This window comes from Trachypithecus francoisi, unplaced genomic scaffold, assembly GCF_009764315.1.
Source record: "Trachypithecus francoisi isolate TF-2019V2 unplaced genomic scaffold, Tfra_2.0 Contig00133, whole genome shotgun sequence".
Classification (NCBI taxonomy): domain Eukaryota; kingdom Metazoa; phylum Chordata; class Mammalia; order Primates; family Cercopithecidae; genus Trachypithecus; species Trachypithecus francoisi.
In genome coordinates, this window is record NW_022680484.1 from 1 (window position 1) to 108,833 (window position 108,833).

Here is a 108,833-nt window from a genome sequence, read left to right on the forward strand (position 1 = left end):
TGCTCCAACCGTCTGCTCCGTCAACTCGTCCAGCCTCCTGCTGTGCTGGAGCCCTGCCGTGCCAGACAGGGCCCGCCCGCAACGGGTTCTTCTTCTTCACCCTAGACAACGTGCAAGTGGACTTCGCCAGCGCCAGTGGGGGCCAGGGCTTCCTGTACCAGCCCAACCCCCGCCTGGCACCCCTCAGCCGCGAGGGGCCTGCTCGCCCCTACCGCCTCAAGCCAGGCCACATCCTGGATGTGGAGGTGAGGGCCACCTCCAACCCTGCCCCGCCAGGCTGCTCAGGCCACCTCTGTGGGGGCCAGTGGCTTAGGCTCCCATGTGTGTCCCAGGGTGAGGGCCTCAACCTGGGCATCAGCAAGGAGGAGGTGCGCGTGCACATCGGCCGCAGCGAGTGCCTGGTGAAGACGCTCACGCGCACCCACCTGTACTGTGAGCCGCCTGCGCACGCCCCGCAGCCTGTCGATGGCTCTGGCCTGCCACAGTTCGTGGTGAGTCCGCACCCTGGGTGGGCAGGTGGGCCGGGTGCCGCCGGCATGCACTCAGGAGCCTTGCCCACCCAGGTGCACATGGGCAATGTGAGGCTGGCCCTGGGCCCTGTGCAGTACGAGGCTGAGCCCCCGCTGTCTGCCTTTCCCGTGGAGGCCCAGGCAGGCCTGGGCATGGGTGCTGCCATGCTGATCGCCGCCGTGCTCCTCCTCACCCTCATGTACAGGTGAGACCCGCCCACCCCCAGCACACTTCCCTCCTCGCCATTGGCAAGGGTACCCCGGCAGGCGGCCAGCCTGGCCCTGGCCCTGGCTGATGCTAGCCCTGGGCTGCAGGCACAAGAGCAAGCAGGCCCTGCGGGACTACCAGAAGGTGCTACTGCAGCTGGAGAGCCTGGAGACCGGCGTGGGGGACCAGTGCCGCAAGGAGTTCACAGGTGGGTGCGGAGGCAGGGGAGACAGGGTGCCCACAGGGCCTGAACTCACACCTCAGCTGCTCCTGGCCTGCAGATCTCATGACGGAGATGACCGACCTCAGCAGCGACCTGGAGGCCAGCGGGATCCCCTTCCTGGACTACCGCACCTACGCCGAGCGCGCCTTCTTCCCTGGCCATGGCGGTTGCCCACTGCACCCCAAGCCCGAGGGGCCAGGGGAGGACGGCCGCTGCACCACTGTGCACCAGGGCCTCACGCAGCTCTCCAACCTGCTCAACAGCAAGCTCTTCCTCCTCACGGTGAGGGCCTCGTGGCAGGAGTCCCCGGTGGGCAAGGACGTGGGGCTGGGGAACTGCTGGCCTGAGACAAACGGGAGGGAAGAGTGGGGCTTCCTGGGATGAGCCTCCAACCCTTGCCCAGCTCATCCACACCCTGGAGGAGCAGCCCAGCTTTTCCCAGAGGGATCGCTGCCACGTGGCTTCGCTGCTGTCGCTAGCACTACACGGCAAGCTGGAGTACCTGACTGACATCATGAGGACCCTGCTGGGTGACCTGGCGGCCCATTACGTGCACAGGAACCCCAAGCTCATGCTACGCAGGTTGGCCTTGACCTGGACCCAGTGGCGGGGGTGAGGGCTCGCCACAGACCTGCCCCCATCGCACCCTGGGCGGGCTCTGTCCAGGGGTGCGGGGGGCCAGGAAGCCCCAGAAGGTCGCGGGAAGGAAAGTGAGATGTCTTCAGCAGGGACACAGGCACAAACGCCTGACCCTGTGGCCGGCTCTCCACAGGACAGAGACCATGGTGGAAAACTGCTCACCAACTGGCTGTCCATCTGCCTATACGCCTTCCTGAGGGTGAGGGGCACTGTCCCGCCTGCCCCCAGCCCTGAGTGGCAGACTCCTCCCCCTCGCCATGTGGGGGTTGCTGCCTGCGCCCTACCTGACCAAGGCCCAGCAAGGAGGGCTTTGGAAAGGAAGGACTTTGACCCTCTCCCGGGCTGGAGGCGAGGCAGAGGCGAGAAGGGCTGCCATCGATCCCCTCACTTGGCTGATGCTGGCTCATCTTGGCAGTGCAGGAGGTGGCCGGTGAGCCACTGTACATGCTCTTCCGGGCCATCCAGTACCAAGTGGACAAAGGCCCCGTGGACGCCGTGACAGGCAAAGCCAACGGACCCTGAATGATAGCCGCCTGCTGCGGGAGGACGTGGAGTTCCAGCCCCTGACACTGATGGTGCTGGTGGGGCCTGGGGCTGGCGGGGCCGCAGGCAGCAGTGAGGTGCAGCGCGTGCCGGCCCGGGTGCTCGACACAGACACCATCACCCAGGTCAAGGAGAAGGTGTTGGACCAAGTCTACAAGGGCACCCCCTTCTCCCAGAGGCCCTCAGTGCATGCCCTAGACCTTGGTGAGAGAGCCAGCCCTGCCCCCACCCCCCAGGGACCCTTCCCTACCCCTCTGGCACCTGGAGACCCTCATCTGTGCCTTACTATGAGCGTGGGGCATGAGAGCAGGCTGTAGACTGTCTGCATCCCTGACTCCCTCCAGAGTGGCGCTCGGGCCTGGCTGGTCCCCACCTGTCGGATGAAGACTGACCTCCGTGACCCAAAACCATTGGAAGAGACTCAACACTTTGCAGCACTACAAGGTATGAGCAGCGGCAGGGTGAGGCAGGGCAGGGCGGGGCTGGGGCGGTGAGGTCGAGGCAGGGTAGGGCGGGGCTGGGGGCGGGGCAGGACGAGGCAGGCAGGGTGGGAGCAGTGTAGGCGCCTCACTAGGGGTCAGCACAGCCTCCACTCCCCATCTCTGCCAGGTCCCAGATGGAGCAACAGTGGGGCTCATCCCTCAGCTGCACAGTGGCAGCAGCACCTCCCAGAGCCTGGCCCAGAGGTGCCCCTTGGGAGAGAGTGAGTCCCTCAGGGTTGGCCCCGACCTGGGGCCACTGGAGTCCAGGCTGGACAGGCAGAACTCCTGGCCACACATCTGCTTCAGCTTCATCCCCCACCCCACCGAGATCTTCTGCCCATCTCTCTCCTTCCTTTCTTCCAGTCCCCCCCTGCCCCACCTTGTCAGGGAAGTGACTGGGCATCCCAGGCCAGGGGCAGGGGATAGTCCTGAAGCCAGGCTCCTGTGCCCTCAGACATCCCCACGCTGGAGGATGGCGAGGAGGTGGGGGTGTGCCTCTGGCACCTGGTGAAAGCCACCGAGGAGCCGAAAGGGCCAAGGTGCGGTGCAGCAGCCTGCGGGAGCGGGAGCCAGCAAGGGCCAAGGCCATTCCGGAAATCTACCTCACCCGTCTGCTGTCCATGAAGGTTGGTGCGGCCCGGGCAGCTGGGCCTGAGAGGAGGCTCAGCCACGGGCCCCCGACTGAGCCAGGGAGTGGGAGGGGCAGGGGCAGCCTGGGCCGTGGATGGCCCCCACACCCTGCCCTCCACATGGCCCTTATCCCCTGCCTCGCAGGGCACGCTGCAGAAGTTTGTGGACGACACCTTCCAGGCCATTCTCAGTGTGAACCGGCCCATCCCCATTGCTGTCAAGTACCTGTTGACCTTCTGGATGAACTCGCAGAAAAGCACGGCATCGAGGACCCAGGGACCCTGCACATCTGGAGACTAACAGGTGCCCTTCCTGCTGCCCCACCCCTGCTGTGCACATGGTTCACTGAGTCCCAGAGGGACCAGGACATTCCCAGGGTGGACGCACCCACCTGCGGTTCTGGAACTTACAGGAAGATCTAGGGCCCAGGTCACCTGGGCCCCCAGGCCAGCTTCCAGTGGCCCCTGGCCCCCAGTGTGTTGCCAGTAGGCTGGAGTGCATGGGGCGGAGATCACGATGGCGGGCCAGGGCCTCACGCCCACGCCCGCCCTGCGCCCCCAGTCTGCTGCTGCGGTTCTGGGTGAATGCCTTGAAGAACCCACAGCTCATCTTTGATGTGCGGGTGTCGGACAACGTGGACGCTATCCTTGCTGTCATCGCCCAGACCTTTATTGACTCCTGTACCACCTCAGAGCATAAAGTGGGCCGGGTGAGAGCAGTGCCAGCAGCAGCAGCTGGCAGGGGCTTGAGGAGGAAAGGCTTATGGGGGAAGCCTGGAGGGCTCTGCGCAGAGCTCTGGGTGGGTGGTGGCAGCGTCATGGTGGCACCTTCACCTCCTAGCTCATGCCTAGCACCTTCCCTCCCTCTGGAGCAGGATTCCCCAGTGAACAAACTGCTCTATGCCCGGGAGATCCCACGCTACAAGCAAATGGTGGAGAGGTGGGTATCAGAGGCATCGGGGCTGCGGGGAATGGGGGCTGCCCCCCCCCTAACTAAGTCTGTTCCTCCAGATACTATGCGGACATTCGCCAGAGCTCTCCGGCAAGCTACCAGGAGATGAACTCTGCCCTGGCTGAGCTCTCCGGGTGAGGCATGGCCCAGGGGGTGCGCCTGTCCACATGTGGGTGGAAAGACTAGCAGAGGGGGGATTGGGCTTGAGGACCAGGCTGGGACCTCACTGCCTCCCTCCACATGGTGCCCCCAGAGCTACACTTCTGCTCCCCACTGTCTGGAGGCTCTGCAAGAACTCTACAACCACATCCACAGGTACTATGATCAGGTGAGGCCCAGGGCACTCCAGAGGGGAGGCGCAGCGGAGCGGGAGGCCCGTGGACCCTCCCGGGGGAGCAACGGTGCCAGCCCATGCTGGCGGGGACCAGGCTAGGGAAGGGACTCGGCTTTCATTCAGATTTCCCAGGGAGACCCCAGGCAGCCTCCACTGGATCCCCAGGCTCCTGCAGAGATGGAAGGAGGGTGGGTGGCCCTGGGCCAGCAGGCAGAGGGGCAGGCTCAGACAGGCACCTTCCTCTGCCCGGGCAGATTATCAGTGCCCTGGAGGAGGACCCTGTGGGCCAGAAGCTGCAGCTGGCCTGCCGCCTGCAGCAAGTCGCCGCCCTGGTGGAGAACAAAGTGACTGACCTGTGAGCTCTGGCTCAGACAGCAGCAAGCCGGATCCACCACCACCGCAGTGCCTTATGACCCCGGAACCGAGCCAGCCACTGAGGGGAGCTGGCAGAGCCTGGGGGCGCAGGGTGCACAGCCAGGCGCTGTGCCCAGCAGTGGGCTCCCTGCCTACCACCTCCCCTGCCAGCCCACCCACCTTCCCCCCACCTGGATTGTTTCTAATTTATAAGGACCCCCCTTCTTCCCCCTCTTCCCACTATATTTTTTGCCTGCTGGAAATCACATCTGGAAATAAAATAGAAATATGTCTTTATTTTGAGATGGAGTCTTGCTCTCTCAGGCTGGAGTGCAGTGGCGCGATGTCAGCTTACTGCAACCTCTGTTTCCCGGGTTCAAGCAATTCTCCTGCCTCAGCCTCCCGAGTAGCTGGGATTACAGGCGTGTGCCACCATACCTGACTAATTTTGGTATTTTTAGTAGAGACGGGATTTCCCCATGTCGGCCAGGCTGGTCTCAAAACTCCTGACCTCAGGTGATCTGCCCGCCTCAGCCTCCCAAAATGCTGGGATCACAGGCATTAGCCACCACACCTGGACAGAAATGTCTTTTTACAAAGGGCCCAATCCCCAGCCCCTGCTTTTCCCTGCAGGAGCTGACTCAATGCTCTCCTGACTGACAGCCCCTCAGCCCCATGGCTATGACCTGCTACCCACAGACAAAGAGTGGCCATCAGGTACCCAGGCTTCACTTTCCCTCCCACTCCCTGACCTCGCTGGCCCCTCCACCAATGCGTGGCCCACCCCTACCAGTTCACGGACACTGGTACAGGAACACTGCACCAATATCTTACGACAAGCACCCGCTCTGCCAAGCCCCCTCCCCTTCATTGGGACTCCTCTGTCGGGCCCCAGCTGGCCTCTCAGCTCCACTCTCACCCCTCCATTCCCTTGTCCTTGAAGTGGCCAGAGTGACCCTTTGCTGAGCAGAAGCTCAGTGACCACTCCCCAACCCCATATCACCCAAGCTCCACATTGAGCCAACAGACCCCAGGCCTCTAGTCCTTGCCCCAAACCATGCAGCAGTCATGGCCAGCACGTGAAGGGCTGGAACACGTCTTGGCTGCAGGCCTTGCCCCACTGTGCCCTGGGTTGCCATGGATGCTTCTGGGGACCCAATTTCTCCTGGTCTCTCAGTCACCACGACACTCACAGAGAAGTGGCTATGGGCTTGCTTGTCCCCAGCAGCAAGCAGTTTCCTGCTGCCTCCCCCATGTCTGGCTATGGAGCAGCCCACGGCAGGCACCTTGCAAATGGTGGAGAGGAAGCGCAGGTGCTGGGAGCCAGGGTGCCAGGCAGGGTCGCAGGAGCAGGTTCTGGGCTCGCAAGCTCCCAGGCCTTCCCTCAGCAGGCCTGGTGCCTCTGGTAGGGGAAATGAGGGGTCCCCAGCAACGCCACATTCAGAGGGCACTGGGCTCCCACTTGTCCTAGGGGCTAATGATAGAAGCAGGAAGTGGCTGGGAGCAGCCAGGGATGGGGTTCCCACGGGAGAGGAGCACCTCAAGGAGGATGCCCACGGGGGCACAGGTGGTCAGGGCTCGGCCTAAGACCAGGTTGCCAAGCGGAGCACGTCCCCACAGTCGGCACTGGAGAACGGGAACCCGACCTAGGGTACAGGTTCCTTCACCCCTGCTTGGACCTCCCCCTCAGCTGGGGTGTGGAGGCTAAGCCCGGGGTCCAGTTGTCCCTGGTCCCCAAGCAATAGCCCCTCTGCCTCCAGGGTGGGCCTGGAGCAGGAGGGGGGCTCTGCCTGGGGGCCGGGCTCTCTGGGGCCGCCGTCGCGCCACCCCCTCCCCGCGCCGCATACCTTGCCCACAGCCGAGCAGCTGGGAGGCTATTTATAAAGGCGGGTGAGATCAGCGGCCGGCCGAGGCTATAAATTCACAGGCCGCGGCCAGGCCCCACAGGAGCAGCCGCCCGGGGCACCGGAGCTGCGGGCTGCGCGGCGGGGATGAGCGCGAGCACGGGTGGTGTTGGGGACGGCGACGACGACGGCGGCAGCGGCGGCGGCGGCAGCGGCAGCAGCAGCAGGTAGGGCTCGGCTCGGGCACCCGGGGCCCCTGGCGTCTCTCACGCTCACTGCCCACCCACCCCACCCACAGCTCACAGGCCTCCTGCGGGCCCGAGTCCTCAGGCTCTGAACTAGCCCTGGCCACGCCGGCGCCTCAGATGCTGCAGGGGCTTCTGGCTCCGACGATGAGGAACAGGAAGACCCCAAGGATTACTGCAAGGGTGAGGCTGGGCCTTGGGCACGTGCGGCCTGACGGCCACTACGAGGGACCTGGGCCCACATGGGCCAGATGGCCAATGGGGTCGAGGTGTTTGGGGGCCCAGGGGAGTGAGAACCCCACCACCCCAATCTATCCTCTCCCCTTGGCAGGCGGCTACTACCCTGTGAAGATTGGCGACCTGTTCAATGGGCGGTACCACGTGGTGCGCAAACTGGGCTGGGGCCACTTCTCCACCGTCTGGCTCTGCTGGGACATCCAGTGAGTGCCTCCTTCGCCTTCCGGGCCCAGCACTGGCTGGGATCCTGTCCCTGGGTTTGGTTGGGGCCACCCTGATCCCTGCCTTGGGTCCTGCCAGGGCCACAGCCTACAAGGGTCTCGGTATTGCAGGCGCAAGCGCTTTGTGGCCCTGAAAGTGGTGAAGAGTGCAGGGCATTACACGGAGACAGCTGTGGATGAGATCAAGCTCCTGAAATGTGTGAGGCACCTCCCTACCCACTCCCAGCTCCCCTGGAGCTGCCTGGGGCCTGGCAATGCGGGTGCAGGGCCTGCTGGGGCTCTGGGGGGCAGGGCGGGGCTCCCCGAGGGGCAGCCTCCAGCTGGCTGTGCCAGAGGGGGAGGATCTGGAGGAACGGGCGAGGGACAGGAGGGGTTGGCGACCTTTCTTCCAGCAGGGCCCAGCTGGAGCAGAAGAGGGATACACTGAAGGGAGCTGTGGGCTTCAGGGCAGGGTGGAACTGTCTGTGGCCCCTTGGCTTTTACTCCAGGTCCGAGACAGCGACCCCAGTGACCCCAAAAGAGAGACCATTGTCCAGCTCATTGATGACTTCAGGATCTCAGGAGTCAATGGAGTCCGTATCCTTTGCAGGAAGAGCAAAGCAGTGTGGCAGCCAAGGGCCAGCACACGGGGGGCCCTCACTGCTAGAGCCTGTCTGCAGATCCACACAGTGGGCTTGCATCCCTCCCAGTAACGCAAGCCTCTGGCATGACCCCACCCCCAGGTAATTGTGTTTACGTGGAGGCAGTAATAAGCTAGCGTTGATTGTCCATGGACGTTGCTGTCACCCCCAAACGGCAGGTGCTGCCTTCCCTTTGGGGGACTGCCAAGAGGCCCTATGGCATAACTGGCGTGGGAGTGGGCTGGCCTGAGAGGCCTCTGTGCCTGCTTCTCCAGCGCCACCTCTAGGATGACCACAAAATGCGCCATCCCAACTGGCATACCTGTTGAGAGCGACAGGGACACTATTGATGACACCAGCATACTGGTGACCAGGACTGCCCCGGGGAGGCCCTGCCTCCCCACCTCTGCATGGCCCAAGCCTTGCCGCTCCCCCAGCTGAAGGTGGGTGGGGCCTGAGCCACAGCTGGTGTCTACTGCCCACCCTTCACTCCCGGCCTAGATGTGTGTATGGTGCTGGAGGTGCTGGGCCACCAGCTTCTCAAATGGATCATCAAGTCCAACTACCAGGGCCTGCCCGTGCCCTGCGTGAAGAGCATCGTGAGGCAGGTGAGTGCTACCCACTGGGCTGCCCAGCCTGGCCTGAGGGGGAGTTCGTGGAGGTCAGGTGCAACCCTCCGCAGGTGCTGCATGGCCTGGACTACCTCCATACCAAGTGCAAGATCATCCACACGGACATTAAGCCCGAGAACATCCTGCTATGTGTGGGGGACGCCTACATCAGGCGCCTGGCTGCCGAGGCCACGGAGTGGCAACAGGCAGGGGTGCCGCCCCCTTCCCGCTCCATAGGTACCAAGGGTCCACGTGGGGCTGGGTCAGGGCCTCCGGGCCTGAACCCTTGCCTGAGTCTCTGTTCCTCCCTGTCTCCTGCTCCCCACCTACACTCCCAGTCAGCACTGCCCCCCAGGAGGTCTTGGTAAGTTGGGGGGCCCCTCTCTCCCATGCCTCCTCTCCCATCCGAGCCAACTGGAGGCCATCTCTGGAGCACACTGGCTTCACTCCCTGCTTCATGCACTCCCACGGTGGTCATTCCAAAAGGCCGGGTGGCTGGGCGGAGGGTGACTCCCGGGACGGTTCAAATGCCCCAAACTGCTCTTGGTGAAAGGATGCCGTCTTTCCCGAGTGGCCACTTCCGGCTGCCTTAGCTTGGGCTGAGAGGGAACACAGAGCACCCTGAGGCGGGCCAGTCAGGTCCTCCCACTCCTAATGGAGCTGTGGGGAGTGGGGCCACAGGCGGGGAGGCAGGGGCATTCTGGTGTCCATGGGAGCCCTGGGGCCCGGAGAGGCCTCTTCCCTGGTGGCCATGCAGGGAAACCTCCACTTCATGCTGACTGGGGTGGGCGACAGGAACCCTGGGGTGACCCTGGCTCTGACAGCAGACCGGTAAGCTGTCCAAAAACAAGAGGAAGAAGATGAGGCGCAAACGGAAACAGCAGAAGCGGCTGCTGGAGGAGCGGCTGCGGGACCTGCAGAGACTGGAGGCCATGGAGGCCACGACCCACGCTGAGGGTGAGGGGCCACAGGGGGTACTGGGTCGTGGAGCACAGCAAAGGCTGCAGGGCATCTGCTCAGCAGCTGCCTCCACCCCGTCTCCCTAGACTCTGGCTTGAGACTAGACGGGGGCAGCGGCTCCACCTCCTCTTCAGGCTGCCACCCCGAGGGTGCCAGAGCAGGTCCCTCCCCAGACTCTTCCTCCCCCGCCCCGGGGATGGCCGTAGCCTCAGCCCCGGCTCACAGACCTCAGGCTTCTCCGGCTCCCTCTTCTCTCCTGCCTCCTGCTCCATCCTCTCCGGCTCATCCAATCAGCGAGAGACCGGGGGCCTCTTGTCACCTAGCAGTAAGTTGGGGGCGGGTGGCGGGCAGGCAGGGCTGGCAGGAATCGGACCACTTCAGTCTCCCCGCTCTGCCTTCTCCAGCACCATTTGGTGCCTCGAACCTCCTGGTGAACCCCCTGGAGCCCCAAAATGCAGATAAGATCAAGATCAAGATCGCAGACCTGGGCAACGCCTGCTGGGTGGTACGCGCAAGCCTGGGAGAGCAGAGTGGGAGGCCCTGGTCCAAGGGTGGAGGCACAGGGCCACTCTTGGGGAGCCCTGCCCCAGCCTGCAGTGCACGTGAGCCATCGGCTGGGTGGGCATCGGTCCTGCCCAGTCAACAGCACTGGGGCTGTGGCCAAGGGCAGGGGCCACTAGGAAGGGGTCAGCCTCAGCCTTAGATCACTGGGCCTGTCCCTCTTGGAAGATCTGGGGACCTCGAGGCTCAGAGCAAGCCCCACCGAGCTCCTCGGGTAGGTGGATCAAGGTGGGGCAGGAGTCCGTGGGGGCAGGCCAGCCTTGGCCCTGGCCCCTGTCCCCAGGGCTCCCCTTGCCTCCAGCACAGCACTTCACAGAGGACATCCAGACTCGGCAGTACCGGGCCGTTGAGGTGCTGATTGGCGCCGAATATGGCCCCCCAGCAGACATATGGAGCACAGCCTGCATGGTACGCCCACCCGGGCTGCCCTGTGCCCAGGGCCACCAGCCCACTGGCCAGCAGCCTCACTTCCTCCCCCTTCCAGGCCTTCGAGCTGGCCACTGGTGACTACTTGTTTGAGCCACATTCTGGAGAAGACTACAGTCGTGATGAGGGTAAGGGATGAGGGCCCTGGGCTCAGCTGCTCAGCCTCCCGGCCTCCCGGCCTGCCCGCCCCCAGCCTCCTCTTTCTGCCCACAGACCACATCGCTCACATCGTGGAGCTTCTGGGGGACATCCCCCCAGCCTTCGCCCTCTCAGGCCGCTATTCCCGGGAGTTCTTCAACCGGAGAGGTGAGGGCCCGGGCAGGCTCAGGCCATGTGGCTGCAGGGAGGGTGGGACAGGGACCTTGGACTCTGCAACAGAGGGAACACTGGGTCCCAGGAGCCAGGGCCTAAGCAGAAGGCAGGCCTGGAGACAGGGACAGAGCCTGACGCCCGCTGGCCTGCCCACAGGAGAGCTGCGGCACATTCACAATCTCAAGCACTGGGGCCTGTACGAGGTGCTCATGGAAAAGTACGAGTGGCCTCTAGAGCAGGCCACGCAGTTCAGTGCCTTCCTGCTGCCCATGATGGAGTACATCCCCGAAAAGCGGGCCAGTGCCGCTGACTGCCTCCAGCACCCCTGGCTCAACCCCTAGGCCCGGCCACGGCTCCGCCTCCAGCCCTCCCTGCCTTGAGGGAAAAGTGGCACAGCTCCCCACAACTGCAGGGCAGAAGAGGCGCTGGAGCCAGGCCCGGCTCTCAGAGCGTGTTCTGCCTGAGACCCCCAGGAGGGCCTTGGAGAAAGTGTGTGTGTTCCTTTCTTAATAAAGCGTGGACTGAACATCGGTGCCTGGAGTGAGGGAGGCCCACGTCAAGTCTAGGCAGAAGCTGCTTTATTCTGGGTTCTGCCTACCAGGCTGGCTGGGGTGCTGGGGTGGGAAGGAGAATCCAAGGAGCAAACCAAGAAGGTCCCAGGGCCAGCCTAGGCCTCCACGGCCCGGCCATTGATGACGCGGATGTGGCGGATAATGTCCTGGATGGCTTCAGATGTTGTGCCCTGGCCCCCGATGTCTGGAGTGTGCATCTGTAGGACACAGGCAGGCTTGGCACACGCCAGGCCCTGCCATTCCCCGCTGTACAGGTGGCCCAGGGCTACCCACTGTCTCCTGTGGCGTGCAGGGCTGGGACTGCCACAGGAGGGAAGTGGCACCAGCTAAGGGCCAGAAGGTCCTCCCCTGGGGACCGCGGTCAGTGCATGAGGTGGGCTACAGGAGGCTGCAGGGGGAGACTGCGTGGGGCAGCAGGGTAGGGTGCAAGGGGAACCTCACATTCTCATTGTCCATGGACGCCAGGACAGCCTTACGGATGGAAGTGGCATAGGAGTGCAGCCTAGAGGACGGGACAGCCAGGCTTCAGTCCCTGGGGCCCGGAGGGCTGGCCAGGGGCTCGCGGGGCACCGGGAACCACTCACTTGAGGTGGTCGAGCATCATGCAGCTGGCCAGCAGGGTGGCCGTGGGGTTGGCGATGTTCTTATTGGCGATACTCTTGCCGGTGTTCCTCGTAGCCTGGGGAGGCAAGACGAAGGAGAGTGGGTGCAGGGCAGAAGGATGGTGACTCTGCTCCTGTGACGTGTCCAGAAGAGGCCACTCCATAGGGACAAAAGCCCACCAGCGGGTGCCAGGGGCTGGGGGAGGGTGTGGGAACAGACAGTTTATGGGGACAGGCTTTCCTCGTGGGGTGGTGAAAACGTTCTGGAATGACATGGTGGTGATGGCAGTACAACCCTGGATATCCAAAAAACTACTAACTCATGCACTTTGAACGGGCGAACCTGATGGGATGAGTGTGCCTCAGTAAGTCTGTGAACTGGAAAAAGGCGGCAAACTGCGGCCCTGCCCCCAGTACTCACCGTTTCAAACACTGCGTACACATGGCCATAGTTGGCCCCAGCCACAAGGCCTGGGCCCCCAACCAGTCCTGCGCAGACGTTGTTGACAATGTTGCCATAGAGATTGGGCATCACCATGACATCAAACTGCTGGGGTCGGGACACCAGCTGCAGGACAAAGAGGGGCTGGCTGAGGGGCAGATTGGGAGCATGGGTGACAGAAGCCCAGGGTACCCAGGGCAGGGGGGATAGCACTGGGCAGGCTAATACCTGCATGGTGGTGTTGTCCACAATCATGTTCTCGAAGGTGATCTGGGGGTAGCGGGCTGCCACCTCCCTGCAGCACTGGAGGAAAAGCCCATCGCCCAGTTTCCTGGTGAGGGGTTAGGAACAGGACACCAGCTTGGCCATCACAAGTCAGCCGGAGGCATGGGGCATGCAGAGGCCCCAGGAGGCTGGGGTCTGAATTCTAACCTGTCCCTCACCAGCAAAACGGACAGAATCCCACCCCACCTCCCCTAAGTGTGGGCTCTGGCAATGCCTCGAGGGCAACAGGGCACTCGCCTGGGGTGGCCCCCGGTGGGTAGCTGGGCTTTTGGACCACAAATCCCTGAGAGCAGGCCCAAGCAGGCCACTGCAGCTGCTTCTGGACTACTCTCAGAGGGGTCAGGGGACAGGGGGCATACATGATGTTGGCCTTGTGCACGGCCGTCACTTTCTTGCGCCCGCTCTCCTGCGCCAGCTTGAAGGCGTACTCGGCAATGCGCAGCGACTTGGCCTTGGTGATGATCTTCAGGCTCTCCACCACTCCCGCCACGCTCTGAGGACGTGATGGGGAGAAGAGACCCATGTGCTACTGAAGAGCAGCACTGGCCAAACAAGCTGGTGTGACAGGGCCACAGTGGGAAGCACCCCAGCTGCGTATTTCTGACTTCTCCCTCGGGCACAGCCCCTGCCCTCTGAGGTTACGCCTGTCCCTGGTTCCTTAAGCTCTCCCCTTAATCTTGACCCTAGGGGGGCTCATCCTGGGCCGCCCATGCACACCTCATGCTCCAGGCTGCTATACTCGCCCTCTGTGTTCTCCCGGACAATGAGGATGTCTATGTCCTTGTGCGGGTCACCACGCCTGGCAGGCTCTTACAGTGAATGACGTTGGCATAGAGGTCCAGGCTGGTGCTGGGAGGGGACAGAGAAAGAGGCTGCTAGGCCTGACAGGTGGCTGACTGGAGCCAGACTCCGCTGGCTCACCCCACCTTAGCCCCACCGAGCCCCCAGCCCGCACACCCGGATCTCACCGAAGGATGTTGTTTCGAGATTTGTGCGACGGTGGCAGGTTATGGTTGGTTTCAATGTTGCCTGCAAAACACAACACAGGCTTAGTGGCACTGCCCATCCCCACCCCACCTCAGCAGGGCAGCTGAAGTCTGCCAGGGTCAGGAGAAGACTTGGGGAGCAAAAATGCTGAATGGAACAATAGAATGCAACTCCCAGCCTAAGCCCCACAAGGCTATGTGCTCAGGGATCTCGAAGGGTACCTGGTGGAGCAGGTGCTCCATGAATAACCACTGAGCGGTGGAATGAACAAGTCAATAAATGAATAAAGGCTGGCAACCGGCCAGGCGGCCATGCCATTCCCTGCCCAGGCTCTGGAGCAACAGAAAGTGACCAGTCTTTACTAACAGGCTGGCTGGCCAGGCTGGAGCTAGCAAGGTGGCCTTGGCGGTGTTACTGCCAGGACCCCGCATCAAGGCGCCACACTCAGAGGCAGGCAGGGGCTGCCTGGAGAAGGCCACGGATTGGCCGGGCCCTGCCCTACGACCCAGGACACCTGGAGTAAGGGAAGCAGAGGCTGGTGGCCGCTGGAGACAGCAGTCAGAGGGTGCCAAACAGAGGCCGCCTGCTGGTGAGCGCCACCCCGTCCAGATCGCTCCACTGAGTGCAGGGCTCCCCTGTGGCTGGCATGAAGGCCCCTCCACTTGACTGCCAGGGCCTGGGCTCCTTCCCGGGCTCATTTTTGCTCACACGCTCCTCACACAGTACAGGTAATGGGCTGAGTGTGCAAAATGAGCGATGGAAGCAGTTTAGGAATCTCAAGCGAAGCCCCGAGAATCCCTGCCTGGGCTGTGCCATCCACCCCCAGGCTGGCTGCAGCCGAAGCGCCAGGCAGAGGGTCAGAACTACATCTCTGTGATACCTGGTTTGTGAAGAAAGACGCTGAGGGTCAAAGCTGACCCCAGCAGAGATGACTGTCTCAAGAAGGAAGGAGGGGTGGGAGGGAGCCCGTCAGGGAGCCTGTCACTGGACAGGCGCACACACAGCTGCTCCCACTCGAATCCCAGCATCGTAGCGCAAACAAGCCCGAGGAGGCGTCCACCCAGTCTCCAAGCACAAGGGTCCTCTCTAGTCAGACAAGCCCTGAAATCAGACCCGTGGGACCCCACAAGAGTCAGCTCAGAGGGAGGTAAAAGAAATCATGCAGGCTGGGCGTGATGGCTCACGCCTGTAATCCCAGCACTTTGGGAGGCTGAGGTGGGCGGATCACGAGGTCAGGTACCGAAAATACAAAAATCAGCTGTAACATGCCTGTAATCTCAGCTACTCGGGAGGCTGAGGCAGGAGAATTGCTTGAAACTGGAAGGCAGAGGCTGCACTGAGCCGAGATTGCACCACTGCACTACATCCTGGGCAACAGAGCGAGACTCCATCTCAGAAAAAAAGCAAGAGGCCAGGCACGGTGGCTCAAGCCTGTCATCCCAGCACTTTGGGAGGCCGAGACGGGCGGATCACGAGGTCAGGAGATCGAGACCATCCTGGCTAACACGGTGAAACCCCGTCTCTACTGATAGTAAAGATACAAAAAATTAGCCGGGCGAGGTGGTGGGCGCCTGTAGTCCCAGTTACTAGGGAGGCTGAGGCAGGAGAATGGTGCGAACCCGGGAGGTGGAGCTTGCAGTGAGCTGAGATCCGGCCACTGCACTCCAGCCTGGGCGACACAGCGAGACTCTGTCTCAAAAAAAAAAAAAAAAAAAGAAGAAAAAAGCAAGAAAGAAAACAAGGAAGCGGCCGGGCGTGGTGGCTCACGCCTGTAATCCTAGCACTTTGGGAGGCTGAGGCGGGTGGATCACAAGGTCAGGAGATCGAGACCATCCTGGCTAACACGGTGAACCCCTGTCTCTACTGAAAACACAAAAAAAACTAGCCGGGCGTGGTGCGGGCGCCTGTAGTCCCAGCCACTCGGGAGGCTAAGGCAAGAGAATGGTGCGAACCCAGGAGGTAGAGCTTGCAGTGAGCCAAGATCCCGCCACTGTGCTCCAGCCTGGGAGACAGAGCAAGACTCTGTCTCAAAAAAAAAAAGAAAAGAAAAGAAGAAAGCAAGCAAGCAAGAAAACAAGCAAGAAAGAAAGGAAGGAAGGAAGGAAGAAATCACACCTAGGGCCCCATCCTGGCCCCTGGCCCTGGAGCTCACCCTTCAGGGCCACACGGTTCCGGCGGATGGCCATGATGGCATTGCGAATGTCGTCTTCATCAGCGTTGGAACTCACGTGCACCTCTTCAAAGTCCACTGGTACACATGCGTGCCTGAGGCAGAGCAGGGTCAGGGAGGCTGGCCCAGGCCCTCCCCGCACCTCCTCCAGGAAGCCTGCCCAGGCTACCACTCTCCTGTTGCTACCTACCCTGATCTGGCTCTCACTGAGAAGGGACTGGGCCCACTTTCACCAACTGATGGGGATGTGCTTGAACTCCACAATGCACACTGTGGCAGGACTGGTGCCACCTTCCCCAAGCCCAGGCCAGCCTGGCGGCATCACAGGCCATGCGACGCAAGGCCTGGGCTTACAGGTAGTCCTGCCATGGCCTCACCGAGTGCTTCTGGGCGCAATGCCCCTCTTGGCACAAAGTCCTCAGGGCCCCCTGGCTGAGGACAACGCGGGGACCCAGGAGCTCCATACCTGAAGACGGACTTGACATGCAGCATGAGCTCCGGCCCAATGCCATCCCCTGGGATCATGGTCACTGTGTGCCGCCCGCCATACTTAGCTGATGGAGGCTGTGGGAGGCAGAGAGTGAAGGTGGGCCTTCGGGGATCCCACCTGCCTCCAGCTCGGCCCCCGTGGGCTCCAGCTAGTTCCCTTCTCCCATTGGCGCTGACCCCACAGGCCACCCCGTCACAAGGTGCCAACTTGGGGCAGCCCCGTCCCAGACAGGGCTGCTCCTCCAGGGCTCCTGGGTCAGCAGCAGCCCACCCCACCTGGAATTTAGTCAACCCCAAAGCAACGAAGAGCCCCCCAAACCTAACAGGCAGAGAAGAAGAATACTCACAATTGTGTGTTGCTAGAAGGAGGAGAAAGGAAGAAGACATCATTAGCCACGGTTCCAAGAGCAAAGCTGTGACCAGGAAAGTGGGGCCTTTTCCCGCGGGGATGCTGGCCAGTGCACCTCCCAGAAGAGGGGTGGGTAACCCGTGGGGACCGCATCTCAGAAGACAGGACACAGGCCGTGCGCACACGCGTACGACTGCAGCCACGTGCAGACAGACACGTGTGTGGGCACGGGCAGGTACTTACTGAAGAGATGCTCCTCGAGGGGACCTCGTGGGCGCCTAGAACCTGGCAGAGACCAAACACCAGAGGTTGGTTTGATGTCCAGCCCAGAAAGCCAAGCTAGAAGGAAAAACGGACCATCCCCACTGTGCCCTGGCAGGTCCCCTGTCTGTGCAGCATGGCCCACTGCCAGGGGCACAATAGACAATTAGCTCCGAAGCCTCTGTCCCCAGGGCCGACCCGCTGGAGCCCCGGAAAGCAGAAGGCACTCCAGCCTCCTGCCTCCTTCGGCTCTTCGGAAAATTTATTATTTATTTATTTATTCTTTTTTTTTTTTCTTTTTTTTTTTTTGAGACGGAGCCTCGCTCTGTCGCCCAGGCTGGAGTGCAGTGGCCGGATCTCAGCTCACTGCAAGCTCCGCCTCCGGGTTTACGACATTCTCCTGCCTCAGCCTCCCAAGTAGCTGGGACTACAGGCACCCACCACCGCGCCTGGCTAGTTTTTTGTATTTTTTAGTAGAGACGGAGTTTCACTGTGTTAGCCAGGATGGTCTCGATCTCCTGACCTTGTGATCCACCGTCTCGGCCTCCCAAAGTGCTGGGATTACAAGCTTGAGCCACCGCGCCCGGCCTCGGAAAATTTCTTAAAAGGCGTGTCCCTGCCCTCCCTTCTCTTTTTTGCTTCTGATTATTTTCTTGGCCAGTTATTCGTGCTCAGCGATGTTTGTAACATGCGAAAATTGGCAAACTAACCCTGGTACAGCAGAGAAATCATTACGAAAAAGCACAGATCCATGACAACAGTCATGTTATCACTTCGCTGAGCATTTTTCCTTATTACAAAAGCGGCATGTGGTCGCTACGGAAAACACAGAATAGGGAGATAAGAAGGTAGTACCCAGCCTCCAGCTCCCTGAGACAAGTACTGTTGGCCCCCTGGGGAATGGCCCTGCGGTGTTAGAAACTGAAAACAAATGTGTAGGGACATCCAGCCATTTCTGGAAGGTTGCTAACAGAAACCCAACTCTAGGAAGGCCTTCGGAAAAGACCACTGGATGCCAAATGTCCTCAACGCCCTGCCTGGAAATGCCGGACAGCTTCAGAGCCAAAGCTGCCTAAGCCAAATGTGCCAGGTGCCAAGTGACCTGCTGTCCTGGAAGAAGCCCCACCTAGGAACACACCTGAGATGGTGGCAGAGCCAAGGTCTTCCCCGTTACTTGGGGATGTCCTGCCACTTGACCACCAGACAGGAGCAAACTGTTCCAGCCAATGGCAGAAGCATCACAGCCATTGGCCAAAGCGCCATGCCTTCCTGCTAGAAGTCCAGAAGGCTCAGGTGGAGTCTGACCTCTCCCTGTCTGTGTGTATCTGGCCGGCATTCGCAAGGGGCCCACTTGCCCAAGCGCTGGCAGTGCAGATGTACCACTCATCAGTCCAAGCCAGGGGCTAGGAGAGGGTGACCACAAGGACCAGAGCCCCGAGTGGAGCTCAGCTGATCTGTGTGGCACCTGGATCTGCAACCACAGGCACAGTCGGGACTTTTCTGTCTTCTCTCTAGCGCTCGTCAGCATCTGAAATCATCTTATTTGGGGGCTCTTGTAAGCACGCAGAAGGTGGCTTCGATGGACCTTCCTCCAGGGAGCTCTCCCTGATGCCCTAAGGCTACTGAGCCGGGATCCTAAGGTTCTACTTACTCCCTTCCCTAGGTCGTCACTGCATTGCTCCCTCCTCAACCCCTGAGCCCGAGAGGAGGGGCCAAGTCAGTCTGGTCCAATACTGTCACCCTAGGACCCAGCACAGCACCTGGCCCAGAGCTAGGACATAAGGAACATTTCCCGAGTGAACAAGCACATCAGAAAATGAAGAAAGAACTGGAGACTAGGAAGGCTTCGGTCCAAATCCACCATCCACTCCTCTCAAGATGGCTTCATGGCCTCATTTGAAATTCACAGAATGGAGGTACCTACTTTCCGTGACTGTTGGAAAGATTAGGCGAGAGGAGGTGTGTGAGTTGCTCACAGTAGCTAGTGCTACATAGCACGCCTGCCTGCCCCTTTACCCCACTGGCACCTCAGGTCAGAGTTCAAGGCTGGTGTCCCTGGGGGGTCATAGGTGGACCCCTGCAGCTCCGAGCAGTAGTTCCTCCTGGGCTTCAGCTGCAGCAGCGAGCCAATCTCCTGAGGGCATGGACCTCCCTCACAGATGGCAACATCACCACCAGGGCTAAACCTCTCCGCCACCCGGTCCCTGTGCCAGGTGTTCCTTTAGACTTTGGCAAAAGACCCAGAGAGCGCTCCAGATGGACTTCCCTGACCGTACTGTACAGATGCAGGCACTTTCCTTCAGGAGGTCGCAAAGGCTCTGCCTTGTGCCCTGACTTCCCTGTGAAGCCACCAATCAAAGGAGCCAGGTGTGAGGCAGGATGCACTATGCACACACCTCCCGCTCTCCCATCCCACCTTTCATAGTTCCACAGAAAGAAGAACATCCACAGCCTACATCTTATGCCTGCTGAGGCTTCTCTCTTTGGCACATTTCTGTCGGACCATGTGCCAGTGGCGGCTGCATGTTCTCCCATGGCGTCCAAATCAGTGGGATCCAAGACCTGGGGTTCCTCTGTAAGGGTCCCATACCCAGGACAATCAGTCTCAGGGCAAGGCACTGCCCAGCTACCCACCGTTCACTGTCCCCTACTCCCCCCCAACGCACACACAAGCACACACACAGGGGAGGTCAAGAGGAGGCACATATCTTCACCGACAGCCTACAGGAGCCCAGTTGCTAGAGCCATCAGAGCCTCTGGAAAGCCACTATATGCTGCCGTCCTTTCAGCAGCAAGGTGGGAGAAGTCGGCATCGTCAAGAGAATTTCATTAGGCACAAGCATCTCCCCCAGAGGTCAGAAGGAGAAAACACAGCAAGTAGAGGTTCCCTGGGAGTGGCAACAAAGTCACGGAGTTCTGGAAAGTCAGAGTTGACAGGATCCTTTGAGAACATGAAGTCTCCCCTCCAGGTTCCAAAGGGGAAACTGGAACCCAGAGAGAGGAGAAACTGGCCTAAGGCCACGCACTGGGTGAGTGGGGGAGCATGGCCTAGAAGTCAAACCTCTTACCCATCAGGGCCAGGTGCTGGCTCACAGCTGCTTCAGATGGCTTCCAGCCCACGTAGAACCTAAATTAACCTCTTCTTAAATAAGTGTAAGGAAAGAGGACTCAGACCTGAATACGCAAGACCGCAGACCGAGAAAAGCAGAAGCAAAACCCCGCAGCCTCAGAAACCCTAGCTCCTTCCCACTCCAGCGCCTCGGGGGGAAGGCATCTGGGGCTCTAAGACTGTGGGAGGATGGGGTATGACTAGCAAAGTCCGGTTCTTTGCCACCGGGACAGGTGGCAAATTGGTCAACGAGACGGGAACCCGTGGAGAAATTTGAGTCCCGGAACCGGATTCCCGAAGCGGTTTGAGAAAGGCGGGCCGGGATACGTGAGTGACTGCGTCAGAAGGCTCCTTCAAGGACAGTAAGGAGGTGACAGCCGCCGTGGCCCACTCTCCCGGCCCGTCCGGAGCTCCCCCGCCACCCGATGCAGACGCCCTGGGGGAGCCGGCCCAGGGCCAATTTCGGCCAATCCCCTCAGTGACAGCGGAGGCGGCCAATCAACCCCGGCGCGCAGCCCTCTCCTAGCCAATCGGACTCCAGACTGCTTCGGGAGCGGCTACCCCACCGCTCCCCCGCGAGCGCTGCCGCGGTCCGGTGGCCCTTTCCCTGCTCACCTCCCAGGGACGGCAGAGAAGGGCTGGCCTGAGCACTGCCTTCGCAGCGCCGCCGGCGACCGTGGCTATCTTCAGCGCCATGACGGAAAGTGACAGCTTCCGCACGTCCCGACACGCAGACACCGCTCTCGCGAGAGTTCGACGGGGTGCGAAGTTTCGGGGACCGGCGCGGGCCCGGTACTGCGCACGCGCGCGGTCTCACCGATTCCCACGCCCACTTCCGGCGCCTAGAGCGCCGCTGCCGCCATGTTGAGGGGGGGATCGCGACCAGCTGGGCCCCTGGCTCGGGGAGGGGCCACGTCAGTGCTGCCAGAGACGTCACAATGCCGGCCCGGCCCTTTGGTGCACGATTGGCTGCCGCTGTCACTTACGCGTCGCTCTTCCTCGTTTGCCCCTCGTGTTCATGGGAGCTCGTTTTCTTTTCCTCTAGGCAGAGAAGAGGCGATGGCGGCGATGGCATACCTCGGCGCCCTGGCGCTGCTCCTGCTGTCCAGCCTCTCCCGCTGCTCAGGTAGCGGCCCAGTCGGGGCTTCTTTCTGGCGAGCCTCTGCCCACCGCACGTGGTGTTGCGGGGAGGAGGGATGCGGGGGTCTGGCCTTTCGGGGTCCGTCGCTGAGGGCCGGACCTTCTTCCGAGAGGCAGGCGGCCTTGGACGCGGGGACCAAAGCACCTCGGGCACATTTACCGGCAGCCAGGCTTTTCCTTGTCTGCCCATACGAAGAGGAGTCCCGGAGCCTCCACCCTGCGCCCGGCCCCCAGCTCCAGCACGGAACGTGACACATGGCCCGGCTCCCTGCGGGGTCGGACCAGAACGAAGCTCTGTAGCGCTGAGCGATCGCGGGGCTGGAGGAGCCACATGAGCTAGGAAGGGACCTCAGTGAGGAGAGGGAGCAAGAACGGGGCGAGTTAGATGGGGAGCCAAAGGTGCGCAGGACCTTGAGTGCCAGGCGGAAGACTGGCTTTTCCGGAGGGCCCTGCCTTACCCTTAACAGAGTTTTCGGCAGAGCCGACCAGGGGTCCCGTCGATTTGCGTTCATGAGGGTCTGAGGCTCCAGAGTGTGTTTAGGAGGTGGCTGCAGCAGCCAGTCCCGGGCCCGGGGGCCAGGACTGGACAGGGGTGGCTTTCTGCACATTCCCTTTTCTGCCGTCCTTCAGGCCAGTAGCCTTGCTGCCTGCAACGTTTTGCCAGCCTAACTGGCCTCCCTGCCCGCACCCTCTTGTCTGCCCCTCAGGAATTCCCTGAGTTATAGCCAGGGACTTATCCAGAGGACAAGTCTGGCCATAAAACCCTTCGGGGGCTCCCCTGCGCCACAGGAAGCAGGCCCAACTTAGGCAGGACACAGAAGGGCTGGTAGCATCTGGCCCATGAGAACGGCCTGCACACTGTTCCTAGGGATCTGCCTCCTGTGGTCCAGACCCAGAGCCTTCTCTGACGTCCTCTGCTGAAGCCGTCATTCTGCCAGGGCATCACAGTTGGACAGCTGGTGACTGAGAACGTTCCCATTTTGGGGAGCGTTTGTTTCACACCGTCTGATGTAGGCAGCAGCCTATCTTTCCTGTGGGCCTCTGTGGTTATGGAGAAGGCTAAGACAGGGTCCTTTCTCTCACAGCTAACAAGTTGTGCTTGTGGAACCAGAGCCTCTCCCGTTTACTTCCTCAGGAAACGCTGGGGCCAGTCTTGGCCTTCTGTCAACTGGCCAGGGGCAGAGACCCTTTCTCATCTCGAAAGCCCCAGTGCATTGCCTGCCTGCAGCCCCTACCCCCGATGTCTCTGCTGAGGATGCCTTCAGTAACTCGTCCAGGCCGTTTGTGGTTCTGAATTGAGGCTGGCCTGGCCCCCTGGCCTCCGTGTCATAGGTCCAAGCGTTGGCATGTGTTGTCCGGTGAATCCAGCGCCCACCTGCCCCCAGCACACACGTTCGCTCTTCCTGCACACCTCCAGACAGCCGGCCTTGCCCCTCTCCAGTCTGCTTTCACAGCCATCCCACCTACCTTGCCACTGCATTTGTGACTGAGCACTTGGATCTGTCTGGATCCCACCTGGAAGGGGCGGGAGGATCCCGTGCGTCCCCAGCTGATCCGTGTTGTGAGGCAGGGCCCGGCCATCCTGCCCTCAGACTGGGATACTCGAGCTGGCCTTACCCAAGCATCTCTCCCTCTTCCTTGCAGCTGAGGCCTGCCTGGAGCCCCAGATCACCCCTTCCTACTACACCACTTCTGACGCTGTCATTTCCACCGAGACTGTCTTTATTGTGGAGATCTCCCTGACATGCAAGAACAGGGCCCAGGTGAGACAGTGGGGTTTCAGACAAGAGGGCGGGTAGGGGGTGCTCCTTACTGCCAGTGATGGGGACCCGTGTCGACAGAGATTCCAACTCTTGGGGTGCCGGAGAGATCGGGGCACGGTGATGCCAGATCCTAGCCAGTGTTGACAGGTCACCTTCCTCACCTGCTTTGTGTGCTGTGCCTACACGAGGTAACACTGGGCTCACACCTGTTTCCCGAATGAGTATCTGAACCGGGAGAAAGGGCAGCCCACCCTGGTTGCCATTGGCCAGTTTGTCTGTGTGGGTGTTTGGTCTTTGTTTTTGTTTTTTGTTTGTTTTGAGATAGGGTCTCACTCTGTTGCCCCGGCTGGAGTGCATTGGCACGATCTTGGCTCATTGCAGCCTCTGCCTCCCGGGTTCAAGAGATTCTCCCCTCAGTCTCCTGAGTAGTTGGGATGACAGGTGCTCACCACCATGCCCAGCTAAGTTTTGTATTTTTTGGTAGAGACAGGGTTTCGGGTGTTTTAACTTCAGATTGAAGAGCCTTGGCCTTGGCCCCTGACCTACGTTCCCAAAAGTCCAAGAAGAAATGGGGCCTTTTTTTGGGGTATGGCCCTCTTAGGGTAAAGCACCCCTTGGGCAGCCCACTGGGCATCCCTGACCGCAGCACCTCCCTTGTAGACTCAGGAAAATCACTCGGCCCTTTTGATCATCCCGCCCTTGCTCACAGTCAACAGGATTCCTATGCGTCCAGTTAGGTCCGACCATGGGGATCTGGCCTTGTGCCTCCGTAGGGAAGACCGATGCAGAGGGCCAGTCACAGGATTGGTAAGTGTTACCTGGAACCTCCTGCCAGGGACACTGCAGCCCCCAACTGGGCCTAGCCTACCCATCTGCAGGCCGTGTGAGCAGTGCACAGGGTTCCTCTGCCCACACCCAGAGAGGGCAGAAGGGACCCTGCCTTTGTCTCCACCCAGAACATGGCTCTCTATGCTGACGTCGCTGGAAAACAGTTCCCTGTCACCCGAGGCCAGGACGTGGGGCGTTACCAGGTGAGGGCCGAGGGTTCCCTTGCCACGGGGCTCCCTGCTCCCGGTATGACCTGAAGCCCCGGGGTGGCCGGTCAACCAGGGCCAGGGGCTGTGGGCCTGGCTGCTGGAGTGCTGTGGTGTGGGCACTGGTGGGCAGGGTGGCCCTTCCGTGTCCACTCTACCCACACCCTGCTCAACACACCCAACCCAGGTGTCCTGGAGCCTGGACCACAAGAGCGCCCACGCAGGCACCTATGAAGTCAGATTCTTCGACGAGGAGTCCTACAGCCTCCTCAGGAAGGTGAGGGCTCCCGCAGCCCACTGGGCTCCCCTGTCCCTGGGGAGCAGGATGGGCCGGGTTGGGAGGCGCTGGCAGCGAGTCCTGAGCTGGGTGGCCTTTCTGTGATCCTGTCTCCTTCTCAGTGTCTCTCGCCCATTTCTCTCCTTTCCTTTTCTGGGGCTCTGGCCAGCGTTCCTATCTCTTTCCCCTCCCCTTCCCACCCCCACACGCTGGGCACCCCTGACCCTGACACCTCCCTTGCAGGCTCAGAGGAATAACGAGGACATTTCCATCATCCCGCCCCTGTTCACAGTCAGCGTGGACCATCGGGTGAGTGGCCTGGTCCGTCCTCCTTTTTGGGGTTGTTGGGCTGAGTGATTGGCCAGCATGTCTCGGTTCCCCTGGTGCAGGGTGAGCAGCGCTGACTGGTCTGCTTGCCTATACCCACCTGAGCTGGCTTGTGATCTCCTTTTTTTCAGGGCACTTGGAACGGGCCCTGGGTGTCCACTGAGGTGCTGGCTGCGGCGATTGGTATTGTGATCTACTACCTGGCCTTCAGCGCAAAGAGCCACATCCAGGCCTGAGGGCAGCACCCCAGCCCTGCCCTTGCTGCCTTCAATAAACATCACAGGACCTGAGGCTGTCGGCTTGCGTTATTGTGCCTTCCCCCGACCGGGAGAGCTGGGGCCCAGCGTCTCCTTGTCTGCCTGGCCAGCAGAGGCACCAGGCGGGAAAGGGGCAGGCTTTGGTCCAGAACTCCCCTCCTTCCTCCCAATGAAGCCCTCTGTCTGGTCCCCACAGAACCCTGTGTCCACCTTCCCAGTGTCTCTCTCCTGGTTCTGGTGAGGGCAGTGGGCTTGGCCAACTCATCCCCAGGTGGCCCCACAGGCTCCATGGGGAGACAGCCAGCCTGGTCTCCATGACAGCTCCTGTGTTGGAAGCCCCGGGCCCAATCTGCACGCAGAGGGGTTTCCCTGCGCCGCTCTCAGGCACAGCAAGTCCCCCCACGCTGCCCATGCGGTGTGCAACTGTCTGGGCTCAGCCCCTCCACACTCCGCACCCTGACCACACCACCTTGCTTCCAGTGTGCTGCGCCTTCATGGGATATTGGGAAAATGCACACCCACGGCCAGGTGTGGTGGCACACACCTGTAATCCCCACACTTTGTGAGGCCGAGGTGGGAGGATCACCTGAGGTCAGGAGTCGGACACCAACCTGGGCAACATGGCGAGACCCTGTCTCTACAGAAAAATTGGCTGGGTGTGGTGGCATGCGCCTGTACTGCCAGCTACTCGACCTGGAGAGGTCAAGGATGCAGTGAGCCATGGTCGCACCACTGTGCTCCAGCCCAGGTGACAGAATGAGACCTTGTCTCAACAAAACAAAACCCCACCTGTGAAGGGCACATCAACTTCCTCCTAGAGACCCCTCTCCCAAGAGCACCCGTGCCCTCAGGATACCAGGCAGGCATCCCGGCCTGGCACACCTGCAGTTCATCCTGCACCTCTCCCATCAGCCTGTTTTTCAGCTTGGCACATGCTGGCTCCTGACTAGCTAATGGCATTCCTTAGTGGCACTGAGGGCCCGTGAGGCAGTGAGGGTCTTGGGGACCAAAGGAACGGGGTGCAAATCCCAGGTGAGCCCTTCCCAGCTATGGGACCCAAGTCAGTTGCTCAGCTGCGAGGCAGTGACAGTGCCTACTCCAAGGTGTCAGGGAGTCCACTGGTACCAGCCATCAAACTCCTGATGTCTGGGTTCACCCATTGGCTGTTACTGGAGAGATGGAAATCTCCAGAGAGGCTTTTTTTTTTTTTTTTTGAGACAGAGTTTCGCTTTGTTGCCCAGGCTGGAGTGCAGTGGCGCAATCTCAGCTCACTGCAACCTCCACCTCCTGGGTTCAAGCGATTCTCCCACCCCAGCCTCCCGAGTAGCTGGGAGTACAGGCGCCGCCACCGTGCCAGGCTCATGTTTTGTATTGTTGGTGGAGACGGGTTTCACCATGTTGGCCAGGCTGGTCTCGAACTCCTGGCCTCAGGTGATCCATCCATCTCGGCCTCCCAAAGTTCTGGGGTTACAGTCATGAGCCACTGTGCTCAGCCAAGGCTGCTCTGGAAAAGGAGGAAAGGCCCAAAACCTGCCTGGGAGGTAGGGGCTCCTCAGTACTTCCAGCTCAGTTGCCAGAGAGAGCGGCACTCTGAGGGGCCGGGGGTGTCAGGAGCAGGTGTAGGCTGCCTATGACCTGGGTCTGTCTGCCAAGCAGAGTCTTGGGTAGGGGGGTCATCTGTACCAGCAGGGAACCCTCTTCCCACCCCAGGCCTTGGGAAGGGGGTTGGGTGGGGCCAGCTGCCAAGAATGGGCAGGCTCCTAGGAAGAGCTGGGCGCTCACCCCAGAACAGTGCAGCAGAAGCGTTGGGGCTGAGGGGCCACACCGACTTTGCCAGCAGATACAGTTTCCAGATTCCAGAGGAGACCCAGCAGCCTGTGCAGGGCAGGTGGCTGGGGCAGGCCGGGTGCGGCAGGCACCAGCGCGGCTGTTGGGCACCCAGTTGCTCTTTTTTCTTCTGGCTCTGCCACGAAGCCTGATGGCAGTGGGACCCGGACGTGAAGTTGCTGTTCCAGGTAGCCAAGTGCTGCCAGCCTTTCTGGCGCCACCTCTCCCTGAACCAGCCAAGGGACTCCAGCCTCCAGGCCCATCTGGGCCCACATCCCGTGAACACTGGAGGGCACCCCACCAGAGGAAGAAGGAGGATGCCTTTAGGACCATCCAAGGGAGGCCCCCAGCAGCTAGAGGGAGGCCAAGGGAACAGTTTGACCTCCATCTCCAATCAACTCTGGCCAATGCTCTGTGGCAGGGGCTGGGCCCTTGGAGCCTTATTCCCCCGAGGGGCAGGGTTAGGGAGTTGGTCAAGGGTTGGATGTGCCAAGCCCTCATGGGGGTGAGGCCCTGAGGGGTGGGGGAAGCTGTTATCTCTAGCCCCTGCCCTCTGCTCCCCTTCCTGCCACCTAGCCAGCAAGCCTCTTCCCCTCCTCCCTGCTGGTGGGGTGTGATATGCCAGGCCTTCCCTCTCAGAGTTGCTATGCGTCAGAGAGGCAGCCGGCACCCTTGTGATCCAGCCTTCCCTGCAGCGGGACTCCAGGCTTCTGGGAACAGGCACTGGGACTTTTCCTTCACAACCTTCTTAGCATCTAATCTGTCACTGACTTGCTGCCCAGATCTCAGTACTTAGAGAAGTTTAAATGAAAAAAAATTTTTTTTGAGACAGGGGTCTCACTCTGTCACCCAGGCTGGAGTGCAGTGGCACAATCTCGGCTCACTGCAGCCTGCAACTCTCGGGTTCAAGCGATTCTCCTGCCTCAGCCTCCTGAGTAGCTGGGATTACAGGCATCTGCCACCACGCCCGGCTAATTTTTGTATTTTTAGTAGAGACAGGGTTTCTCCATGTTGGCCAGGCTGGTCTTGAACACCTGACCTCACGTGATCCACCCGCCTTGGCCTCCCAAAGTGCTGGGATTACAGGCGTGAGCCACCGCGCCTGGCCTATACTGTCTTCTTTCTGGAGAATCTGAATGCCTCCTTGACCACTTCCGCTCCTTCACGGCAGCGCTGCGCACTCCAGGGGGCACCACTCCCATGGCAGGCTGTGCCCATGTTGTCTGCGGAGTTGTCTTTGAGGCCCTGACCCTGCCCAGCATTGAGCATGGCTCCTGGCACTTGACAGAGCCCGAAGGTTTGCTGAGAGCTCCCAGGATGGAAGGGCCCTGGCAACAACATGGGTATTCATCTATCTGGCCAAGACATCCACTGAGTGCCTTCTGCAAACTGAGCACCTTGCTAGGCACTGTGGGATCACCAAATGGGGAGGGCAGCTTCCGCCTTCCAGAGTGGATGGCACCAGGCCCTGCTGGGCAGGATAGGACTGGAACCCACTTCTCTGTGGCATGTGCCAGCAGTGGGACCCACCTACGGTTTGGTCCATGGAGATGACCATGGCCCTTGCCTGGAGGCTAGTCTGAAGTCAGGCTTCTGCCAGCCTTCTGCATCTGGTCACCACCCTGTGACTGTGACACCTCTGAAATGACTCAGGTGACTCTGGTATATCTCCTCCTGGGTGCCACACAATTGCCCATGGGAGGTCACAGTCACTGCTCCTGACATCCGAGACAAACCGAGGGCTGCAGCCTGGCTTTCAGTTGACTCTAACCCTGCCCCCTCTTCCTTCTCCCACCCCAAACTGACAACTCTTTCCCCAGCCCAATAAGAATGAACACAGGGAGGCCACGATTCAACCAAGTACAAAGGCAGCTTTTGCTTTATTCTCGAGATGCAGGGGGAAGGGGTGGTGCAGCCTGTCTGCCTCCAATCCGGGTCTCTCCAAGCCTGAGGGGCACCCCAGGCAGCCTAGTTCACACGTGAAAATCCTGAGGAGGCTGGGGGCCTCTCCTTCCCAGTCAGCCCACCACCTCACTGGGGTCCAGGTTGCGGATCACCACCAAGTCCTCTCCAGGCCGCATGGCCCAAGGTCTTCCACTGCTGCTCATGGGGCTTGGCTTCTAGACCCCTTCTAATCACCTTCCTCAGTTCACTCAGAAGAGAAGCCCCTGCTCCAGATGGTGTGGGGCGCAGAACGGGCTCTGGGACTTCTTAGTGGACACCCTGCAAGACCCCTCCGTTCCTGCAGTCTTGCTCTCTCTCAGTCACTGGGGAAACAGGTGCCCCCCAAAAGCTCCCCGTTCCCACACCTCAGAGTGGAAGCCACCAGAACAGCTGCTTCCCATTCCTCCCACCTTTCCCTCCCCTTCCCTCCCATCCATCCCCAGCCCTCCCTCCCGATCTTCCTCCCCAACTCCCTTCCAGCCATCAGTGGTGGGGGGAGTTCCACTCTGCCAGGCTGCCTGAAGGAGCTGCCAGCCCCCAGGTCAAGTCCACAAAACAAAACAACTATTGGCAAGCACAGAAAGGGAGAAAAACCACAAAAATCGGGGTGCCTTTGTCTACAAATAACTGCAGCGGGGAGAGGCCGAGCTCAGCAGCGAAGCCGGACACTCTCTTGTGCTCCTTTCAGCTCAACTTCCCTGTCTGCAAGTACACGGGTCGGGTGGAGAGATCACTGGGTATGTGTGTGCGTGCACGTGCAAGCACACGCAAGAGCATGGGGAATGGGAAATGCACACGCACAGCCGAAGGGGTGCCCATTACAGGTGTGCCCCCAATACTGGCCACTAGCGTGGTCACTTTACTTGGCAGAAAGAAGAAAAGCGTCCCTTCTCCTCAGGGGCTTCTCTCTGCTAACAAAGCCCTGTGCGCACACCTAGACGGGGAGCTGTGTGCATGCGCACAGCGAGCACGCGCACACACACACATAATCTCTATAGGAGAGTGAGGGCCGGGGCCCCAGGGGGCTCCTTGGGCCTGGGCCGTGCACCCGCCGGGGCAGCTCACACAGTAGTGACCGAGAGGAGAGGGTTGTAGACCCGCTTGCCATCAGCCGAGCGTGCGCCATGGGCCAGCATCTCCTGGATGGTGATCCAGTTATCCAGGATCTTCTTGTTCCGCTTCTTCATGGTTTTGCGGTGGCTCAGGGCAATGATGTTGAGCTCGGGCTTGCTGTCGCCATTCTGCTGCTCCCGCAGGCACTCCAGCCGGCTCTGCATCATGAACTCGCGCCGCTTCCGCTGTTCGCGGGCTCGGATCAGGTGCTGCTTCCGCTCCTCCTTGCTCCAGTAGCGGCCCATCTTCATCTCGCTCACTGCGTCGTCGTCGGTAGTCATACCGCTGCGCTCCTCCGGATCTTCAGGGCACGGGCTTTCAGCAGCCGATCTCGCACGGGCCGCTTGGCCACGTAGCGGGTTCCATCGCTACGCACCTTCACCTTCCACTCCATGCGCGGTGCTTCAGTGGCCGTGGTCGCCACCCCGCCCACCCGAGGGCCACCGGCCAAGCTCAGGGGGCCGTGGCCCAGCTCCTCCAGGCCTCGCGTCGGGGCCAGCTGCACGCAGCTGTGGTAGTGCTCACCCTCCTGGCCCTGGCTGCGGTGGCGCCGCGAGAGGTAAGGGCTGCCTTCGGGGCCCACGCGCTCCAGGGTCAACCCGGTCTTGGGATTGCGGCGGCCGCGCTCCTCCGCATGCTGCCTCCGGCCGGCCTCAGGATCCCGGGAGAGGGACCGGAACTTGGCGGGGCTCCCCGGTGGAGGAGCTGCCTTGGCGGGGGTGGCCACAGGGGGGCCGGGAGGGGTCCGGTTCAAGTTGGAGTTGCCGGCTGCAGCCCGCCGCAGGGGACTCTCGGGCAGGGGTTCCACGAGCAGCGGGGTGCTGCGGCAGCTCTCCCCAGTGTTGTAGGCGCTGGTGCTGTCCTTGTCCGACTTCTCAGGCAGCTCGGAGATGTCAGACAGCTCGTGCTTCTTGGGCTCGCTGGCCGCCAGGTCGTAGAGGCTCTCCTCCTCCAGCAGCCAGGCCTTCATGCAGCGCTCACGCAGCTGCTGCATCTTCTGCGCCCGCAGGATGTTGCGGCACTTGAATTCCAGGTGCCGTAGCTCCTCCTCCAGCATGGCCATCTCGTGGCCCAGGCTCTCGTTGCGGTTGACATCCAGGGCACTGTTGCCTCCGGAGGCCCGGGGGAAGAGGAGGCCCAGCTGGTTGCCGTTCTCTAGGTGGCACTTGATCTCCAGGAGCTCGCGGTAGCGCTCATACTCCTCATCTGTGAGGCCCGGGACGTCGCCAGCTCCCAGCCCCGCCCCCTCGGCCAGCAGAGAGTCCATGCTGAAATGGAAGTCCCGGCTCTGCAGGGCGTCCCCTTGCAGGCCAAACTTGCGCAGGCTTCCCGGGGTGTTGGTGGAGCTCGGGGGTTCGTCCCCCAGCAGGTCGTGCTCAGAGCTCTCTTCGTTCCGGGTGCTCTCGTCAGTCCGGCCCACCCCGCTGTCCAGCTCCTGGCTGTTGCTCAGGCCTGGGCCTGCATCGGGAGCCCCCTTCTCCTCTTCGTTTCGGAGCTACAGCAGAAAGGTAAGTACCGCTCAGTTAGGTCCCATGGACAGGGATGTCACGGGATGTCACAGGAGGATTGAAAGGGCTTCAAACCTGGTTCATTTTCCTGCCAAGCATTGGGAGACCCTGCACAGCCTCAGCACCTTCCACCCAGTTCTTTCCTTCTTGCCCTCCCCACCAGCACCCTTCTCCTTACTTACCTGCTGGGCAGGGGGTGATTTCAGTTTATGAGCACGCAGCTCCCCCTCATTCTCAGAGCCAAAGTCATCCAGGAAGTCATCCCGGTCGCTGTCCTTCCACCGTTTCGCCAGCTGTGGAGACAGGCCCTGGTGTCCCCACAGCTTCAAGGACCTCCCCATATCCCCTTCTTATCTGCTCTGGGCCCCACACTTGGTTTCTTTGTTTCAGTGAAGTTCAACAACCTGGGGGACAAGGTCCCAGCCCACTCAGCCTTCAGAGGCCAGGAGGGGAAACGGGCCCCGAGAGACCCCTGCCCACCCGCCCTCCATCAACTGCAGGTTGTTGGCACATGTGTGCCCTAGTCACGGCCAGCAGCTTCCAAGACAGAAAGCCTGATGTCATGGCCCTGGGTCGCCCTGCCAGGCACACACACCTGGCTCTCAGGTCGGGCCACCAGCAGGGAGATGTTGGTGTTCTCTTCCTGGCTCAGGATGGCCACCGCCTCTTCCCGGTTCTGGACGTCCACACCGTTAATCTGAGGCAGGCCAGGGTACAATCAACAAGGATGCTAGGGCTGGCCCTAGGGCGGACCCTGGGCGAGTGCAGGGAGCCCAAGCACTCTGGGCTCCGCTGGGCTAGGCTGGGGCTTGAGCTCCGGGAGGATGTAACTAAGTGGAGGGTACCAGGGAGAGGGCGGCCTGGCTCTTGCAAGAACCAATGTGTGCTCCGGACAGCATGGAGTGGAGCAGAGGGAGAGGGGTCAGGAGGTTTCAGAGCAGCAGGGGCCCTGGATGCCCGCAAATCCCATAGGCACGCGGGAGCCACTGGGGTGAGTGGGCAGGAGAGAGATGAGACTCAGCCTGGGTTTGGGACATGGCAGGCTGCTGGGCCTCAGGCTTGGCTCTTAGTGGGAGAGAGCTAGGGACTGGCTAAAGAGAGGTGGCTGGGCCGACAGGTGCAGCGGGGCCTTGGGCCAGGCCTGCAGCCTGCAAGTGCTCACCTGGATAATGCGGTCTCCCTCACGGATCCGGCCGTCTTTGGCTGCAATGCTGTTGGGATTTACCTGCAGGACACACACATCTTGGGGACTTGGTGCCTAACATGCCCTTTCAGTAGAAGGGAGCAGGCTCACCTCAGGGGCCCCCAAAGCAAGCTGAAGGCTCTCTGGCTCCCCTTCCAGCCCCGAGTCCCAGAAAGCAGGGGCAGAGGCTGTGGAGTAGTCGCCTCTCCCTGCCCCTGCCCCTGCCCCTGGCACTCCTAGGCTCCTCTGCATGGAAGCCTGTGCTTTTGGTCAGCCCTGGGCTACTTGGTGGGAAGTAGGACATTGTCCATCTGGAAGGGTGGCTTTAGTGGGATGCTGCTAGTAGGGAGGGGAGCGAGGGGCCATCCCCTCCTGGGGATACACAGACATCTGCCCAAGACGGGTTTAGGAGAAGACTAGAAAGCAACCCTGTTGCTCGTTCTCAGGCCCATCTGCTGTCCCACCCGGCACAGGCCTCTTTCTGCAGATGACTGCCTCAGTGGACAGTGGCTGAAGCCATCGACCATCCTCGCCTCACCACGCAGTACCCTAGCTGTGATGCCCTGTGTCTGCTAGCTGGGACCTTACGGGCAGCCTCTGAGCCATGGGCAGGCCACGTGGAGGGGCCTCGGGGCTGGGGCATACCCGTCTGCATACCTCTCCGACATAAATGCCCAGGTCCTCCTCGTCGTCTGTGCGGTAGCAAACCATCAGGCCCAGCTTGTCCCGGTGGCTACTTTTGTACAGCTCCACCTCCTGCCACGAGGGGTCCGGGAGGAAGCAGAGGTAGAAAGCCCCAGAAATGCGTGAGTAAGGGAGCAGGCAGCACAGCCCAGCCCCTCAACCCACAGCCCCTCAGCTTCCTCTGGGACCCCTGAGTTCAGTTTCCAGTCCCCGCTTTGAGGGTCTCTCTTACCATCCCACGTGGCGCATGTACTCAGTGGTCTCCCTCCCAGGAAATGCGCGAGGCACACACAGGCACAGGACACAGAAGACAGACATGCATGGGACGTGGACTCACCAACATGGACGGAACATGTAACCTCACCCGCACCCTCCCTGACTCAGCCAGACACGTGCCGGGAGGGTCACGGGGTCAGGCCTGGGCAGGAAGGCACGCAGGCGTCGGGGCGGCTGCCACAGCTGGCTGCGGGCCCTGGCCTGGCCACCCGGCTCACCTCATACTCCAGCTCGTCCAAGCGGTCTGCCTCCTGCGGGCCGCCCTCCATAAATTCCGCCGGGTCATAATACTCATGGCTGATGGGGGGGCTGCCCAGGAGAAGGTGGGGGTCAGACCGGCTGGCTGTCCTCTCACACCTCAGCCCCAGCTCCCAGGCAGGCCAATCCCAGCGTGCCTGGCACGGAGACCTGCTCTGCTTGTGCTCTCAAGGGTGGGTGGCCCAGCTGCCTCCTGCAGAGCTCCTTCCTGGGCAACAGGCAGCCATGCAAAGACCGGGGACACTTCTCGCACCTGAGTGTGCGGCATCCACACGGAGGACCTGCACATACTAGCTCGCCCGTCCCGCAGACCAGACTCCTCCAACCACACCAGCTGGCAGGGACCGACTTCTCCAATCTCTAGGTACCCACCCACCCGCCCAGTACTGGCCCCACTCATGCAACGCCCCCAGGAGTTATCCAGGCCCTGGAGGACTTCTGCAGAGCAGAGGGAGGCCCACCCTACCTCCAGGGGCTGCCTTCCTGGCCCCAAAACTAAGATCGGCTGCTCATGGCCCTGTGGCCTACCTCCCCACAGCCCGAGCTAAGATTAGCAGAATGAGGCAGCGCTCACGCGGTCATGAGCCACCAGGCCTGGATGAAAGGCCCTTCTTCCGGTCGGGCCAAAGAAAGAAGCCGAAGAGATGGAGGAAATTCAGAGCAGGTAGAGGAATGAGACAGACAAGGGATGCAAGAAGATTCAAGGAGTGATGCTTGTGAGGCAGCAGAGGAGAGAGGATGGAGGAGTAGGAGCTGAGGCCCTCAACCCTGGCACTTCCGGCAGCGTCGTCCCGGACAGGAGGGTCCTCCCTCGGCCCTGGGGGTAGATACAACGGGGCACCTTCTGGAGCCCGGCCCAAGGCTAGAGGCCTGGAGGTTTTGGAGCCCTCGGATACCACAGTCAGCTCTGGAGGCCGAGGGGCCTGCTTCCTGCCCGAGAGGGTGGTGTGCAGATGGCCGCCCCAGGTGGCCTGCCCTCTCTGGAGGCAGGGCCCGGGGCCCTCCTGAGGGCGACTCACAGCTCAGAGAGGACGTACGGCTCCAGGATGACCATGGGCGGGGTGGGCGGACGCAGCTTGCCCAGCGCCATGATATGCTCGAAGGTGATGTCGGTCTGAGTGCCACTGTCCACCAGCTGCAGGTCGTGACAGGAGCTGTCCCCCCGGAGGCGGGGGCTGCGTCTCAGCACCTGGATCACCAGGGGCTCCTTGGAGGAGCGCAGGGCCTGCAGAGTTTGCTCCTGAGACAGCTTGGAGAGCTCCTTCCCGTTCACCTGCGGCAGAGACACGCCTCTGTAAGAACCCTCAAGGGCCCACTCCTCCCCTGTGAGGTCAAGGCAGAGGCCCTAGCTGGCAGGACCTGGGCTGACAACCAGCACCCCAATCCACTCAAGCAAGGAACCTGCTCTCTGTCTGCAGCCCTGGCTACCTTTGGTGCCCCCGTTCCCAGGCAAGCCCCACTGCTCAGCCTTCATCCCACTGAAGGCCAGCTGGGGATCGCCAAGTCACACCAAGGGCTGGGGGACCCAGAGTCTGTGCACTGGGTCTGGAGGCTGTGATACCAGCCTACAACGTCCTCCAGACTCTGCTTGAGCTCTCCTGGCCTCTCCCCATCCGGACCCGCTTCTTTCTAGGGCAGCACTAAGGCCACAGCTAGCATGAAGAAGATCCCATTGAGTTCCTTGGCACTGACTGGACCATAACAGCCAACACTCAGTGAGCATCTGTGTTGTGCTCATTCAACATCAAGCAAGAGGATGACCTTGACTCTTCAGATGAGCTGAGTCTCTCAACAAATGTCTACTCACTAGGGAGGGCCAGGGTCAGGTTGGGGGACAAGTAGGAAGATGCCTAAAGATATGGTGTTGTATCCTCACAGTGGCAACTGACTTGCCCAAGAGAAAAGCCTTTGACATACAAGAAATCCCCTGGAACTGCAAAGTAGCCTAAAAGAGGTGCCAGGAAAGTGGTCCTTATAAAGCACTGTACTCCAGCCTGGGCGGCAGAGCGAGACTGTAGTGGGAGGCTGATCACAAGGTCAGGAGATTGAGATCATCCTGACTAAAATGGTGAAACCCCGTCTCTGCTAAAAATACAAAAAAATGGCCGGGCGCGGTGGCTCAAGCCTGTAATCCCAGCACTTTGGGAGGCCGAGACGGGCGGATCACGAGGTCAGGAGATCGAGACCATCCTGGCGAACACTGTGAAACCCCGTCTCTACTAAAAATACAAAAAACTAGCCGGGCGAGGTGGCGGGCGCCTGTAGTCCCAGCTACTCGGGAGGCTGAGGCAGGAGAATGGCGTGAACCCAGGAGGCGGAGCTTGCAGTGAGCGGAGATTGTACCACTGCACCCCAGCTTGCATGACAGAGCAAGACTCCATCTCCAAAAAAAAAAAAAACCCACCACTGTTTTTTGGGCACATGCCATGTGCTACATTCTGGGAAAGACCCCTGATGTGGGTCCCCACAAAATCCTAACCCCCAACAACCTTGAGGGAGATGCCATTATTGCAGATGAGGAAACCGCGTCAGCAAGCTCAGCAAGGTGGTGGCACTGAGTCAAGGTCATGAGCCAGGACAGGCTGCCCGGTGGCCAGAAGGAGGGGTCAGGGAGGAGGCGGCCATCGAGGGCCAGGGCCCAAGGTGGAAGCGGGACCTGAGCAGCTCTGCGGGATGCTGTGGGGGTGAAGGAAGGACGATGGAGGGGAGCAGAAGGAAGCCCATTATGTACAGCACAGCTGGTGAGGCAAGGAGTGCCCACAAGGTCGAAGGCTGCTTCCGCAGCACCCTGGCACAGTATGCTGCCACCTTCAAGTCCTCCTTGGGGAAGGGAGGCAAGTAGAGAAGGGATGAATGACTAAGGACCAAGAAGGACTGAAAAGACTCCACCAGAATTCAGGGCACGTGCCACAGGGCCAGCAAGGGTCAGCAGGAAGCATTTCCAGGAGGAGGCAGCTCTCGAGGCAGGTGTGCAAGGTCTCCTCATGGGCCCAGTGGCTTGTGGAAGGGCTGTTCTGGGCCTGGGGAGGCTACACACTAGCATTGTGCCCAAATGGCTATGCCCCGCAGGTGAGCGTGGGGACAGGTAAGGGAGCACACATGGCCGGCCATGCATGCCTTGGCGGGAGGCAGAGAAGGCTTCTGGAGCAGGGGGCACCTGGCCTCCATCAGGCAAAGGGAGCAGGGCCAAGAAAAGACACGGGGAGGTTGGTTTGCAGTTGGAAGCGAAGCCCCCAGTCAGCACGGAGAGGACCCAGAGTCCACCTAGGGATGGAGCAGGCTGGAAGCTTGTGCCAGATGAGAGGGCAGAAGGGCCCTGGGTGTAGACGCAGGTGGCTGCGGCTGCACAGAGTCCTCTGCTTTTCCGAGTTGTGCGAATATTAGCAAGTTTACAAGAACTCTCTGTCCTGCATTCTCAGGGCAGCACCTCCCTCCCCGGTTTTCTCACAGAGATATCAATTCCAACGGCAAAATCTTGTCTTAGTGCCTGCAACACAGTAGAACCACCGCTGTAGGAGTCTTTCCGGGAAGACAGCTATCACAGGAGAGCCCAGCTTGTCCTCGGAACCCCTATGGCCTCAGCAGTGGCTCCTGCGTTACCTTTTTTCGACCTATGTCCTTGTAGATAATCATTGAAGTTTTCTATGTCTCCCTCCTCCCCCAAATTTTTCATATTCTGAAAAGAGCTTATTGTCAAAATCAGTTTTGTCTGATTGTAAAAGAAACACATGTTCATTTTTTGGTTTTTTGGGGCTTTTTTTTTTTTGAGATGGAGTCTTGCTGTGTTGCCCAGGCTGAGGTGCAGTGGCACGATCTTGGCTCACTGCAACCTCCACCTCCTGGGCTCAAGCAATTATCCTGTCTCAGCCTCCCAAGTAGCTGGGACTACAGGTGTGTGCCACCACGCCTAGCTATTTTTTTTTTTTAGACAGTCTTGCTGTGTCATCCAGGCTGAAGTGCAGTAGCACAATCTTGGCTCACTGCAACCTATCTCCTGGGTTCAGGTGATTCTCCTGCCTCAGCCTCCCCAATAGCTAGGATTACAGGCACCCACCACCACACTGGATAATTTTTGTATTTTTAGTAGAGATGGGGTTTCACTATGTTGGCCAGGATGGTCTCGAACTCCTGACCTCAAGTACTCCTCCTGCCTCAGCCTCCCAAAGTGCTGGGATTACAGGCATGAGCCACCGCACCCGGCCATGCGGCCTATTTCCTTCCAGTCTGTTTTCTATGTGTGCCGTTTTGCAGCTGCAGGCCCCTTAAAGGTCCATCCACACCAGTGGACCATCATGTTCATCATCACATCACTAAGGCTGGCTTTGATTTTTTATTATAAAGAATGTGGCAAAGACACATTTTGGGGTGCATTTTGCACATTTTTCATACTTAAATCTTTGTGTAACCAGTGGTTGTCAAAGTGGATAAAATTTCTTGAGGTGCAATTTCTGGATCAAAGACTATAAAGGAAACAGCTTTCAGCTAAGAAGGTATTTGTTGGAAGACCATAAGAATGCCAGTCGGGACAGGGCATGCTGTGCTTGGTGGAGAGGCTGCAGTGAGAAAGGCAGGATGGAAGAGGGTAGGCGGCAGCAGAGTGTGGGTTCGGGAAGGCTGTAGACAAAGGGACATGACGGAATGCCTCAACACTCTCAGCAGCAGTGACTAGAGCCGACTGAAGCTGGGAAATTTGGGAGCCATTATTGATATTTTAACTGTAGAATGTACAGGTAACTGAATGATATTAACAACAAAGTCAATAAATCCTCGGAACACATCACTGTCTAATTATCTTACTACACTTTTCTGTCATCTGTGCTCTTGGGGTTATTCACATCTGGCGTGGGAGGTGGGAATACTCTGATGGTGTGTGCATGCCCCCCAACTCCAAGCTCAGTGACATCGAAGTGGTGGCTTGAAATCGGCTATAGTGGCAGCATTTACACCGAGGAAATCGGCAAATGCTCCAAATCAGGGCTTTTTGTCTGGCAACATTTACCAGCTTACCACTGCCCTTGAGGAGAGCCAAAACACAAGCAGAAGGGCTCGGAGCTGTCCTCAGGGTTTCTTCCTGAACTCCCGGGGCAGGACAGCAAGCAGGCAGTGGGATGCTCAGGTGACAGAGATGACAGAGAACGCAGGAATGCCTTTCTCCCTGGAATCATTACCCAGCAGCAGTGTTGCTATGGAAACTGAGGAGAGCTTGCTGGGCGGGCTGGTGGAGGCTGGGATGTCAAGAGGGGGATGGGCGCGTGCACAGCCTCAGCACCTCAGATCAACAGCAATCAGAGTGATCGCCTGTGACAGCCAGGCAGGTCTTTGGGGGGAAGCCACTGGCTCTTGAAGCCTCTCTCTCTCTCTCTCTCTCTCTCTCTCTCTCTCTCTCTCTCTCCCTCATCAGGTCATGCTGGACCCCCAAGGAAAAAATGAGCTCCTCTCTGGGGAGGGGCTAAGGGCTGCCAACAAGGTGGGAAAATATGGGGCCATAAGCATAGAGGTACAGGGCCAGGCACATGGTAAGGAGCCACATTGTGGCCCTTCTGATGACAGCAGCTCTTCCAGTTCTGCTCAGAGCCCTGCTCCCCCCACCCCCAACCATCCTGAGGTAGCACACTGGTAAAGCCACCCCCGTAATGCCCCAACTTTCGGATTGCCTACTCGACCACTCCAGTCTCTAAAAGGCACAAACACTCAACATGGCCAACCCCAGGCTTGCTTCCCGCCAGACTCTCCCTCCTGCCCCACCTGCAAACATTTCCGCACCCTGGGAGCTCGCCCCACCAAGACAGAAGACCTAGTCCAAACCCTGGCCAAGCAATTCCAATTGGATCAAAGACCTACAGGGACAAAGCAAAACAAGAGAACAATATCTTTACGGTGTGGGATAGAGATGAAATTCTCAATATTTCAAATGGGCAAGCAATAATGGAAGAGATGTAAAACTTCTAGACGACAAAAGACACCCTAAATGCAGTAAAAAGGCGGGCTCAGAGGAGAGCCTTTCAATGCACGGACCTCATAATGGGTTTTCCAGAATATGCAAAGAATTCCTACAAAACAAGAAGAAAACACAGACACAAACAACTCAAGAAGAACATGGGCAAAGGATATCAACAGGTGCTCAGGGCAAAGGGGACCCACCAGCAAGCACCTGGAGCCATGAGATGGGAGGAGACGCCCTTCAGAACTGCCACCAGGAGGACCAGGAGGATGGGGGCATGAAGGCCACAGCGGCCAAACACCAGGGACAGCCCAAAGGTCTGCCAGCGGTCAAACAAACATTTCTGGCATTCTGTATGTGCGGTTAATGGAGGCGCACATGCTTATTCATAGTATGTACTTGGTGGAAAACACAGCAGAGAGGCAAGCAGAGGAAGGGCGTCGGGGACGGGTGGGCACAGTCGGCTTCAATCTGCCTTCAATACCTTCTTCAAGGAAAAACGCTCAGGCCAACAGGGCCCACATCAAGGCTGGGTGCCAGTGCAGGTACTAAGTAACGTGAGATGATGCCTCATACTTCTCCAGATGCTACAGCAAGTCCAGGAGGCCTCAAGGTACCCAGGCCGGAGCTCAGCCTTTTATGTGTGATTGTCTAATTACCACCCTTTCATTAGACTACAAACCCCAAGAGGGCTTCACCCTGAGTTCTACTTCCATCCCAACTCCTGGCAGTTTGCTAAAGACAAAGTTTAATATGTTTCTTGGCTGAATTAAAATTTTATATATTTCCATAATTTGTTGAATATATATTAATAACCTGTAATTTATCTGATCTATCTTTATAAAACAATAATAGAAATGGGGGCCAGGCGCGGTGGCTCAAGCCTCTAATCCCAGCACTTTGGGAGGCCGAGACGGGCAGATCACGAGGTCAGGAGATCAAGACCATCCTGGCTAACACGGTGAAACCCCGTCTCTACTAAAAAATACAAAAAACTAGCCGGGCGAGGTGGCGGGTGCCTGTAGTCCCAGCTACTCGGGAGGTTGAGGCAGGAGAATGGCGTAAACCTGGGAGGCGGAGCTTGCAGTGAGCTGAGATCTGGCCACTGCACTCCAGCCTGGGCGACAGAGCGAGACTCCGTCTCAAAAAAAAAAAAAAAAGAAGAAGAAGAAGAAGAAACAAGGTTTCACCATGTTGCCCAGGCTAGTCTCTAACTCTTAGGTTCAAGCCATCTGCTTAGTCCTCCCAAAGTGTTGGGATTACAGGCATGACCCAGCCCCTGGGTCTGATGTACTCAGACTCTACTAAAAATACAAAAATTGCCCGGCGCGGAGGCTCACGCATGTAATCCCAGCACTTTGGGAGGCCAAGGCAGGCAGATCACCTGAGGTCAGGAGTTTGAGACCAGTCTGGCTAACAGAGTGAAACCCCGTCTCAACTGAAAATACAAAAATTAGCCAGGCATGGCGGTGCACGCCTGTAATCTCAGCTACTTGAGAGACTGACACAGGAGAATCACTTGAACCTAGGAGGTGGAGGCTGCAGTAAGCTGAGATTGCACCACTGCACTCCAGCCTGGGCAACGGAGTGAGACTCCATCCACCCCCCATTCCCCCCCAAAAAAGTCTCCTTCATCAAGTGCAAACCTCCCTCCTTTGGAACAATCCAGAAGATATCCACTTTGCTTCTAGTATGTGGAGAGTGGGGATTGTTGACTGAGCTCATTATCGCAAAACTCTCACTACTGAATGTTTCCTTCATTGGGCGCAACCTCCCTCCTTTGGAGCCATCCAGAAGAAACCCACTTTATCTTGCAACACTTCGCGTGCCTGAAGCCCACTCAAATGCCCCTTGTCCCCCTCGTCCGGGTTCCCAGTGACTCTCATCTTCTCCAGCGCTCCTGTGTCATCCTGACCACATGCTGGGCATCATGCTTCCCCTAAGTGAGGCCACCCTGTGGCAGTCAACCCTGTTGATTGGGTAGTGAGCTGGCAGCCAAGCAACCCTCAAAGCCTGTTCACAAAGACCCCTCCTCCATCCCATGCTAGCGCGATAGATTTTGTCGCATTTCCTTTCAAATAATCAAAGTGCTCAGAGCGCCACACTGAGGAGGCAGAGGAGCACAAAGATGAAAATACAAGTCCCTGGTACTCCGCTGCCCCAGGGAGGGCAGCAGCCTGTGAGCACAACACGGCTCAGCCGGGAGCTTGATGTGCCCTATGGCGACTCTTCGGCATACAGATCTATTTCCTTCCTGATTTGCTGCTAAGACGGGCCCAAGAGGGCTGACCTTACGACTGTGGCTCCAATCTCAACCACAGTTGACATGGAAGTCCTTAATTTCCATCACGGTCCCTGCTCTGAACAGGGGACTCCAGCCTTAGCGGGGTCCCTCTGCCTGAATGTGGCCCAAGTGGCCCTCACACCCTGCTTGGGACAGTCCAGTTCCCCCTTTGCACACTGAGAGCACTCATGGCCCCAGGTCCCCTGCAAGCCCAGTTCCTCCTCCCAGCCGACCCTATCACCCTCTCTAGACACACTTAGTCTGAATCTTATCCCAGAGTGTAAAGTGGTCAATTTTCTGGAAAGGAATTTGTCAATAACTATAAAAATCCTTGAAAACGTTCATCGTAGCCTTTGATCCAGTCAATGTGCTCTAAGTAATTTAGTCTAAAATAGTAATAATAATGATAGATATTACATAAATTTAATCACAAGGATGTTTACAATTTAATTACAAGGTTGTGGGCTCCAGGTCGGGGAGGAGACCTTCCAGTCTGGAAGGGGACCTGGGGAAGGAGGAATGAAGCACAGCCCCCACTCCTCCAGAGGAGGTGGCCCCAGGCCTTCCCCAGGGAACCCTGGGAAGCTGGTTCTTTCTGGAAGGCTGGAGAAGGGCCTGGCCATGGGTCCTGGAGGCCACTTAGGCCAGGCAGGCCTCAGGCCAGAAGGACTGAGCCACGCGCCCTCCCCACAGCGCAGCCCCTCTGCACGCCCCCCACCCCCCAACTGGTCCCTGTAAGGCTTGCAGAAAGAAAGGGTTCTGAGTGGCCGAGCTGTGGCCGCGGCTCTCCCAGCCCAGCATCTGAGCAGAAGAGGACAGGTGCTGGGGCACTGACCGCCCCAGGCCCCGGCCGGCAGGATCCCAGGTTGGGCTGCCTTCTGAGGGAGCCGGTGCCCACCCAGCGGCCTGCAGCCCAAGGCAGGGTGCCCTGGGAAAGCCACCATCACCCCCAGCCCCTCGGTGTGAGCAAGCCCCCCGCTGGTGTGTCCCCACCCACCAGTGCGGTTCCCAGGCCTGTCGGGGGCTTGGTGGAGGGCCTGGACGCTAGGGGAGCAACGTGGGGCAGGGACCAAGCTCTCCCGCCCACAGATGGGTGGGAGGAGGTCGTGGTGGGCATGGGAAGACCTTTCCAACAATCAGGGGTGTTGGGGGATGAGCAAGGCAGGGGAGGGGCCCTGGCAGGTGGGGCGCCAGGGACTCCAGGGCTGGGGCTAGGCCTGCGGGTGGGGCATGTGCTGGGGATTCTGTGGGCCGAGGACACGTGACTCCCGGGCAGGCTGGAGATGGTGTGGGGTGGGCCTGGGAAGCACGGGAGACGGGGGAAGTGGGGGAGTCCTGCCCCACCTGCCCTGGACAGGGTGCCGCATAGGAAAGGAGTGCCAAGGAGCTGAAGGGAGAGATGGTGGACTGCATGAGGAGCAGAGGGTGTGAGGTGGTTGGATCTACAACACACCCCCCATCCTGTTTCGCTCCCCAAGGGGATTGGTTGGAAGGTGGGAGGGGACAGGGACAAAGCTGCCTGGGTGGGTAGAGTGGTCAGGACAGCCTCTCTGGGTCGGTGACACTTAAGCTGAGACCTAAATGATGACAAGAAACCAGCCATGCTTCCTTGTAGCGAAGGGAGCTCCCAGCAGAACACACTGTAGGGGCCAGACCAGCAAGCAACGGCAGTGATCCAGACCACAGATGATGGTGGCATGACCCCAGGGGTGGCAGTAGAGATGGTGGGATGTGGTCAGAGTCAGCTTGGGTTTTAGAGGTAGGCTGCCAGGATCTGCCGTTGGGCTGGGGGCAAGGGACAGGGAGGACTTGAAGGTGACATCGAATAAGCGCAGGAAAAGACGTGTCAGCACGGGCCAGTACGCACAGAGGAAACGCATGCCCAAACCACAGTGAGATACCGCCACACACCACGAGGGGCCGGAATCAGTGAAAGGAGTATTGGAGAGGATGCGGGGACTCTGGAGCCTCACACCTTGCTGCTGGGCATGTAATGTAAAAATAGTGCAGCCAGGGAAGCAGTCTGTGGCTCCTCACAAGGTTAGGTGTAGCTTATGTATATGACGCAGCAATCCCCAAAGAACTGAAAACAGGCATGCAAAGAAAACTTATGCTCAAATGCTCACAGCAGAGTATCCATAGTAACCAAGACTCGGAGGCAACCCGTGTCCGCCAGTGGATGAATGGATGAGCACAACATGGTACACCCATCCCGACATATAAAGATTGAAAGGCGGGCACACACGACTGCATGAGCACAGTTTAGCAAGGCAAAGAGGCCAGTCGCAAGATCCCATACTGCATGATTCCATTTCCATGAAGTGTCCAGAACGGGCAAATCCATACAGACAGAAAGCAAATGAATGGTTGTCAGGACTTGGAGGAAGGGGGGCCTGGGGAGTCACTGCTGAGGGGTATGAGGTCCCTTTTGGGGTGATGAACCTGTTCTGGAACTAGACAGTGGCCATGGCTGCACAACATTGAGAATAGACTAAAAGTCACTAGTGGTAAATGTTATGTTATGCGTATCTTACCACAAAACAACATAAAATTGCCACACAGGACCACAAGGACCAGGGGTATCCTCACAGCAGTGAGGAAGATCGAGGAAGGAAGGACTCAGGGATTAGGCCCGGGGCAGGAAATGGAAAGTTTTTATCTCTAACTTGAACTTCCCGAGGCCTGTGGACATCTCCAGTGCCCCACTCCAACTCTGTCTGGCCCAAGTCCAAGTCAGCTAACTGGGGGGCATGTGACCACTGCTGTTCAATTAAACTACGAATTTTTCTTTTTTCCTTTTCTTTTCTTTTCTTTTCTTTTCCTTTTCTTTTTTTTTTTTTTTTTTTTTTTGAGACGGCGTTTCGCTCTTTTTGCCCAGGCTGGAGTGCAATGGCGCGATCTCGGCTCATCGCAACCTCCGCCTCCCAGGTTCAAGCAATTCTCCTGCCTCAGCCTCCCGAATAGCTGAGATTATAGGCATGCGCCACCATGCCTGGCTAATTTTGTATTTTTAGTAGAGACGGGGTTTCTCCATGTTGGTCAGGCTGGTCTTGAACTCCCGACCTCAGGTGATCCACCTGCCTCGGCCTCCCAAAGTGCTGGGATGACAGGCGTGAGCCACCGCACCTGGCCTAAACTAGGAATTTTTCTTGATATAAAATCATGAGATGACAGCCGGGCATGGTGGCTCAAGCCTGTAATCCCAGCACTTTGGGGCGCCGAGGCAAACAGATCACTTGAGGTCAGGAGTTCAAGACCAGCTTGGCCAACATGGGGAAACCCTATCTCTACGAAAAATACAAAAATTAGCAGGGCGTGGTAGAAAGCACCTGTAATCCCAACTACTTGGGAGGCTGAGGCAGGAGAACCACTGGAACCTGGGAGGTGGAGGTTGCAGTGAGCCGAGATCCCACCACTATACTCCAGCCCAGATAACAGAGCAAGACTCCGTCTCAAACAAAAAAATCATGAGATGAAGCTGGGCATGGTGTCTCGCTCCTGTAGTCCCAAGTGGTGGAGGAGGTAGGGGGCAGGCAGTAGTGCTGAGGGCAGAGGATCACTCGAGCATTGGGAGGTCAAGGCTGCAGTGAGCCGTAATTGTGCCACTGCACTTCAGCCTGGGCAACAGACTGAGACCCTGTCTCAAAAATAATAAAATTAATTAATTAATTAATTAATTAAAAATTTAAAAAGCAAAAGCATGAGATGGAGGAGCTCACCTGGGGAGTGAATGTAGACAAGAACAGGAGAGGCCCAAGGAGAGTCCTGGGGCACCCTGACATTGAGCTGGCTGGGGAGAGAGACTAGGAAGTCCCGGGAGGGAAGCTGAGGAGCAGCTCAATGCACTGGGTCGGAGCCCGGGAGAGGAGGGCGAAAGTGTGACCTCTGGATTTGCTAAAAGGTGGGAGGGGGCCAGGTGGGGAAGCTCGACCTGCATCGACACAGCCTTCTGGAGCTTCTTGCAGAGAAGGAGCAGGGGCAGCTGGGGCAGAGGAGCTCTGGTTTGGGTTTTCAGGGACATCAGAGCGGCAGCTGAGTACCAATGAAGAGCAATTCGCAAGGCCAGGGAAAGTGCTGGCACCACTTTCCCCGCATGAGGGGGACATGCGGGCAGAGGAGGGGGACACAGGGACAGGGGAGGGGGCAACACGGGGCAGGCGAGGCAGGCATGACGCGAAGTCGGCCCCACGGGCAGTCGCTGTGGGGTGACGACCTCCCGCAGGGCAAGGGACTGGCGGGCCTTAGGGGAGGCGCGAAGCGGGGCGCCCAGGGTGGAGAGGGCGGGGCCCTAGGCACGCTCGCCCCGCCCCCTGAGCACGGAGCCGCAGACAAAGAGCGCGCCGCAACGGCGGGGTGGCTGCGGCCGCGGGAGCAGGGCGGACCACACTCGTCCCTGCGCCGCCACGCTGGTGGCTGGACTGGCAGGACTCCTGCCCGCCCGCCCCGCCACCTCCGTCGGAGGCTGAGCTCTGTTTCCCGGCCCTGCCCCAGGCACTCTCCCGCATCCAGCGGTGGCAGGCCCACAGCCGGGTGGGGCGTGACGCCCTCTTGCTGATCAGGAATCTCTGGGAAGCCGAGAAGAGAGACCGGAGAGACTAAGAAAACAGTTGTGGCCTGGGAGACTCGCAATCCCGAGTGCTTGTCACACGGCGCCTGCGACCCCTTTCACTCTCACTGGTAACGCGCAGGATGGGAGGTGAAGCCACATCATTTCCAGGGGCCCCCGTGGCTGCCACGTTCCGACTCCCCTTACCTACAGATGTAGAGTAGGAAACAGGCTGGGGAAGGACAGAGACAGGAAGTTATCCTCTGCCCCGGGCCGAGCTCTGACCTACCTGCTGGCTCTCAGCTCTGCCGTCTAGACTATCCAGGACACCTTGGAAACAGTTGTGACTGTAGCTTCCGGGCCAAGTCAGGCATCAGGGGGATCTCCCAACGGGGAGAGCATCGGAGGAGAAAGGAGGAGCGGCAAGCTCACTACATTCACCCACTCAGTGGCCCAGCAAAGTCCCCATTCATGTTTCCCTAGCTCGGGATTTTGAAAATTGCCCGCCCACAAGCATGTGGGAACATCTGCAGATTCCCCACACCTGCTCTCCGGGTTTCTACACACACATTTGCAGAAGCATTTGAAAGCAAGATGCCACCAGTCCCATTCTCCGTGGAACCACAACACCCTTGGCACGGAATTCCGCACTCATACAACGGTCCAGCCTCACATCTCCCCAGCTGTCCCACTAACACCCTTACAGCTTTTTTTAAAAATCTAGGATTTGAGGCTGGGCACAATGGCTCATGCCTGTAATCCCAGCACTTTGGGAGGCCAAGGCGGGCAGATCACAAGGTCAGGAGTTCGAGACCAGCCTGGCAAATGTGGTGAAACTCTGTCTCTACTAAAAATACAAAAATTAGCCAGGCGTGGTGGCTTGCGCCTGTAGTCCCAGCTACTCAGGAGGCTGAGGCAGAAGAATCACTTGAACCCTGGAGGCGGAGGAGGTTGCAGTGAGCCGAGATTGTGCCACTGCACTCCAGCCTGGGTGACAGAGCAAGACTCCGCCTCAAAGAAAAAAAAAAAAAAGGCGGGGCGGTGGCTCAAGTCTGTAATCCCAGCACTTTGGGAGGCCGAGATGGGCGGATCACGAGGTCAGGATATGGAGACCATCCTGGCTAACACAGTGAAACCCCGTCTCTACTAAAAAAACACACAAAAAACTAGCCGGGCGAGGTGGCGGGCGCCTGTAGTCCCAGCTACTCCGGAGGCTGAGGCAGGAGAATGGCGTAAACCCGGAGGCGGAGCTTGCAGTGAGCTGAGATCTCCAGCCTGGGCGACAGAGCAAGACTCCGTCTCAAAAAAAAAAAAAAAAAGGCGGGGCGTGGTGGTGCGGTGCAGCCTGTAGTCCCAGCTACTTGGGAGGCTGAGGCAGGAAATCAATTGAACCGGGAAGCAGAGGTAGAAGTGAGCTGAGATCACCCATCACACTCCAGCCTGGGCGACACAGAGAGATTCCATCTCAAAAACAAAACAAACAAACAAAAATCTAGGATTCAATCAAGAAGCACACACACTACATTCGGTTGTTAGGTCTCTAGTTATTATGTCTCCTCTCTAATCTAGAAAAAAAAAAATATATATATATATGTATATTTACTTTAATGAGAATGACTTCTTGGAAGAGATCAGTCCTTATAGAATGTGCCAGAGTATGATTTGCTTGATTCATTCCCGCGGTGAGATTCAGGCTGAGCATTTTGAAAAGAGCACCTTGCAGGAGAAGCTGTATGTCTCCTCCCCAGCCCCGCACCTGGCGGCTGGTTGGGTCAGGCTGCCCCACTGCTGGGGAGGCTGTTTGATCACGTGGCCCAGGTGGCGGCTGCCAGATCTCTCGCTTGTAAAGACGCAGTTTCCTTTCCTGATTCACAGGTAATTTGGAGTAATATTTGGAGACTTTGTGAATATTCTGTCCCCAACAACCTTACATCTAATGGTTTTGGCATCCAGTGATGATCTTTGCCTGAATTAATTACTGCATTGGTGGCTGCAAAATGTCTCCACCGATGTGTAAGAATTCTAAAAGGGACAAAGAGGTGACAGGCCCGACAAGTAGCATGGCTGCCCATGCCCCAACTGTGGCCGCCTGGGCAAGCCACACCACCCCCCTCCATAACTCTGTGTCCGCCCTTTCTGCCTGGGGACAGAAGAAAGAGAAACATGGCACGGCTTCATCTCAAAGGCCTTTGAGCAGTTAGTTTGTGTCCATGAGAGACATGTATACTGGTAGGGGTGCCGGTGACAGGGAAGGAGGGTTAGTTAGCTGCACATGGCAGAGAAGAACAAGTTATGCCCTGTAAAGACCCCACATAGGCAACAACCCCTGGAAGTTCTGATTTAACAGGTGTGGGGTGAGGCCTCACCCTCTTATTTGTTAAAAAACAAAACAAAGGCCGGGCGCCGTGGCTCAAGCCTGTAATCCCAGCACTTTGGGAGGCCGAGACGGGCGGATCACGAGGTCAGGAGATCGAGACCATCCTGGCTAACACGGTGAAACCCCGTCTCTACTAAAAAATCCCAAAAAAAATCTAGCCGGGCGTGGTGGCGGGCACCTGTAGTCCCAGCTAATTGGGAGGCTGAGGCAGGAGAATGGCGTAAACCCGGGAGGCGGAGCTTGCAGTGAGCTGAGATCTGGCCACTGCGCTCCAGCCTGGGCAGCAGAGCAAGACTCCGTCTCAAAACAAAACAAAACAAAACAAAACAAAACAAAAACAGCTCACTTCTCCATCCATGTTAGTGTGGTTTGGGGCTACCACGGATGTACTCCCGGTCCCTACCCAAGGCCCTAGCTACCCACAGCCAGTGGGCTCCACATCACGTGGGAGCTTGTGAGAAGTGCAGAATCCCAGGCCCCACGCTGGTGGCTCAGTCAGAAAGTGCACTTTAACAAGGACTCGGGTGGAGGGTGGCGCCGTACTGACTCAGAGCGCACCCTGGAGGAACCAGGACAGACCTCAGCGAAGGCCTTCTGCACGAGGCAAGCATCTTTCCTTCCTCTCACTTCCCCTTCTCTCCCCGAATCCCAGGGTCTGCTGAAGTCTCATCAATCCACCTGGCCCCCACCTTTCCAGGAGAGCGATGGCCTCTCAGACACCTCTGTAGTCCTGGCTCAGAAGCAGAAAGGAGGCCGGGTGCGGTGGCTCACGTCTGTAATCCCAGCACTTTGGGAGGCCAAGGCAGGCAGATCACTAGAGGTCAGGAGTTTGAGACCAGCCTGGCCAACATGGTGAAACCCTGTCTCTACTAAAAATACAAAAAGTAGCCAGTCGTGGTGGCAGGTGCCTGTAATCCCAGCTACTCGGGAAGCTGAAGTGGAATTGCTTGAACTCAGGAGGCAGAGGCTGCAATGAGCCAAGATCACGACACTGCACTCTAGCCTGGGTGACAGAACCAGACTCTGTCTCAAAAAAAAAAAAAAAACGACAGGAAAGAGGAGTGTCCCACACCTTGCACAGGAAAAGCCAACCACTTCCGAAAGCCATTATCAAGATCAACCTTCAGGTACATGTTCACAGCTTTCCAGGCACATGGCCCAGCAACTAAACTCATCCTCCCACCCACCTCAGGCTAACCTGACTGGCTAAGGGCACAGTTCACATCTAGCAACAATCAAAGCAATATTCCCTCTGCAGCGTTTCTCATTTCCAATGCTCCAAGCAGCCATGAGGACAGGCAGAATGCACTGAAAGGGAGGACATCTTGTCCAGCCCCAGGCTGCTCAGCCTCACCTAACTCCTGTGCAAAATGCCCATATATGCCTCCACTTTGTTCCCTGTCCATCTGTTCTTTCTTTCTTTCTTTCTTTTTTTTTATCCAGACACAGTGTGGCTCCATTGCCCAGGCTGGAGTGCAGTGATGCAATCACGGCTCACAGCAGCCTCCAACTCCTGGGTTCAAGCAGTCCTCCTGCCTCAGCCTCCCCAGTAGCTGGGATTAGAGGTGCAAGCTACTACGCCTCAGCAATTTTTTATTTTTGTAGAGACAAGGTCTCAATATGTTGTCCAGGCTGTCCTAACTAATATTATACTACGTCACACTTCTTCAAAACTTGGAGGTCCCTTTCCTGAGAGAAATTCTCAGAATAATATTGGACATTCTTCTGTCACTGGGCATTAACTGTGACATACCCAGATGTAAGGCCTTCTCCATGTAACTTCCTTTTTCATTATTTTTATTTAATTTAATTAATTTATTTATTTGAGACAGGGTCTTGCTCTGTTACCCAGGCTGGAGTGCAGTGGCTTGATCTTGGCTCATGCAACCTCCACCTGCTGGGTTCAAGCAATTCTCCTGCCTCAGCCTCCCGAGTAGCTGGGACTACAGGTGCACACCACCATGCCCGGCTAATTTTTTGTATTATTATTATTTTTTTTTTTGAGATGGAGTTTCGAGCCCAGGCTGGAGTGCAATGGCGTGATCTCAGCTCACTGCAACCTCTGCCTCCTCTCGGGTTCAAGCAATTCTCCTGCCTCAGCCTCCCGAGTAGCTGGGATCACAGGCATGCGCCACCATGCCCGGCTAATTTTGTATTTTTAGTAGAGACGGGGCTTCTCTATGTTGGTCAGGCTGGTCTCGAACTGCTGACCTGAGGTGATCTGCCCGCCTCGGCCTCCCAAAGTACTGGGATTACAGGCATGAGCCACTATGCCCGGTCAATTTTTTGTATTTTTAGTAGAGACGGGGTTTCACCATGCTGGCCAGGCTGGTCTCGAACTCCTGACCTCCTGATCCACCCACCTCAGCCTCCCAAAGTGTTGGGATTACATGTGAGCCACGGCGCCTGGCCAATTTCCACTTCTTAATGACCAACTGAATGGCCTGTGGGCAGCAACTCCCCCCTCCACCCAGTGAGATCCCAGGGGACACATCATCTGTTTTCCTTGTCACAACGGCCCTCGGAGGCCTGCACTCTTTTCACTGCCATTTCACAGGCGAGGAAACTGAGTCACTGAGCCAGTGGACCATGCAGTGACTTGCCCCTGGCCACACAACTGGCAGTTGGTGACTGCCTCCATTCCTATCTCCACGCTGCACTGCCTTCTCTGGCAGGGCCCCTGAAGTAGAAGGAAGGAAGGGACGCTTTTCCCCCCCAGGATGCGTGCATGTGGCCATGGAGTTCCTGTTTTAAAGCTTTGGTGGGCCGGGCGCGGTGGCTCAAGCCTGTAATCCCAGCACTTTGGGAGGCCGAGACGGGCGGATCACGAGGTCAGGAGATCGAGACCATCCTGGCGAACACTGTGAAACCCCGTCTCTACTAAAAATACAAAAAACTAGCCGGGCGAGGTGGCGGGCGCCTGTAGTCCCAGCTACTCCGGAGGCTGAGACAGAGAATGGCGTAAACCCGGGAGGCGGAGCTTGCAGTGAGCTGAGATCCGGCACTGCACTCCAGCCTGGGTGGCAGAGCAAGACTCCGTCTCAAAAAAAAAAAAAAAAAAAAAAAGCTTTGGTGAGGTTTGTCGCTGGGTGGTAACCTGCACATCCTCAGTGTGCAGAGGGCAGGTGTTCATATGTCATACATGAACCTGGGAACCGTCACCACTGTCAGGATGGTGGCCATTTCTATCTTCCCCAAAAGTGTCCTCGTGCCCCTCTGCCCATCCCTGCAACCACAAATCTGCTCTCTGGCACTATCGAATTTCATTTCAGCGGACTGGACAGTCCTCAGGAACCCCGAGGTGAGAGGGGAAAGGGCATTCTACAATCTTGGAACAATGATACAGAGCAGGATGACCTGGTCCGGAAGGTGGCAGTCAGAATTCAGTGTCCGGCCCTCTGTTCTTCCACTCCACAAGGACTTTCTCAGAGCCTGCTGCTTCCCCAGGCAGCTTCTGTGGCAGAACCACTGAGTTGACTGAGAGACCAGCTTTCCCTGGAAGGATGGAGGCCAGCGTGGGTATGCTGGTACCATCTGGTGCTGGTGGGGTGGGTAGGCAGACTGCCTGTGTCAGACCCAAATCCCTGCTCATGGGAAGCCCCTGTGCAAGTGGGAGGGAGCCAGAGAAGCCACCTTGCTCGGTGGGTGGGAGAGCAGCTTGGAGGAAGACGTCGCTGAAGAGGGGACACTGGCTGCCACCCTTGCTCCTGCACTCAAGCAGTACTTTCTCTCCCCTACAGTTGCCTACGTGTTGGTGATGGTCTCCCTCTTATTAAAAGGGGAGCCTAGGGCCAGGCGTGGTGGCTCACTCCTATAATCCCAGCACTTTGGGAGGCCGGTACGGGTGGATCACCTGGGGTCGAGAGTTCAAGACCAGCCTGACCAACATGGAGAAACCCCGTCTCTACTAAAAATACAAAATTAGCCAGGCATGGTGGCGCATGCTTGTAATTCCAGCTACTCGGGAGGCTGAGGCAGGAGAATCGCTTGAACCCCGGAGGTGGAGGTTTCAGTGAGCCTAGAACATGCCATTGCACTCCAGCCTAGGCAACAAGAGTGAAACTCTGTCTCAAAAAAAAAAAAAAGGGAGGGGGAGCCTGGGGGAGGGGGCGAGGCCCTGTCTGCAGTGTCTCTCTGCTGAATGCCCTGCACCCAGGATGCCTGCCAGCACCGTGGGAGCTCACATGTAGGTGCTTTAGGCAAGAATGCCCAGGAGACCACCAGAAGGGCTGGCCAGCTATCGTTTGGCCTCCCCCGATGTGGACGGAGGGGAGACGACAGGTGGTCCTGACCCACTCCCCTTGTCAAGCCTGAGTAGGATGGGCGGGAGGCCAGTCCCAAGCACCAGGGATTTATCCCCTGACCATCTCCGGCGTGCCCGGATGCTAGCAAGCACATCATGGTGTCAGAGAGGGAGTGCCAAGGCCGAGAGACAAGTTCAGCAGAGTGTGGACCATGATGAGATATACGACAAGGGGGCCTGGTGGCAGTGGAGGGACATGGGCTGCAGGAAAGGCTCGGGAGCTGGGGACATGTTGCTCCTGCCTTCCATTCTGGGCAACCGGCCTGCTTCCTTTTCCTAGCTCAACACGCAGTAATCCCCCATTTTCAGGGGAGGTCCCAGATTTTCCGAACTAGGAGGACATGATTGGAATATAGGAATGGGGCTGAGGTTCCAATATGACACACACAAGTGCCTGTGTCAGCCCACATCCGTGGAATAAAGGAACCATGTGGTCATCTCACTAGACACAGAAGCAGCACTGCACAATCCAACGCCTCTCATGATAGAAACAAACTAGGAATAGAATGGGAACTTCCTTACACTGATAAAGGACAGCTATGAAAAAGTCACAGCTAACTTTATACTCCCTAGTGAAAGACTGGAGGCTTCTTTACCTCTAAGATAAGGAGCAAGGGAAAGACACTTCGCCGGCACTTCTATTCAACATTGTACTAGAGACTCTGGCCGCAGCAAATTAACAAGAAAAAGAAATCGAAGGGTTGGGCACGGTGGCTCACACTGGCAATCCCAGCACTTTGTGAGGCCGAGGCGGGCAGCATGACTCGAGGCCAGGAATTCGAGACTAGCCTGGCCAACATGGCAAAATCTCGTCTCTACTAAAAATACAAAAATTGGATGAGTTTGGGTCCTTTGTAGGGACATGGATGCAGCTGGAAACCATCATTCTTAGCAAACTATCACAAGAAGAGAAAACCAAACACCGCATGTTCTCACTCATAGGTGGGAACTGAACAATGAGATCACTTGGACTCGGGAAGGGGAACATCACACACTGGGGCCTATCATGGGGAGGGGGAGGAGGGAGGGATTGCATTGGGGAGTTATACATGATATAAATGATGAATTGATGGGTGCTGACGAGTTGATGGGTGCAGCACACCAACACGGCATAAGTATACATATGTAACAAACCTGCACGTTAGGCACATGTACCCTAGAACTTAAAGTATAATAAAAAATTTTTAAAAAAATACAAAAATTAGCTGCGTGTGGTAGTGAGTGCCTGTAATCCCAGCTACATGGGAGGCTGAGGCAGGAGAATCACTTGAACCCAGGAGGCGGAGGCTGTAGTGAGCTGAGATCACACCACTGCACTCCAGTCTGGGCGACAGAGTGAGACTGTGTCTCAAAAAAAAAAAAAAAAAAAAGAGAATCGAAGGCATCCAGATTGGAAAGGAAGAAGAAAAAACGATTTCTATTTGCCAATGACATGATCTAATATGCAGATCATCCTGAGGACTCTGCTAAACAAATTATACTTAATAAACAATTTTAGTAAGGTTGCAAGATATAGGATCAATGTATAAAAATCAATTTTTTTTTTTGAGACAGAGTCCTGCCCCTGTCACCCAGGATGGAGTGCAGTAGTGCGATCTCAGCTCACTGCAACCTCTGCCTCTGGGATTCACACGATTCTCTTGGCTCAGTCTCCTAAGTAGCTGGGATTACAGGCACACACCACCATGCCCCGTTAAATTTTTTTGTATTTTTAGTAGAGACGGGGTTCCACTATGTTGGCCAGGCTGGTCTTGAACTCCTGACCTCAGGTGAGCCACCCGCCTTGGTCTCCCAAAGTGCTGGGATGACAGGCGTGAGCCAACACACTCGGCCAATCAATTGTATTTCTATACAGCAGCAATGAGAAGGCTGAAAGTGAAATTAAGAAAACAATTCCATTTACGATAGCATCATAAAGAAAATACTCATGAATAAACTTAACAAAAGTGCAAAACATCATTTAAAGAAATTAAAGACCTAAATAAATGGAAAACATACCCCATGCTCATGAACAATAATCCCCAATTGATCCACAAATTTGATGCAATCTGTATCAAAATGCCAGCTGGCTTCTTTCCAGAAATTAACAACCTGATCCTGAAATTAATATGGAAATTTGAGGGACTTAGAATAGACAAAACAGTCTTGAAAAAGACATACAAAGTTGGAGGACTCTCATTTCTTTATTTCAAAACTTGCTACAAAACTGCAGTAATGAAAGCAGTGTGGTGCTGGCTTAAGGACAGACATTTTTCTAAAGAAGATACACAAATGGCCAACAAGCACAAGAAAAGATGCTCAACATCATTTAGCTAACAGGAAGTGCAAATCAAAATCACAATGAGATACCACTTCACACCCAGCAGGACAGCCATAACAAAAACCCAGAAAATAACAACTGTTGGCAAGGATACAGAGAAATTGGAACCCTTGTATGTTGCTGGTAGGAATGTAAACTTGTTCCAGCCACTGTGGAAAGCAGTTCAATGGCTACAGGCAAATACTCCAAAGAATTAAAAGCAAGGATTCAAACAGATACAAGTAGACCAGTGTGCCGGGCGCGGTGGCTCAAGCCTGCAATCCCAGCACTTTGGGAGGCTGAGACGGGCGGATCACGAGGTCAGGAGATCGAGACCATCCTGGCTAACACGGTGAAACCCCGTCTCTACTAAAAAATACAAAAAAACGAGCCGGGCGAGGTGGCGGGTGCCTGTGTAGTCCCAGCTACTCGGGAGGCTGAGGCAGGAGAATGGTGTAAACCCGGGAGGCAGAGCTTGCAGTGAGCTGAGATCCGGCCACTGCACTCCAGCCTGGGCGGCAGAGCAAGACTCCGTCTCAGAAAACAAACAAACAAACAAACAAATAAGTAGACCAGTGTTCACAGCAGCGCTATTCACAACAGCCCAAGGGGGGTGGAAGCACCCCAAATGCCCATCAACTGACGAATGGATAAATATTATGTTGTCTATCACAAAATGAAATATTATTTGGCAATAAAAAGAAATTGACTACTGATACATGGATGAACCTTGAAAACATTATGATTAATGAAAGTCAGACACAAAAGGTCAGTTTCTATGAAACGTTTAGAATAAACAAATCCATAGAGACAGGAAGTAGACTGGTGGGTGCCAGGGGCTAGGAAGTTTGTAGGAGAAATGGAGGTGTGACCGCTAATGAGTGCAGGGTTTCTTCTGGGGTGATGAAAATGTTCTGGAATTACTGATGTGGGTTGCACAACCTTGTGAATATACTAAAAACCAGTGAGCTGTACACTTCGAAAGGGTAAGTTGTACGATAGGAGAATTATAGCTCAATACAGCTGTAATTTTGGAAGTGCTGTGAGTCATTGGCAGAAAATGGCTTGGAACACAACGCTAGGCTAGAGACTTGGGGGTTCCTAGCCTGGGGGTCCCAGGCCTCTGTGGATTGTATATGGAAGGCGCTACAGATGCACTTGTGCTTTTTGCTGAAAATCAGACCCATGAAGTGTCTCACCCTGACAAGGTGCAGAGGCCCAAGGTGGTGCAGATGAGGTTACTCAGGGGAGACAGGGAGAAGTATCCCCTGAAGATGGGGGAGCACCCGTGTTTAAGCTGGCCGGGAGGCAGGCACGGGGGTCCCAGAAGCTGACCAGTCTTTTGGAGCAAAAGCGCCTTCTCCTCTGAAGAGGCTGGGATCTGGTGATGCGTCCACCTCCAGAAGCACAGTCCCCTGGGACAGCTCATGGCTTGCACTGCTTTCCGTATCCACTTTTTTCAGTCCTCTTGTTTTCTCTTAGCTGTAAAGGATAGTTCTCCTCCTAAAATCCAGGCTCTGATTGGGCCAAGGAGGAATGTAGAAAGTGAAAGTTTGCAGCCAAACTTCCACCGGAGTTTTCAAAGGGAGCCCAGCAGGAAAGCGCACAGAGGGTGCATGCGGTAGTGGCCCTCCTCCTGGTGGGTCTCCTTGGAGAGGGCAAGTCCATTCCATGAAGGAGAGCTTAGGGCGCAGAGCAGGGAGGGCCCAGCCAGGTTCACCTCCCTGAAGGCAGGCCCAGCCCCACCTGCTGAGGCCTTCCCGGAGGGCTGTGGGGAGCCCCAAGGGTTACTGGTGTCTTCCCATGGCTCATTTTAGGCCTGGGGTGCAGCTCGGGTCGCTCTCCCCTATCCACGCGTCCCCACGAGGTTGGCCTTAAATGAAGAGCGACACCAATCCTTCTCCAGGAAAGTCAAGACGGCCCCGGATGAATCGCTTGGAGAAATCGCTTGCCGTTTGATGGAATAACTCCCGAAAAGGAAGCAGTAGGATGGGATCCAGAGTCCCCGTCAACCAACCACCAGCCCGGAATCCAACACGGATTCCACAGACGCCCTCTCGGTCGCATTCCTATCCCGCTAGGGGGCTGGCAATGGCCACACAAGGTTTCCAAACAGCGGGAACAAGAGACGAGGAGTGGCAGCCAGGAACTGAGAGGGAAGAAGGCGGAGGACAGCGAAAGGGAGAAGCCGAGGACCCCGCGCACCCCCGGAGAAGGGCCGGGGAGAGGGGACCCGGAGTTCCGCCAGGCTGAGGCAAGATTTGCGTCCCCGCCCTGCCCCTCCGCTCCCGCACAAGGTGGCCAGAAGAGCTCGGCTCACAGCGTGAAGTCAGTCCCCGGATTCCTGGGAATTCTTCCCCGCGCCCCGCCCCGCCCCCCCTCACCCCCGGAGTCCTCGCCGATCCCTGCACGGGTTCCCTCACGTTCTCCCAACCCAACACCCTTCCTTGCAAAGCACTTGATTCCTTCCCAGTCCAGACCAATAAACCCGGGAGCTGAATCCAGGCCACTAAACGCATACCTGTCTGAGCCCTGTCTGCTCCTGGGTGCCTTGACCTTGACCTCCCGCCACTTAGCCCTAGGGGGTATCAGCTCACAGCATCCGGGACATTTCTCTAGACAGTTTGCAGGGTGCACACAGAAAGCACACAAATGCGGGGCCGGGGGAGCCTCCGCGCACACAGAGACGGGGCACAGGAACGCATCACGTAGTCACGCCACGCACAGGCAAGAAGCCCCGTTTCGGGCCGCGGGGCTGGGCTCCAGGTCCGAGCTCGGGGCCCCGCGTCTCCTTCCCTCCCTGCGGGGCCTTCCTGGTCCACGCCCCCCAAAGCCCGGTCAGGCACTGCCACCCGCAGAGAGCCCAACCCGCTGATCCCGGCGGTGCCCACCACCCGAGACGCCCAAGGCCCGGAGCCCAACGTTCGGGTAGGGCCAGGCGGGAGTGGGTGTCGGGGTGGGCACCCAGTCCCCGACCGGACTTGGACCGCGCTCGGGGACGCCCACGCACTCCTACGCTCCAGGCCCGCCGGGATCGAGATTCGGCGCCCCCCCGCACGGCGGGAGCCTGGCTCCCTCCCCCGCCCTCGGTCCTGCGGGGAGAGCGTGTGCGGGGAACTGCGCTAGTTGCTATGCCACCTCCTTCCCGCGCCCGCCGCACCGCGCCTCCCGGGACGGAAGCGCGCCCCACCGGGCCAACCCCAACTTCCCACCCCACCCGTGGCTGGTTTCCACGGAGCGACAACACCCAATAGCCCCAGGATGGGAGGGTGCGGACGGCACACTACCTTTTCCTCCTCAAGCCCTCCCGCTCTCCCACGCCCGCCGCTCCGGGCCTCCCCACTGGCCCGCTCCTTCCCGCGGAGGGCCGCGCCCCCGCCGCAGCGCTGGCAGCCCTACCTGCAGCATCACTTTGTACTGCTCCTCCGGTTTCTGGACCACGCACATATTACATCCCATGGTGCTGGCCGGCGAGAGGAGGCGGAGGGTGGGAACCGGAAGACGCCTTTCACTGGCCCGGGCGCGGGACCTTGGGTCCCGGGCCGGGGGGGGGGCCATACCCTGGCGCGGGGGGCGGGCCGCCTAGCGGGGGAGGGGGGCACGCCCCCGAGGTGGGGGCAGCGGCTCGCCCCTCAGGTTAACTCTTCGCTGGCCGAGGCCAGGCGCGGGCATGCTCCCTCGCACCCGGCCAGGAGAAAAAGGGCAGCGGGGGATGGCGGGCGCGCCGGGCGTTGCCAGGCTACGGCCCCCCAGGGAGCGCGGGGTCGCGCCGGGCCGCCAGGGGCAGTCAGGGGCCGTCAGGGGCCGTGGGGCCCGCGCGCTCCCCGCCCGCGGGGCCCGCGCTGCCGCTGCCGCCTCCGGCTCCTGCCCATGGCCGCCAGCCCTGAGAGCCCGGCCCTCGCGCTCGGCGCCGCGGCCCGGCCCGCGACAGGGGGGCAGCGGCGCGGCGGCGGCGGCCCCGCCCGCGGCCAGGCCAGCGCCCGCGCTCCCGCCTCGCCCAGCCGCGCTCTCGGCGCTCCCAGCGCCCGCTCTTCGTCCAGCAGCCGCGGCCGTCTCCAGCTCCCGCCCGGGACGACGGGCACGCGCGCGCGCCCACGGCGGCGGGGGAAGGGCGCGGGCACGGGGCGCACGCGCGCCGGGAGGGGGGGCGGAGGAGGGGAGGGGCTGCTGCGGGAGGGAGCGCGGGGGCGCAGGAGCCGGCGCGGGAAGCCGGGGCGGGCTCTCGACGGAAGCGGCGGGAGTCCTAGGCAACTCCACGACACCCGGCGTCCGGTCCTGAGGGGCGGGCACCCGGCGCGTTGTCTGCGTGATGCTGCTCTGGAGAGAGGGGTCCTGCCAAGAGGAGCAGTCTCCTGCGTCCACCAGAGAGAGTCCGCGATTTCAGCCCCTCTCCCGCGTCCTGGACGCAGCAGCCTCACGCCTCTGCTCCTTCCTCGGGCTTCTCCTTAAATGACTGCATCCCTCCTTCAACTCAGCCATCCTGCTGTCTTTGAAACGGACACTTTGTTTAAAACAAGAAAGAAAGAGAGAAAGGGGAGGAAGAAAGGAAAGAAAAAGAAAAGAGAGAGAGAGAGAGAGAGAGAGAGAAAGGATGAACGAAGCGTGGGGAGGGGGTAGTCGTGGGGAGAGTGGCCGGAGCAGCCTCGGAGGCCTTGGGACCCGGACCTGCACACAGGACTGGCCAGCGTGGGTCCGCTGCCTACCTGTTCCTCAGCCCCAGCCCTCACCCGATCCCCGCTTTCACAGCCCTTCCATCTCTTCCTCTTCTCTCCCACCACCTGCCCCCTCTTCTTGGACAAGCCTGGAGGGAGAAGGCCTTTGCCTGGAAAGCAGCAGCGGGTGGAAGGCTGCGTTCCCAGGGGCTGCCCCGGCTGCAGGAGATCACTTGGAGAAATGATACATGCTTCATTTCCAGGTTTGGGCAAGTGAGGGAACCCCCAGCCACACGGGGCTGTTTAATTAGAGCCCTTCCTTTCCCCCTGACTCCTTAGAGGACAAATCAGGAATGGCGGGCCTGCCAGAATGTGGAGAAGGAAGGCAAGTTTCTCATCCGAGACTTTTCCCGGAAAGCAGAACTTGAGACAAGGGTTGGTGTGCAGGTTGCAACCTGCCACCCAATGGCTGGCTAGTCTCGAGGAATGGCGTCGAATTGAGGGCTCAGCATCGATCACTGCTGCTGGTGGGGAACACTGACTAGCGGCAGTGTCTAGATGAGCTGTGGTAAGAGGAAGCCCTTGCCGTTGGGCTTATACAGAGCCTCCAGCCCGCCCACCATGGCCACTGGCATCGAGTGTCCATCGCATCCTGGGGAGAAGCTGGCTGACCTCCACCAGATGGTCCCCTCTGTTCGCCAGCTTCTGGCGCGCCCCCTCCACACTGCATGCTCCCCAGCGGCATGGGCGCAAGCACGGGGCTCCACACGCTCCCTGAGCACTCCTGTAGGTACCTCTTCACCAAACCTGTCTCTTCTTCCAATCTTTCTCCACCCGGGTCCCTGACCAGTCAGCCCAGACATTTTCCACCACCCAGGGGTCACAGACCCCTTCGTCTCATGCCATTTCTCCCTCTACAAAGTAGGCAACCTAGTGTCTTGCTCCCCGAGAGGATGTCCCCTCACTGCTGTCCCTCAGGGCCACCCTGCATAGGGCCTCAGTGTGGCAGCAGGTGTTTTTCCTAGTGGTGACATGAGATGACCAGTCGAGGACCTGGGTCTGAGTCAGTCATGGGGACATCCCACCACCACCACCCATGAGGCCATAGGTGTGAGCTGAGGGGGCATGCCAGTGTGAAAGAGCCGGGTGACTGGGGGTCTGGACTGCCTAGGCCTCAATGTGCCATCTCCATCTCAATACTCAGTTCACAGTGGGTGGCTTGGGTCACACAGGCCCTGGATGCCCCATGGTCAGGCTCTTAAGTCTCTCCTAGGTCCCAGTAGCATGGCCACAGCTATGTTTTTTTCAGTGGTGAGTAGCCCTGCCACTGAAGGTGTGGCCCTGCCACCGTCCCTATGGTCCCTGCTGGGATCCTTCCTTCGAGGCTTCCTGATGGCTCCGCACAGCATCCTGGCCTACCATGGACAGATCTCTCCAGCACCTTTAGGTTGGCGGGCTCTCACTGCTGGTGGCAGAGCAGTTGCTCTGCAGCCCAGTCCTTCTGCAGGGTCCTTTCTTGCTCTGGATCCCACTCAAAACAGGTCTCAGCTGGGCGTCGTAGCACGCACCTGTAGTCCCAGCTACTCAGGAGGCTGAGGCGGGAGGATGGCTGGCCCCAGGAATTCAATGTTACAAGGAGCTGTGGTTGCACCACTGCACTCCAGCTGGGGCACAACAAAACAAAAGAAGAACTGGTCTTGCCTGTGCGTCCGAAAGCCCACTCCATTAGACATTCCACCAATTTGGTGATCTACACAGCATCGTGCCAGATAAATCCCTTTTCTGGCACCACCATGCTCCCCGGGGCACTTCAGCATTCTTTAACCTGAAGATGGGTACCCAGATGAGTCTGGCCCAGATTCCTATCTGGATGGGTCCTATCTTACTCTGTGCTGATGAGGTAAGTCCCTGCTTTCCCTCCACGTCCCAGCGCTTGGACCCACTGGAGATGCCAGGACACCCCACAGAAGGGCTCCACTCTGACCCACCATAGAGAGCTGCAAAAAGGCCGTGGTGTTCTTAGAAGCAGGACACACAGAGGAGCCCACCCTTCTGACTACAGTTGTCCTTCAGTGTCCACGGGGCATGGGTTCCAGGCTTCCCCCTACCGGGGATACCAAAATCCATGGATGCCCAAATCCCTGATCTAAAATGGCATACTATTGCATAGAACCTTTCCTCATCCTCCCTAATGCTTTAAATCTTCTCTAGATTATTCATATTACCAGATGCAATGTCAATGTTACATAAACAGCTACAGTGTATTGATTTTTTTTTCTTGAGATGGAGTCTCACTCTGTCGCCCAGGCTGGAGTGCAGTGGCGCGATCTCGGCTCACTGCAAGCTCCACCTCCCAGGTTCACACCATTCTCCCACCTCAGCCTCCCTAGTAGCTAGGACCACAAGCGCCTGCCACCACGCCCAGCTAACTTTTTGTATTTTTAGTAGAGACGGGATTTCACCGTGTTAGCCAGGATGGTATCAATCTCCTGACCTCGTGATCCGCCCGCCTTGGCCTCCCAAAGTGCTGGGATTACAGGCATGAGCCACCGCGCTGGCCTGATTTGTTTTTTAATTTGTATTATCTTTATTGTTGTATTGTTATTTTTTATTTTTCAAGTGTTTTCCATCCATGGCCAGTTGAATCCCAGATGAAATCCACAGATATGAAGGCCAACTGTATTTTTTCCACTGGATGCGTGCAATCCCCAGTCCTCAGCTCAGCCCTGTCAGATATGTGAGTGGGGACCCCTGTTTCCCAGGAGTCTCTAACGACCTTGCCCACTGGCTTTTCCAGAAGGGACTGTCAGGTAGGCTGAAAACAGACTATGACCCAGAAACTCTGTCCAGCTCCCTTCTCCTGGGAGCCTTGGCCTAGAGGGACCGGGTTGCCCTTTCCTTACTTGGCCATGAGCTGAGTTTGCTGCTTTGTTTTCTCTCCATGGGTCGTGCTGTTGGCCTGTATCTAAAGAAGTCATCACCAAACCCAGTATCACCTAGATGTTCCCATGTTATTCTCCAGGACTCGATAGTTTTGTGTTTTACATTTGAGTCCATGATCTGTTTTGAGCTAACGTTTGTGAAGGATGGAAGGTCTGTCTCTGATCATTTTTCTCACAGTTCTGGAGGCTGGGACGCCCAAGATCACAGTGCCAAGAGGTTCCATGCCTGGTGAAGGTCTCTTCCATCAACGATGTCTTTTCATGATGTCCTTACATGTTGGAAAAGGGGAGAAAAGCAAGACCGCTCCGTGAAGCCTCTTTTATCAGGGCACTAATCCTGTTCATGAGAGTGGAGCCCTCATGACCGAATCACCTCTGAAAGGCCCTGCCCTGTGATACCATCATCTTGGTAATTAGGTTTCAGCATATGAATTTTGGAAGGCCACATACCTTCAAGCCACAATAGTCTGTGCCTGGGTTCATTTTTCCATGTAGATGTCCAGTTGTTCCAGCACCATTTGCTGGGAAGGCTACCCTTTCTCCATGGAATTGCCTTTGGCTCTTCGGTCTATTTCTGCTGTTCTTTCTTCCTTCCTTCCTTCCTTCCTTCCTTCCTTCCTTCTTCTTTCCTTCCTTCCTTCCTTTCTTCCTTTCTTTTTTTGAGACGGAGTCTGGCTCTGTGGCCCAGCTGGAGTGCAGTGGCACAATCTTGGCTCACTGCAACCTCCACCTCCCGGGTTCATGCCATTCTCCTGCCTCAGCCTCCCTAGTTGCTGGGATTATCGGCACCCGCTACCAGACCCAGCTAATTTTTGTATTTTTAGTAGAGATGGTGTTTCACCATGTTGGCTAGACTTGTCTCGAACTCCTGACCTCAGGTGATCCACCCACCTCAGCCTCTCAAAGTGCTGGGATTACAGGTGTGAGCCACCTGCACCTGGCCTGCTACATAATTTTTTCTTTTTCTTTCTTTTTTTTTTTTTTGAGACGGAGTCTGGCTCTGTCACCCAGGCTGCAGTGCTGTGGCCGGATCTCAGCTCACTGCAAGCTCCGCCTCCTGGGTTCACGCCATTCTCCTGCCTCAGCCTCCCGAGTAGCTGGGACTACAGGCGCCGCCACCTCGCCCGGCTAGTTTTTTGTAGTTTTTAGTAGAGATGGGGTTTCACCGTGTTGGCCAGGATGGTCTCGATCTCCTGACCTCGTGATCCACCCATCTCGGCCTCCCAAAGTGCTGGGATTACAGGCTTGAGCCACCACGCCCGGCCACATCATTTTTTCAGATGAGCAGGGCCCCGGGGGGCTTCTCATGTTCTCGTATGAACGTGGTATTTTCTTTCTGTCTTTCGTTGTTGTTGTTGCTTCAGATTCACAGAGCCAGATTATCATTATCCATCAACACTTATCCACCCAAGACCCTCTTTCATTTTATTTTCTGTTTAGAAAATAAGCTAAGGCCAGGCACGGTGGCCAGCACTTTGGGAGGCCAAGGTGGGCGGATCTCCTAAGATCAGAAGTTCGAGACCAGCCTGGTCAACATGGTGAAACCCAGTCTGTAACAAAAATACAAAAAAATAAAATAAAATAAAAATAGCCGGGTGTGGTGGTGTGTGCCTGTGATCCCAGCCACTCAGAAGGCTGAGGCAGGAGAATCACTTGAACCTGGGAGGTGGAGGTTGCAGTGAGCCGAGATTGTGCCACTGCACTCCAGCCTGGGTGGCAGAGACTCCATTTCAAAAAAGTAAATCAATAAGGCTGGGCGCAGTGGCTCAAGCCTGTAATCCCAGCGCTTTGGGAGGCCGAGGCGGGCAGATCACGAAGTCAGGAGTTCAAGACCAGCCTGGCTAACATGGTGAAACCCTTTCTCCACTAAAAATTCAAAAAATGAGCTGGGCGCAGTGGCAGGCGCCTGTAATCCCAGCTACTCGGGAGGCTGAGGCAGGAGAATTACTTGAACCCAGGAGGCAGAGGTTGCAGTGAGCCGAGATTATACCACTGCACTCCAGCCTGGGTGGCAGAAACTCCATCTCAAGAAAATAAATAAATAAGGCCAGGCGCGGTGGCTCACGCCTGTAATCCCAACACTTTGGGAGGCCGAGGCGAGTGGATCACGAGGTCAGCAGTTCAAGACCAGCCTGGCCAACATCATGAACCCCATCTCCACTAAAAATACAAAAAAATTAGCCCGGCACAGTGGCAGGCACCTGTAATCCCAGCTACTCGGGAGGCAGGAGAATTGCTTGAACCCAGGAGGCAGAGGTTGCAGTGAGCTGAGATCGCTTCACTGCACTGCAGACTGAGTGACAGAGCAAGACTCCATCTCAGAAAAATAATAAAATAAAATAAATACAAATAAAAAATAAACTAATGAATGTCTGTAAGTCCACTGGCCAGCCCAGGAATGAGCCCCACACCAATGCCCTACTGAAATACACCCAGGTGCTCTACTGTCTCCCCAAATCCACCTCCCCACTCCAAGATAACCAGTATCCTGCATTTTGTATTTATTATTATTCTGCTTTCGAAAATTTTGATAGCAGCTGGGGCAACATAGTGACACCCTGTCTCTACAAAAAATTAGAAAATCAACCAGGCATGGTGGTGTATTACTGTGGTCCCAGCTACTCGGGAGGCTGAGATGGGAGGATCGCTTAAGCCCAGACGGTCAAGGCTGCCGTGAGCTATGATCACAACCACTGTACTCCAGCCTGGGTGACAAAGTGAGACCCGGTCTGGAAAAAATATATCAAAAAATAAAAAATAATAAAATAAAATGTGACCAAACATGTATATAACACAACACTTGCCATTTTAACCATTTTTCGGTACAAGTCAGTGGTACAACTGACTAGTGTTGTGTAAGTAGAGCATTCACACTGTTCAGCCATCACCACTGTTTCCCAAACACTCCCATCACCCCAAACAGAAACTTTGCACCCGTTGAGCAATAGCTCCCCAGTTCCTGCTCCCCCCAGCCCCTGGTAACCTGTAGCCACTTTCTGTCTCTATGAATTTGCCCATTCTAGATATTTTATGTAAGTGGAATCACTGTATTTGTCCTTTTGTGACTGGCTTATGTGGCTTAGCATGTTGTTTTCAGGTTGATGTATCTTGTAACATACATCAGAACTACGTTCCTTTTGATGGCGCAATAGTAATCTGTTGTGCGGTTACACCACATTTTCTTTATCCATTCATTTGTCGATGGGCACTTGGATTGCTTCCCGCTTAGGTTTTTTTTTGGCAGAGGGCAGGGTCTGGCTCTGTTGCTCGGAATGGAATATAGTCGCGCCATCTCAGCTCACTGCATCTTCCACCTTCTGGGCTCAAGCGATCCTCCCTCTGATCCTCCCACCTCAGCCTCCCAAGTGGCTGCGACTACAGCACACGCCACCACACTCAGCTAATAATTTAAAATTTTTTCTGTAGAGACAGGGTCTCACTATATTGCCCAGACTGGTCTCAGACTCCTGGGCTCAAACGATCCCTCCATCTCAGCCTCCCAAAGTGCTGGGATTACCAGTGTGAGCCACCACCCCGGGGCCTAGTTTTTTGTGTGTTTTTTTCCCATTTTTTTTAATATAGCTGTATCATATATGCCTAAAATTATATGTTCTTTAGTTGAGCTTATTTTTTCCCCTATTCCCTCAGATTTCTTTGTCATAGTTTAGCTTATTTTTGAACTTTATGCAAAAGTGTCCTATGTATAGTTTTCTGGGACTTGCTTTTTTTCTCTTCAACATTATGTAACTAAGATTTTTTTCCATGATGCTGTCTGTAGCCATAGTTCATTCATTTATACTGATATATAATATTCCGTAATTATTTACCCATTTTTATTGTTGGAGGGCACTTGGGTTGGATCCAGTTTCCTTGCTACTAAACAGCATTGCAGCCGGCGCAGGGCTCACGCCTGTAATCCCAGCAGTTTGGGAGGCTGAGGCGGGCAGATCATCTGAGGTCAGGAGTTTGAGACCCCCTGGTCACATGGTGAACTCCCATCTCTACTAAAAAACAAAATTAGACGGGCATAGTGGTACGCGCCTGTAATCCCAGCTACTTAGAGACTGAGACAGGAGAATCGCTTGAAACGGGGAGGCAGAGGTTGCAGTGAGGTGAGATTGTGCCATTGCACTCCAGCCCGGGCAACAAGAGCGAAACTCCATCTCCAAAAATAAAAATAAATAAACAGCATTGCTGTGAACATTTGTGTACCTGTCTCCTAGTGCAAGGTGGAGAAGTTGCTCTTGTTGTGTATGCCCAGGAGTTACTGTAAGATAAGCATGCAACTTTGCATAAGCCCTAATTGTTTTCCAAAGTGCTCCTATCAATTTATACTTCCACTAACAATGTGTACAAGATCCTTTTTGATCTACATCTTTCTCAACTTTTTTTTTTTTTTTAAGACAGTCTTGTTCTGTAACCCAGGATGGAGTGCAGTGGCGCGATCTCAGCTCACTGCAAGCTCCGCCTCCCGGGGGCAGCGTATATCTTCTTCAACTCTTGCTATTTGGGGGGATTCCTTCGTTTTTGCCAGACTGATGGGTGCGAAACAGTATCCCACCATAATCTTGCATTTCCCGGATTACCAGCAAGGCTGCTCTTTTCTTCCATGGTTTCGGGCCGTATGTGTTCTCTCTTCTGTTTTGCCTGGAGTTGTCTTTTGCTCGTTTTTATATTTTCTTCTTCCTTTTGCTTATTGATTTGTAGGAATTTTTTACATATTCTAGACACTAGTCCTTTGCCAGCTATGTGTGTTCTCTCATTTGTGGCTTGCCTTTTGACTTTCTAAGGAGTCTTTCATAAAAAGAAGTTTCTAATTCTAGTGTAATTAAATCCATCTTATCTTACCTTTTTTTTTTTTTTGACAGGGTTTCATTGCCCAGCTGGAGTGCAGTGGCACAAACATGGCTCACTGCAGCTTCGAACTCCTGGGCTAAAGTGATCATCCCACCTCAGCTGCCCATGTAGCTGAGACTACAGGCGCCCACCACCACACCCAAATAATTTTTTTAATTTTTTGTACAGATGAAGTCCTATCATGTTGTCCAGTCTGGTCTCAAACTCCTGGGCTCAAGCAATCTTCCCACCTCCACTTTCCAAAGTGTTGGGATAACAGGCATGAGCCACCATTCCGGCTACCTTATTTTTTTCTTAAGGATTAATGCTTCTTATATCTGGTTTAAGAAATCCTTTTCTAATCCAAGGTCAGAAAGATACTCTTTTACATTTTCTTTTAAGAATTTTAAAGTTTCCTTTTTGACATTTAAATCCTTAATCCATGTGGAAATTATTTTTGTGTAAGATGTGGAGGGCCTAATTTCATTTTTCCCCATTATAATCACCTCTATTTCCTTCTCCTTTTGTTAAATAATCCCTCTTTCCTCGCTGATCTGCCTTGCCACCTTGTCATATTAATATGTATTATTCTCTCTTTTTTTTGAAACCGGTTCTCACTCTGTCACCCAGGCTAGAGCAGTGGCACGATCACAGCTCACTGCAACCTCAATCTCCCAGGTTCAAGTGATTATCCCACCTCAGCCTCCGGAGTAGCCGGGACCACAGACGCATGCCACCATGACCGGCTTATTTATTTATTTATTTATTGCAGAGACATGTTGCCCAGGCTGTTGTCATATGTTAAAGATCCATCTTTCTGGGATCTCTTTAGGGCTCTCTATTTTGTCCCACTGGCTACTTTGTCTACCCTTGAACTAAGGTCGGCTTTGTTAATTATGATAGTTTTATAATAAGCCTTGTTATTTGCCAGGCAAGCCCTCCTCATTCATCTTCAGGGTTGTCTCAGCTAGTCTTGACCTTTGCTCTGCCATATACATTTTAGAATGAACTTTAGTTTCTCAAAACATCCTGTGGGGATTTGGATTAGAGTGGCATTGAATCTGTTCACTCAGTTTGGGGAGATTTGACGCTATCTTAACAATCACCACTGGGCCGGGCGCGGTGGCTCACGCCTGTAATCCCAGCACTTTGGGAGGCCGAGGCGGGTGGCTCACGAGGTCAGGAGATCGAGACCATCCTGGCTAACACAGTGAAATCCCGTCTCCACTAAAATTACAAAAAATTAGCCGGGCATGTTGGCAGGCACCTGTAGTCCCAGCTACTCGGGAGGCTGAGGCAGGAGAATTGCTTGAACCTGGGAGGTGTAGGTTGCAGTGAGCCGAGATCACACCACTGCACTCCAGCCTGGGTGACAGAGCAAGGCTCTTGTCTCAAAAAGAAAAAAAAAAATCACCATTGAATATCGCTCCATTTATTTAGGTCTTTTAAAATGTGTTTAGAATTTCCTGTACATCTCTCTTTTTTCTTTTTATGATTATCTATTATTTCAGAGATAGGGTCTTGCTCTGTCACCCAGGCTGGAGTGCAGTGGTGTGATCCTAGCTCACTGCAGCCTCAAACTCCTGGGCTCAAGTGATCCTCCTGCATCTACCTCGCAAAATACTGGCATTACAGCCATGAGCCACCATGCCCTGCCCACATCTTTTATTTTACTTATTTCTGAGTATTTAAAATTTTTTGTTGCTATCATAAATGAGGTCTTTTTACAGAATACATTTTCTCAATAGTATGGGTTGTGCATAGACATACACTTGGCTTGTGTATATTCATCATTATGTCCAGTCAGTTTGCTAAACTCTCTTTTCTTTCTTTCTTTTTTTTTTTTTTTTTTTGAGACGAAGTCTTGCTCTGTCGCCCGGGCTGGAGTGCAGTGGCCGGATCTCAGCTCACTGCAAGCTCCGCCTCCCGGTTTACGCCATTCTCCTGCCTCAGCCTCCCGAGTTGCTGGGACTACAGGCGCCCCACCTCGCCCGGCTAGTTTTTTTGTATTTTTAGTAGAGACGGGGTTTCACCGTGTTAGCCAGATGGTCTCGATCTCCTGACCTCGTGATCTGCCCATCTCGGCCTCCCAAAGTGCTGGGATTACAGGCTTGAGCCACCGCGCCCGGCCTCTTTCTAATAATTTGTCTTTATATCCTCTTTGGATTTTTTTTTTTTTTTTTTTGGCAGAAGATCACTTCATCTGAAATAATGACAGATGTATTTCCACAGTTCTAATCTTTATGCCTTCCATTTCTTTTCTTACTATACTACCCTGGCTAGAGCCTCTGGAACAAAGTTCAATAGAGGTGGTAGAAGTGGACTGGCATGCTTTGTTACTGATTGTTAAGAAAAAGCTTCTAGGCCAGGCATGATGGCTCACATCTGTAATTCCAGCACTTTGGGAGGCCGAGGTGGGCGGATCACCAGAGGTCAGGGGTTTGAGACCAGCCTAGCCAACATGTTGAAACCCCGTCTCTACTAAAAATACAAAAATTAGCAGGGCATGGTGGCGGGTGCCTGTAATCCCAGGTACTTGGGAGGCTGAGGCAGGAGAATTGCTTGAACCTGGGAGGCAGAGGTTACAGTGAGCCGAGATCACGCCACTGCACTCCAGGCTAGGCAACAGAGACTCCATCTCAAAATAAAAATAAAAATAAATAAAAGAGGCTGGGCATGGTGGCTCACGCCTGTAATCCCAGCACTTTGGGAGGCCGAGGCGGGCAGATCATGAGGTCAGGAGATCGAGACCATTCTGGCTAACATGGTGAAACTCCGTCTCTACCGAAAATACAAAAAGCTGGGCGTGGTGGCGGGCGCCTGTAGTCCCAGCTACTCGGGAGGCTGAAGCAGGAGAATGGCATGAACCCGGGAGGTGGAGCTTGCAGTGAGGGGAGATGGCGCCACTGCACTCCAGCCTAGGCAACAGAGTGAGACTCCGTCTCAAAAAATAAATAATAAATAAATAAATAAAATATTTCTAACATTTCCTATTAATACAATTATATATGTATTTTATCAAGTCTAGGAAGTTCCTTTTTATTCCCAGCTTATTAAGAGTTTTTGTTATGAATAAGTGTTGAATTTTATCAAATGCTTTTTCTGCACTTAATGAGATGACCAGCGTGTTTCTCCTTTATCCTGCTCCTGTGTTAAAAGACATTTATGCGCCAGGCACAGTGGCTCACATCTGTAATCCCAGCACTTTGGGAGGCCAAGGCGGGCGGATCACAAGGTCAGAAGATCGAGACTATCCTGGCTGACACAGTGAAACCCTGTCTCTACTTAAAATACAAAAAAATTAGCCGGGCCAACGTGTTGGCGGGTGCCTGTAGTCCCAGCTGCTCGGGAGGCTGAGGCAGGAGAATGGCGTGAACCCAGAAGGCAGAGCTTGCAGTGACGGGAGATCGCGCCACTGCACTCCAGCCTGGGTGACAGAGCAAGACTCTGTTAAAAAAAAAAAAGAAAAAAGAAAAAGAGGCATTTATGGACATTCTAATATTAAATCACCTTGCTTTACTGGCATTCACTGAACTTGGTCATTAATGGCTATTTTCCTTTATACACTTTGGATTTGGTTTGGAAAAATTTTTGTTTAGGACTTTTGTCTCTGTGTTCCAGACCAAAATGGACCTACAATCTTCCTATCTTGTTCTGTCTTTGCCTAGTTACTATTAAGGTTTTGTTGGCCTTATAGAATAAATTGGTAATGGTCCTTCCTTTTCAATTCTCTAGCAGAGTCTGTAGGGCTGCTAGAACTTGTCTGTAAAACCATGTGGGCCGGGTGTTTTATTTGTGGGAAGATTTTTAAAACCGCTGCTTCAATCTGTTTTATACTTTTAGGGTTACTAGGGCTTGCTTGCTTTTTTTTTTTTTTTTTTTTAAGACAGAGTCTTGCTCTTGTCGCCCAGGCTTGAGTGCAGTGGCACGATCTCGGCTCACTGCAACCTCCACCTCCTGGGTTCAAGCAATTCTCCCACCTCAGCCTACCAAGGATCTGGGATTACAGGCACCTGCCACCATGCCCGGCTAATTTTTATATTTTTAGTAGAGACTGGGTTTTGCCATGTTGGCCAGGCTGGTCTCAAACTCCTGACCTCAAGTGATCCACCTCCCTCGGCCTCCCAAAGTGCTGGGATTACAGGTGTGAGCCACAGTGCCCAGCCTGCTTTCTTTTTTGTCTGTTTTAGTAACTTTAGTATATTTCTACTTTGTTTCAGGTTTATTGTCATCCATAGTTGATGGTTTATTTTTAGTCATTAAACTGTATATATACATTTTCTGTATTTTCATATAATTCACAATTTTAAAGGCAAAATTAAAAAAAAAAAATAGGTTGGCCGCGGTGGCTCACGCCTGTAATCCTAGCACTTTGGGAGGCTGAGATGGGCAGATCACCTGAGGTCAGGAGTTTCAGACCAGCCTGGCCAACATGGAGAAACCCCATCTCTACTAAAAATACAAAAATTAGCTGGGTGTGGTGGTGCCCATCTGCGGTCCCAGCTACTCGGGAGGCTGAAGCACGAGAATCCTTTGAATCGGGATGCGGAGGCTGCAGAGAGCCGAGATTACACCACTGCACTCCAGCCTTGGTGACAGAGAGCGACTCTGTCTCAAAAAAAAAGTAATCACATTACCCGCTTTAAAGCATACATACAATTCAGTGGTTGTTAGTATACTCACGATGTTGTGACAACATCACTAATAATTCCAGAACATTTTCATCACCCCAAAAAGAAACCCCTTACTTGTTAGCAATCTCCGTCCCCCCTCCTCTAGCCCCTGGCAACCGTTCATCTCCTTGCTGTCTCTATGGATTTGCCTATTCTGATCTTTTGTGTGAATGGAATCATACGCTATGCGGCCTTTGTGTGTAGCTTCTTTCACTCAGCACAACGTTTCCAAGGCTCATCCGCGTTGTGGCGTGGATCAGTATTTTATTTCTTTTTATGCCTGAATAGTATTTCAAATGATGAGACCAAATCATTGTACTGTTCTTGCACTTTTCTGTAGGTTTTTACATTTTCTTTTTTTTTTTTTTTTTTTGAGACGGAGTCTCGCTCTGCCGCCCAGGCTGGAGGGCAGTGACGCAATCTCGGCTCACTGCAAGCTCCGCCTCCCGGGTTCACACCATTCTCCTGCCTCAGCCTCCTGAGTAGCTGGGACTACAGGCGCCCGCCACCGCGCCCAGCTAATTTTTTGTATTTTTAATAGAGACGGGGTTTCACCGTGGTCTCGATCTCCTGACCTAGTGATCCGCCCACCTCGGCCTCCCAAAGTGCTGGGATTACAGGCGTGAGCCAACGCGCCCGGCCAAGTTTTTAAATTTTCAAAGTAAGCAGTTGAAAAGAAAAAACTTACCTTAAGCAATCATTGGATGAAAGAGGGAACATACAGAAATGACAAGCTTCGAGAGCATCGTGAAAAGGGGAACACATCTTACCCCAACCTCTACACACAACTCAAGCTTTCCATGAGGGACAGTTAGAATAGTCAAGATATGCATGATTAAGAAGGATAGATCAAAAGTCAACGACAACCAGAAAAATAATGAGAGAAGCCAAGGGGAAACAAAGGAAGGGAGAAAAGGAGAATAAAGATTAAAACTGGGATGAATAAAATAAAAAACATAAAATAGTAAAAATTGTAAATAAATACAAAAGCTGATCCTTTAACAACAGAAAAAAATTGATAATTTCCTAACAAATACAACTTTCTGAAAACCCAACAAGAACTAGAAAATTTGAGTCTACAAATTACCATTTTAAGTAGAGAAGGAAGCCAGGTTCAGTAGCTCACGCCTGTAATCCCAACACTTTGGGAGGCCAAGGTGGGAGGATCACTTGAGTCTAGGAGTTTGAGGCCAGCCTGAGCAACACAGTGAGACTCTCATCCCTACAAAATAAAATTAAAAATTAGCTGAACGTGGTGGCACACACCTGTAGTCCTAGCTGCTCTGGAGGCTGAGGTGAGAGGATTGCTTGAGCCCAGGAATTTGAGGCTGCACTGAGCTACGATCATGCCACCGCACTCCAGCTTTGGCAATGGAGGGAGACCCTGTGTCAAATAAAATAAAATAGAGAGGAGATTCTCCATAAAAACAGTACCAACCCTAAGTAGTTTCAAAGCCAAATCCTATATAATCTTTCAAGACAAATAATTCTGATATCATTTAAACTATTCCAGTCCACACAAAACATTTCATAAAGCCAACAATACCTAAACCCAGGTTGATACCCAAACCTCCTAAACAGGGTACAAAAAGAAACATATGGCCCGGCACGGTGGCTCAAGCCTGTAGTCCCAGCACTTTGGGAGGCCGAGACGGGCGGATCACGAGGTCAGGAGATCGAGACCATCCTGGCTAACACGGTGAAACCCCGTCTCTACTAAACAATACAAAAAAATAGCCGGGCGACGAGGCGGGCGCCTGTAGTCCCAGCTACTCGGAGGCTGAGACAGGAGAATGGCGTGAACCCGGGAGGCGGAGCTTGCAGTGAGCTGAGATCCGGCCACTGCATTCCAGCCTGGGCGGCAGAGCAAGACTCCGTCTCAAAAAAAAAAAAAAAAAAGAAACATATGAACAACTGTCACTTCTGATTACAAATGCAAAAATTCTGAATAAAAGATAAGTACATGGATTCCAGCGATACAGCAAAATAATAAGATATTATGTCTGACCAAGACGTAATATTATTATGAATAGCATAGAATTTCGAGTGTACTACAGAAATACAGAGGTGATTCAACATCAGGAAATCTTTCCATAGAATTCATTACTCAGCAAATTAAAGGAGGAAACTCACAGGATCACTAGTTGCTGAGCAGGCATTTGATACATTTCGACAGGCGTTCCTTGAAAAAGAAAGAACATCTCTTCTAAAATGAGACTTTGGGTAGAAACACGTGAAGGTGATAGTGAGACACAGCATTTCCACTCTTCTGCATAGCAACACGAAAGCAACGGGGTGCATGGAAACCCCCTGCCAACTCCATTGTTGGCAAAAGGAGGAGTCAGACAGCCTCCTAGCAAGCAAAGCAGAAATCTTTCCCAAGCCCCAGGTTCTGAAGATATTCTCCTGTTGTCTTCTACAAGCTTTACTGTTTTCCCTTTTGTTCTTAGATCTACAACACACCTGGAATTGATTTTTTTTTTGTATGATGTCAGGCAGTGGTCATGATTTGTTTTTTCTTTAAAAACACAAAAAGACTTCCAGACTGAAGATCCTCAAGAAGGATTCCGTAGGGTCTTATTACAAGGTTCATTTTGGGTCTTGTTTTTAAGCAATGCCAGGAAGCTGACCAAAGTACTCTCTTCCTTTAAAAGCAACAGTGCATTGAGATGCATCTCCCTTTGAGGGCAGAGGCATTTGCTTACACATATCGGAACTTGGGCACTTTTACATTGCAAGGGAACCATTGGCAATTCTCCGGTCCCATCACAATTGCCTGCTGGAGAAAATGCACAGTGTGAACCCCTGGGGAGGGGATTTGCCAATTCTATGACTTGCACAACTCGCAAATCGAGTCCTTCCTCTCTTTCACACCCTCACTGTCTCAGTGCCAGCCATCTGCATCCTTAGGATGAGGCCATGACCCAAAGGGGCTGCTAGGGCGCTAGCCTTCTTCCTTTCTGTCTTTGCAATCCCTCCAATGGGTTGCCTGTGATGCACACCACATTCTGGTTTAATGCTTATTCAATTATAAATTGTTTTCTTTCTCTTCTACTTTTGTGGAGAGGTTTTTCTGGGTTGGGAGAAGATTTTGTTTTTTATTACATTTCCCCAAAATACTCCATAACAATGGGGAAAGGAGTTGTCCCCTTTCCCCATTGCTATGGAGTATTTTGGGGAAATGTAACTCATCCGACCAGGCACTTTCTCAGGCATCAGTCCCAATCAAGTCATGTTATTATAACAAGTGTTGTCCTTTCCCCATTGCTATAGAGTATGTTGGGGAAATTTAATTAAAAACAAAAGACAGAAAGGGCCTCACTCTTCTATACAGCTAAGTGGGTCTGTATCCACTACAGTAGGCAAGTGTCACAATTCGGAGCCAGGTGGCAGCTGAAACTGAGAGATGAGGAGAGTTATCTTCCTGGATGATTAATTACATTTCAAAAGCTGACTCCCGGATCCCAGAGGAGAGGAAACATTCCCGAGTTGTGAAACTGGCCAGAGCTTCTTTAGCCATTTAAAAGATCTACATACATTTGAAAAGGACTGAGAAAGAAATTCCAAAAGATAAAGGAAAAAAGTGCAGGGAGTCTCTTGCCTTATTTTCAACAAAGAGAATGAAGCCTCTTGTTTTTAATCTGTATTTGCCCTTACAATCTTCTTCCTGTGTTACTATGAAATAATAACATTGCGATATTTAATTAACACCATTGTTGCTTTTACCTTTTTCTGGGCAAGATGCAGATGCCTAAATATCCAGCTAGTCCATAGTAAAATGCAAAACAATGACCACAATTGAAATAGCATCAGTTTTTGAATTCAGTACAATATTTGCTTTGGAGGACAACGTTCAATATATCACACCAATGGTGCAGGGTTCAATCAGATTCTTCGTGAGCAATGTGTAAACATTTCCCTCCATCACACATTAATTGTACTAGCTGTCATGACATCTTCATTGCTTGAGCTTTCAAATAGCTAACCATTTGAATATTGTTTCATGGCTCCTTACAAAATATTATCCAATCCAAGCTTAAGGAGTAGTTTAACTCTGGAGTCTTATAATTTAATTTTTAATGAAGAGTTTTCCTTGTAAGACCCCCAGAATTTCTTGAGTTTTCATCATATATATATATGTAACTTTTTTTTTTTTGAGAAGGAGTCTTGCTCTGTTGCCCAGGCTGGAGTGCAGTGGCGTGAAGTGGTGTGATCTCTGCTCACTGGAACCTCTACCTCTTGGGTTCAAGCAATTCTCCTGCCTCAGCCTCCTGAGTAGCTGGAATGACAGGTGCCTACCACCAGGCCAGGCTGGTCTCAAACTCCTGGCCTCAAGTGATCCACCCACTTTGGCCTCCCAAAGTGCTAGGATTACAAGCGTGAGCCACCACGCCCGGCCCTGTAACATCATATTGACAATAATAACGTAGGTCCTTTGGTAATTGTTCTGTCTTCCTGAATAGTATTTCTCAGTGTGAACTACAAAGATACCTATGGCCATATCTAGGATCAAAGTCTTATTATGAACTTCCAGGGTGTAATGTACACAGACCTATCTGTTTTTTGTTTGGTTGGTTGGTTTTGAGACGGAGTTTTGCTCTTGTTGCCCAGGCTGGAGTGCAATGGCATGATCTCAGCTCACAGCAACTTCCGCCTCCTGGGTTCAAGTGATTCTCCTGCCTCAGCCTCCCGAGTAGCTGGGATTATAGGCATGCACCACCATGTCCGGCTAATTTTTGTATTTTTAGTAGAGATGGGGTTTCTCCATGTTGGTCAGGCTGGTTTCGAACTCCCGACCGCAGGTGATCTGCCCACCTCAGCCTCCCAAAGTGCTGGGATTACAGGCATGAGCCACCACGCCCAGCCTGCCCTATCTGTTTTCAGTTGAGGATAAGCTCATCCTACCGGCACTTTCTCAGGCATCAGTTCCAATCAAGTTATGTTATTATAACAGCCTATTAAGTCTCCCTGGATAACAGACAACCTTTGTTTATCTATCCATACTGGGACTGGAGAGAACTTGCTTTGTACAATTAATGAAGTGACATTACACCTGTCTTCTCAGCCTCTGTCTGTGTCAGCTTTCTATTTGTCTATTGATTAGATGCTATTCTTTTCATCCGTTCCATAGTCATAGTCTCAATACCTAATTGTTTCCTTAAATATGAATAGACCTGCTAATGATGATATTGTGGAACTGTTTTGTAGCTAATTGCTGCTGGGCTATGAGTGAGGGCCTCCTACAGCTTGATGAGATTATGTCTTCCCAGCATTAAATTATTCCAAACAGATCAATTTCAAATGTTAACAAATAACATGTTTGTTAGTAAAAATGTGAGTCTTACAGTAATTCAAATAACCACTACCGTGGATAGAGCAGCCAATACCAGTTACAGGAAAAGTCCTTTGTGGGAACGACAGTGCAATCAATCCTCCCAAGGGTCCAGCTGCGTTTTTCTTTCCCTCTGATGGCCCTATAGGTGATCAGTAGCATCTGAAGGGTTCCTCTCAGCACAGTGGCAGCCCAGGCCTTTCCCCTGGAAAAGCTTTGATGCAGAGGAAACCTCCCAGTCAATTGGGATGGTGGACTTCTTTGGAGGGATACCTCCAGATCCTTCTGACTTTTTAAGTCTCATGGTTTCTAAAGAAGAGAAAAGCCCTATTAAGTATTGAGTATGATTATGGGAGGATTCAGTTAAATCAGGCGTAGGAAGGACAGGCACAGTGGCTCATGCCTGTAATCCCAGCACTTTGGGAGGCTGAGGCAGGCGGATCACCTGAGGCCAGGAGTTCAAGACCAGCCTAGCCAACATAGCAAAACCCCATCTCTACAAAAAATATGAAAGAAACTATCCAGGCATGGTGGCGCATGCCTGTAATCGCAGCTACTTGGGAGGCTAAGGCAGGAGAATCACTTGACTCTGGGAGGCAGAGGTTGCAGTGAGTCGAGATCGTGCCACTGCACTACAGCCTGGGCAACAGAGCAAGATTCTTTCTCAAAAAACAAAATAAAGGCCGGGCGCGGTGGCTCAAGCCTGTAATCCCAGCACTTTGGGAGGCCGAGACGGGCGGATCACGAGGTCAGGAGATCGAGACCATCCTGGCTAACACGGTGAAACCCCGTCTCTACTAAAAATACAAAAAGCTATCCGGGCGAGGTGGTGGGTGCCTGTAGTCCCAGCTACTCCGGAGGCTGAGGCAGGAGAATGGCATAAACCCGGGAGGCGGAGCTTGCAGTGAGCTGAGATCCGGCCACTGCACTCCAGCCTGGGAGACAGAGCCAGACTCCGTCTCAAAAAAAATATATATATATATATATTTTTAAAAAGTCAGGCCCAGGACTTGGTCTTGGACCCAAGTTAGAGCTAGGTCACGCTTGCTTAAAGGAGTCACTGTAATTTTATTTTATTTTATTTTATTTATTTATTTATTTATTTTTTTGAGACGGAGTCTCACTCTGTCGCCCAGGCTGGAGTGCAGTGGCCGGATCTCAGCTCACTGCAAGCTCCACCTCCCGGGTTCGCACCATTCTCCTGCCTCAGCCTCCCTAGTAACTGGGACTACAGGCGCCCACCACCTCGCCCGGCTAATTTTTTGTATCTTTACTATCAGTAGAGACGGGGTTTCACCGTGTTAGCCAGGATGGTCTCGATCTCCTGACCTCGTGATCTGCCCGTCTCGGCCTCCCAAAGTGCTGGGATTACAGGCTTGAGCCACCGCGCCCGGCCGTCACTGTAATTTTAAACAAGGCTAGTAGTAAAGTTCCAGTCCATCTTAACATTGTAGGTTGCGGAATCTTAGCCAATGAGTCTTTCAGAGCTGGATTCATTAATTTGTTAATTCATTAATTTTTTTATTCTACTGGTTGACAGTAGGAATAAAATGACTTTTTCTGTCTGATTAAAATGCTCTGATATTCCAAAAGGGAGATTCATATTTATTAAGAGAGCCTTTCCCATTGTTTATACTCCCTGCCTAAGCATCAGCTTCTTTTTTCTTTCTTCACAGCTGACAACAGATGCCCTAAATGTTTCACCTCAGGTTAGCACTACTGCAATTTGTCTAGCAAGACCTTATGGCCCTGCCAGATGAGAAATTGCAGTAAAGCCAAAGCATCAGTTTTGCATTGCTCTTTAGTTTCTGAGGCTACTAGTAGCAAGTCATCTACATAGCGAATAATCATAGATCCCCCTGGTGGAGAAATTCCTCTAAGTGTTTCTGTAAATGACTAGAAAAAATAATGGGAGCATTCAAAACCCTTGAGGAATTCTTTGCCATAAATATCAGACTTTCTCATAAGCAAAAGCAAACAAGAATTTAGATTAATCCGCTAGAGGAATGGAAAGAAAGAAAATGCAGAAAATTGATCAATTACAGAGAAAACTTTGCAGACAATGGTACCAAAGTCAGAATAGTTGCTGCGGTAAACAGAACAACACACATATTTACTTCTTTAAGTTTTTTTTTTTTTTTTTTTTTGGCATGGAGTCTCGCTCTGCTGCCTGGGTTGGAGGTCAGTGGTACGATCTCGGCTCACTGCAACCTCTGCCCCCCAGGTTCAAGTGATTCTCCTGCCTCAGCATCTCAAGTAGCTGGGATTACAGGCACGTGCCACCACACCCAGCTAATTTTTTGTATGTTTCTTAGAGACAGGGTTTCACCATGTTGGCCAGGCTGGTCTCGAACTTCTGACCTCAGGTGATCTGCCTGCCTTGGCCTCCCAAAGTGCTGGGATTACAGGTGAGCCACCACACGCGGCCTTCTTTAAGATCTTATACAAATAATTCAGCGGTTGACCATCTTCATCACTTTTACCTCTCTTCTCTTTCAGAAGTGTGAGACCATTTCAAGTTGGTGGCTTTTTTTCAATTTATCCCTTGTTTCTCTATTTTTTTTTTTTAGACAGGGTCTTGCTCTGTCACCCAAGCTGGAGTGTAGTGGCACGATCTCAGCTCACAGCAGCCTCGACCTCCCAGGCTCAAGAGATCCTCTGGGCCGGGCGCGGTGGCTCAAGCCTGTAATCCCAGCACTTTGGGAGGCCGAGACGGCGGATCACGAGGTCAGGAGATCGAGACCATCCTGGCTAACATGGTGAAACCCCGTCTCTACTAAAAAATACAAAAAACTAGCTGGGCGACATGGCGGGCGCCTGTAGTCCCAGCTGCTTGGGAGGCTGAGGCAGGAGAATGGCGTAACCCAGGAGGCGGAGCTTGCAGTGAGCTGAGACCCGCCACTGCACTCCAGCCTGGGTGACAGAGCGAGACTCCGTCTCAAAAAAAAAAAAAAAAAAAAAAAAAAAAAAAAAAGAGATCCTCTGACCTCTGCCTCCTGAGTAGCTGGGGCTAGAGGCACGCACCACCATGCCTGGCTAATTTTTCTTTTTTCTTTTTATTTTTCTTTTCTTTTCTTTTTATTTTTAATTTTTGTGGAGACAGGGTCTTGCTATGTTGCCTAGGCTGGTCTCAAACTCCTGGGCTCAAGTGATCCTTCTGCCTTGACCTCCCAAAGTGCTAGGATTACAGGTGAGCCCCTACATCTGGCCTCTAATTCTTTTTTTTTTTTTTTAAGACGGAGTCTCACTCTGTCGCCCAGACTGGAGTGCAGTGGCGCAATCTCGGCTCACTGCAAGCTCCACCTCCGGGACTCACGCCATTCTCCCACCTCAGCCTCGTGAGTAGCTGGGACCACAGTCGCCTGCCACCGTGCCCGGCCAGTTTTTTGTATTTTTAGTAGAGACGGGGTTTCACCATGTTAGCCAGTTGGTCTCGATCTCCTGACCTCGTGATCCGCCCGTCTTGGCCTCCCAAAGTGCTGGGATTACAGGTGTGAGCCACCGTGCCCGGGTAACAAACAAGTTTTTGTTCTGCTTGAGTGCTTACAAGAAGCTAATATTATACTTACTAGATAATTACAATCAAATCTATAAGCTTTAAGATTTTAGTGCTGGGATTACAGGCATGAGCCACCGCACCCGACTCTCTAATTCTTTTGTAACTTATTTCATTCCTTCTAATTGAGCTCCCAACAAAGGATCGTTTTACACACAGCTATGGCTTATCCCTTTGGTAAATTGATTTTATGGGTTCTATAGCTCAAATTAAACCAGCATCTTGATTCTCTAGGGCTCAAAAGATGCCTTGATTTGTGTCAGCTCAGGAAGGGGGCTTTTCTGTCACTGAATATGGTAGGCTTGAAGGTGCATGGCAGGTCTCTCCGCAATAGGTTTACGAAGAGTCAGGAGAAAGGCGGAGTACTTGCTCCTAGCAAAGGCAGAGGGCCCACCTGATGGAATTGGAGAGAAGGAACATGTAGAAGGCTGAGCCAAGATATCAACAACCTGTACTGATAGAAAGCAAGAGCTTTCAAGGCAAATGCAGAGTAAGTAGCACCACTCTCTAGGAGAAAAGGCAAGGACAGATCAGCCTAACAAACAGTGATCCACACACACACACTTAACCTTATCCCTTCCCACCACTGCCATTTCCTCAATCTATCTATTTTGAGCCATTTGCAAAGCATCTCCTAGCTGAGGGTTTTGTCCTCCTAGGCCCCCACCCCTGATTCTCTTGTTCCTGCCATCCTTCATGCCCCAGTCTCTTTGGACAATCCCTCTTCCAATGTCCTTGCTTCTTGCAATGATGACACGTGTCTTGCTTCCTTTCCTTCCTAGGTTGTCCAGAGCAGGAGTTACTCCCTTTTAGTAAACAGACCTGAGCAACTAACAGAAATTTTTCAGTTTCTTTTCTTCTTTGACTTTCTCTAGATTCCCAAATACTGAATAGCTGCTCCTAAGCTTACATGATAGTCAGTCCTGCCATCCTACCACCTTTTCCCTTATTTGAGTTGTTGTTGTTGTTGTTGTTTGTTTTGAGACAGAATTTTGCTCTTGTTGCCCAGGGTGGAGTGCAATGGCACCATCTCTGCTCACTGCAACCTCCACCTCCCGGCTTCAAGCAGTTCCCCTACCTCAGCGTCCCGAGTAGCTGGGATTACAGGCCTGCGCCACCATGCCTAATTTTGTATTTTTAGTAGGGATAGGGTTTCACCATGTTGGTCAAGCTGGTCTCGAACTCCTGACCTCAGGTGATCCACCCACCTCAACCTCCCAAAGTGCTGGGATTACAGGCGTGAGCCACTGCACCCAGCCATATGGGCACTTTTTAAGCCTCGTGTTTTTTAATGTCCCATTAACCAAAGCAAATCACATGACCAAGCACAGATCTGAGAGTGTGGAAAAATGGACTCTACCTCTTGCAGGGAGGAGCTGAAAGTTCCATCACAAAAGGGTATGCATCCAGGGATGGCAAGAATTTGAGGCCATTTTTGTGATCTCTCTCAGAGATTGCCCTTGGACATAAAATTCAAGGCTGGCAGTTATTTTTTTTTGTTGGCACATCAAATATACCATTGTCTTGTTTTCTGGCTTCTGTAGTTTGTGTTGAGAAGTCGGCTGTCAGTCAAACTGCATAACTATAAAAGTAATCAACCCACCCACCAGCTGCTTTGAATATTTTCTCTTTGTCTTTGCTTTCCCTCAGTTTTACTATGATGTGCCTAGGTGTGGTTTTTTGTTTGTTTGTTTTATCCCACTCTTGGTTCTTGTGACTTCTAGAAACTGACTTGATATCTTTTCACCAGTTTGGAAATATTTCGTCCATTAACTCTTCAAATGTTATCTGTGTCTCATTCTTTCTCACCTTGTTTTTCTGAACTCCAATTAAGCATATATTAGGTCAAGCATGGTCACTCACGCCTGTATCCCAGCACTTTGGGAGGCTGAGGCAGGAGGATTCCTTGATCCTAGGAGCTCAAGACCAACCTGGCAACATAGTGAGACCTCATCTCTACAAAAAAAAAAAAAAAAAAAATGAAGGGCCGGGCGCGGTGGCTCAAGCCTGTAATCCCAGCACTTTGGGAGGCCGAGACGGGCGGATCACGAGGTCAGGAGATCAAGACCATCCTGGCTAACACGGTGAAACCCCATCTCTACCAAAAAATACAAAAAACTAGCCGGGCATGGTGGCAGGCGCCTGTAGTCCCAGCTACTCGGGAGGCTGAGGTGGGAGGCTGAGGCAGGAGAATGGCGTAAACCCGGGAGGCGGAGCTTGCAGTGAGCTGAGATCTGGCCACTGCCCTCCACATGGGCAACAGAGCAAGACTCCACCTCAAAAAAAAAAAAAAAAAAAAAGAACAAAATTAGCTGGGCATGATTGCATGTGCCTGTAGTGCTAGCTACTCAGGAGGCTGAGGCAGGAGGATTGCTTGAGCCCAGGAAGTTGAGGCTGCAGTGAGCAGAGATTGTGCCACTGCCCTCCAGCCTGGGTAACACAGCAAGACCTTGTCTTACACACACACACACACACACACACACACACACACACACAATATATATATTAGACCTTCTTTCTGTATGCCCTATGTCTCTTACCTCCTTTTGCCTTGTCTTTTACCATCTTTTTACCTCTCCAAGCTTTAGTCTGGTTATTTTCTTCTGACTTATCTTTCAGGTCACTAATTCTGTCTTCAACTCTTGTATATCCCACCCATTGAGCTCCTTATTTTATTTTATTTTATTTTTTTTTTTTGAGATGGAGTCTCGCTCTGTCGCCCAGGCTGGAGTGCAGTGGCCGGATCTCAGCTCACTGCAAGCTCCGCCTCCCGGGTTTACGCCATTCTCCTGCCTCAGCCTCCCAAGTAGCTGGGACTACAGGCGCCCACCACCTCGCCCGGCTAGTTGTTTTTTTTTTTTTTTTTTTAATAGAGACGGGATTTCACCGTGTTAGCCAGGATGATCTCAATCTCCTGACCTCGTGATCCGCCCGTCTCGGCCTCCCAAAGTGCTGGGATTACAGCTTGAGCCACCGCGCCCGGCCAGCTCCTAATTTTACTGTGTATTTTATATTTCTGAATGTTTCATTAGTTTTTTTTTTGTAGTTTCAAATTATCTGCTAAATTTCTCAATTCTGTCTTTTGTTTCCTTGAATTATTTTTTTTTTTTTTTTTTTTTTTTTTTTTTTTTCTGAGGCGGAGTCTCGCTCTGTCGCCAGGCTGGAGTGCAGTGGCCGGATCTCAGCTCACTGCAAGCTCCGCCTCCCGGGTTTACGCCATTCTCCTGCCTCAGCCTCCCGAGTAGCTGGGACTACAGGCGCCCGCCACGTCGCCCGGCTAGTTTTTGTATTTTTAGTAAGACGGGGTTTCACCGTGTTCGCAGGATGGTCTCGATCTCTGACCTCGTGATCCGCCCGTCTCGGCCTCCCAATGCTGGGATTACAGGCTTGAGCCACCGCGCCTGGCCTATTTTTTTTTTTTTTTTTTTGAGACGGAGTCTTGCTCTGTCACCCAAGCTGGAGTGCCTGGCCAGATCTCAGCTCACTGCAAGCTCCGCCTCCCGGTTCACGCCATTCTCCTGCCTCAGCCTCCCGAGTAGCTGGGACTACAGGCGCCCGCCACCTCGCCCGGCTAGTTTTTTCTATTTTTTAGTAGAGACGGGGTTTCCACCGTGTTAGCCAGGATGGTCTCGATCTCCTGACCTTGTGATCCGCCCACCTCGGCCTCCCAAAGTGCTGGGATTACAGGCTTGAGCCACCGCGCCCGGCCCTGTTTCCTTGAATTATTAAATATAATTATTTTAAATTCTGTATCTGATAATGCCATTATTTGGAGTCCTTGTGGCTCTGTTTTTATTATATTACTTTTCCAATTTCATTTTTATTACATTTCCTTTTCTCCTTATGACATTTTTTGTTTGTTTTTAAGACAAGGTCTCACACTGTCACCTAGGCTGGAGTGCAATCATAGCTCACTGTAACCTTGAACTACTGGGCTCAAGCAATCCACCTGCCTAGGCCTCCCACGTGCTGGGATTGCAGGCATGAGCCACCAAATAGCCACCTGGTTTTTTTATTGAGTACTGGACATTGTGAATGGAAAACTATAATCATTTGAGGCCGCGGACAATGTTATCTTCCTCCAGAGAAAATTTACATTTGTTTCTGGCAGGCAGCTGGGGCACTGGAAATCCTGGTCACCTTAATTCAATTTGCAGGGATTGAAAGAGCTCAAATCTTGACTACAGTCCCTTAGGGTACGGGGATGAAGTCCTTTAGAGGGCTATTCTATTTCCAGTTTACACTTATTCCTAGACCTTTGGGTTTCCAACCCAAAGCATGAGGGGCTTACTAGGGCCCTCCTCCTTGGTGAGCCTGAACTCTGATTTTTGACCCCTTACCTCATAAGTCTACTAACAGTTCTGCTCAGCTTCTTGGGCCCTCAGCTGTCTGCTGGAATTAGCGGATGGCCATAGGGGATAAGCAGCCTTAAATGCTGAGCTCATCTCTCAGCTCATTTCCTTTCTCCCATATCTTGGTCCCATATGCTTCACTACCTATTATCACTTGGATATTTTCAGCAAATATTTTCCCTATTTTATTGAGTCTGTTTAGTTGTTCTCAGTGGAGGTTGTGGTTCAAATTACTTATTTTGTCATTGCCAGACACAGAAGTCATTCAGCACTAGGTTTTAGGCTCTATTTATATTGTTGGGTTTACATATAATCTTGCTTCCAAGTACTGCATAGCACTCCCTAATGTTTTATCTGCTTCTTCAGTCACTGCAAATAATGCTGCCATGACCTTTGTCATGCAGGCCATTGCTCTGTCACCCAGATTGGAGTGCAGTAGCATGAACATGGCTCACTGCAGCCTCAACCTCCTGGACTCAATGGATCCTCCTGCCTAAGCCTCTCACGTAGCTAGGACCACAGGCATGAGCTACCACACGCGGCAAATTTTTGTATTTTTTGTAGAGATGGAGTCTCACCATGCTGCCCAGGCTGGTCTCAAACCCCTAGGTTCAAGTAGTTCTCCCACCTCAGCCTCCCAAAGTGCCATGATTACAGGCATGAGCCACCACACCCAGCCAAGAATTTTTGTGATGTATACCCAAGAGCAGAATTACAGAGAATTACCAGAATTACCCAACCTAGTGTACACTTAATTTGACAAGATACTGACATATTGTTCTCCAGAATGGTTGTGTTGGTCTGTCTCTCCACCAGCAGTACATGAGCGCTTTCTGGCCACACATCCCTGCCAGCATTTGCTATTGCCTGCATTTCTAGGTGTGTGCATATTGTCAATCTAATGGGTATGCAGTGATACTGCTGTTTTGATTTGCATTCCTCTGATAATCAATGGGCTTGCACATCTTGGGTGTGGAATGTCTGCTGCTGGTGCTGCCAACACTTGGTGGGGCATGTAGAGCTGGGCCTCCGGCCTCTGAGGAAGGGGTGTCATCTGGCGGGTTCTGAGAAGGCTGAAATGAGCTGGAACCTGAAACCACTGCTGCTGCTAAAGGCCGATCGAGACTGGCGCTACAGCAACAGGAATAGAAAGCAAACAGGAAGGAGCAAGACCCTTCTCTCCTTCCCAGCCTTCCAGTCTCCCTCTAGTGTCCCAGTTGGTGGAAACTGACAGCCAGCCAGAAGACAAAGAAGGAATGTAGGTTCAGAGTCCCAGCGCCAGCCTCACAAAGCAGAGTATGGCACCTTCCCCACCCCCGTCCCTTTGGCTTCGCAACATCAGTTCGAAGCCTTACATACATTTGAACTTCCCTCAGCAGTAATGACAACTTTATGTTTCTGCCTAACAAGATGCCAGTATCTTTCATACAAATATGCTCCTACTCTCTTCTCAAGAGGGGAGACATAAAGTCCCAACAGTCTTTGCAATCATCTCCAAATTAGTCACGCTATTGATGATATTAATTTCTCCTTTAAATAAGTCATAGTATCACTTAACTATTCTGTGACCTAGAGGCTAAGTTGTAAAACTTACCATCAAAACAACTGTTATTGACCAGGTGCGGTGGCGCATGCTTGTAGTCCCAGCTACTCAGGAGGCTGAGGCAGGAGAACCGCTTGAGCCCAGGAGGTGGGGGTTGCAGTGAGCCAAGATTGCACCACTGCACTCCAGCCTGGGCAACAGAGCGAGATTGTCTCAAATTAAAAGAGAGAGAGAGAGCATCAAAGTCTGTAAGTACTGTTTCATGTCAGAGAGGAGGAGAGATGGCAGAGCCTTTAGGGAAGACTGTGAAGATGTACTGTTGGCCCTGCCAGGTTAAAAGAAATGTGATCTTTGAAGTGCAAATACGTGAGCTTTTCAACCCTGAGCAATAAAAAAAGTGCTCTGGTGGTCTTTGCAAATTGCTATGGAGTAACACTATTTGACAGGGCAGTAGCAAACTAGATGCAGGGGCTATGATGCTTTGCTTCAGTAAAGTGACTGCGTCTGAAACAGCAGCTGCAATCAATTCACCTGCGGTCATTCTTGAAAAGCCATCCACCTTCTGCCAAGTGTCAAATAGACAAATAGTATATGAGAGACATCACGACTGCAACCTTCAAGTTCAAGGCACTAATCTCTGCAATTTCCCCCAGAATCGTGACTTTGGGTTCCTTTCTCTCCATTAGGCAAGGGTTGTTCCGACATCTCAATATCATTAAATTTAGGCCACAGTTGAGTTCCAGTTTAAGTCAACCAACCACATAGGCTGTTAGAGTCACTTTCAGCTGCATGGACCAACATTAAATATAGGCCCTCTGGTAAATGCCCCCAGCTCAAGAAATTGTGCCCAATCCAATGTTATATCCATCCCTTTTGGTAGACTTCCTTAGAATTCACTTCTACACATATTCACCCAGGTTTTTGCCAATATTTCTTAACAAAAATCATGTTATTGTTTTGGTGTATAGGTTTTCTTCTTGTGTTTTAGTGTGTACCTGTCCACCTGTGGTGGATTGCACTCATTATGGAACAGGCGGTGGTGGTTGTGGTGGGTCCTGAAAGGAGAAGGGTATCCTCTTGCAAGGCACCAGAGGGCTACCAGGTCAGCCCTAAAAATTATCTTACTCCTTGTACCTGCAGGGCTAACAGTGCTAAATCAAACACAAACTTTAATTGCTTGGGTTACAGAATTGCAACATCAGTTGAATTCCCAGCCTAGTCATGTGTCTCACATGAAACGTCAGGCAGTGGTCGGGAGGAGTGAGACCCTGAAACTTACCACTGCTTTCAAACGCAAGGATGCAAACCAACCAATCTCCAAACCCCATCTTCCAGGATATGATTCTTGACACCACTCCAGCTGCAATTTTGCTATCACCCAGGATCTGATCAGGAAGTAGAAAGGATGACAGCTCCTCCCTGGTGCATGCAGTTGAGATTTCAAGTGATCTTCCTGCCTTGACTTCCTGAGTAGCTGGGACTACAGGCACCTGCCACCACACCAGGCTACATTTTGTATTTTTTGTAGACGGATCTCTTGAATTCCTGGGCTCAAGTGAGCCTCCCAGCTCAGCCTCCCAAAGTGCAGGGGCTGCAAGTGTGAGTCACAGCACCCAGCCTCCTCTGTTTGAAGAGTTCCCTTCATTCCCCAGCCTTAGAGGCTCTGTTAATTTCCTGGAGCTGCCATAGAAAAGCGCCACAAACCGAGTGGCTTCGACAGCAGAAATGGATTCTCTCACAGTTCTGCAGGAAGAAGCCCTAGATCAAGGCTGTGAGAGAGCAGGAGGATCGCTTGAGCCTGGAGTTTGAGGTTGCAGTGAGCCATGACTGTCCCACTGCACTCCACTCTGGGAAACAGAGGGAGATTATGTGGAAAGAAAGAAGAAGAGAGAGAGAGGAAGGAAAGAAGGAAAAGGAGGAAGGAAGGAAGGAAGGAAGGAAGGAAGGACAGAGGAGAAGGAAATAAGAAAAGGAGAGAGAGAGAAGAGAAAGGAAGAAAGGGGAGAGAGAAAGGAAGGAAGGAGACAGAGAAAGAAAAGATAGAGAAAGAGGCCGGGCGCGGTGGCTCAAGCCTGTAATCCAGCACTTTGGGAGGCCGAGACGGGTGGATCACGAGGTCAGGAGATCGAGACCATCCTGGCTAACACGGTGAAACCCCGTCTCTACTAAAAAAAATACAAAAAAATTAGCCGGGCGAGATGGCGGGCGCCTGTAGTCCAGCTACTCGGAGGCTGAGGCAGGAGAATGGCGTAAACCCGGAGGCGGAGCTTGCAGTGAGCCGAGATCGCGCCACTGCACTCCAGCCTGGGTGACAGAGCGAGACTCCGTCTCAAAAAAAAAAAAAAAAAAAATAAAGAAAGAAAAGAAAGGAAGGAAGGAAGGAAAGAGAAAGAAAGAAAGAGAAAGAAGAAGAGAATGAGAAAAGGAAGTAAGGAGAGAGAAAAAAGAAGAAAAGAGAAAGAAAGAAGAAAAAAGAAAGAAGGAAGAAGAAAGAAAGAGAAAAGAAAGAGAACGAGAAAAGGAAGTAAGGGCAGACAGAAAGGAAGGAAGAAAAGAGAAAAAAGAAAGAAGAAAGAAAGAAAGGAAGAAGGAAAGGAAGGAAAGAAGAAAGAAAGAGAAAGAAAGAAAGAAGATAGAACGAGAAAAGGAAGTAAGAGAGAGAAAGAGAAAGAAGAAAAGAGAAAGAAAGAAGAAAAAAGAAAGAAAAAAAAAAAGAAGAAAGGAAGAAGAAAGAAGAGAAAAGAAAGAACGAGAGAAGGAAGTAAGGACAGAGAGAAAGGAAGGAAGAAAAGACAAAGAAAAAGAAAGAAGAAAGAAAAAGAAAGAAGAAAGAAAGAGAAGGAAGGAAGGAAAGAAAAAGAAAGAAAGAAAAAGAAGGAAGGAAGTTAGAGAGAAGCCACAGAGCTGAAACTGGTCTCTGAGGTCTGAGGTGGAGGGCATGGCCTAGCTAGTTGTGTAGGAGTGAGTTCAGTAGAGGGACTTGTGGGGCTGGGATCCAGACTCTAAGGAGCAGGGGTCTGGCTGATGCTGGGGTTTCTGAGCTCCGGGGATGGCCTAGTACTCAGATTTTTGAGCATAGGGCACTGGGGTCTGGTGGTGGTGTCTCAGAGGTGGGATGCAATGAAGCTGGTCTTGCAAGTGGTGAGAGATCTGAAAATTGGCTTCAGGCGGTGCCACGGAAATGAAGCGCTTGCTGCAAGGGTGAAGAAGCCTTGCTAGATGGTGCGCACAGGAGGAGCAGGTCCCTTCTTCCTCCTTCAGTCTTGTGGTCTCCCTCAAACGCCCCCGGCTAGCAGAGCCTAGGAGGGAGGCTCTGGCAAAGCAGAACATCACCAAGCAGAGGACAGCAAAGGGGGTGGCACGCCCACTCTACAAGCCAGCACTGCTCCTTCTAGGGCACGGATCTCAGAGAAAGGACTGCATATGACCACTTTATCCATGATGGCTACAACTGGAAACAACCCACATGTCTATCAACGGAGGAATGGGTAAGTGAGTTGCAATGCACGCATACAATGGCTTCTAGTCAGCATCACAGAGGGAAGAAGTGACACAGACAGCAACCTGGATGAGTCTCACAGAAATGATGCGAAAAAGAAGCCGGCACAAAGGGCTCCAAAGCGTATGGTCTCATTTCCATACCCGTCAGGAGCAGGTGAGACCATCTACAGCCATAGATGGCAGGACAGGGCTTAGCTCTGCAGCCAGGGATTGGCTGCCTGGAGGCACAAATGCACTCTCTGTGGTGATGCAAATGCTCTTTAGTTTGGTCCAAGTTGTGGTTGCATGTGTGAATAGGCAGGTGAAAAAAGCAGGCGTGCACTTGATTTTCTGCACAGTAACCCTCAATAAGGACATGTTTCATAGATTTTAGGGCAGTGGAGTTACTCTGTATGATACTGTAATGGTGGATCCATGTCATTATACATTTGTCCAAACCTATAAATGGACAACACCAGAGTGAACCCCTATGTCAGCTATGGGCTTTAGTTTATGGAGCTTCTCACTCGTAGCTCATCAGTTGTAACAAATGTACTACACTGATGCGAAATGTTCACCATGGAGAGGTGTAGGAGGAGTGACGGGGTCCGCAGGAACTCCTTACTTTCCGCTCAACTTTTCTGCACACCTAAAATTTCTCTAAAAAACAAAATGCCGGCCGGGCGCCGTGGCTCAAGCCTGTAATCCCAGCACTTTGGGAGGACGAGACGGGCGGATCACGAGGTCAGGAGATCGAGACCATCCTGGCTAACACGGCGAAACCCCGTCTCTACTAAAAAACCACAAAAAACTAGCTGGGCGTGATGGCAGGTGCCTGTAGTCCCAGCTACTAGGGAGGCTGAGGCAGGAGAATGGCGTAAACCCGGGAGGCGGAGCTTGCAGTGAGCTGAGATCCGGCCACTGCACTCCAACCTGGACAACAGAGCCAGACTCCATTTCAAAACAAAAACAAAAAAAAAACAAAAACAAAATGTCTTAATTTTTTAAAAACCCAGGGAAGCAGCTCAGGGCCAATGTGGCAGCTCCAGGTCCTCAGTCCCTCAGGCTGCAATTCTTGCTGTTCTGCCATCCTCAACGTGTGAGTTCCCTTTGTTGTGACAAGGTAGCTCTCCCCACCATCACAGATCACGTTTGCCTTTCAGCTGTAAGGAGACAGAAAGTGGCTGGCACAAGGCCGGGCACGGTGGCTCATGCCTGTAATCCCAGCAGTTGGGATGCCGAGGCGAGTGGATCACCTGAGGTCAGTAGTTCGAGATCAGCCTGGCCAATGTGGCAAAACCCCGTCTGTACTAAAAATACAAAAATAAGCGGGCGTGGTGGCGGGCGCCTGTGATCCCAGCTACTCTGGAGGCTGAGGCAGGAGAATCACTTGAACTAACCCAGGAAGCAGAGGTTGCAGTGAGCGGACATCATGCCACTGCACTGCAGCCTGGGTGCACAGCAAGACTCCATCTCAAAAAAGAAAAAAAAAGAAAGAAGAAAGAAGAAAAAAGGAAGAAAGGAAGAAAGAAAGGAAGAAAGGAAGAAAGAGGCTAGCACAGGTTTGCCCTGCAGGTATAGGCACACTCATGCCCCACCATCCTACTGGGTGCATAGAGGCTGGGAAATGGGTCTTCAGCTGAGCTGCCACGTCCCCAAGCCACAGATCTACTGTTATGGAGAACAGAAAAACAGATAATTGGAGGGCAATAAGCGGACGCCGTTACAGGTGAGGATCAAGGGGGCCAATGAGTGTAGAGGAGTCTTGTGGGGTTTTGCTGTAAACAGGAGCAGTGAAATGGGGTAAGAGCCAGGGGGTGTGCACAGGCAGGAGCGGGCGCTTCTGGTGATAGAAGCTCTGAGGGCATGTTGGTATGCTGCTGGGCCTGACCCCACAGGGAGGAGAGAAAAATTACAGATGCAGAAAACAGGAGGAGAGACAGGGTCCAGGGGTGGCAGAGACCACTGCACATGGGAGGAGGGGTTCACCTGAGGGGGCTAGGGCTGGGGAGGGGACAGATTTGATGATGGGAACTCAAGGAAAGAAATTCTCGTCAGATGCTCTCAACTTTCTCAGTGAAACATGAAACAAAGTTCTCACCTTGAGAGTGCAGGGCCTGGAGGTTGAGGGGAAGTGTGAGGCCTTGGAGAACCAGGGAGGAAACTCCAGAATTCCCAAGCAAGGCTGGCTCTGCCTGGGTCCACTCGAGGCTTGTGGTCATAAATCTAAGGTGCTTTGTCCTGGGCTGGGTGTGGTGGTTCACGCCTGTAATCCCAGCACTATTGGGAGGCCCAGGTGGGAGAATTGCTTGAGCCCAGGGGTTCAAAACCAGCCTGAGCAACATAGGGAGACCCCATCTCTACAACAAAAATTTAAAGATTAGCTAGGCGTGGTGGCGTGCTCCAGTGGTCCTAGCTACTTGAGAGGCTGAAGCCAAAGGATTTCTTGAGCCTGGGAAGTGGAGGGCTCACCTGTACCAGCTTTTCTTTCTTTCTTTCTTTCGTTCTTTCTTTCTTTCTTTCTCTTTCCTTCTTCTTTCTTTTTCTTTCTTTCTCTTCCTTCTTTCTCTCCTTCCTCCCTTCCTTTCTTCTTTCCTTCTTTCTTTTCTTTCTTTCTTTTTTCTTTCTTTCTTTTTTACAGAGTCTTGCTCTGTCACCCAGGCTGGAGTGCAGCAGCACAATCTCCGGTCACTACAACCTGATTTTTTTTACCTGCCTATCTACACATGCAACCATGACTCAGACCAAACTAAAGAACATTTGCACCACCACAGAGAATGCCTTTGTGCTTCCAGGCTGCCAATCCCCAGCTACAGAGGTAAGTCCCGTCCTGCCATCTATGGCTGTAGATGGTCTCACCTGCTCCTGATCGCGCCACTGCACTCCAGCCTGGGAGACAGAGTGAGACCCTGTCTCAAAAAATGAATAAACAAGGTGCTTGTACTGGTTTAGAGGGCTGGGTACCCCAGAGAGAACGATGCCACCGGGACACATCATGCATCTTCCACTGAGCCATGGAGCTGTGTCCCTTGAGACAGGGGAGAGGCTCCTGCTGCTGGCCACACTCCACTCCCATGTTCGAGCAGTGAAGGGCCCGGCCATGGTGACAGCTAAGATTGTCTCAGGAGGCCAGCAGAGGCGAGGATCCTGAGTCCTAGCAACAATGTGACAACAACACCAAAGGGGCCAATAGCCAGGCCTGGGAGGGTGGGTGGAAGGCCCGGGCCCTGGGAAGGGGCAGGGAAACATCAGGACTGTGTGGCTGGGCCACACCCGGGCCTGCCTGGCAGGTCGCTCCTAGCACGTCCCACAGTGCGACGTGGACAGGGGAAGTAAGTGTTCTGCGAAATGACAAAAGTGCTCTTGATTTCAGGTTTTATTTGCCTGTTATAATTCTGATATTATGTACATTATATATATACTTTTGTTTTTTGTAGAGGGCTTCTCAGTAGACCAAGCACAGGCATACAGGGAGGCTGTGGCTGCTGAACAGGGGCACAGCAGTGCTGGGAGAACCAATCTTTCCTTTTTTTTTTTTTTTTGTCTGTTTTTATTTTTCCTGGGATGGGTTCATCAAAGCTAATTGTATCAATCCTAGAAACCACCTAGGGACTCGACATCTGCCTACACACTAGTGGTGTAAAGGGAGGACAGGGGTACAAACTTTCAAAGTCCGGTGTGTATTTACATTCCCAAGGTGGGGGCAGGAGGAGGCTGAGGAAGACAATTGTTCAGACGATGGGAAGTAGGGGAGGGCAGGGCTGCTAAGGGGTCCTGGGGAGTGGGGGTGGCTGGAAGAGGCCGGCCGGTGGGCAGTGGGAGGAGGTGTGCCCGCCCCGCAGCCAGGTAGTGACGGAGGCCACTTGGATGTTGTCTGGTGGGTACTGAAGGCAGCGTGTGTTTGGGGCTCCTGAAAGCCGGCTGTGGAGCGGGCTGGGTGGCAGGAAGAGGCGGTGCTGCCAGAGTGCAATGCTGGCGGCAGGGGTGGGGGAACTCTCTGGGCTCTCCAGATGGCCTCCCTTGCCCCTGCGGCCAGCTTGCCCACCTCCCATCCCAGTTGGAGCAGAGATAGCAAAGAAAAGACAGCAGATGGTGGGGACACCGAGTTTTGTCCCCAGTCCCAGCCAGGCTTGCTGGGGAGTGGCTGGGGGAGGGGGAAGGTGCCAACTCTGGTCCTGAGGAGAACCCACCATGTCTGCCCCCAGTCAGGGAGCAAGAAAGACAGCATTTTGGCGACCCTTTCAGGCCACCCCTACTTCTTCTCCCCCAAACCACAACCTCTCTGCCCAAATGGGCTGGCAAGGCAGCACCCAAAGGCCCCTGACATGTGGGAGATCTGCCCCCAAGCTGGGGCAAAGCAGCGTGTGCCCAGGAAGGGATGCAGCTGGGTTTTGGCAATAAAGTGGGGACGGGTGGTAAGAAGGGGATCTGAGGCAGCAAGTTCTCCTCTGCCCCAACTCCAGCCTCCCATGGGCCGGCTGGAGAGGAAGGGGCCTCGATCCCAAGGCCAGGGGCAAAGCATCTCCTGTCCTGGACTCCACTATTCTAGGGCCACGGCAGGGTTGATGGGGGAGGTGGCCCCTGAGCTGTCGTTGCCCCCTGCCGCCTCCTTCTCCTTCTTGCCACTATACTGGCCAATGAAGGAGCCATCCTCGTTGAACTGAACATCCACGCTTCCCCCATAATCGGCCAGGCTGTCGTCACTGCCCAGGGGCTTAATGTCCCCATTGAGCGATGGTTGGCTGCTGCCGAAGGCCTTCTCCTCGTTGTCACTGCGGAGGCACAAGGCAGGTGTGAGTGAGAGCCACTGCCGAGCCCTGCAGGAGCCTGGCTGGGGGTGAGGCAGACACCGCCTGCGTTCCATTTGCTTATCATGCGCTCAGGAAGAGCAGCTCTGGCCCCCATGGCAGGCAGTCTGGGGCTGTCATCTTTGGGCGTTCCCCAGATTCTGGGGACTGTGAGGGAGCAAGTGTGCATTCAGCAGGGATTACGGGGCCTGTTCCTGTCTGGGAAACTGTCTGGGGCCTCCCTTGGGGAGATGGGAGCAGTGAAGGTATCTGCGTGGAGAGGAGGGGCTGGGGTGTGTTGGCCTCTCCCTGAAGTGAGCTGCTGGGCCTGGGGACTGGGAAGTGAGAGTCCTGTCAGAGCACCGGCAGCCAGGGGACAAGGCACACCAGGTACACATTGTCTTTAGGGAGTCCCTGCTGTTGGCCCCCTCCCCATACCCCTGCCTTACCTCTCCAGGGACCTGAACGTCACCCAGCAGCACAGAGAAGAGAGAGAGGGGGTGAGATGTGAAGGCCAGGGTGGAGCTGAGCGCCAGCACCCGCTCCTGCCCCAGCTCACCTGTACTCGCCGAAGGTCTCATCTTTCATCGGTCGGGCCTCAGAGTCCACCTGGGTGTCCTCCTTATCCTTCACTGGAGACACAGAGAGGGACACAGCTTCTTCTCCCACCCCAGCCTGACCCGGGGCTCCAGGCCCCTCTACGCCCTGCACCCGCAGCACTCTGTCTCAACAGCGTCCAGAGGCAACAGGCCTTGAAAGAAACCACTCGCCCCCTGTGGTCCGGCCACCACTTGCCTGTGGTCCCAACCCCAGCCTAGGAGGAGGATCCCCCTTGCCCGCCCCCACATGCGTCTGTCGTCTTGTGGGGAGCTCGGAGAATCCAGGAGGCCTTGCAGAAGGGTGAAAGGGGCGAGGTGCTCCTCTCTACCCTCGGCTCCACCCCACTCACGTGGGGCTCAGAGGCTACCTGAGTATTTGCCGCCCTTGCTGCGCTTGATGAAGCAGAGGATGAGCAGGATGAGGAGCAGGAGGATGATGGCACTCACAAAGCCGATGAACCAGCCCTCAGTGGCGAAGCCAGCAGGAGGGAGCCTCACGCGGCCTGAGGGTGAGACACCAGCCCCCGGTGCTGCCGCCCAAGCCGGAACCCGACCTGAGGCCCTGAAGTATGCTCTTAAAGTCGGGGCCCTCTGGGGCTGAGGAGTGACAGGACAAGGAGATAGGGAAGAGGGCATCTGCGGAAAGGGTACAAAAGGGGGCTGATTCGGGGACACCAGATCTGGGAGGAGAAGCAGACAGGAGCCGTGGAGGGGCCTGGGCAGTAGTGGCCATTCAGGGGACAGAAGGGCATGAATTGTGCAGCCTCCATGCTCCCTGGCAGGCAATGGCGGGCCCCCGGCGCCTCACCTGTGCCATGGTCTTCACAGCCATCTGGTGCCGGAACATCCTCTCCTTAAACAAGTGGATCTCATAGTCAGTGTCAGGCTGCAGGTCCCACTGCGTGTAGGAGCTCTGGTTGTAGCTGACATACTGTGGCGAGAGGGAAGCCCCGCCCTTCTCTTCTGCAAAGGCGAGAGGGTAGCAGTGGGGGTGACTTGGAGTGCCAGGCAGCCCTTCTGGCCCAGAGCCCCCTTCCCCACCGTGCCCCAGGGCCCCATTTCACGCTTACCTCCCAAGGCTTTGAACAAGATATGGAACCTAAAGTTGCACTGGCCCTCCTTGGGGATCCAGGAGACGACGCTGTAGTTTTCACCCGCTGTGGCTGAGATGTTGCCAAAATCTGAGATCCCTGGGGGATGCAGGGGCACGAGGAGAGTGTGGCAGCTGCCAGGCAGTCTAAGGCCCTCCCTCCTGGACCCGGCTGGCCGGGGCATCCCTGTTGGCAGGTCATTCCTCCGTCTCACCAGACAAGGCCATAGTGCCTCCTTCCCGTACGATGGCTTCACCAGGGCCCTCTTTGGTGGTGGCCTGAAGCTGGAAGCGGTACCGCAGGTGGGGACTGAGATTGGTCAGGTTGTGTGTCCGAAGTTCGGGGTCCCGAAGGTTGAAGGACAGCTGCCCCTTGCCCCCCTCATCCACTGTGGGGACAGGCAGAGGTTGCAGGGGTTGGCTGTGGCTGCAGCTCTGCCCCCTCCCCGTGGCCCCTCCACCTCCCTTCCCTGCTGGGGCAGTGCACGCACGGGGGTGGTAGGAGAGTACGTAGCCGGTCAGCACACCGTTGTGGCTGAGTGGGGGCTGCCAGCGCAGCAGCAGGCTGGTATTCGACTGGCACTCCAGGTGCAACGCCTCAGGGTGGCCAGGCACTGCAGGGCACAGAACCAAGTGGCAGGTAGGTCCTCGCCCAGGTCTGGGGAGGAGGGTACGGGATGAGGCGTGGGGTGCAGGACTCACCTCCCTCTGGGGTGCTGAAGGTGAACTCACTGGCGGGCCCCAATCCCCGCCCATTAAAGGCCTGCACCTCCAGGTGGTAGGAGCTATAGGGCCGCAAGCCACTGAGGATGACACTGGTGGTGTTGGCGGGCACCAGCACATGGTCTTTGTGGGTATGTCTCTTGCCGCGCTTCCTCTGACTGCCCTCCCTCCAGTACGTCACCTGCACATGCGGACAGGAGACCTCACAGGGGCAGAAGGCACCCAGCAGGGCCCCCATGCACGACCCCACCACCCTTGATGGGGGACCCTCTTCTCAACCCAAGTCTCCAGGAGAGCGGCTGACAGGTGGCAAGCCCCCTTACCGTCCTGTCACTTTACCTCAGTGATCACTCCCGGGCCCCCACACCTTCACAACCCTTACATGTATCCACGGGGGGCCTTGACCTGGGCCAGGTCCACCGGCCGCCACTTGACCAGCACGGCACTTGAGTGAGGATCTCGGATGCCTTCCAGCTCAGGATCCTGGGGATCTGGAAACCACCAGTGACTTGGAAGAGCCATAGGCTCTCACCCTAGCCTGAGGCCAGGCCCAAGCCCCAAACACAGAGATGGATTCGGATTTTCTGAGGCACAGTTTGAGGAGGAGAGGTGCATTTGCATGGTCTCAAGATCTCTCCCTGGGATGCTTATTAGTTGCAAGGTGAAAATCGTAGCTTATACAAAGGAGAAACCATGGCCGGGCGTGGTGGTTCACACAAATATTCCCAGCACTTTGGGAGACAGAGGCAAGTGGAACATTTGAGGTCTGGAGTTAGAGACCAACATGACCAACATGGTGAAACCCCATCTCTACTAAATACGAAAATTAGTTGGGTGTGGTGGCAGGTGCCTGTAATCCCAGCTAATCAGGAGGCTGAGGCAGGAGAATCGCTTGAACTCGGGAGGCAGAGGTTGCAGTGAGCCAAGATCGCTCCCCTGCCTCCAGCCTGGCTGACAGAGCAAGACTCCATCTCAAAAAAAAAAAAAAAAAAAAAAAAAAAGGAGAAACCAGAAAAAAACTGACCAGGTTTCAGTTATCATCTGGTCATGTTCCAGATTCAAGGAAATGAAAGAAGCAGCATTGGCTGATTACAACTGGAATACCGCTGCAATTAGAAAATGTGAAGTGTGGGGAATTTCGTAACGTCGCTCTGGTATGTAAGAGAATATCCTCACCATAGGAAAGGCGCACACCAGCGCTGAGAGGGGTGGACATGGGCTGGGGTGGAAGCAGGCGATCTCCACCCTGGGCGAAGGAGCCTGCCAGATACTCACAGTCCTCTCCGGAGTAGCCGATGGTGACCTGGGGCTCTGGTCCCTTGCCCTGACTGTTGACGGCCTGGACTTTGATCTCGTAGGGCACAAAGGTGGACGTGTTGGACACCACCAGGAAGGGGTCGCTGACAATCTGCTCCTGCCAGGGCCCTTGTGTGCCCTGAGGGCGCCACTGCACGCGGTACTGAACCTGGGGGGCATTCCAGTCCATCCACCGGAGCGCTGGAGGAGACCAGCAGAAAGGAGATGGTTGGCCAGAAAACCGCATTCTTTGGCCCGCCCCCAGCACAGACTGGCATCCCCAGACATCAGCCCCTTCCTTTGCACAGCCAAGGGGGAGCAACAGACACTCAGGTCATGGCCTCATGTCCCACAGGCAGCTTAGCCCAGGGACTCTCACCTTCCACGTGATGACCATATTGGTGGTCTCATTTCCTTCCCCCTTCACATCTACAGGGTTCTTCTCCGGGGCTGGAAAGGAATGTATTAACACATCAATGCTGCAGCCTCTTTTGGAGCGCCATGAGGACTGAGGACCAAGGAACAAATGGCTCATTCTGGCACCAAGGGAGTCCAGTCCTCTCGCACTCCCCCTGGAATTTGGAAGCAGAGGAACTTGGGCACGGCACCTCTCTCAGCCCTCCCTCACAGCCCGGAGCCCCTTCCAGGTGGCATGGGAGGAGGGTGCCACCCTGACTCACCTGCCTCAGGTGTGACCACAGTCTCAGAGACGGGGCTGGGCTCCCCGGGGCCGTACTTGTTGATGGCAGTAACCCTAAAGGTGTAGTGGACATAGGGCGACAGCTTGAGGGTGGTAGAGGTCTGGTTTCCTGGAACCTTGCCCAGACTGTACCATTTTTCAGGCGCCATTTCCTGGTCCTCAAATCAATGTCATATTCTGCCAAGAAGTGAACCAGCAATGAAGTGATTGGCGTGTCGCTTTGGGGGAAGGGCTGTGGAGGGGGTTGGGTACAATCTGGGTCCCTGAGTACCCAGGCCAACTAGCATCTCCAGATTCCCATGAGGAACCGTGAGTCCCCCCAAGCCATGTCCCCCCAGGAAGGCTCCAGGAGGAGGGAGGACCCCAGGAGGGGCCAGGGCTGGCAGAGGTGATGGTAGGGTGGCACCGAGCTCAAGTCTCTTACTCTCAATGGGGGCGTTGTGGTCTTCTGCAGGACTCCAGGACACACGCACCTGGCTCTGCGTCAGCAGGTCCAGATCGGACAGCACCAGCCGTGGCACTGGCCCGGGGCTCCCTGACGGTGGGGGAGGGTAGGTGCTTGAAAGGGCCCAGCGATGTGAGCCCCGGCGCCTTCTGGAGTGGAGGCTTCCCCCTAAGACTTACCACCACCAGAGCTGTGCCCTACTCTCCACCACATCCAGCTCGGTGCTGGCCACGCAGCTGTAGTTGCCCTGGTCGCTGTAGTCCAGGCTGTGGATGACCAGGCGCCCATCCTCTATGAAGTACCTGTGGAGGAGCCATGTCTGTCCTTCCTGCCATCTGGGCTCTTCTCCCCTCCCATCCCTGCCTCCTGCCTTCTTTCCCCACTCCTGCCAGAGCCTTCCCCCTCAAAGCAAGCATGAGGCCAGAAGGTCTGGACTTCCAGCTTTTCCCACTCTGCCCCCTTTCACTGTCACTGTCCTCACTTGTCACTGTCCCCAAGCTCCTGGAGGTCTCGACCGTCCCCACGCCAGGTGATGCTGGGCTGCAAGGAGGGGTCAAAGGAGGCCTGGCACGTGAAGGTCACCCTCGAACCTTTCTTCTCGATTGCGCTGCGGGGTCCCTGCGTGATCTGAGTTGCATCTGAGAGTAATGCATGCGTGAGGAAGTCACTCTGATGTCCTCCAGAGGCCCGGACCCTCCCTCCCAGAGGCACAGCCAGCCATGTGGCAAGGGTAGCCTGACCTTTAACCTTCAAGTTAGCCACAATGGTCACATTGTTTTGGTCATTGGCAGCCAGGCAGAAGTAGCGTCCGGTGTCATTGGCCTGGAGGTCTCGAATGCCCAGAGTCCCGTTGGCATAGGGGAAGAAGCGTTCATCCTGAAGCACTGTTGTCCCATCCTCGTCCAGCCTGGAGGGAGCAGGGCAGGCCTGGCTCTGACTGGCTGGCCTGGGCTCCCTGCCCTCCCTGGCTCCCTGGCCACTGGGACAGGACTTTCACCACTACCAGGACGAGACACTCACCACTGAACGCTGGGCACAGGCGCTCCGAAGGCCTTGCAGAGAAGGTAGGCGGTGCTGCCCTGGACGGCCATGTATGTCTGATTGTCCGCAGTCAGGATCTTGGCCGGCAGCTCTAGGGGAGGAACAGTCTTGAGAAACAGGGCAGGACTTGGGGCCACAGCTGGGCCAGGAGCCAGGGACCCTCTGCACGGCTTCCTCAGGCCCCCAAGAGCCCTGCAAGTCTTGCTTCCCTGCTCCCAGCTGAGGCCCCCGCCAGGCTGCGTCTCTCTCGGCCTTCGGACACTGCCCTCTGCCTCAGATGCACCTCTGGTTGCAGCCACCCGACTTTTATGTTATTCCAGACCTAAGTGACAGTCACCTCTCCCCAAAAACCTTCCTGGCCTGGTCCCCAGCCTTCCCTGAGGTTCCAGGAGAGGTGCCACCTGGGCTGGCCTCCGTCACATCCTGTCTGTGGTGAGCCTCCACTCAGTCACAGTGACAAGGCCTTTCCCCTCTTACATCTCCCGGCTATCATGAGGCTGAGTGAGATGGGGTGAAGGGTCTCAGCAAGGAGAAAGGCCAGTGCCAGCCTGGTAGGCCGAGGACACGTCAGCTGCCAGCTGAGTCACTCTGGTGGCCTGGCCCAGTGGGCTTCAGGGACAGACTGGGAGTAGGAGGTAAGGAAGGGAGGGCACTCACGGACAACATGGATGTAGGCATTGGCCAGCAGGAGCCCATGCCGGTTGCGGGCCTCACATTGGGTCACCATTGTGTCACTGGGCTGCACGTTGCTCAGGATCAGGGCACCACGCTGAATCCGGTACTTCTGGTCCTTGGCCAACTCTGTGCATGCAGCAGGTGCGCCCATGGGCCCCAGCCCGGCATTGAGCTGAGTTGAGGCCCTTTCTCACCCTCTTTTTCCTCTCCCCCACAGCGCCCAGGGCTCACCACACTCCCCACTCTTGCCTGAGGCCCTGCTCACCCTCCACAGGGATCCCATTGATTCTCCAGGTGACCTCTGGTTGGGGCCTGCCCTGGACTTGACAGTCCAGGCGGGCAGTCTCTCCTGGCCCATATAGATGGTTCTGGGGCTTGTGCAGCCAGTACGGGGCAGCTAGGAAGAAGGGGAAAGCCAACCTGAGCCCGCAGCCGGCAGCCGGCTCTTGCCCCAGTGCAGACCCTCCCCTCCCCCATGACAGTGGGCATCATGGGCCACTGTCCCAGGAGGTCCATACCCTCCACGGTGACATAGTAGGCGTGCCGGGCACTGCCCAGTGAGTTCTCGGCCAGGCAGCGGTACTCGCCATCATCCTCCTCGCCCACTTTCAGCAGCTGCAGGGTCTTGTTGTGGTTCTGGTAGGTGACACGGTCGGCTGGCATGGGGCCGCTGGGGCGCAGCCATTTGATGGTGGGCGTGGGACTGCCCAGGAGGCAAGGGAAGAGAGTAGAAGGGAGAGAGAACAAGGCCACTCACCCCAGCCCCCTACACCCCGCAGTGGTCTGGGCTCCCCGCTAGGGCTGCCCCACCCTGCTCTGCCCTGCCTTGGGTGCCCAGACTCACAAGCCCTCGGCGATGCACTCTAGGACCAATGGCTGCCCCTGCAAGGCCACCAGGTGGCTGCTGGAGTTGGTGGGGAAGAGCAGGCGCGGCTTCCTGTCAATCATGCTGTTGGCTGCCAGGAGAAAGTGGGTGGGTGGGCTGCCCACTCTTCCCTCCACCCCAAAATCGCAAGGCTGAGGGACTTAACACTCCAGCCAGCCCCCGGGGCCTCTGTTTCTTCCTCCGTTAAGGAGAGTGTGCTGTCTCTGCTCTCGACGCCTGGGAAGGGGTCTGGGCAGAGTAGAGGTGGGAGCCACGCTGTTCTTAAGGAAGCCTGGAGTTGTCAGATGGACCTATGTTGGGAAGGGCCATGCCTGAGGGTGAAAGGAGTCAGAGAGAGGGTGCAGAGCCTCTGAGACTCACTGGCCTTGACCCGGAGGTCAATGGGCTCCTTCTGAATGATAGTCCTGGTGCCTGGGAAGTGGGCGTGGCAGATGTAGTCTGAGTGATTGTCAGAGGTGAGCACATTGGCAAAGTAGAGGTTGCCGTTCTGGCCCATCGTCACCCGCTCATCCTGCTTGATGTGCAAGATCTCTGCAGGGGGCAAGGAGGCTGAGGTTATGACCCTGTCCAGGAAGACACCCCCGCTAACACCCCGACCCCATGAGGCAGCTGCTCGCCGGCACCCACTGCTGTTCATCCAGTATATCCGGAGGGGCTCTGCACTTGGGGGAGGGTGGCAAGGCAGAAACTGACTCCCCTTCCTCCACCTCCACGGGCTTCACTGTCTCCTTTGGCCACTTGGGGGCACCTAGAAGGGACAGACGGGCTGACACTCTCCTCTTGGCCCAGATGGTGCTGGGCAGGAGAAGGGAGGCGGGGGCGGGGGGAATGGTGGGCTACCCCGGGGATGGATGAGGGGGCGAGAGGGTCAGGCCAGGAGAAAGTTCACAGAAAAGGAGGCAGACCCTCTAGATACCTTCTGGGCTCATGGCAGAGACTGGCACTTAGGGAGCCAGGGTGAGCAGGAGGCCAGGAGGCCAGGAAGGGTTAACCCCCCACGGTTCTCAGCTCTCCCTGCCCACCCCAGGAAAGGACGGTGGGGGGAGGCTGAGGCTGAGGTGCAGTGATGGGGGAGGGAGCTGTGGAGGGATGCAGGAGTCACAGACCCTTCCATCATCCTGACACAGAAACCATGGCAACGGTTCCCAAGGTAACCAGAGGGGTGGGGAGGGGAGAGAGCTCAGGAGGCAGAAAGCTCAGGGAGGATGGAATGCGAAGGGAAAACCCCAGGGAAAAGGCGACACAGATCAAGACAGAGCTGTGGGGCAAGAGAAACCAACTCGGAGGTGGAGAGGGAGAGATGAAGAGCCAAATGGAAAAGCCAGAGAAGAGGGGCCTTGCTAAGGAGTGCGGGTGTGGACAGAGATGACTGCAGCCCGCTCGCCCCTCATCCCCACCACCTTCCCACCCAGCCATGAGGCAGGCACCAGGAAAGCCTGAGGGAGTGAAGGGGCATGAGATGACTGGAAGCGCAATGGAGACAGAGACAGGGTAAAGAAGGAGAAGACTGCACAAGAAACAAGATGGCCCGGGGAGAAGCTGGGGCGGGGTGGAAAGCTGGCAGGGCACCCAGGCCCTCGCCATGAGACAACCAGCTGAGGGACAGCAGCTTCCAGCCCACACTCCCACATGAGCTCCGGGACCTGCCCTCCCTGGTCCCTGCAGCGCCTCGCACCCTCGGCCATGAGTCGGATCTCATGGGACATGGCGGTGCCCAGCTTATTGCTGGCAAAGCAGCGGTAGATGCCCTGGAACCTCTGGGCAAAGTTGCTGTTGTTGCCTGTGATGGTGAAGGAGCCAGAGTGGGGCGACTGGTACACAGTCACACCCAGCTCTTCCTTGGGTGTGAAGTGGACACCATCCCTCGTCCAGCGGAACCTGTGGGCAGAAAAAGGCCCAGAGGCCTGAGGCCCTAGAACCCAACGGGGGCTGGCACAGGCTGGAGGGACAGGTGCAAGCAGTCAGGGCCCCCAGGGGATGGACTGGGAGATGGCAAGGACTTGGGCTGATTAGCAAGGTTTGGGGCTTCTGGGCTTAGAAATTAGGCGGTTCAGGGAGGCACAAGGCCGGGGTCAGTGGCAGGCAACAGGGGCTGAGACGGCAGAGATCACTCACTGCACTTCAGGCTTGCCACTGGCCTCACACTTGAGGCTGATGTCATCTGTGGGGAAGACAACCAGGCGCCGTGGAGACTGTTCCGTGATGACAGGTGGCTCCATCACTGGAGACAGGGTGGAGAGAGCAGTGGTGAGGGTGCTGCCTGGCTGGTGTCATAGCCTCGGCCCCTGTCCCAACAGGAGGGAAGCAGGGTCCAGAGCCCTTGGAGGCCCCATGGCCACAGGGGGACGAATGGAGGGGAAGAACAAAAGAGGCTTGTGGGACATGAAAAGAGGGAGAGAAAGAAAGGGACACATGCAAAAATGTAAAGAGAGGCAGGAACAGAGGGGACAGCCACAGAAGTTACAAAGAGATGCCTGAAAAAGACAAAAAGCGTATGACAGAAAGAAGCCGGGATAACAAAAGCCAAGACACAGAAACCAAGAAGGATAAACCCCAGACGGGGGAGAAGGGACCAGAGAGAATGGCAGAGAGGAACAGTGAGGGTGACAGAGTACCCAGGCTGGGACAGAGGCAGAACAAAGCCAGCCCTGCACAGGTGAGAGAAGCACATGGTGCTCAGGAGAGCCAAGCAGGACCCAGGCACTCAGGAGGGCGGGCGTGCAGGCTCAGCCAAAGGCCCCCTTACCCCTCTTCTTTGCCTTCTTGGAAACACTCTCAACTTACCGTGGTGTCCTTCATCTGAGAAATCCAGGCAGGCAGCGAGGGAGGGAATGGAGAGAAATACTGACAGGCAGCCCCAGAGTGGAGCAGATGGCAGGGGACATAGTAAGCTTCTGCAGTCCCCCGGTGGAGAGGGAATGGCAGTAGAACAGGCCCTGGCAGTGGCAACAAGGGGGCACACGCTGGGCTGGAGCAGTGGCAGGTCAAGCCCAGGGAGATGGGACAGAGAAATGCCCAGGGGGAGGGGCTGCACTGGATAGACACGGGGTATGTAGCCCAGAGGCAGCCAGGCCATGCCTCCAGCTCTAGCAGACAGGGAGAGAGAAATTCTTGCCTTTAATAAGGAGCGTCCTTGCAGCCCCCTGGCAGGGCCTGGCAGGGCCTGCAGAACTGACCCCACCCGTTCAGGATGCGTTGGAAGGCACCCTCCCCTGCTCCAGCCTGCTTCCCTCCTAATCCAATTAGCACAGCTGAGTGTTTTCAATTACCAGGACCCAGCCTTCAGAGCCCTGCTGCCCCTCCCCCTGAAAACTATCCCAAAGGCCCTGCTGCCTCTGAGTTTCCATAGCCTGCGGGGTTGGCACCAGCCCTCCTCTTCTCCCTCCTTCCTCCCAGTCAGTCGCCAAGCTCTCTGGGGCAGAGGCCAGAGCTGCTGCCCCAGCCCCAGGACTCTGCAGAGCACTGGCCAGGGCGGCCTCGAGGAAGGGAGAAGAGGGAGGGAGGGAGCAGCAGGCTGCCTCTGAAAGCTTTGTCTCTGCAGAAGACCTCAGTGTGAAGGTCCAGGGAAGGAGGAGGGGGCTCCCTGGGGACACTGCAGAGGGCCCTGAGCTGGGGAGGGAGATGGTGACAGGGATGACAGGATGCGGAAAGCCAACTAGGTGGAGGAAGCAGGAAAAGAGACAAAGCAGGCTGGAGTGGCTGGGAGGGAGAGATGGAAGATAGGTTCCAACACGGAGGGTCGGCTGCCTGCCACTGCCCACTGTGCCATATCAGGGTCAAGAACAAGTGCTGATCAGTGCCCAGGGCAGCCTTGGAGCTGCCATGGCCTTTGGCCTAGTTCTGTTCTCCCCACTCCCATCTTTCTGTAGAGAATGCACAGCTTGCATTCCACTGTACAGTGTTACATTGTGTATCCACCTCTGTGTCCTCTGTGTCTAAAAGCCTCACTGGTATGTGTTTCCACTTGTGTGGCCTCTCAATAACTCTGCTCCTTCATCCCTGTACCTGGCTTGTCTTCATGCACCTGTGTGCATGTGCCCATGTGCATCTGTGCCAGGGAAGTCTGCATGGCCCTGGCCCTCCATGTATGTGCCTAAGGGGCCAGCCTCTTTACCTCCTCCAAGCCCTCACTGCCTCCCAATGCCAGGTGCCTCCCCAGCCTCTCTCTCGCAGCCCCTGTCCCACTGCTGGTACAGACAGTCTTCCCAACCCCTATCCGCCAACTAATCTCTCAGTGACACTGGCCTCCTGCTTGTCCAGGCCCAGAGACAAAGGTGTCAAGGTGAGGCTGGGAAGGGACTGGAGCCTGGTAGCTCAAGAGACACAAATGCCCTCACATATGATGCCTGCCCTGTGACATGCCCCTCACACGGCCTGACAGCTACTTAAAGAGAAAACACCATCACAGTAACACCCCCCACATGCAAGTGTGTACTCACATTCAGTCCCACTCACATATACACATGACCCACTGCAATCAAATGTAGTGATCAAATACCTCCCAACCTCCACAAACCTGGCCAGTAAGTAACAGAGTGACTCACACAGTTACCCATGTAAGGAAGTCAAAATCACATTCACGAATATCTACACTCAGTCAATCACAAGAACACACAGAAATACACAGTGTATCCATGCTTAGTCACAAACCTACGACCACACTCCCCAACATCCACTCACCTGCTTTGCCCCCAACAAATGTTACAACCATAGACACATGCTCCAGCAGCCCTGCCCCCACCCCCACCAAATAACTACACACGAAAAAGGGTCCAGAAGGCTGCTGAGCTGGGACCAGGGTTTTTCAAGCCACCTTTTCCTGTCTCAGTTCAGAGACAGGGTGGCAAGGGCCCAGGAGGAGAAAGAGAAACGGGGACAAGACTTGAACACAGGCCTTTGCACAAACCAGCTGAGGGCTGGGACAGCCCCATTCTCCTGCTGCCACACCCCTGTAGTGGGGGATGGAAGCGGAGGAGTCGGAGTGGGGCGGGCAGGGATGGGGCGGGCTAAGGAGAGCATGGAGGAGGCCCAAGACCTCGTGGCCGTGTGCCGGGTTCGCTGTCCCTGGTGCTGAAATCGCCCCGGCCGGCCGCGCCCGTCCCTGTCCATGGTGCTGACACGCCCCGCACCTTCTACCCTGCCCTTCTCTCCAGCGGTACCCAACGTCCTGGCTATGTCCTGCCCACCCCGTGCCCAGGAAAGGCCAAGGAGAGGAGTCAGAGTGCGGAACAAGGTGAAGGTGAGGAGGCAGAAGATAAAGAGGGGCCCAACATAGCGGTGAAGGGAGGCGCCCAGGTTCCCTTCAGCTACTCACATTCCTCGGGGATCTGGATAAGCAGGCAGGGGCTGCAGAGGAGGAGAGGCCACACGTACCGCAGCGCCACGACCATCTTTCCCGGCGGCACCGCGCAGCACAGCCAGCCGGGCTCGGTTCAGGCTCCGGCAGCAGGGGAAGGGGTCTGGTGGTCGGCTTGGGGCGGGAGCTGGGAGTGGGGGCACTGGAGAGGGAGAAGGGAAGGGAAGGGTGGGGGAAGAGAGACGAGAGAACGGAAGGACGTTAGTGACTAACATCTGGGTAAGCCCGGGCTCTTGGTCCCGCCCTCAGCCCCGCCCCAGCTGGCCGGCTTCTCCAGCCGTCCCCTCCCCATCCGCACCCCTCCCCACCTTGGAGGGAGAAATCTGGAAGAGATAGCCCGGGCTGGGCCTCC

At 54.9% G+C, this 108,833-nt stretch overlaps 5 protein-coding genes and 1 long non-coding RNA gene across 6 annotated transcripts; 3 read left to right on the forward strand and 3 right to left on the reverse strand.

Annotated features, from left to right (window-relative positions):
• Positions 1-4: 4 nt before the first annotated feature.
• Positions 5-5,176, forward strand: PLXNB3 (plexin B3; the record flags this gene model as incomplete). The annotated part of the gene is given in 23 exon segments (XM_033178689.1): positions 5-88; positions 90-245; positions 333-491; positions 564-715; positions 825-925; positions 999-1,222; positions 1,344-1,522; positions 1,713-1,726; positions 1,729-1,778; positions 2,000-2,087; positions 2,090-2,326; positions 2,467-2,508; positions 2,511-2,566; positions 2,732-2,825; positions 3,059-3,136; positions 3,139-3,230; positions 3,379-3,460; positions 3,463-3,534; positions 3,792-3,943; positions 4,109-4,173; positions 4,245-4,319; positions 4,438-4,513; positions 4,774-5,176. Coding segments are annotated over 23 exon segments (2,433 nt in total), but the record flags the coding sequence as incomplete, so codon positions are not given.
• A 1,688-nt stretch (positions 5,177-6,864) lies between these two features.
• On the forward strand, positions 6,865-11,466 carry SRPK3 (SRSF protein kinase 3). The gene is given in 17 exon segments (XM_033176339.1): positions 6,865-6,944; positions 7,016-7,095; positions 7,098-7,145; positions 7,294-7,402; positions 7,532-7,619; positions 7,909-7,996; positions 8,542-8,648; positions 8,723-8,888; positions 8,990-9,015; positions 9,479-9,608; positions 9,698-9,805; positions 9,808-9,936; positions 10,016-10,122; positions 10,479-10,580; positions 10,657-10,726; positions 10,812-10,904; positions 11,067-11,466. Coding segments are annotated over 17 exon segments (1,716 nt in total). The 3' UTR covers positions 11,252-11,466.
• A 5-nt stretch (positions 11,467-11,471) lies between these two features.
• Positions 11,472-20,954, reverse strand: IDH3G (isocitrate dehydrogenase (NAD(+)) 3 non-catalytic subunit gamma). The gene is given in 14 exon segments (XM_033176096.1): positions 11,472-11,679; positions 11,924-11,984; positions 12,067-12,161; positions 12,506-12,652; positions 12,755-12,857; positions 13,171-13,304; positions 13,529-13,599; positions 13,602-13,660; positions 13,780-13,840; positions 15,951-16,063; positions 16,435-16,532; positions 16,805-16,816; positions 17,050-17,091; positions 20,792-20,954. Coding segments are annotated over 14 exon segments (1,179 nt in total). The 5' UTR covers positions 20,873-20,954; the 3' UTR covers positions 11,472-11,577.
• On the reverse strand, positions 17,607-20,753 carry LOC117062648. The gene is made up of 3 exons (XR_004428490.1): positions 20,136-20,753; positions 19,524-19,983; positions 17,607-19,406 (listed from the first exon to the last, which is right to left on the reverse strand). It is a non-coding gene; the product is annotated as an uncharacterized LOC117062648 (long non-coding RNA).
• A 63-nt stretch (positions 20,955-21,017) lies between the features above and the next one.
• SSR4 (signal sequence receptor subunit 4) lies at positions 21,018-25,012 on the forward strand. Its single transcript, XM_033176211.1, has 6 exons — positions 21,018-21,302; positions 22,961-23,079; positions 24,036-24,110; positions 24,301-24,390; positions 24,634-24,699; positions 24,849-25,012. Exons 1-6 carry the CDS (start codon positions 21,038-21,040, stop codon positions 24,951-24,953), a joined length of 720 nt encoding a protein of 239 aa, XP_033032102.1. The 5' UTR covers positions 21,018-21,037; the 3' UTR covers positions 24,954-25,012.
• Positions 25,013-28,652: 3,640 nt separating this feature from the next.
• Positions 28,653-59,580, reverse strand: PDZD4 (PDZ domain containing 4). Its single transcript, XM_033176516.1, is given in 9 exon segments — positions 28,653-30,156; positions 30,159-31,353; positions 31,549-31,659; positions 31,962-32,063; positions 32,529-32,591; positions 33,207-33,305; positions 33,728-33,818; positions 34,787-35,040; positions 58,917-59,580. Coding segments are annotated over 9 exon segments (2,424 nt in total). The 5' UTR covers positions 59,076-59,580; the 3' UTR covers positions 28,653-29,806.
• Between the last annotated feature and the right edge of the window lie 49,253 nt (positions 59,581-108,833).

Excerpts from the sequence above, each read along its gene's own strand:
- SSR4 (XM_033176211.1), top strand. The coding sequence starts at position 21,038 with ATGTTGAGGGGGGGATCGCGACCAGCTGGGCCCCTGGCTCGGGGAGGG. Across the intron at positions 21,303-22,960 it reads CAGCCTCTCCCGCTGCTCAG|CTGAGGCCTGCCTGGAGCCC; the intron begins GTAGCGGCCCAG and ends TCTTCCTTGCAG. Across the intron at positions 24,391-24,633 it reads CCTACAGCCTCCTCAGGAAG|GCTCAGAGGAATAACGAGGA; the intron begins GTGAGGGCTCCC and ends CCTCCCTTGCAG.